A 111,918-nucleotide genomic window follows, 5' to 3' on the forward strand; every position below is an offset into this window, starting at 1 on the left:
TTTGAAACGAGGACGTCCCATCCAAACGAGCGAAAGATTTTTCAGCTTCAAAGCAAAGAAGAACGGTACGAAATCACCTTGCTCCTTGGGCCTGGAGTGCTTTCACTGGTGGCAGGGAGCAAAACGTTTGGGGATTTCGATGACGTGACATGCCTTATGCTTTATGATGTGATTGCTCATTTGGAAAAAAAGGTACGGCGAACCCTCTGCTTCCTGGCAGGGGTATTGATTTTGGCTGGTCTTCTTCAGATGATTTAACGCGGATGGTTCTGAAGTTTGGAAAAATTCCTACCAAAGAAATAACTGCTGCAGGAAGATTTTGTTTTATCATGATTGAAAAGTTTTGAGCCAAAACTCATTTATTTTTACGGTTAAATTTCAGTGATGGATGATATTTGAATATATATCATTTGTTGATAATCTACAGAAATTTTATACAGCGCATTTACTAACACTTTCAGAGAAGTATAATTCTATGAAGGATAACGATATTTCTTAGTTTTAGCAAGTGCTATTTTTGATTTTATATATTTTATTCAAAGGACAGACAGAAATACAAAATGACAAATTAAGGATAACAAAATCTTTACTTTGTCTGATATTTGCTCGACCATAACAACCGTCCTTGCTAAAGGAATGAAAGCCAAAACAAATAACTTGTCTTCAAATCTCTCAAATTATTCAAAATAGTTAATAGACGTTTTTGGAATGTACACAATGCCAAAATATTAAGTTTAAAAAAAATTATTGAATATAATATTGAAAAAGTTCTTTGAAGCTAGTACACCATAGAAACCATTTTAAAGTTATCTCCCTGTCTGCAGATCTTTGCATAATCCAAGTTCCACGGTATTGACTTGAAAAATCATTGCAACAAATTTTAATTGACAGCTTTTAAAACCATCGCCTTGCAAATCCTCGAACTTATAGATCTTGAAAATTTTTAATAGCACGTACCATACCGTTTCTTGGGGCCAAACTTTCCCCATTAAGAACTCTCGGGCGTTTGAAGTTTCCAACGCTCAGTCGCTTTTGCTGGAAAGTGGCAACTATTTTTAATGGATCTCCGGTGCCAATTAGTCCGGATTGGTTTTCTGTATCGAAACATCGACCGAAGGCTTTGAGGTACACTACTGCACACGACGGAGTATGGAAAACTTCATGCAACATGAAAGAAATCTCTACACACACCACCATCAAAAAGTCTTTGTAACAATTTTCTTAACTACTACTACTTGCTACTTAAAACCATTCTCAGCCTTCCATCGCTGGAGAACTAATGCAGGGTGAATGGAAGAAATGGTTATCGTTTCGGTCGATCCTGTCTGTGAAGCCATCATCAAGACGGCGTAGCATCAGTATCATCACCACAGTGACCATTTTCGTTGTAATTTTAATTGAGACAAATACTGGCCATATATCACGCGTTGGTGAGAATTATGTTCTCTGCATCTACACCCGCCAGCCGTCCTCAAATCGACGTAATAACTCCTAGAACTTCATCCCCCAACAGGACGTAACGCTGCCACTCCGAGGAAAAGTTCATCTAAAAACATTCACGCAATACCATCTCGTACGGTAGAAAGGAAATTTCCCACCCGAAAAAGATCCTTTAAAACTTGCACCTAGCGTACTAGCGATCTGAAGCTTATTTTGTCGGTAATATTTTCCGCATGTTTTCGAAAAAGCAACGAAAGAACCTGTTTCTCAATGTGGTCGATGCTAGTAGGGGAACCGTAGCGCACCAGTTTCTAGTCGTTGCGTAAGACTTCACGCAGCATTCGTCTGTTCTCAGTCCACGTGTCGTGGTGGCCGGTGGTCGGCTTTACATGGTGGGAGCCGTTCCCACCCATAAAGCATATTTATACTTCAGGTGAACTTATTTTCGTTTGCTGGCAGAAGATGTTAGATAGTATGGGGGATATGTTGTGATGGATTTTATTTTGTGCTGCATGTTTCAAAAATAGCTCTCGATAGAGGAGAATTATTTTATTTGCATTATGGGTTAATCATAAAAATCTATCTATAAAGAATGCTTATTGTTGGCATTTCCAACCAAATATTTAAATCAAATAGGTAATTAAATGCACTTCAGATTTTTTATCTTTTTTGCCAAATGTTGTCCAAAAAATTTAACAATAATGGCAACATGATTTTATGCTTTTCCAACTTATTTCTTACATTAAATATTCAAAGATATTTTACTTCCATTTTCGACTTTTTATGAATTTATAATTAACATAGTGGCTTACTAAGCTGGAATTAATCACTCACATGAATCTGCTAAATGGTCAGTCTACATTGATAGCATAGTAGGAATTTCCACTGGTGGTGAAATATCGGGAAAGTTGTGATATTTATTTTAGTGTTTGTAACTGATGTGAATCGCTTGACTTTCCTTTTGCTACTGTTTATTTCAATGTGGTTCTTACAATTACAAGTTCATTTAGTTCATTACACGTGCATGCCTTTGGTATAAATCAACCTAGTATAATTTAATGAAACCATTTTTTACTATAATATTTACATTTACTATAATACTTACTTATTATAATTACTTTATTAAAATTACTTCCTTACTTATTTACTATAATATAACATCCTAATATTGTGTATGGAAATACTTATGTTAGAATTTTTTTTATTTTTCTTCAATTTTTTTTTTGTTTAAAAAATAAAAAGGTTTATTTTCACAAGCACGAAGAACAGAGCTTGCATGTTTTATCGTATTATTTACTTTTAGTAGCTTCAGTTAGATGCATTTTACGCTTCAGCTGGCATTTTAACCAGCTACATTACATTTCGTAGAACCATCCATAAACGAGAACCGAACGCAATTTGATGCAACATAGTTTTGAACTAAGCGCTGCAAAGTTTTCACAACCGATCGAGCTCGATTTTAACTGGCACCCAAAGCCTTCCTTCCATCTGCACCGATCCACCTCCTTATGGGAGATCCCTTGCTCAAGTCGTACGTCTCAATTGCAGCGGGATCGGAGAACCTCAACCGACCGAGGAAAGTCTGCACATTAAAGGAGATATGAAAATTTACAATGTCATTATATGCGCTGATATAAAACTTTGATTGTAAATAATTAAATTTTATCCTGCTCTGAATTAGATCGCAACCGAACCGGTACCCTGGGAACGTTGGAGCTCGCTCTCTTTTCGCATCCGTACCGTATACTGTACTGAGTTGTACAGGAAACATAGGGTATGATAGTGGTGGAATCGGTGATGGTGGGGTCGAAAGGACATTTATCCTTCTGCAGAACGGTTTCTTGGTGGTTGGAGCCTACGTGAAGGTTGGCACGGTGTTGGACAGGTGCTTATTAGGAGTTTTGCCTGTCCGGGGTTTTGAATTGCTTTTAAGAAAATGTGGTAATTTTACGATGGGAAACGATGACACAACTTTTCGGAATGAGGTTTTTATTAGCAAATAATGCTGCTTAAAATTGCGAAAGGAGACCCGATTTTCATGATCACGTAACTCATGGGAAGCTGGGTAAAGTAGAATGTTCAGTTTATTTAATCATTATCTTTATAAATTAATGCATTCGCTTAACGTTGCTGCACTTTTACTGCAAGAAAATGAATAATTGTGGATAAAGAAATACAGACCTATTAGACAATGATGATATCAAAGTAAAAAAGCCGTATTTGGACCAGTAAAAACTTAATTGACTAAAAATTAATATCACACGCATTTCTAAAAGCAAATGATATCAAAACATATTTTTATAGTTTCAATAAAACCATCAAAAAACTTCTAATGCTTATGATGCTTCTCTGGCAGTTTTTTATACACTCCTACGAAGGATAAGCACGAATATTTTGGAGAGAAAAAATTGCATCTAAAGGATATAAAAAATATGTATTTCTCAGCCACCCTGCAAACATAAAACCTGAACAAAGAAAAATACATGCAGCAGAATAAATGTTCCTAGGAAGTGCTTATTTTTAAAAGAAGAAAAAAAGGCGGTTTATCAGACCAAGGACACCCACTACCAGATCCTCCGAAGATGTGCAAAGCTTAGCCGAGAAACCGAACTGCCAACCAATTGGGGAGCTGGAAGAGTGAGACAATCGGGATTGCGCTGTGTCTGAGCGGTTCCACCGGAAGAACGCTGCGTATTATCCACATTGCATTACATGGAGCATATCTCGGATGCTGGGATGCAAGATTTCTGTTCCACGAGCAGAAAAGCGCGGGAAGGTGGAGCCAGAAAATTACAGCACGAGAACCTTCAAAATTAGATCTCGAAAAAACAAACTCAAGCTGAAAAACAATACTTTGCATGGTGAAACCGTGCAACATTCAATTGCAAATCGAAATTGAACAAATGCAAGGAAAGTTAAAAAAGAAACTGTAAAAATGTTACACCGTGGTTAGCATTCGTCCAATGATTTTTGGTCCAATTTCTTAATTGTTGCTAAATGAAAATTACACCGCGTCAACGAACCCTGCAGTGGCTAACAACGTGTACACGAATGCACCACGAGTTCACTCACGCACACTTTCAAGCATTGCAAAACACGCCCACTTTTCCACTCAGCACATGCGTCAAAAGGTTGAAATTGTATGTGTGAGTTCCTCAAGAAATGCATGTGCTTAAAAAGTGCATTTAAAAAAAAAAGTGCGAACATTTACAATTGTTGGGAATTAAATAACGGAAGGAATGTAACCCGACGAGTGTGGCTGGTAAGATTAACATAAAATATTATGAAAAACATGGTCGATGAATGTAAGAGTTAAATAATACGATACGCAATATGAAATTGTCCTTGGTTAAACTAAATTTAGTTTTAATGTTGTTTGAAATGTAATTTAAATTATCAAGAATAAGTTAATTGTATACATTTTAGGAATTAGTACAAATTGTGATCAAAACGAATGTTTTCTTCATTTTCTTTGAAACCTAAGATTAGAGAATTTTGTCATTTTTAACAACATTTCCACCATCATGGCGCCTGCATTATTAACAATTTACAATAACAAATGGCACCGATTATCCCTTCGATTGGAGATCTGCATCCGAAGCGCGGCATTCAAATTTTTGTCGTGAATCCTCGGCAGAACGCAGCACTGGTTATCTTTTTCGCTCTGACATGCTGTCCCTTTCCTGGCTTGTCAAATGCAGACAGTCACGAAAATATGCGACTGAAATTGGCTTCGTGCGATAACATTCCACAAATACAGTGCTTAACGAATGGCAAGTGAGATTGTAATTATAGCAGCTGTTGTAAGAGATTGCATTAAACATAATGTATCGTTTAGTTTTATTCAATTTGAATGTCTTCTTCTAATTAATTAAAAAGTTATACTTCGATTTTATTCTTATAAATCATATAAGCTGACTCGTCAAGGCTGTTAGAGCTCAGTCAATCATGCAAGCAATTGTACTATAAAAATTTAGCGCTGGAAAATGATTAATAATACCTCAAAATATTTTCAACATCGTAAAAATATGTTTTGATTGTTGAGTTCAAACATAAATTAGTATTTACTTATTAAAATTATTGTCCATGCTGATGATTAATTTGTGAACATATTAAATCTATTTTACACATTGCCTATTTTACTGTTAACATAAAAATGTAACACTCTTGTTTTTAATTTTAAAATCATCAAAATCAACGCCGCAGCAACATCCGTTCGGCACTGTTGAGTGTTACGAAGCCAGTTCGTACCAACATCGTGTTCCATTCTCACCGGCACATGCCAGAGCGAGCGCGCACCAACACACTCATCCACTCATCTCACTCGAGCCCATTCGAAACGAACCCTGCATGCGTGAAATCTTCCGGATCCGGCAACGCGCCACGAGTAGAGCGTAATTTTTTTTAGTTCCTTGTTTTTCCCGGACCAGAGTGGATCGCTGCGCGACTCTGCTCCGTGTGTTCTTTTGTCGCACGACACGGTACGTCTGGCATACGCGCACGGTGCGTACGTATTGCGTGAACGTTCTGAAATACGTGAGGTGTGATCATTCTAAGTCCAGCGTAAAACCCTCGGTGAACATTAGTGCGTGAACGGTAGTGTCCAGTCGTGATGCACAACGAGGCAGTGTAAATTAAAATACTTATCATAGTTTATCATCAAATATGAATTTAAAAATCGAACAAAAGGACGAACGTTGTTGAGTATTGCTGTAGACAATTTAGCACTACGTGTTCGTCGTCCATGATCATAGTTTTGATCTGTACGTTGGGTTTCCCCGCCGATCAGCTACACAGTTATATTCCCAAATTCTGATCTAACATAACAGTAGGGGTACGACTTCATTCCATCCCCTTCGTGAGTGAGAGTGGAGCGAGCATTTCAATCCCAACCGACACACATCGACACACTGAAAAAGGACGAAAACGGAACGACTCGAAACGCGCGGAAGCTGATCCGAGATCGGGTGAGAGTGTTTTGTCGGAAGGCGCGCAAACCGGCAGCTTCCGGAAGTCGATTATGTGAACCACCCCAACCCTTCCCAATCGCACTACCAACCTTCCTCAACCCACCCAACTACCCTTCCTCCCACAAGTCAAGGAATCGTGAGGCTCACTCTTCATGGGTTCGGTACAGGCGAATCGGTTAGCATTTAATCCTTAGCCGTCGAGTCGAACACAACGCGCAATCGGACAACCGAGGTTGATCAGTGCGAAAGCTAGTTGTTGTACGGGATGATTTTTGTTTCCCAAATACTACCCAACCATACCCGTGGGTGATGAATTTTCGGAAAGTTTTCTTCATTTCACAAACCAACTTCCATCCTTGTGCGCGTGGTGTACCGCAGAGAATGGTACGGCGAGTAAGAAAAGTGCTGTGATCAACATCGTTTCCGCGTGCATGTCTCTGATGAGATTGGTGTACTCTTGTGCATGTCTGATGACATTTGTGTACTCGCGAGTAAAAGGAAAAACAGAAAAAACGGCCGGTTTCACGTGGAAAACACTGACTTGCACCGGCATAGATCGTGCACCAATTACAGAAGGTGGCCACAAACGCCGATCGTTTAGCAGTGTGTTGTGATTAGTGAGCAATAGCTCCGTGTGTGAGTGTAAGTGAAGCAAAAGCAAAAAGGGGGAAAAAACAGGCCTACAATTGTACACGATATCAGTGACCCTGCAAGAAACGGCGTGGTGCATGTTGTTTAGCATGGATTTTCAGAGTGCAATGGAAACCTTCGCTGAAGCTTGGGTCGCCGCCAGCACTGGAGAACAGGTGAGTGTGAGTGTGGTTAATTAATGGCAACAACACCGGAACCGGCTGGGAGGTCTTGAACGGTCGAAGGACGAAAGATCCTTCTGGTTGCGTACCTGTACTCGTTCGAAGCAAAAAAAACCCTTCCTGAGGGTGTGCAAGGTTATGCTGGAACAGCACCATCTCTCAACGGCAGGGATCATCCCCTGGGTAGAGATGGTCAGGTTTTGCGATGGTAATGAGCTTTGTATGCTTGTACATCGTGCTTGACTTTTGGCAGCTTCTGGGTCATTTGCAAATTGTAAGCACCCCGAGATGGTGGTGCTTATCTTATAATCTTGTTAACATTGGGATTAGCTTGTGATCTTCCCTTTGCAAAACAGGATCCTTTTGTAGCTTCGAGTGTCAAACGGGATAAGCTTCAATTTTATGCATAATTGCATCCTGAAACAATGGATGATTTGGTAGCGCTGAGTTGGATTATAAAGAAGAGGATAAAAATATTAAGAAAGAGATAGAGTTTTTGTGGGTTGATTAATTTTGTGTACCAAAGCGATCTTATTTGATTCTTCAATTCTTGAATCACTACATTCGTGCCATTTCATAAAGAAGTGCCCGAAAATTGTACTCAAAAATTAAAACCTCCTGATTGCCGTCGTAAGTATGATCTCTTACAAAACAATTTAAGCTGCCTGCATTTGATAAGCAACCGAGTCACTTCCATTTCGCAGATCAGATTAGCACATCCGGTTTTAAGCAGACCACAAAACAAAAACAAAAAACACGCACAAAAAAACCGACCGAGACCCTCTTTACACACACACGCTGCGGGAAGGTCGTGAACTAATGGACGTGCATGATATCAACACGGTCACTTTCTCCACTATCGGATCACTCCGTAGCGTTATGCTAAGGATACGTTCACGATGTGGGTGGACACTGGGTGCTGTTGCACACGCTGTTTGCAGAACATTACACTGATTATGCTACAAACCGACAGACGGCAGACGGTTTGCTATCAGGAGCACTCCGCAACGAAGGGCATTATTCATCGGGTGCGTCTCGACAGTCGGAAGCGCCTGTGTCTGACCTTCGTCGTGTTTGGGCGGTAGCGGAATGCGATAAACGCATACGAAACCGGGAAGAGCGGACCGAGCTGCAGTGGTTAGACGATGATTCAACGTATCGGGTGATAGAAGTTCCTAGAACAGGGGGAATTCATTCTGCCCCCAAGGGTGGGGATGCCTATAATCCGGCCAGTAGAGAAATCTGCCTCATTAGCTAACAATCGATTAATTGTCATAAATCGAATTAATGCTTCCGTCTTTCTATAATCCCAAATTCTTCCCCGACGTAACGAACAGTCGCTAGCCAAGCGAAGAGAAGATCACAACATGAGGTGAGGTCACCATGGAAGAGCGACAGCCCGTTATCCCAGCAAAAGAATAGGATGGGAATATTTAATCCGTTTTTATTCCCGCACTAGGATGAATTGTGCTGAGAGCTTCATTGCATCGTTGATCTTAAAGAAGCAGGAAAAAAAGAAAGATAGCCACGGGGTGGCTCAAAGTGAGAATGTGTCGAACTCGGAGCGTAAAGCGTACGCACACGGAACAGATCACGGATTATAATCCGCATACAAAACCCCCTTACGTGAAAACCCTACCTTGCGTCGAACGCGCAACGCAACGGATGTCCGGGTTTGGGACGTTGGGATAAGCGAGGGTTTTTTTTCTGATGTATGCGGAAGAAGCTACCGGGGGTCGATCGGGTTCGATCGTGCGTGTCGCGTTAATCGAGATTAATGAACCTACCGCCACGCCACCAAAAAGGACGACTTAAGACGTTGATTTATGATAGCAGGACATACACGATCCTTGATCAGTGATGTGAAACGCAAACAATTTTGCCGTCCTAATCGGACCGAAGGACGAGCGGTGCTCGAGCTGCCCCGGCCAGGCTTCAGCAAATCGAGCAACACTTCCAACAGAATGAGCATGGAAGGTCCTGTTTTCCTGGCTTAGTTTCGGTGTTTGTTATTCCGTCTCTAATTCGTCCCAATTCCTGCCCGTCTTATCGTTCGACCGTTCGAACGCAAGGGACATACCGATCCGGGTTCGGGGTTGATCACCGAAACACTGTGTTTACACACTGATATTTTTATCTTTCCATCGGCATTCTTGCATTTCTCTTTTATCCTGTGAATCCCCGAAACAAGGAACAAGGTGGCAAAGAGGACACCTCGGTAGGCACGTAACGAATTACGGTTTTATTGCACCAGGAGAAGCAATAGAATAAACAACAACAAAAATAACACTCTCAACTCAGCTTAGGAATTGTTTCTATCGGGTCTCGTTTTGCAAGGACTTTCGCTTCGCACCTTTTCGCACCTTTTTCTTTGGTGTTGTTTCGCCTACAGTTCGTGTATTGTTTTTTGGACCGTTGGTTCGCTCACCTTAGCACACCTTTAAAGAATGTCGAAGAAGGTATCCTTAGCATTCTTAATCCTGGAAGCTGTGTATGATGGTAGTGGATAATTTTTTATCCCATTTGTGTTGTGACCCGATACATGGCATCCTGCCATGGTGCAATCGCCAATATCATCCATCGAGGATGCATCCATGATCTTTGACTCTCATTTACCCGTTCATACACCATGCAAAAATGGAATGTAAACGTATCTCTCGTTTTGTGATTCTAATGCAGTCCCGTTGTAAAAATCCTTTTCTGCTTTGCTTTCTCAAGTAAAAGGAAAGGGTTTATTTTGTTTTCCTTTTTTTTGGTTCTACAGATTCTATTCATTTTCCCTGTGTGAAGGAAAAGCTCCCGCAGGGTTCAGTGCTCTTTCCATTGATCGAAACCGAAGATGCAAAGGAAGTTGAAAAATGATCCTCTAATTGACAGGGAATGCTGCGTTCAGGGGAAATTTCACATTTTATGATCATTATTGTAGCACGAGTTGAAGTGTTTATGGCAGTAAGGGGAAAATAGTTGTAACAGTGAACTGATTCCCGTAATGATGTTTCAGAGCAAGTGCAAGTGTGTTTGAAGTAAAATATTTGATTCCAAGAAAGATTTTTAAGCGGTTTTTGTGTTGAAGACTAACATTTAGTGGTGTTACAAGACAAATGAAAACTTTGAATAATTTTACCAAAAAAATTTCAAAATACTATTGCAAAATAATTCCAATAAGTAATGGATCGATCCGTACAGATAATTTAATTTTCATAAATAAATGTTTTATTTTATTTAAAACATTGATAACATAAGCGCATTATATACGCATAATCCTTCTTGCTTATCATCAGCAGATTAAACATTCGATATCGATAACATTCTTCGGCAATTCACGCAATGCATCGAATTAACGATAAATTCTTGGCTCTGTCAATGGAAAGGGAAAAACTAAATCCCGAACGTGACATCAATTACCACGTGTGCGTTAGGTTAGCGGGAATCAGTGTCATGTGTGTGGTTGGAAGATTTGTAGTAAATAAAAACTTACACTTACTAACATCGTTGACCCGTATTAGCATGTCACGCGTTTTTCGAGAGGGAGAAAGGGAAAAACAACCCAGCCAGTGTAAATGATTTTTGATGCGAAAGAAGGCCAAGTGGAGCAGACCAAAAAGGTCACCCCTCGAGGTTACGGTGCGTGCATGTAATCCGTTCCTCTTGCGCCATGTGCTGCGACAATGGTAAAGCGCAAGCTGATCCTTTTATTTTTTTTTGGTTGGTCCCCATTTCGGCCAAGAAAATCACCCCACCCAGCGGTCACAAATCTTAAGAGGATCGCTCACGGTGCACTAAATATCGCCGCTTGATCCGTACCTTTCTTCCCCGTCAAGAAAATACGAATTGATTTACGCGACCAGCACGCGTATCAATTTTCATTCCCACTTGCCAAGGGAAAACCATGAACCGCAAGAAAATGAAGGAACTAACACAAAAAAACCACCCCCGGAAAGCATGTTATCTTCCTGAGGTCACCTACTTGTTGGCAGAATGAACGAATTTCTGCCTTCCTGCCTTCATGTTGTCTCGTTTGTGTGTGCGGCTTGTGTTACACAAAAAAAACCTCCACACACTGACTGCTGACTCATTTCTCAATCATCTGACTCGCTCTAATCCGGCCCATCGGTTTGGCCGGGTGACCCCCGGTGGGATTAAGATCGTAAAATTGCGCGCCTATCGTCGGTGGCCACGATGGTTAATCACTTTTGATATTTTTATGTGGCATTTACCGATTCGTTGCACCCTGTTGCAGTTTGCAGCGAGCACCCGGACAAATCGGAACGCAATCAATTGTCGGATGCGGTCGTGTGTGCAGTTTTTGTTCTTTATTTTCTCGCCAGTGCTCTCCCAACGTAAGTAAAAACCTTTCCCGAAGCCAATCTCGATAAGCTGAGGGTTTAGCTGGCGACAAGAGAATTCTCCACAAACAGATTTGTTGGAGCTACAAGATGGAGGTATGTTTTTGCTGGAGTGGAGTGCCAAGAGAAATGCAGAATAGAGGAATGAATTTTTCACACGTAAATCTCAACCTACAAAAATGAGCTGAGAGACGATTTCAGTGGCTTTAAGCCATGGAAAGGAAAGAATGGTACGTGCAGGGAAAGAAGCATGCTGGCACTCGAGTAGAACGTGCGCGCTTTAATCTTCTTAATCCTTTCCCTCGCGCCGACGGATTAGTTCATTCGGGGAGGGGAAGGGAAGGATTGGCAACGGTACTGGCCGTGCTACCTTCAAGATTTCGCCGTTCAACTCGGTAGAACAAACCCCATTCCCTGATCCCGTGCTGCGTACGGTATGAGTAGCCGTTACCGTACGAGCTTACTTTGTCCAGCAACCGAGAGTCGCGGCTTTACTGTCAAGAGATTTGATCTGCACGTTACGATTCTTGGCGCGCATTAAGTGGCCGGCTGGTTTTTGTTTTTTTCGTTTTTTTAGATCGTACCAGGCATACGCGGATTTAAATCCCGTGGCATTAAAGGAACAAAACAAAAGGTGACTAGAGGTGCACAGTCAGCGAAATGAAAGGGATTGCGAGCGAGAGAAAGAGAGAGAGGTAACAAATAGTATATCAGTATAGGAATATGTTTCTTTCTTTTGCATAACAAACCAAATAAAAATATTGCATCAACAAGATTATTCTAAAAGAAGTGACGTGTGGACGCCCAGAAGTACCCGGTAGCGAAAAAAACGTCTTTCACTCGTTATGGATTGAAATGTATTTTTCAAGCGAAAAACAAAAAAATAAATATATAATTCCTCATCATTCAGAACGACCAAACCCACCCACTGGCCACGGTTTGGCCACGGTAGCCACAGACGTAAAGATAGTGAAAATCGGTTCTGGGATATGGGAGATTTTTTTAATAATCCTCACCAGACCGTCCGTTTCGTGGTTTTGCTGCAGCTTGGCGGAAGCGAAGAGCAACGAAACCCTCGAGGCAGAGATTATTGAATATCTTATTCATTGCCGTTGAAGGAACCGGAACATATGGATACGGTTTGTGACTGCTGCTTGCTCCCCCACAAACACACACAAACACACACCGACCTAAGCCACGTATGATAAATTATGCAAAGCAAAAGCAAATGGTTCTTGATTTTCTACCACTACAGTGCCCACAGCGTCCGATTTGTAATGAGTGCGCTTGGGCACCTCGAACACCTTGGCCATTGCGAACCATCTTCCCCGTTCTGGAAGGTGTAAATGGCTGACCAAAGGGGTTGGTAGGGGAGAAGGGGGGGTGTAAAAATTAAAGCCGGCTCTGATTGTGTGCGCGAATTGTGTGGAGCGAGTATGTATGTTAGTCGGTGTAATTACAACGCCCCCTTGCCGATGATGGCGCACGATGGGAGACGCGCTTTAATGATGAATGAAATGCATACAACGATTAGAGGTGCAGTGAAAGAAAGCAACAAAAAAGAAATAATAAAACAACGTATAAATCCCGTCCCATGCGAAGAATAACAAATTAATGCAGTGATTAGGTTTATGCAAAACCCGAATAGGGACCTGTTTCGCAATAAAAGAAATATATTGTTCGTGATTATCAGCTTCCTTGGAAAAGGTATTAACCTTTTTGGTGAGTTCTGGTAGATAATTAAAGTTTTTATTTTTTATTTCAAAACTTTTTATTAATAAATTTATTTTTCTTGAATTATTTTTTCAAAAAAAAACATAAACAAACTCACGACTTACTATTCAAGGACGAGTGAAACATTCCGGTAGCTACATTTCTTGAATGTCCGCTGAAGAAAAAAAACACACACACGAACACTTCTCTGTTTATTTCAATCGTTCAAAGCTATAGCTCACTCGCCTGAAAATAAATATAATCCCGGATTAAGGCAGCGTGTTCGGTTCGGTTTGTGGCGACCTAGCAGCGTTCCGTTTCGATTGCCGTGTAGTGCGATGCCGAGACTTTGAGGTTTGGAATGTTTCTTCGGCTCTCTTCGGCAGTTATGGTGCGTCTGAAGGTGCGTGTTGCGTTCATGTAGTGTATTGAAGTTGAAGTTACTAGAAGACTAATACGAAAGAGAAAAAAAATCGACCTGCAGAAGGTCCTTTGGTTCTTGAAATTTTTTTTTCATTAAAAACTGGAACAGTAAATTAAATAAGTACCTTGTAACTTGAAATTTAAAGCAAGCACACATACGCTCAAAATTGTGTCAGTTTGTGAGAGAAAGAACGGATTCCTTCACTCATACATTCCATCCCAATTTTAAGGGTGCTTTCTATGCGTTCGAGGTTATGGGATACTTTACAATTTACAGAACACATACTTTGCTGGAGGTGACTAAAGCAAACAGACTGTTAAAGTCACAATCCCTGGTGGGTGTAATTAGCTTGGTACATAACGTTTTACTTGATCCACCCGGTGATACCACCAATCAAAAGGTTTCGTTTCTTCATGTCGGATCGTTGAGCTCGTGAAGTGATTTGTAGTCACTATCGAGACGCCGTAGTGCGGATTTGTTCGAGAAATCTCTCCACAGCGAAAGGAAGTATGGTTTATTCGCAATTTACCAAGACACTTCACCGAAGGCACTCACCTCGCCTATACGGGCAGATGCAATCCACCACTACAGTACGATGGGAATAAATAATATACAAAATAAATTAATTATTTAAATCCGATTGGATTATTTTAATTTATTGTATGATTAATATATGTGGGATTAAAATTTTCACGGTTGCCGGGTTGTGCGTTCTTGCCGGCGTTTATTTTTTTTTTTGTTGTGTCACACCGTACGTGGGTCTTAACTCTCCGGCCTCTACCAAAGAAAACGGTCGTGCTGATTATTTGTTTGTGGCCGGTTTTTGCGTGTGTCTCGGCCCCGGTCTCGTTGCGACACTTTCTTGCGATTGCACGCGAGATTTCCTAACCGATTCCGCACGGGCAAACTGTTGGAGGAAACCCTCGCGAAGGGAACAGATTATCCGTCCGTCAACATTCGTCTTGACTCGCGTAGCGCACGCAGAGAGCGTGCGTGCGGTTGAAAGGGAAAGAAAGGGAAGCGCAAGCAGGCGGATAAGATTATTTCCCCAAAACCGAAAGAATTATTTATAGAGGAATGTAAAGCGGAAACTTTAGAACCCTTGGGAGGCTTAAAACTCGCTCAATCATACTAATCGCACATGAGGTCGGTTTGTGTTAGTGTCAACCATTTTTTCGTTTGTTTGCTTGCTGGTGATACACAATTTCTTCATAATTTCAGTACTGATCAATTATACTAAAGTTTGTGGTCCGAAACATTAGCACACTGTAGAACACTTGAAGACCTGCCTAAGGTCAACTGTCAGAATTTCCTGATGCACTATTCTGGTTAGTCACATTTTACCAGTTAGCTCATTGACGTTAATACCGATGAACGGGGCTGGAAGAATTATGATGCTCTTTTTTTTAAATCCAAGATTATTCAAAATATTCCGAAACCGTTCCTCATCGTGCTGTGGGATTAATTTTATTTCTGCCTTACCACCCAACGCTCTCAGCCTGTCCGTTGTTTTTATCTATCTTCTCGTTTCTCGCTTAAAAACACAACTTCAGAGAAAAAAGAAACAAAACTGGCCCCCCAAAAAACAAGCTCATTCGCACAAGTCGGCGGATTTGGGGTGATTAGTGAAAACGCTAAATCTTTTGACGGATTTTCATACATTAACTAGCATCTCGCGGTGCGTTCCGTTGCCTTACCTCTTTTCTCCGTTATCGAATGTTCTTTGTGCCTCGTCTCGTTTCTTCTCACGCGCAAAGAAGCTAAGCCGAAATGTGACCATAATCACATACGCACCGTTTCCGTTCGGTGTGGCAAAGAAACATTAAAACTTTAAACACACAAAACTCAAAAATCTCGAAACTCTCATTGAATCCATTTTCAAGTAGTAAAAAAAACAAGAACAAAAAACACTCGCACGATCTGTCCACGATCGTTGTGCGTGAAGATGTTACAGATTAAATGCGGTAGTCGGAGTTGTTGTTTTTCCTTTTCTTCGCTTTGCAAAATCGGAACCAATACCTTGGACAGCAGGATCAAAGAAGGTTGGCTAATATTTATTGCGATATTAAAGGCCTCGATCAAAAGCCGCTATGGCGGGAGACGACGCCCGGTGTAAAAAGGGGCAAAATAAATACAGCTTGGTGAGATTATAATTCGTGTCCCTGTTCGTGCTCTTTATGTTCACGGTGAGCTACTGCAGTGGTTTCTCTCCGGGTGCGATCATTCCGAAAGGGGGCATCAGTTCGGTAAGGAAATCGGTAATATATGCGATCGGATCAAGCCACCGATCTTCACTCCGTACCCCACCTACCCTTCCGACCCCTCTTTATCGTTGCTTCTTCCTACGAAAATTTACTCACAAAATCCACGGCCCACTATGAACACAACGGCTTCAGACCGAGGCGCATGAAATTAGGTGAGAATTTAAATCCATCCCCAAAAGCCGAGTGTCCTGCTGATTGTTGGCGTTCTTCAGCCAGCAATGTTCCAATCGGATCCGAGTGGCTTCGCACAAGCTATCTGGCCTTTGCCGATTGACCAAATCCTTCCGCAACCCTCCAACCGCCCAGGGTGGAGTATTAACTTTACGATCGTGTTTTGCTTAATGCTCCGGCTTGCCGTTTTTTGTTGTTGTGTTACTTTTTATTTGCACAAAAAATGGCCCGACTCAATCATCATCCTCATCATCGAGCAGGCTACCGAAACGGTTTCCAAGGCAAGCAGTTCAAACTTGATTGGGTGATTCCGGTAAACTTAATGGAACTCGTCTACCAGCCACGACGATCCACGGGTTTTTTTGTGGAGAGGAGAAGGTTGGAAAGTGCCTTTCGCCCGATAAGCTCCACACGGGCGAATACTTTCTTCCCGATTAACCAAACTCAAACACCACAGACTCCGCAGCTAAAATGCTAATCCCACCTTTTTGGGACCAATTTGTCCGAGCATTGGGTCCTTTAGATACAGCAGGGGAAAAAGCTGAAGAAGAAGGAGAAGAACGCTTCGAAACAAAACAAAAAAAAACCTTGAAGGATTAGCGAAAAACCTTCTCCATCGCGATCGAACATGGTATGCACCCTGTGGTAGGCCGATCATGTCCGTGAATGATTTAATCCATAAAGCTTCCATCTTTTTAAGCCGCATCTGTCGCTGTGTTGTGTTGGATCGTTTTTAACCTTTTCCCTGTGCGATTGCCTATCGGTTGCCGTGTTTGCTTGCCGCGGAGAAAAGAAACCGACCATGCGGCATATAAAATAAAATACATTTTAATAATAAAGCTTCCAATCCAAGTGTGTGTGTGTGTTTTATGGCTGATAACGCGGTATATCCAGAACGGAGAAGGAAAAAGCATGGAATACGCTATGGTCAGTTAATGATTAAGATTTGCGATTGAATTTATGTTAATTCTTCCTGAGCTTCGCCTGCCCAGAAGATGAGCCCAGAGTATGTTGTCAGAGCATGATGGAGTGAAGAAGAAACAATGCTTTGAACAAGCGACATGCTACACCGTTAAGCAGCGGTGAGTAGGATGAAAACCAACAAAAAAAAAAAAACAAAAAAGCTCGTAAATCGTATCACCGCTGTGCAAAGCTTAAAAGCGCAAGCTCGAACCTCGCATCGCACCCATACCGCGCACTAATCCATCGCGAAGGTCAGTACAAAAAGGACACCCTTGGATAGTAGAAACAACAACGCTGTGGACCACCGTGTATTGGCACATCCAGATTGATTCCAGGTATTGCGATCTGCACGCGTTATGATTTGTGGCGAAAGTTTGTTACTTTCAGCATCGAATCTGGTCGACTTCTGGTGTATACCCATTTGTCAGCACTTAGTGTCGCGCCACTAGGGAATGGGTTTAATTTGCTTCGCCAAAGCAAAAATATGCACTCGATCGTGTGTGTGTGTTTTTTCTTTCTCCCTTTCCCTTTTGTGTTATGCATTGAGTATGAATGCAGGCCCCATTTGGGTTCCCCCGGTTTGGCACCCGGGACACTATGTTAAGAGCTTTCTCGCCATCGCATTACAACGTTGCAACAATGGCCCAATGACAGGTCAGCGAGAAGCAGCCCGATAGTAGCCAATAGATTCCACACTTCGGTTCGGTGCGGAGGTTCGGTAAGGGCAAAACAAAAATCCTTCATCCTAACAAACGAACAGTAGGGCGCATGCAAAAAAAACGAGTGGAAAAAAGAAAACAAGCAGGAAGAGATACGAAACGTAACTATGCCCTCGCGACCACCAACCAGCTGAATGGCATGTCCGTATTTTCCGCGGATTAGCTTCCGTTCTTTCATACGCGGCCGGTTCAACTCTTGGTGGTTTCGTGTTGACTCGGACCTTTTTTTGTGTCTATTCCCACAATAGGCTCGTCGAAACCGGGCGCGAGTCGTTGTAGAACCCATTTATCCATTGAACTAACTGTGCTAAGCTTCTAAAAACGGAACGTGAAGGTGCGTAGTGAGGAACAGTGTTGAAGTAAAATCGAGTAAAAAAAAGATGCTTTTTGGGGACAAATAGTGCCAGAGCACAAGCGCGGGAGAATTATTGCACGAGAATGCGCTCGGTTATTAGTGGAGGAAATATATGTTTTTTTTTAAGAAGCTGGAAGGAAAAGTTTTGAAATTTTTGAAGAATAAATTCAGGGAAATTTTACATATGTAAGATAGTTTAGAAAATGGAAGAAAAACAGGGAAATTAAAATTATAAGCTTTACTCAGTTTTGAGGAACTTGAGAAATTCAATTCCAGTAATACCTCCACAATAGAATCTACTTTTGCTAATGAATATTTAAATATTCTATATACTCTAAACTATGATATATAACTCTCCATATCAAATCAAAACAATATGTCAAACACCCATAGAAACAGTGATCTGAAAAGTGCAATTGGACATTCCAACTCTAATTCCAACTGGAAGTCGATTTGAATGGGGTTCGATCCGCGTTCGAACTCTGATGGTGGGCCTCATGTGGTGCTTAGTTCCCAAACCCTTTTCGTGAGTTTCGGGTCACGATGAAGTGGCTACTGCATGTAAACCCATTTCCCTCACACTCGTATGCATCCATCCAAACGGCCATCCTCTGCCCTTAAGCCTCGCTGTACCCCGTTACACATAATCCTTTAATACATAGAAACGCGGATTTTATCAGTTTTGGGATTTTAATTTATGACCTACCGGTGTTCGTACAGATGCGTTACGCGCTTCGTACGTTTGGTGGCGTTATTGTGAGCCCTAGGTCACAGTCCAGAAGATATTCGGTAACCGTGTGCGGTGTAATGTTTGGGATTGTGATTAACAACAGTAACCGACTCCACTTTAGTGCTGTGTGTTCCGTTGCATATATGTGCCACCATTCGAACTATGGATGAGCACGGCCAGTATAAACTCAAACCTTCCCTGATCTTGACCGGAAGTCCTGCCAACCCCTGCCAAGGGTGGATGGGAAAACAGAGCGAAAACTCTACGCGTACGTGTACGAAACAACAATGACAGGAAGCTAAATTGACAGATGTCACTTCGCTGATGAGCCATGCATGGTCTGGTACGGGAGCGCACGGTTCCATCGATGGTCGAACTGATCCCCGGGTTAATGTAAAAGGGGTCGCGGGACGATACTTTCCAAGCGAAAACTAAAAAAAAAGGGTGGGTTCCATTAGTTCATCCTGTTTCTAGAAGAGTATGCGTATGCGGCGTAGGATCTTATTTCCTTACCATACCTGCTACGTTCTACGACACGACGTGTAAAAAAGGTAAAGCAAAACCCGAAAGACCACCGAGTGCATTGCAATTTCTGTAACAACCCTCGTTTCCGATTTGCCAAACGAAGAAAAGCGATTCCTTCATGCAAATAGTGATAGGGGAGAGCACGAGAATGCAGGACTTTCTACGCCGGCTCTGGTAAACATTCTTCTCAAACCCCGTCCTAATGTGAACTTTCAAAAGGTAACCCCTAGACGAGTCATTATCTCGGGCGCGTCAACACAAACACACCGGAGCACGGTGCGCAACAGTTTGTTGTACCAAAAACCACCCTCCACACAAAGCGGACTGAAAACTGAAAGAACGAGAAAAAAAAGAAGCGGTTGAAAATTGACTTCCTGCTGTTAAGTTTCTTCGGGATGAAACAATCGCTGGACGCAGGATTCGTACGGTTCCATCCGTTCCGTCACATTCGATTAAGCAGCGGATGGGTGATGCTCCCCCATTTGATAGATTTGTCCCTTACGGAATGAGAAGTTTTAATTCGTTACTTTTTTATTTATTTCTGTAAACTGCAGTAGTAAATGATCGAATGTTCATGGTTCAAGAATCGATCCACAAAAAGGTGCGTCCTCTTCGTCCTGGCTTTATGGCTATGGTCGATCGGACGATCCGCTAACGATTTATGGCGATATGCAAACGTGAGAAGATGCGCATGGAATGGTGCGCGCGTATTATGCAACTGTTGGATTTCCACGTGCTGTCGGTAGAGTCGAATCCAGCAACGGACAAACCCATCCCTCGGTGCGCGATGTTAACCTGGTGATGGGCACCGAACCATAACACGGAGCTGTGTTAGCGGGAGACGGATGATCAATTGGTAATTAAGGTCAGGAAGTATGGAAAAAAGCTAATTTTTCGGAAACAAATGACTACGGTGAGTTATTATGGGCAGTGTAGGATTGTCCATGGGAAAATGAATTTTATTTCCGTTTTCTTCCTTTTCATTTACGGTTCATGTGTTTTTGTGTCGTTCAATGAGATGCTTGTACATAAACATTTCTTTATAACCTTACCTTATTCTATGGTTTTAGAGAATCATCACAACTTGATAACAATACTTCGAGGATTCGAAAGTTTGAAAATAATTGACTAATAAGGAGTTTATTTAAAACTACTTCACTAGAACTAAAAAAGTATTGATTAGATATCTGAGTTCTTTCTTATTTAATGCCAAAAATAATTTCACACATGAGCAAAACATGATTACCCCTTCATTTATATCCTGAGCCATTAACCTCGCAATCCATTCCTATCCGATTACAATCATCTCAAACGTTCTCACACGCGCACTCAAAATATCCATAAGAATCCATCATCTTCCCCAACCCTGGCCAGCTACCGGCTGCGCTTTGATACCGTCTTGATGGTGCTTCCGTCTTTCGAATTAGCAACAAAACAGAAATCATCATCATCCCTCAACGATCAACAGTACGAAACGGCCATCGAATGTAAAGGGTCAGTGAACGGATAGGTTAGGGAAGGATCAGTTTGCTTATTTTTTTACAACTTCCGACTTAAATTAGTCACCGTCCAAACGGGCCCATCCCATTCGGCGAACAGAATAGTTAATTCCATTCCATTGCTGATTGTGTGCAAAAAGAAAAACGGGGTCAAAACAAAAAGGCAAATTGAGAAGACGCGACTTGTGTGTGAGATTCGTTTCGGACGTATGCAAACACAACAAAAACACACGTAGAGAACAACTTCGAGTTCGAGCAATGGGACAGAAAACTATTTATATAGTGCAATATATAATCATAATGATAATCACCATCATCAGTCGAGCGTCCTGCTGCTGCAACACGATGGAGCCTGTAATTAACATAATCTATTTCGATATCTATTTAACTACCATCTACCCCTTCTATAGGAAGCGGGTTGAAGTTGAGGTTAAGGACAAAGTGATGCGGCATATTGCATTTCGGGATGAATTCTTCAGAGGCGTTGTGGACGAAGTTTTCCAACCAGGCGGCCATTGCATTCGGGATGCACTTGAAAGGTGACTGCAATTTGTACCGAGTTCCTATTGCTTGTTGATGATGTGCTCCCTCGTGCGCTTTCCCTCGAACGTTTAAACGTTTCATTCTTTGTGGACATTCGAGTTACACAAACTAGGGGTTGTCCATTAGGATATGGTGGTGCGTGGCGGTTGCGTAAGCCATGCGTGAAAAGCGTCTTCCTGCGAAACTTCCTCACATGCGCTCATCTAGGTTGGACTCTTGGATTGTGACCGGTTTTTTTTTTAATGTTATTTTTCAGTCAGACCTGTGTGCTCAGTGACATGGAACCGGGAAGAATATTCTACAGGCTCTTGCCCCCCATGTGTGTTTGAATGTGTATTTGTGTGGGGGGGAGAAGGTAATAATCACCGTACGGCATATGTTGTACTTTCGATATTCAAGGGACCGCTTTCAATTAAGGGAAAGTGCAATTAAAACAATTTTACATGAGCATTACAAAGGACAGAGAATATCTTTCAAAGCTCAAGAAAGAATGAAGAACTGGGCAGGTTCTTGTTAATTGTCGTTTAAGACACAACACACCTTTCTAGTTTCGTGTGATAGAAAACCTTCCTCCAAGGTCCTTTCTATTTTTTTGGATAATCTTTGTCTTAACCAATCGTATCTACCACGCGATGGTCCGTGGTACCACTTCCGTGGGACGATTGGATGAGTAACGTTCTCCAGTAATTATAAGGTGACTGATGACCGTATTTTTTCCCTCCCCAACGGTGGGGTAGAAGAACTGCACGAAACGCATATGGATGGTGGTTTGTTTACATTTTTTAAGTGCTTTCCCACCCATCGGACACACACACAAACTCGCAGTACTGCGGGTTGTGTGACATTGATAAGCGTCCGGTGATGTGTTGTGGGTCGCATTTGTACATGACGCGATTTTTTTTTCGTAACACATTTATGGGAACATTGAAGAGTGTTCCTATTAACTTATATTCGTGATATGTGCGGAACTTTTGCTTTGATATTCTTATCAAATCGATCCATTTATGGGTTAGTTAAGATTAAGGGGGGAAACAAGGATTTTCGATGGGGGATAATCTTTACACCACCAGGTGATTTGAAGCCGTTTTTATTGCACACATTACTTCAAGATGATTTTGCGCAATTCTTTGAGTCAAATGAAGGTTAAAATGCAATTGTGATTCCGATGTTGATAAAAAAAACAACTTTATGAAACGGTGGGAATCTGTGCTAATTGAAAGCTAATTTTTAGACATAATTTATTCTAGCTGACAACTGCTTCAACTCGTCTCACCTAAACAGGTAATCGATTGGCTCGTACAGTACTGGGGGTTCGTTTTAAGCGCACCGCTGATTATGTCCCGATTAGCGCTTATCAGTATCAAGCAAGCTTATTCGATTCCGTTGTCGGTTTCTACAAACACCCAACCCAAAACAACTCACCCTGGAATAGGGAATTGCTGCTCCCTCTCGATAAGCAGAAGCAGAGCTCTCCTTCTTCTTGCTTTACTTTTGCGGAAGTGCATACCGTTGTGGATACGCAAATAGGGGTTGAGTAAAAAAAAACAAGATATAAATACACTTTCAGGTAACACATGAAAGTGAAACTGAAACGTTACAGTTTTTTTTTTTTTTTTTTTTTGGAAAACCGCCAACTAACCCCGAGAACACAGGCACAGGAAAAGGAACGCAATAGGTAACGAACAGCAGCGAGCGACTAAAAAAAAAACCCGTCAATCGAATCGATCGTCTGTCCGTTAGTTTTTACGCTTGAACAGAGCCGATAACGAAAATCCATTACCCAATCAACCCTGACAGCGTGGGTACTGTGTCGACCGAACTGTGGACAGTGTGGAGTGCCTCACCCCTATCCACTATAGCGTCATCACCTGGCTTCGGTTTCACACATATGCACGATTAATCGATCCTCTTCCGCGTGCCTGCCTGGAAAAACAATCAACCCGCTCCTCTACCGGGTTGCAAATAGCAGGAGAAAAAAGACAAACCTTCAATATTACTTCTTTTCTGCTGCTGACGAATTGCAAGACGAATTTAAAGCCACCCCAAAAATACGGGACGGAAAAGACTTGTCAACTGGAAAGTGTGTGCTTGATGGTAAGCATAATGCGCGCGCGTTCGCCCGATGCACTGACAGGTACGGTGCGGGAGTTTCGTTTTTCGTTTTTGCTGTTAAAATAATTAACAAACAATTAACGGTTCAACACCAACCAGTAAAAATTGGAACAGTGAACTAGTTACTGCCGCGTAAGTTGCATTAGAACGTTAGAAGGTTGTTTTTTTGATGTTGTTTGGAAGGGATCACTTCCAGCGCGAACTGCTGCACTGCTGTCAAACGGTTGCGTTAGAGGTTCCTGCAAAGGGGTGTGTAACTTCACAACGCCAAAAACTGAAGTTTCAATATAACAAAACAAAAATCATCCTTGCAAAAGTTCCCTGCTTTTTCCCCCCTCTTTATTAAACACACTGACTCACTTCCAATAGCCCAGTGACAAGCCATTAATAAAACCGACACCCATATCTGCCACGTCGAAACTCTTTAAAAACTCTTTAATTGCATAAATAATCGCTTCACCCCGAAACACCACCCTTGGGCACCCATGCACGGTGCGGTATCATCTTAAGCAGCTCATTCACTTTCCCTGCTATAGGGCTGTGCCGATTTTGACTGACGCTATCGCCTTTGAGACATCGCGCCTTCGAGATGAAGACTTTATACGTTTTTTGGGGAAGGTTAAACAACCCGCCGTGGCTAAAATTCCTATCCACGATCGGATCTTCTAATCGGGCACCCAAACTTTAGGCGGCTGACTAATTTATACTCAAATCACATCTAATAAATTTATTAACCTATAAATCAATCCACCACGAACTGAGGGATGCCGCTAGCCGGTCTGTCTCGCTTAATCATCATCGCCGGGTGCAGGGTTGGTTGGGTCGATCGGGTTGCGTTGGGGGTGCGTTTTATGAGTGATTATCTCGACTCGATTTGAAGCGCGATGGTTTGCGGACCGGTTTTCGGACCGTTCGTAGCTTTTTGCAGTGATCACCAAACATGAGCTAAATGAACTAAGCTCGGATAGTGGATGGATGTAATGCTTTAGAAGGAGTAAAAAATGGTGACAATTTTGTGTGTAGATAACAAAAAAAGTTATGATAGCTATTTTTAGTAAAAGTAAGTTCACCCCTCGTCCGAGACCACCGCTTTCTTTGAAGTGTACTAACGGGGATCGGTGGAGAAACCGGTGCAAGGGCTCCGGCAATGTTCAAGCGTACAGTAAATAGTGTGTCTTTGCCTTCTCACCCTTTCATGACGAAACGTTGAATATCCCCAGCGTCATATCAACTCCCCCCGGGGGGGGGGGGGGGGGGGGGGGGGGGGGGGGGGGGGGACTTGATGATCGTATGTGGATCACACTTGCTGCTGCCTTGACGATGCGGTGGTTTCGCTAATCTGGCTGACAATAATTATTGTGGCTTTATTGTACCGCACAGTACCTGACGGGAGGGTTGTACCAGATCCCATGTACGACATCTGCCAGTACGCTGCGCGTTATCTTTATCACGCGTTAGTTGTGTATTAAGGCAAATAAACACGTTTAAAACCCTCAATATCGCTTCGCCCGTTTGATGTTAATTCGCTCGCACAGACGGTTTATCTGCTGCGCGGTTTTACATCCTGTGGCCGGGTAGGTTTTAAGATTCCGTTCTGCCTTTTTTTTGTTCGCCGTAACCTCAAAACCCCTTTCCACCACGTGTCTGAATCACTACACTTGGGCGAGGAAGTTGTATTGCGCATTCATTGCGCAAAGGTTTTGCGTACGATCGGCCAGGTGTGTACCAATTGTTAATCGCACCCCAAAAAACGCGCTTTACCCATTTTGCCCATTTATCCTATCGTTCCGTTTTCTGTCTGGTCGGACCCGGTGGGAACCTCCCCGTTACTTACCGAAGGCTGCAAGTATCCCGTCGCGTTTTGCAAATGGCCGCCAAAAGCTGAAACTCGCGGTTGTGTGAATCGCGCTATGGATGAGTGAAAGCTGCTTCCTGTCACCCGCGGTGTTGTAACGAGCTCGACTGAAGTAGGGCTCGCTTCATGGCTGGCGAATCGTGGCGCAGCTCGTACCGTGCGATAGGCGCCAACGAAACAGTTCGCTGGCAGAACGGTTCTTCGCAGAACTGATATAGTCGCGCAATGCTTAAAGGGATGAGCTGTAGCATTTTTCTTCTCGCTTGAGTATTACCTTTTTTGAGCTGGTGTTACAATACAGCTGCGTTGTAATCCTTGGGTGTGGTTTCGTCGCACCGCAATAAGCTGTCAATGACGTCTTTCGAACTTGGGAAGGTATAAATCGTACCATCGGGCATTGGTTTTGAAAAAAGTATATTTTTGAAAAATGATTTCGATTGAGTAATTTAAGAATTTTTAAGGTGAGAAGGCATCGCTTAAAATGGTTTCAATATAAGTTTTTTAAGGCAAACTAACGGAAACATTGTTTTAAGATAATCAATTCAAACATTATGAAATCAAACAATAACAAAAGAAATTTTTGGCAAAATTCAACATTCAAAATAAAATGCAAAAAAGAATCAATTTTGAAAAAAGTAAATGAAATAAAAACCATAGTATTACTTCGACAACATAATATAAAATGTAAAAAATAGTGGAAATTTCAATTATAAAACTTAAGATTTTTATTTTCATACAAAACTAACAATAAACAATTATAAATCAAAATTTTTCTTTTAATTTTATTTTACTTATCACAAAATATGTCAACTTTTGTAAACATGTCAAAGTTGAAACTTCTTATTATTCAACTTCTTATTATTAGAGGATTTGTTATGAACAAAAAATAATATGATTTTAGTACAACTTTTAGCAAGAATTGATTTCGCTTAAACGTATCTGTGGCACCAAGAATATTTCATAATTAACGAATCTGAGTTCAATTTAAAATCAAATTCAATACCGTATTCTCATAGATAGCAGAAAATGTGTGTTTTTAAATTAGAACTTATTACAAAGATACACATTTAAAAATCTTAATATGCATACAAAAGTTATGATAGCTATTTTTAGTAAAAGTAAGTTCAATGTGTGTTTTTAAATTAGAACTTATTACAAAGATACACATTTAAAAATCTTAATATGCATACATATTACCTTAATTTGCCACAAACAAAGATTTCCTTAGATTGTAAAATTAAAATAAAAAAAAACTCCCATAAATCATATTCCTTTCCAAAAGTTAATCAAAGCCAACGTGTCGTGTCGGTTCAACCATTTCGCTTATAATTCAACCACGTTCTGATCTTTCGGATGATATAAAGATTTGCCATAATGCTTCGATAGCACGCCTGTTCCCAACGTAGCTGCCATCAGCGTTGTTTGCGACATTATCGTGCGAGGTGCGAAATCACCATTCGGTCCTAACGCTCCATCCACGATCTCCTTCCCCCCTAGATCCCCATCGTACGCATGCAGTGTGGAGTGGAAAAATTTATTACAGAACAATAAATAATCCAACCCTGAGGTGCTAGCGCCGGTAGGCATTAGTTTAAATTGCTTATGATGACTTTCGGGTGTATGTGCGCGCGTGTGTGTCTTTCTTTTTTCATTCCTCTCATCTCCGCAGTACGACATTCCTAATGGGGTGTGAAATGTGTCAAAGATGCAAAAGTTGTGAAAAGCCTCCTAAGCAACGTTTTAAGCAGCTCATTTTTCTCGTTTATTAATAAGAGATAGAAAGTGAGTAGGAGCGAACGCAAGGAAGATAGAGCGGGTGTGTGAAAATCGAATCAGATAACCAACTCGATATGATTATAACGATTATAAACTAATCAACTTGCACACACACGCGCACAAAGACATCTCCCCCCAATCCAGGTCCAATTCGCAAAATCTGTGCCGCGACTGATAGGGAATGCCACACAGCGTAACCACAAAAAAATAACCTCAAAATGGGGTCGCCCATAACACCACGGCCAGAGGTATGATATGGTTGCCCGATACGACGGGCTTTTATGATGCATCATTATGTCTTGGGGCGCGAGCATTCGAATCCGAACGTTAACAATTTATTTCTTGCCTTGCAAAACGTTACTGCCTGCAATCCAATACCTTTAGGACTTGGCAGTTCAAATGCTTCAGAACTGTTTTTAGCACAACTTCACCACCTCATCATGCAATCGGAACGGTTATCTACGGTTTCTACGAAAAGCGCAAGGTATCGTTTTTTTTCCTCCATCGCCTTCTCTACATCAGAAGTACGCAGCGTAACTTCACCGGTACTGCACACTCCCAGGAACTGTAGCATGATGATGCACCGTTATCAAAACAACGAGTCATCCATTCGTCCAAACTGTCAGCGTCTGATGTGCTGTTCGGTTGACGTTCAGGGACACTTTTTCGGTGGAAAAATCGCTTCAACAGACGTCCTTCATTTGTTGCACCCGGGGAGGGAGGTGTGCCCTGCGGTTTGCCGGGATACGGAAATTTGTGCAAATTGAATTCATAAATCGTCGAACTGGCAGACCTCGCGATCGAGATCGCCGAATCGATGGATGCGTGTGCCCAAAAGAAGTCATGAAGATCGTATCAGCAAGCGTCGTGAGGCATACTGGAGCATATGTGTATCGGGTTATAAACCACAAAAAACCAACCCCTTCATACCTTCCAACTCCAGTTTGGGGATGAAAATAAAACACGAAATACACGTCCGAAATTCCCTCAATACCACTGCCAATTGTCAATCCCGAGGGGAGGGTTCCAGCGTGGGGAAAAATGTCTCTTCAAAATTCAACAAAACCCCCAGAAATTCAACAAACCTCTCGCTCATATCCCTAATGTGACATTTTAACAAGATTTACACAACAAGCACGACCAGCGAATGACACAACAGTGTCATCGTGTTTTAAATCTTCTTCAAAACCCGACCCAATCATCCATCTCCACCCCACTTTCTTCTCCATCACCCTCACTACACCTCTTTATGCTATGGGTCAACGTAAAGCTCAAACATCGTAACCGAAGTGACAGAATCACATAAGAACAGAAACCAAAAAACCCTTTCGCGGAGAAAATGCGAATCTCTGATGCGATTTCGAACCGGTGGCCAGTAGAAGCCAAATGAACGTAAAAGATGATGTGACGCTTGTTTTTCGTGTGTGTGTTTATATGTGCGTGTGTGGACCGTTTTCATCATCATCATCATCCCGAAAAACGTCGGACGCGAAAAACGGCGGGGATAACATAATGATCTTCGCTCGATCGCCACTCGGTTCGGTTGATCATTTAAGCAACCAGCGACACACAACAACAAAAAAGACACCACAAACGCAACGATCTTGCTGTGGATGGGTTTTGCAATAATTTATCGTACGACATTGCGTCGCAGCAAGTGCATTTTGAGAATGGACGAGCAGGATGAAAGGGAAGGTAAGAATGTTTCACCGGGCGGCTGGTTGTGTGCGAAAAATGTGGCAGAATGACGAAAAACCGATTTCCAATCAAGCCCGCTGGGAGGAGATGCTTTGGTTCTTCGGTTTAAAGATGAAGAGTGGCACCTGAAGGACAACGACGAAAGGGCATGCCTCTTGAGAATGCAGTAGCTGAAAAATATTTTCGCCCAAGATCAATGATCGATTAAATATACACTTTGCCACCGTTTGTTATCCTCTTGGCACAATGTCCCTGAATGCCTGTGTGTGTGTGTGCGTTTGCTTGTACCCCTTTCTGGTGGTCATAACCTCAGCGAAACGTACGACGAAAAGCGCGAAAAGAGGATAAGATCATGTATCAAACGTCAAATTATATCAAATTATTTTCGGTCCTCCCAACACATTCCTCCTTCCGTCGTCGCCGTATACATTTGCGTTGCAGCGCGACAGATTCCTTTGCGTATGAAGAAGACCGAAAGGGAACCCATCTAAGACAGGTGGGGATGATGCACCCCAAAAGGAAGCCAACGCACTCTCCCCACACACGCGCAAAACCGGCATGTGTGTACGTACGCGAATGATCACATCGTAGTGGGCTGGTCCCGAGTGTTGATGGAATGGGACGAAGATCGATGTATGTTTTTGTCCGGCAAACATGCTTTTTTGTTTCATGTTGCGCACCTTTCCTTTTTTTGTTTGAGTTTGCCAACCATACGACAAGGGTGTGCTCTACTTTGTGTATACGTGTGTATGTGATTTGGTGAAGCTTTTTTTATGCTGCTTCACGCACAAACGCTCGAAAGTGTTTTTGCTAACGAATTATTATGTTGATGCGCGCACAACCGCATCTTGATGTAGTACTTATAATAATACGTATCATTGTAAAGTAAAATCGAATTAAACAATCGTTTCCTTGATGGCATGGGGAGTATACACAACGAAAGGGAAAGAGCATGCAATTTACGGGATAAAGACATTCTGGATGCGTGTGTCCACTCTCTCTTTCTATTGGATGGGTTTTTTTGTCTTTATTTTATTTTACGAACAAATGCTCAAGTATGTCGCATTATATGCTGATACTTATTAACTGCTTTAATAGTCTTCACCGGAGGTCAAAGCTGCATAAGATGATGATTAAGGGGGGAAATTGATGTGCAGTAGCATTGGTGCATTTAAATACATCGTTTCCTATTAACAAAGACCCTCAATTTAGCTTAAATTGATTAAATAAATAAGCTGTAAAATTAAAACATGCTTGTTTCTTGCTTCATTTATAAAATAAAACTTTAAACTAAGGTTGCATTACATACGATGCAATGTTATAAATTTCTATGCAATTTGACTTAAATGATAATGATTTTGTAAAAAGAATAAGATTTAGCTTAGTTTGTTTTATCGGTTAAAATTGAAATGTTTCGTTGGCATGGCATATTTCACAAAGAGCCAAGAATTTATGCAATATTTTATTTAAACTAATCTATTAAAATCTTCATGAACAAACAACTAGCAGGCAATAACAATAACATAACAATTTTCCTAAAACTTAACAAACAAAACCAATGCTATAATAAACTTTGATCAAAATTTCTAAATTTTACGAACAATTTCTCTTTGGTGTTAACATTTATTATACCTACAAGTTAGACATTATGAGCAATGTTTTGTATTTTTTTAACCAACTATTTCTTATCAAACTAAATTTCGACTTAGTATTTGTAAGTGTTTCGTAAAGTAGTAACGATAATGTAGGTAGATATTTGCAAGTAATAATTACCCCTTACAGAGCATTATATTAGAACACCACCTGCCACTGTCTGTTCCGTGATGGGCGTCCCACTGTCATGTTGTACAAATGTTACGACATCGTCGTCATCGAAACGCTCATCGCAGCGAGCCAGTGCATCGCAAGCGGACGTAAACCGTCCTGAACATGGTCTGAGAATGCGCATGTCGACAGCCGGGGACACTAACCGTAAGCTACCGAGCACCAGTTCCGACATCCGAAGCGATACATAAAATTTGCCAAAAAATTATTCGAACGACATTTATTTTCATTTAGCCGGAATTATGCTTACGGGAAACAATTCCACTAATGTTTTTCTTTTTTTGTTCGTCCAAACCCTGCCGGCTGAGATGCGATTGAAGGCGTACCGTGATGAATCGTTGAAGCTTTCCGGCTTTGATTCCGTTCACCCGTTTTGCCACCGATCGATCGTCGTCCGATCACGATAATCTTGGCCTTTCGTTGCGCCAGATTTTTCCAAAAACCTTCCCGGCGAAATTCCTTTTAAACGGCGCTGCGGGAAATGTTAAACTTCGACTACCCGTTTCGTACGTACGAGGGACGTGCTGGGTCGTGGCTGTACGCTGCTGTACTGCTGGTGCGTTCCATTAGCATCGAAGCACGCTCTCTTATCTCCCCCGAGGCTGGTGACGATGGCTGGTGATCGTAAAACTTGGGCTCCGTTTTGATGGACGCGTACGACGAAAATGGCGAAAATACAGAAGCGATCATCGCGAAACTGCATCCCATCGTGGCCCTCGGTATTTGTCCAATGGTTCATGTATGTTTTTTTTTTATCTTCCACCTTTACTCCTTACCTACCATACATGCACCACGCAAGACTTCCATGGCTCGGTGTGTATGTGTGTGTGCGCGGTGATCGAACATTTGCGATTCCGCAAAACCGCGGCGCATTAGCCAAAGCGACAGAGGTGAATGATAATGATGATAAAAGATGCGATACGATGCCTGTCTTGGGCTGTGATTGCAGGCACAGTTGGGCTAGTGATCGTCGTCGTCATCGTTGTTGTTCGTTCATTCTGTCGCTTCATTCGTGCGGTTGCGGTTGCGGCCCGTGTAGTGCTTGGCTTTACATACACAAAGCGTCAGACATATGGGAGCACGGGCAGGACAATGTCTAGGGGGACATCGATATCGGTAGTTTTGGAAAGCTGATGGAATGTCGCAAGAATGACGGCTGGCCACGGGTCCGAGCAGGTTGTCGATGGTTGTCGATATGCGTTCGAATCATGCATGGGTTGTACGATCCTGGCTACTGTTTTTATTCTCTGGAATGAGCTCAAAAATGTAGAAACTGTACCAGAGTAAGGCAAATAGTTGAATGTTTGGAGAATCTTTAGTGAAAGCATTTACGGGTTTCCTACTGATTTTGGGGAAAATATTTTGTATTGTTTCTCACTTCAATAAGGTACATATATTCCACAATCCGCTTAAAACTGTGCTCATGTGAAAATGATTTTAAAAAAATTTAAGTAATTTTCCCAAACCTTGTCGATCTTTCAACATTTTTATGATGTTTTTATTCGCGATTGACTGAAATAGAAATATGAATAAAAATTTAAAAAAATGGAAAAACTTATACTAATAAAGAAAACTAATTCACAATTGCTACAAAGCGTCTTTTAAAAGCATACAAAAGGTGATCAAAAAATCAGATAACCATTGATCCAACAAATATTCTCTCATAGCAATCAGGCCGAAAACATGTCGTTCATTTTACATCACTCGCATTTAAAACAATTCACATTGTCCCGATACTATGATGGACATTTTTATCGAACCTTCAAATACTTCAACCATACCGCACTGATAAAAAGAACTCTTCCGTGTCCATCCTTCCAGCCGCGATCGGTGACAAGACTTTCTGCCACTTGTAAACACGTTCCTGTAAAAGCACGATCAGCACGATCGGTGCTGCACAACACCGAACAAGGCAAAATTACTTCGCACCTTCGGAACTATGCGCCTTGCGTTGTGAACTGCGGAACTTCAAGCACAAACAGCGTCGCCCACGGGGTAGATAATTGCACCGACGGCGACCATTTAATTGGCCAACACCGGCCCCGCGGTTGCATTGTTGCGCGGGACCGCAAATTCCACAAATCTGTGAAATTTAATCACAGCACATTTTTCGGCGCGTCGGAGGAGTATCTTGATACGGTCGAAGTGATCACGTGAAAATTCACGCGCTGCTATGCGAAGCAATTGTACGCCAATCGATTGATGATGCAGTTTGCAATGCAACGCATCGCTCACATACGCAATAGCGCGCGAAATGCGCATAGCTGTGACCAAATATTGAGAGTCAAAGCTCGGCGGGCAATCATCCCTTAAGCAGTTTTGCCGAGGGGCTTTGGGAGAGTGTGGATTATTATGCTTGGGATAAGAAAAAACATTCCAATCGGTAGTGTACAAATGAGATTAATCATACCTTACAACTGCCAGGATCAATGTGTAATCATTGCTTTTGTTTGCGTCGTTAATATGACAATCAATTGTTCTTGATTTAATCTCTTTTACATTTTTTATAAACATTCCTTCTTATCTTATTTCTTTCACAGGTATGATTCTAGGCTTGGGGAAATCAGGCTCGAGAAATCTTACGTTAAATTTAAGGTAAACTAATTTAAAACTCAATTCTAATATAATACCATGCAATACGAATTTGTGTATTGTGTCTCCACTCTATGTTTTGAAAAATTCTATAATTTCTACCATTGTTCAATGTCAGCTGTTTATGACACTGACATGATTGTAATTTTTAGAGCATAAAATCCTGTGTAAACAGATTCTCATGAAATTAAATTTTATCCATGGAAAAAACAAGTAAACCAATAATAGTAAGTTTAAAATATTTGAAAACACTTATCAATTACTTGAATAGCTACAATTCACCCAAAAATATTTGAAAGTATATTTCCAAGGATGTGAAATGAATTATTTTAACTTCTTCTTCTTCTTGGCTTAACGACCTTACAGGTCTCGCCGGCCATTTCTGGCTTACTAGACTTATTTTACCACGTAGCCGGATAGTCAGTCCTTGCTACGGGGGACGGTCCGGATGGGATTTGAACCCGGTCCGGCCGTGTGGACTGGCGCCGTTTATCACATGCACCACCGAGCCGCCCCCGATTTTGAGTGTCATCCTTGCGCAGGGGCCATGCTAATCTTCTCTGTATCGTTCCAATTTTAGTATATGTCTTGCCGAAGCAAAGACTTCAAAATCTTCTATTTTAAAATTATCTATTTTAACTTCAAAATCTTCATTTTTATCGAACAAAATATTTGGTTTTGAATTAGATAAAATTAGATTCTATTGAGTTTAGTTTTTATGGTCGTCCTTTCTGATAACTTTAAATCGTTTAACCTTTAACATTTTTGTAACTTGTACAACTCTGCATAAAAAAAGCACAAAAAGCACAAAAAATACGGCCTGGCCGTATTGGTATATTATTAACATTGAAATGCAGCAAAATAAGTTTTGCATTTGTATTTGTAATATTTGGTAGTGGACACTAGTTTGGTAGTAGACAACCAACTGTCATGAAAATATTCAGCTCAGAAAACGTCTAAAATAACAAGTGAAATCCTTTTCAATCAATAAAACCGGTACCAAATTCTATCCGGATCGCTCTCCCGTGTATAGGAATGTATATCTAGACCTAATAAGGTTGAAGTGCCTCAAAAGAAGAGAGTTTCAATATTGGTATTAAAGAAACTAATAGACTTTCTAGATATGCAAAGTCCTTGTGATCTTAAAATTGGTCTCTCAATCATTAATTGGAGTTGAAGCTACAAAAAATTCAGCTGTTTTAATTTTAATAAAGTTTAATAAGTAAGCTTCAAGAAGCATTTTTGAGCTTTTAAAATATGATTCGAACTTAGCAAGTAGTTAGCTCAATTATTTATTTTTCCTTCACTTTCAAGAAAATAACTTACGTTTAAACAATCCTTTTTCACCATTTGACAAAAATGTTTTACCATGCCTAAAAGATGCATTGCAGATACAGTTACTTTCGGTGCATTGTAGCAACGCTCTGTTAAATCATCCAGCAAAAAAACCGCATACAATTTATCCACAACAACCATTTATCAACGCAGGTTCATCTGCTGAAAGAAAAAGAACATGGAACTTGAAAATAATCAGCACAAAAGCTGCTAAAAAAACCAGCTTTACAACCAGAATCCACTCCAGCAGGACTCGGAACAGACGGGAAAATGCTGGTTGGGTGAGGGAAGAAAGGAAGCAAAAATGAAACTTGCCCGTTGCACTTGCAGCACACACTTACGCACTCGCACAGTAGCTACCGAAATTGACAGTTGACGAGATTGATTTATAAAGAGTCGTCTGTCTCATTTTGGCCCCATCGGCTTGCCCATTGGTTTTGGGACGAAGAACTCGGGTGCAAATTTCTTCTGCCTGTAAAAGAAAACCACGGCTTGATAAATGAACCTCACTTCGCTTGCCAACCCATCGTCCTCAAATCCACCTCCGAGTTCTTATTTCTGTCTCCTTGGAGCATTTGGGCTTTTTAGCGAGGAAGAACAAGTTGTATTGAAATGAGGCAGAACATGAACAGGAGGAGTACTAATAATAATTTTACCCTGTTCGGGTTCTACTCCGGTTTTTGGCATACAACCGGCATCAAATCAATGCATTGCCGTGTGTACCCGAGGAGATGGAGGATGGGTTTCGCATTGCCAGAAAAGCTGCATTGCAAAACTAGCATTCCCAGAATGGATGGATGGATGCTGTTCGAGAAACCCGAAACGGGCAATCAGGTGGACCATTGGTCACTCTCGGTTTGACCTGGCCGCAGCAGCGTAGATGACCGTATTTCAATTAAAAACACACACATCCCGTTTGCTTTGATGGATACAAAACACCCAACGTAGGACAGATGAGTGCGTCGCAAAATCGCGAAAAAGGAACAGAACGAATCATGACCGACGAGAGAAAAAAAGCAGGGTAAAAGGATAAAAATGTTTGCTCAAAACGAAAACTCAAACGGTGCAGCGGTACGGATAGAGAGAGGTTGGAAAAATTAAACGTTCATTAAGCTTCCTCTCGCGGTTGAACTTGAACCAAAGGGTAGCGGCAAGCGACAGCAAGCCAAAATGGTTAGAGCACATGCACATCCTTTTTCCCGCGTTGATCGGCTGGTCGGTTCGGGTGACGATCGAATCTAATTCTGATGCCCCCGGGGAGCTCAGCTTCAGTACGACCGATCATCAGCCCGGTTGATTCCAAAACCCGACCGAACACGTAATGATGCCCGGAAGCGCTTCAGGAAGCTCGATCAGTGTGCTCGATTCCGCGTCAGCAGGTTCGTCAGCGATCGATGAGAGGAGCACCCCTATAATCATCGTGCTGCAGGGCCGTAAGGACAGCAGCAGGACAAAATTAACCTGCCCGCTTTCTGCACTCGCGCGGGTCTAACTTCCCCGTTCAGACAAGAGACGTTGGTGAGTTTGCAATTGTAGCACTCGCAGGGATAATAGAAATTTGAATTGAGAATGAATTAAAATTCTCCTCTTGTGAAGTTTTTTTTTTTATTCTTTCTTTTCTTAACTTCACTCTCGAAAACTCTCGGCCAACGGCCCCTTCAAATCATGGTTTGGAAAAGACGGATGGAAGGAAGGGGGGCCAATGTTTTCCCCGGTTTTCTTTGGCGATCGCCCGCCCCTAAGGCGATCCTGGTCGCGACGAATCCATCACGCAATCGACCGTCGGAGAGTTTTGGGGCGCAAACCACGCGGTTGGGTTTGCGGGTGCGTACGGCAGTGGTGTACACATTTTTAATGGATTTTTTCGGGTGCAACGATACAGTGCATTTGTGATGCGACCATTTGAATGAAGCTGTAGCTTGATGTAAAATGAAATTCAAAGACGAATTGACGATAACGATGATATGAAAACGGGATATGACGGGTTTTTGGTTCTGGTTGAGCTGTCTGAACGGGGAGTTTGAGTTCTTGGGCCTTTTTTGCTTTTGGTTTTGTGCTTTTTTTTTCTTTCATGTCCCATCCCGATAATCGTCCCGAGGGCTTAAATCGCGCGCATCACAAGAATGCGCGCGATCCGCGGTCCATCTCCTTCTCTTGTTTTGTCGATCGATCGGTAAGTGCGGCGGGTTACGGAATCGGATGGTAATCATAGCCCTTTAATGGCAAAGTCGCCCCAAAATCGGGCGCAAAAACCCGAAAAAAAATCCGGCTGTAACGATGAAACGCTGACGAACAAAATTTAATAATATGATTAATTTCTTTCTGCTCCCTGCATTGCTTTTCTTGGCCGTCTCTTCGTTCGTCCCCTGCACGTACACTTGTATTGCTGAGCAGTTGGGTCGTTTCGATTTGTGAACGTTTTGTTCGTCTGGGTTTTATTAATACCATCCATCCGTTTAATGCATCCGTTCAAACAAATGCAGCTGATGATGATCCCGTCACGATTGAAGTGGATTAAGAATCTTGCATTATCGACTTGCACAAACCGCTGATTTTGTGTAACGAGCTTACGCCTTACAGAAATGATCGAACGTAAAGTTAGTGTAAAGAACACACACACCACCATACACCTGCCAGCAGAAGGTAAATTCGATTAACCGTTTGGCTTGCACTTCATATTTCAGTTTGAAGATTGAAGCTTATGATTGTTTTTCGTCTTCAACAATGTGCGAGATATTCATATACTCACTTCCACACCTTTTCTGAATCGGTTAATTTTTTGCCTGTATGAAGGTGTTTATGTGCATCTTCACATACAGCGGTCGATGAATCGGTTTATTGATCATCATCAATCTTAACACTCTACAGAAGAAAAAAAAAACCTAAATGTTTTTTTCCAGTTTTTAAATGCAACATTGTTTTGATTCCTTTGCAAACTCGGTGTTTTGTGAAGAGAATTCAGTTTGGAGAAATGTTTTAACTGGTTTTTAGCGTTTCAAAAGAATTTTCGAGTTTGTTTAAACTTTAGTTTAACAGTAGAGATTTCATGTGTCATTTAATACCGCATTTACTCGGTTTAAGAATATAATTTTTGTTGAGAGAACCGGCGCCGTTTATAACATAAACCACCTAGCCGAGTCTCGACGATCAAGGTGAATTTTTCTAGGATTTGTTCACTTTGAAAGCTAATGGACTGGAAGGCAGTTTACTTATCTGAACTACTTTGAATGTTTATCGAATTTGAATTTTTTGTTCGACTTTAATAAACCATAAACATAGCAAACTGGCAATTCCACTATCTTACAACAGAAGGTTGAATTTTCTGAAATAATGAGGAATGAAGAAAAATTATACAGAAGAGAAATGAAATCATATTATAACAAGTAAAAGAACAGATGTAATTTGGAGCATCAGTTAGTTAACTGTGATGACCGTGAAATAAAGGTTCACAGGTAGATTCTAAAAGCAGTTCACTCTTAAAAATTGAATCTCAAACCCATTATTCTCACATAGTCTACAGCAACATACAACCTACACAACCTCATGTAAATAGCTTGAAAATCATACTTGCAATTATTACACGAACAACGAACACGTTCACTGGCTTTATCGACCTTTCCGGATCGGCCCGGCTGTTAATTAATACCGGTAGCTGCAGAACAAACAGAACCATTGCACGTCCGATCGAAGAAGATGGTGGATGTCCGCGGGCTGTCAGTCAGTAGCAAAGCTGTCACTCAAACCGGGTGCCGGTTACCGCGAATACTTAAACCGATCCACTCACACGTTCTACTCTCTTAGCTCTCTTTCTCTCTCCCTCTCTCTCTCTTTCGCTTTCATTTTCTCTGTATTCTTCTTCGCTTCTGCGCTAAAAGATGAAATCTATTTGCAATCTCTAGCCATTCGGCTCAGCATAAGCAGCGCAAGCGCTTAAGCAGGGCCACCATCGACGGTCAAATGCAACCCGTACTGGTCGCATTTAATTTAACGAAATCCAGTTAATAGTCGTTCGTATTTGTAATTATTTTCTGCCCTGCTCGGTTTTGTGTTTGCGTTTTGAGTTCTTCTTAATCTTGTCTGCCCCTGTTTTCTTCCCACACTACCCCCTTATCCCATTCTTTCCCGCGGCTTGCGGTCATACCGTCGGTGACTGTTCCGTTTTCCGCGATACGCACTATCACCGATGCAAGGGCAAGGGCAACGAGTGCCGGTCACCGAAACCTACCACATCAAGCCCCGGCGAAGTAGCGAAGAGATAAACAAAATCGCGCAAGTAACCAAACACTTGGTTGGATGTGTGAGCGGAAAGCGGGTAGCATTCTGCTGCAAGTCGTTGATCGAAGTCTTTTGTATGAAATTCAAGTGACGAACCCCACGAAAAACTTCATCCATTCGAAAGCACCACGACCAAGACTGATGGACTGTGCGATGCGTTCGTGGTGCGACTGAATACGGGGTGGGAAGAGGGAAGGGATGAGGCAGGGCAAAGGGTAGAATGGAATGAGCGAACATGTGTAAATTGGGAACACTTACCCGCAGCACAGCTCCCGTAACAGAAACCGAAGGGAATGCAGGAAAAAATGCTACAAAATGTATAAAGCAGCAGCAGCAGCAAAAAAAAAACACAGACTAAAGAACGAACGCACCAGATAAGAAAGGGCTTGACGATGGCATTTGATGATGGGAAGGAAACACGGGGAGCAAGATTGATAGTACTAAAGCGACCGTTTCACCCCGTTGTGCGTTTCCCTTCGTTGTGCAAATGCACAAAAGGGACATGATGGATAAGGAAACAGGGATAAAGCCTGTACGCATGTGACAGAACAGGGATAGAGTGAGCAAAAGAGAAGTGAAAAGAGGGAGAGAGAGAGAACGCTACGGAGAAAACATGTGGGCAAGAAATCATCCAACGATCGTCACTCGATCGATTGCCGCCTTACTGTTGCCGTCTGTTGCCTACCGTTGACGGAGTTTTGATGGATGAAAAGGACAAAATGTTTTGTGTTTTTTTTCCCCAACCCGTTGCATGCCGGAGAAGGAAACGGGCAAGGTGGAGCGGGGTGAGGGGTGATCGGGCGAGGGGTTGAGCAGAAAAACTTGTTGTGTGTATTTAGAATGCATTAAAAATTGCATACGCTCTCGATTTGTCTCGTAAAGCCGAGAGCGCGCTCAGGATCATGTACATTTCGTCATCGTCATTTGCTGAAGCTTCGAATACAAACACACACACCCATACTAGCGCGCAAGAGGATCCGCGAAGAAAACTCTGCCCCATCGCGTTCTTTTGACAGTGATGAAGATGACGAAGCTGATGACGAGCGACGATGGACGGCGGTACCTGTTCCGATGCCACAAACATTTCCTTCACGTACTTCCCTACACGTTTGGTCACCGAATCGAACCGGTAGAAAAAAATATCAAACAAATAAAAATATTTCTCCAGCTTGTTCGGTGCAAGTGTAACAAGGAACGAGAACAAAGCGCACCACCACACTGCCCACCGAATCCCACCCGGTGGCAATGCTGGCCAATGTTACCCCACTGGGGCCAGTCTGGGCCCATCGCCCCCGAACGCACATAAAATGTGGAGAAATATATTTCAGTAGCAATCACCTTTTACGAAAACGGTCCGAGTGATTATGTTCGGTTTGAAGTATTTTATTTTATGGTGATCTTTCGGTTTGCGCCTTTCTGTCTCATTGGATTTTGGGCAGCAATTGGTGGGTAGGATTTCTAGACGGAGAACAGGGGCAACGATGCGGTTTGGAAAACATACCAGAAGAAAATGCAACATGTTTGAGGTTTTTGGGGTTGTCAGTTGGAAGCATAATATTTCTTGCAAATTGTCGATCTATAGGGTAAAAACCAGCTCATCGGACGAATATGTTGGTCGTTGGTCTTGTCATCATTTCAAAACGATGTTTTACTTTGTATCGTATTTTGGCGAATGAATTAAATCTAAATTCTAAAAAAACATTTCATTTTTTTAGTTTTGGAGATGGTAATCTTTTAAGTAATTCAAAATACTAATGCATTAACTACTTAATCTTACTTTAAGTTCAGGAAACTTATTTCAAGTAACTTACTTAATTTTGAAAATGAAGTCATTTAACATTAAAATTCAGTGAATAAATCTTTCTCTAATTTCTGTTGCGTTGAAAGCCAAACGAACCGTGATCATTGGCTTCGAATTAAATATCTAATTCTGTCTTTCGGTCCTGTGCCGGAGCAGATATTGAATTCCATCAGTAGTTTACTGCCTTCTCCCATTCGTATTTCCGATGACGCTTAAACATAGCGACGTATTACGTAGATTTCACATCAGCAAAGCGTTATCGAATGCCGTCCGATGGTGAATGCAAAAATTCCCTTGAACCCCTATCTTAAGAAATTCGAGCCTGCAGATGAGACGAAGCTTCCGCTGTAAGATAAGCAAGCGGCGAAAAGACGCCAAGTCAGTATACAGCACACGTTACCAGGAAATAGTCGTAGTGTTAAAATGATTTTATATTTGTGTGCAAAATTGGGTTGAAAACCGACAAGTTGCAGTTTCGGTGCAGGCAGTTTCAAATGTAGGCCGAAATTGATAACAATTTCGTGTCTGTGTGTGTATGTGTGCCTATCGCAAGGTGAAGCAACTCCATGCAATGGGAGTTTTGCGTGGTCAGCAGTTCGCTCCCACGCCTGCTTCCATCGGGTAGCTGGCGAAAATCCTCCACCAGATAGTGCTAAAACCCTTTCGTGAAGGGTGACGGTTTTGTTTATCGCACTCCAGTTGACAAGTAGTTCCGGTGTTCCGGGTATTGTTCGGTTGCTGTTGTTTTTCATTTCTTTCTGTTTTTTTTTGTTCGTTTCAAAGTTCGATCGACGATGCTCGGCGATGCATGCACATTAATGCAGCATAACCAGCATAACACCGCCAGCAACAACAGAGACGCTAGTAGAGAACAAACAAAAAAGAAAAGAAGCGGCAACGGATCGGTTCTTGCGAAGGGCAACAGAGTGTGATATGGATGGGAAAGGAAGTGGACATGCAAAGTGCATGATAAATAAACGAGGAAAGCATTATACAAAAAATACACCGCAACACAGCAAAACCCTACCGACCACTATCGCAGCTTAGTAGATCATCAAGAACAGCAAACGGAAGAAATGCGATCAAAACGATCAAACGCTGGTTGGGCTGGGGTGCTGCTGGTCCCCGAAAAAGGGCAAAAACATGGTTGGGAGGAGGTGGAGGAAAGAGGGTGCGGGAGGTCAGACAATCGTGTAACAGCTAATGTGACAGCATTGTTAAACAAAAGCCTCAAGAATGAAAGCAATCAGCGAGTAACAAATGAACTCTTTAGGGAGTGAAAAAATAAAGAACGTAAACACAAAAACAAAACGCACTCCGAAGGAAAACTGAACAAATGGTGAAATGGGGAAAGAAAAAAAACGGAAGGTAACATCAACTAAAGAAAAAAGGTCGAACACTCGGAAGAAAATTAAACGATTATGTGTGTGTATGTGTGTGTGTGTGGGGTTAGCATTTTTGTTGTTGTCGTTGTCCATTAACTATCGTTGTTTTTATGTTGCAAACGAGGGATGGTACCGAAGTGAAAAAGGTAAACAGCAAAAAAATGACATTTGTTACGATCGAATGCAATAAAAAGCACACTAGGGGTGGCTGCAAACAAAGACCCACTTGAGTGTGATGAGTGTTTATCACATTGCAGAAAAAAACCCAGTCATTTAGAACATTTTACGTGTAACAATCATGCAGGAGAGAGTGTTGATATTAAACACTTAAGATCGTAATTTTTGCCATAAATATAACAAATAATATCTTCTATTTTAAACTCAACTTTGTAGCTCAAATGAAATTTTATGTTAAAATGCTAAAATTGTTTCGCTTTTAGGTTGATCTTCATTCATTTAACAAATCATGGCACACAATCCTACGTGGTACATTCTTCCATTACAAACAATATCGCACACACCATCCCGATTCGTTCCACAAATCGGTTAATTAGTGACGATCGAGCAGTGTAACGCTTCAGATTACCAGCTCACTTACAAGCGTCTTTCTGCCGCCAAACACGTAGGGTTAGCTGCAAGTTCACAAATAAATCACTCGTCCACTTAAGCGTCACGTCTATTTGCGCAATACCCTTTTGCAAACCGGGCCGGTTTGATACGTTCCATTATTCGAAGGCGAAACGGTTTAGACGATATGCCAAGCCATCCAGCCCGTACCATCGTACTAATTCTTGCGTCAGTCGCCCCGAAGGGTCCGATTTCCTAGTCCCGGCCGCTAAAGGTTCTACCATTGCCCTGTGTGCGGACTTGGGATTCGAGATTGGTTTTGATTAAAATTGATATCAATCGATTGATAAATTTCAATTGAAGGCAATGGCGATCGCGCCGGATCGGATCTCCGGTGTCGGATGTCGCCAGCGCTCCCATAACGCTGCTCAACACGCGAACGTCAATCGCGCTGTGACGGGAACGGGGACGAACAGGCCATTGGGAAGGATGTTGCAATGTGCAACTTACAAGTGCAAGATGCGCAGCGTGAACGCAACGTAAATAGATTGAACATTGAACGTGTTTTTAGCAATAACTAAACTTATATGCGGCGTTTCCGTGTGGGGCTCGTGTTTTGATGATACACGCGCCTGTCCCACGATGGATGGATGCAGACAATGCCGGGGCGGAAAAATTGGTGGATGGTTTCCTGTATGTGGGAAATCAACTCATACTCATAGTGCAACGGGCTCAATAAATCACGCCAGATCGAAGCCCTCGAAGCTTGTCACGGTGATGTTGCACAAAACCAAAAACAAAAAAAAATCAGTATTCCCGCAAACTACTTCCCAACTGACAGCAAAAAGGCGACACAGCAGACTGTGAAGCTGACGTCTTATCAAAACCACTGATCTGGATGAGTACGCTTCAATGCCGCGTATGTAGCAGAGGAAGCTTACCAACTTCACTTATCACTACTTGGCCTGGTACAGGTACATGAGAAGCGTTTGTGATGGTTTGAAAAACTGCTGCAAAACAACAGCAACAAAAAACCTGACTACAACCTCCAACAACCAAAGAAAAGGGACGTCATGATGCTCAACTTTGCCATCCCTCGCATTTCTGGAAGTTCCAGTAGGAGCGAAGGGTGAAACTTTTATTATTATTCATTACAATAAATCATTTGTCATTAAGATGTTGCTCCTGGTTTTAATTTTTTCCCTTATCATTCTTACCCTGCTGTAACTTCGATTCCCCTGGATGCTTCCCCAAAGTTCGGGAGGCTGGAGTGTTCTGGTGCGTCGTCTTGTGCGACGTCAAACTTACCACAAATATTTTGCCACAAAAGCACCGAACGGGGTGAAGCATTTTTTGGTGTACGCTGGAACAAGGGAACTACCGCCGAATGTCTATCCTACAGGACAAAAGGATGAGATAGCTCCACGTCAAAAGTCAACCACTGTACGCAACGCTTCATTAGGGCGATATAAGGGAAGAGCTGAAGGCAAGCAAAGCAACAGCTTCCACTTTGTCCACACCCATACACAAAAGCCAAACGGTTAGTTGGCAGGGCCAGCGAGACGAAGATGCGGATAAAAAAGTATGATTATTCATAATTTCATCTGCCCATGCTCGTTCTGCTTCATCGTTTCCATCGCGATCGGGAAGTTGGACTGTTGTTAACACAGAAATTTTCATAATATTTTAACCAAGATTAGCTCCAAGGTGTTCCGCGTCTCGGTGTTTACGAACGCAGGCAGCCACACAACAAACCCAAGAACCCCGACGCAGCATGGTTCATTAATTAAGCGCATAATAATAATGGCGACTCTTCTGTTCGGGGTGCTTCTGTTCGGTAGCTCGGTATGCCAATTTTTTTCGTTATTGCCTTTCAGTGTGAGTTTATTTGATTCCATCGCTTTTTTCCACACGTTGCAGTTCTTTTTTTTTTTGGAGGGAATTGTTGCACAAATAAAAATGCACATTACGTGGTGAAGAGAATAATAAAAAAAGGAAACGTTCCACACCGATCATTTGGAGGATTATATTGTGTAAATTAGTTTGAAGACGATTTGCGGTTTGATCGCTTGCATTTGACCGAAGTAACAAAAACAGGATGACCGTTCGATGCATAAAATTAATGATCAATTGGTTGTGGTAGATTAACAAAACACAAAAAGGCATGCCTGTTTTTGAATGGATTAACAATGCTTCGAAGATATCGCAATGCAATAAATCTTTATTGGAGAAAAAGGCTATTAATGCTATTAATATTAAAGGCATGAAAGAATTGCGGATTTATAGAATCGTAAAATAAAACACATAAATAGCTTTAAATGAACCATATTTGTATTTTGAATATATTTTTATTTAAAATATTTTAAAAAATCAATTGATTAAAGTTAAAATTCAAATAATATAGCAATACGGCCAGGCCGTTCTTTATGAATAAAAAAAAATAATTCAAATCATATTTTTTGCGGCATTTAAAAAAGAACAAGTTATTTTGTATTAGTTCTTTTTGTAATATATCACATTAATAAAATAAAAAAAAAATATAACAAAAGACAACATACATTATAATTATACACCTAAAACCCTGCATATTACTCATCATCAAATTTACACACTGTTAACACCCTTTTTTGATGCGATTTAACAAAATGCAGCTCAGCAACGCAAACATATCGCCACCCTTGGGCTTACGAAACGGATAATGATCCACGGTGGAAATAAGAATTGCATTGAAAAAAAAACCCTTCGCTGCACACTCAATCGGTCGATGTTGGCACCCAATAAATGACGCGCTGCGAGGTTTCCTCTGCTTATGATTACGCGATGTTGCGCGGCTACAGCAGCCCCAGAAAAGGTACCAAATTGAAATGGAAACAAGAGAAATGAACAGCGAGATTAAGAGAGAAAAGGAGAGCACGGAACAGAATACCCAAGTGACCCTGGAAACCCGTGCCACTTGACTGTATTTATACAGTTTGCGGTCGTGTGTAGTGTGCAAAAAATATCGTTGAGGTTGATTTTTTTTCTACTACGAGCGTAAAGTTCATACGAAAAAACGGGAGCATATGATGATTCTTTCAACAAAAAAATGCATTCGCTACCGTTGTAGACAGTATGTTCAGAAGAAACTGGAGAAAAAAATGAAATTATACAAGCGAGCAAACGAGGAATCAAAAAAATCACCTTCACACTCAAACTGCACCTTAAGTGGAAACGAAAAAAACGTCCAAATCAAAACCATATTACTGATAGTTGAGGGAAGCAACTAAAAAAACCATACTGAAGCAACCAACCACTCCAATCTTTCTCCAGATGAACACGCTTTAACATTGCTCCATTCGTTCGGGCTGGTTGTACTGGAGGCGCCACAGACCGACGGAAAGAACAAAACTCATCCGGACACGAACAAAAGAAGCAAAGCAGCTACAGCAGAAAGAAAGATGAAAAAAAAACAAACCAACAACGATCACTCCATCCCCACAACCGTGGGCACCGGAGGGACACAGCCGGTTGACGACGAATTTATGATGCCACTTTTATGCTTCAGCGCCAAACCATCGTGGGGGCCGTCATCGCCCATGCTAACCCGAACGTCTCCACGGGCAAAGTGAAGAAAGATGGTCCGGGAGTGTTACGAATTGCCAGTCGCTTATATTTAAATTAAATAAAATGTTAACCGACTGTTGCTACCGCGGCACGCACCCGATGTCATCGTGCGCGAGTTGGATCATTTTTCTTTCAATTTTTTTTTGTTCTTTTGGAAGAGTCGAATTGGTTTTCCTTTCTACCCATCCAGTGCTGGTTTTACTGGCTTCTTAGCGTGTGAGCTGTTTGTCGTTTTTTTTTCGCTCCCTGTTTTCATTTGTGTCTACTTCCCTGCTGCATTCTCGTTTTGCTGCAGATGAAGAGATGCAATTATGCTACCCGATTGCGAGCGGGTGGAACAAGTTCCGGCTAACCCGGGTGATGATGTTTATCATTTTCACACCCAATCATTCTGGTGGGTTATAGGCGCAAATTCTCTACCTTGGATTCCGGAAGGTTGCGACTGCTGTGGGTGATGGTTTGTTTTTGGGGTTTTTTTTTTGTATGAAGAATATAAAACGGAAGCGATCAACAGTTAAAGCGAGCATCTTGAACGTATTAAAAGACTTTTAACCTCATGGGTATTAATGAAAAGTATGTGAAGCGGAATTTAGAGCACTTTTCTTTCGAAGGAATGTCATGTGTTTGGTATTTGATGTTACAACTCGATTTACGTGAGGTTCCAAAATTTACTATTATTACTTTAAGTCTTAATTGTAGAGCATTCATTTTATTTCAATAAAATGGCTAATAAATTATATTAGGTAGATAATCGTATATATTTACAAAACAGTAAATGTTATTTGCAGAAACGAATGACAAAACTTGATATTTGTTCAATTATTACGTAAAATTATCATGTTGCATGATGCTACTTCATTTAATCTCCAGATTTGTTGAAAAACAAGTTTTTTTAAAATGGTAGTTGTCATCGCATGGTAGTAGAGGGGCGACCCGGTGCTGTATGTGATAAACGACGCGTGTTTGTCATTCAGTAAAGAAAGAAAATATATAAGTTATATTTTCTTTTTGATTTATTATTGATAAATGTTTATTGATAAATGATGAATTGATATTAAGCCATACATGATGCATTAAAATCCTTTAAAGTTTAAATAAATCGTCCCAAAAATTCTACAAATTACCTTAACATCTTCATCCATTCCTGACTTTCTGTTGTTCCGGATGCGGCAATGGTTCATTAATGCGATTAAATATTCCACATAAAAAAGCAACATACACTTACAGCCGGCTCATTAAAATTATTCCCGCCGGTAGCCGGTCCATACAAACACACCTTTTCGCTCATTGTCCAATGTCCACAAACAGGACGTCCGCGCACATTAAATCTTCACCCCCCCCTTTTTTTTTGCTCATCATAATTTCGGGCTTGGGTGTTGAAAGTTTAATGTGTTCATCTGGCGATGAAGAACTGCAGTCTCCGAACGCAGCCACTAATAGTTGGCGCACTTTAACATGTATGCAGTTGCACTTGCACCGGTTTACGATCATGATGCCGCGTTGTCTTAGCTGCAAATCTTCTGCCCCATCATCACCTACCTTCGCGGTCAACCATCGAAAGCTCGTCTAATTAATCCTACATTAACCAACGTCATAAAACCAAAGGTAAACCATCGTTTGCTCTGAGGTGTGTACGTACTACGTAGCCGCGTTGCTCGGCGTGCAACTTTTGGCACTACGCGTTCTCCGTTTTGAGCGGTCGGGATGGCCATAAAAATTTGGCATCAAACACACGAACACACAATAGCGCTAACGTGGTGACAAAAAGTGTCTAGAACATCTTGCGAAAGACCACTACATAACGATGCAACAGGTTGCTGCGGAATGTCTCTTTTGGCTCTTTGTGCCCGTGAGCTTACCCATCGTTTCGGTGGTTGTGGTGTTTTTCGCTCTCTTTCTCTCTCTTTATTCTTGTTCCCGTAACATTGTTCTGCTTTGGTAGTGAGTGCACCAAAAAAAAGAAACCTTTTGCTTGCGCAATAAAACCCACCAATTTGGAGCCCTTTCACAATCCGCCTGTTCGATGCATTGCTGCCCGCGAAGTGAGAGTGAGACATTGTCAACCCGTTTCAGTCGAGTGTCCTTTTATTGTGTCGCTGGTGTTTCAAGAATGATGTTGGCGTGTGTGTTTTTTTTTTCGCATACCACCCTTATCCTTTTTCGATTGTGTCCCTTTATGCGTGCGTATGAAGCGATATCCTTCTTCTGCGGTATCCTGAGATGCGTTTTTATTGCTGCACAATTTTTGGTCGTTATTAAACCGTTCCCTGCCGGTTAGGCAGCGAAAGGAAGTGCCACATAATTGTCCCTCATGTACGTTCAGATGATGTTTTATGAGGCACCATGTTCTTTTATTATGTTGCAATCTCCCTAGCGTTGCTTAGAACGGATGGATGCACCCCGTGCGAAGATGACTGGGAAAACAGAACAGGAAAGGATGCATCGGCCAGGATGACTCGAGCTGTATAGGTGCGTTTTAGGGCACAATTGTGTCACCCTTATACCTTGCACCGATCGTGCCTTCCGCTGCAGTTTTCATGTTGCGGTCGCTGCACACCATTCCACACCGATGAGGGTTTAGCCCTTTTGTAACTTCCTTTCCGGTTGTTTCGTTTGGCCGCACTGTGCCTCTCGCACTCTATTTTCGGCACATGCATGCGGACGAAACATGGAGCAGAGAACATATGTTTAACCTGCATCGCCGGCCTGTGTCCTGCCGTACCGCAGCGTATCAACCCTTGACGGGGTAGAATTATTTAAATAATTGTCCTTCAATTAATTGCTACTTTGCTGTTAGCGCCCTCTGGGGATAAGTTGAGGTAACAAAACCGGACCGAACAAAAGATCCAAACGTACGAAGATGCAAAGAAGATCGAGAAAAGAAAAACAACATCCACCCAAAAAACAGTAGCAGAAGTGGATAAATGTATCAACGCAGGAGAGAAGCAAACAGCAAACATTGCGAACAAACACAGGGTTGAGATATTCTTGGGGCTAACCGACAAGCATGGTGATAATAGCTACAATTAGCTAGACAAAGGTCTAGCTGCCGTTCCAAAAACTGTGAACCTCGTGCACAGATGGCTGTGTCCAAGTGCCGTCATCATATGCTTCATTTACCCCTCTAGCGTCTTGGAACGCAGCATTTTCATTCGCTTGATGGCTCTTAATCTTAATCTTAACCCATCTCTCCGACCGTCTCGGCACGAATTCTTAACCGCCGTCGCCAAGCCTCGCTCCGATCGGACGAATTCGAATGTCGTCAGCCAGCTGGTGAAGCTAATGGTCGGTTGACATTGATGCGATCGTACCGTTTCGAGAAGTTGATCCCAATTGAAGGCAAATAAAGTTGACCAGCCCTAGTTCGGTGAGCGATTGTCCAGAGATGATGATGTAATGACTTAGAAATGTACAAGATTTGAGGGAAAGATAGTTTGGATAATTTTTATGTAAAAAAGGCATCAAACCCTCAATGCGATCTTACTAAAAAATAAAACAGTACGTTTAGTTGATTTAATAGGTTTTATTAACCTACTTGGAGAAAGGTAAATTAGAATAATGTATTTTTTAATCATATTTTATCAACCGGAGACTTAAGTCAAGCCAACACCTCCTTGAGATGACATTCCGTCCGATGGCTATCTTCCACTCGATCTACTGATCTTTTACAGAAGCCACACTTCAACACCATCCGCACGTGCGTTGCGGCTTCTCCACGGCGTTCAATTATGGTCAAAGCCGTTTTGCTCCGCGGCCACTACTTAACATCGATTGACCCGATGAGCTCGGTCCGATAGTACGATTGGAGTGTACGCAGCTATAACAAGAATGTGAACAGAATATAGAAAACAGAAAACCCCGTCCACTTACGGTGGGGATTATTCATGATCGTAAATTTATGCACGACAACCTTAGTAGATTAGTGCAAAACTGCACGTGGGATGTTCTTACTTGGATAAAGTTCTCCAACTTCCATTGAACGTTACCAAACAAAACACACCGAAACAGAAATCTCCAGACGTTGCGTTCAAAACATAAACACATTAATTGAAGTCACACTATCAAAATGTACGTCATACACCAACATTCGGAAGATTATTCCTTAAATAGTGTCTCACTATTGCAAAGTGATTCTAATCGATCGGTCAATTTATCGGCCCGCGAGCACATCTTTTAAAAGACGGACACTCCCGATTAAACTTAATTCGTATGATCGTCGATCATGGCAGGATGGCGTTTCGCGCTCTCTAAAACTAGTCCAACAATCAATCCGACCCAGAAACTGTTCATGCTTGGTCACCGATACACTAACGGGTGTTGATCAGTTCATCGTCATTCGCTCAATCTCCAGCGCTTTGGAATTTCGATCGATTTCATGCACATAAGGTCAAGCGAACGGTGCAAGAAGGGTGAAAGACGATGGAATGGTGGTGTTTGTTAACTTAATTGAAACTGATTTTGTACAGACGCCACAGAACACAAGGGTTAGTGAGATTGTGTGTTAAGTATCTGGATCGACTTTTGCGGGAGAAGGAGAGAAAAAATTCCCTGCTAGAATAAGTTTTATAAGAATAATTACTTGACACAACTTTAAATTAGAAAAGAAATTGTTTTCGCTGTTTTTTCAATGGTGAACTAAATTTTAACTTCTCTTTTGTAACGATAAACACTGTTAGTTAACATTTCACTTGAAGCTAACCCAAATTAGCGTGTCTCAAATTTGTATTTAAAAAATATAAGATAACAAAACAAAATATAAGATAAACATACAAAGAAAAACACTATGAATTGTGATTACCCTAAGAAGCAAAACAATGGTTTATTTATTCAATATTTTATAACAAAAATATCTCAAATATGGAGGGCGGCACAGTGGTGTATGTGATAAATAGCGCGTGCTCCGCCCGACAGAACCGGGTTTCAAATCCCAACCGGACCATCTGCCCGTAGCAAGGACTAACTATCCAATTATGTGGTAAAATATGCCTAGTAAGGCAAAAATGGCCGGTATTGACCTCTAAGCCAAGAGGAAGAGGAATGTAAGGAAAACTTCGAACCAAACTTTGACTTTTTTCGATATCATTGTATAAAACCAAATATGCGATACCCTCTAATATTTGGTAATCTTTAAGAAAATAATGAAACTCTCCCCATCCGGAATACAAACAAATAACCACATCCGGACCGTCGTCCCGTAGCAAGGACTGACTATCCGGCTACGTGGTAAAATAAGTCTAGTAAGCCAGAAATGGCTGGCGTGACCTGTAACGTCGTTAAGCCAAGAAGAAGAAGAATGAAACTCTCTTAAATTAAATCAGTACTCCACTGTAATATAAATGATGGACTCAGCCTGATAAAAATTGTAAGCTAATCGGTTACTGGCTTTCAAGAAATTCAATATGCTGTAAGAGTCAACTTTTTGGGTTTTAAATTCGTTGTTTAACGATATTTTAAATTTTTTTCAGATTCAATTCCTCTATATTCTTTAATACAACTTCTACAACCAATCACAAGACTCAAAATTAATCCAAACTTGCATATTCTCTTCCCGTCCAGACGCAAGCTCTTGCCCTAACGCGTTCCAAATCTCCCAAAAAGGACACATCGATGCCAGTATCACCGTCGCACACTACCGAACGTGACACAGAAATGTCTAGCCCAAAGGCCATATCCGGCACAGCAGCCTCTTCCTCCTCGGTCAGTAGCAATAGCAGCACCGCCGACCCGCCAGCCGACCGATCCCAATCAACCGATGTAAACGGTTCGACGAACCATCACCTACCGGCACCCAGTAATGGTGCGGCGGGATCATCCACCAACACACCATCATCCGGTCAATCACGCGTCGAACTCGCAACAAACCTCCATCCAGCCATCAGTGTGTCACAGTCCCTGCTGGCAGCTGCGGCCACCGTTAATCGCTCCGTAACGCCACGCATCAGTGTTTCGAGCTCACTGACGGCGCCGGAAAACAACGGACCCGGACCGAACGGCCCCGGTGGACTGTCCGGCCGTGATAGCAATCCCGTCAACGGTCCACACATCGATCGGACCATACTACAGTCACCGGTTGCCGCCGTTGCAGCAGCCGCCGCCGCCATGCAGGATCGGAAGCAGGATTTTGACTTCAGCAAAGTTAACGGTTAGTAGTAGTACACAAACATTCAACAGCGTACTGGGGCAGCAGCGTTTGATGTTTTCAAGTGGGTTTCGCTGCAGGCAAACTCCATTTAAAATATTAAACAATTTATCAGCACCATCGCGCTCACTCGGGGCAATTTTAATTTCGTGACCAGCTCGAGTGGCAATTGGCAAAGTAATGTCCGCAAATCGGCGGTTAAGCGGGAGTCCGTTTTCCAGTGTTGTCTTTTTTTGTTGCTGTTGAAGAGCAGTTTTATTCGAACGCACTCTTTTATCAACCGCAGAAACGTGGCAATGTTTTGATTTGAAAATTAATTTACTCTCTCGTTGGTGGGGAAGTAAAATTTTAGTGATTTGATACTAGTTTGACTTTTTTTTTTAATTTCTAATTTCTAATCATCTACAGCACTTTATTAAAATGAACTTAAATAAACTAATCAAGAGCTTCCATCGTGCTTTGATTAATATTTCAAAACGCTGGTAAAATTATGAATATTCCATTGATCGAAGCGTTCTAGTTTGTGTCGCATAATTTCTCTCATTTGGAGCCAGTTACACGAACACGGCTACCTCGCATCGCGAATACTACTGCTTTAAATTAATCTTCTTACAATTTTATTCATCCCTGTTTCCCTTTTCCTACACATCACACCACGTTTCCGCCACCAGGTGCGCCACCGGGTCCCCAAACTTTGCTGGATTACATCGATGCGTGATCTTTTAAATTATGACCCATCCTCAAATCCCAAACACCGTGCAACGCGCTGCAAAGTTTCGACAAAAGCGACACCGGTTCCACACCTCGCCTGAGCCTACCGCACTACAATCGTTGTCCTGAGCTTCTGTTATGGGTACAAATTTTTGCTCACCCAACAACACGTTCGTACGCTCGGGACAACAACAATGTACGCTCGTCCGAGACTCGGTGGGTAGGACTGAGAAGAGGATGGAGTGTGGATGGGATGGAGTTGCCTATGCTGGCTTCCATGTAGCGCATAATCCGTTAAATACATATAAAACACCAATGCGCTAAGCGCGAGACCTCCGAGGCCAGATTAAAGTCTCGCTGCGAGGGTTTGTTGGGGAGTATGGAAAAATCACGCATCGCCCGGCCTATTACTCGCGTGGGGCTTTCCGGACCGTCGCTTTTCACTTACCCACATGCCACTGGTAAGCTGGCAAGGGAATGGGTTAGAGTACTCGTGTGTCTCTGTGCGTGTGTTTGTCGAGTATCACACTTGCTCGTGTTTCGAGGTCGTGAAAAGTGGAGAGGTCAGTCTCGCAAAACTGTTGAACTAACTAATTCCTGTATGGGATAGTTTAATGGATTGAGTTTGGGTGGAGTGCGAGATGGGGTAGAATTCATGCTACTGCCACCCTGTTTTATCCCGAAACAGGGTGTTTCATTTGGGGAGACTTGAAATGTATCATGTTTGCAAGGATATCAAGCAATAGCACTGCTGTCGTGTGATGGAACTTTTCCATGAATGTTTTATTTAGATATTTAAAAAAAATTCTTTGCTATAAAAGACGTTAAAGCGTATATGTTAAAAAAAATAATTAAAATGAAATAATAAAACAAGTTTCATTAAAGAGAATAATTTTGTCCAGCATTGTGATTGCTCGCTCTCTTTGCTTCTAATTCTGAATTTGGTTGTGTTTGTTCGCTCCTCTGACCTTCCCATACCTTCCCATAATCCTATAGTTGGCAGTGCAGGTTTGATTAATTGAAATGCTTTTCGAAATTGAATCCACGGTTTATTTATTTCCGAAGGATTTATTCATTGTTATCCGCTGTGCCGCTATTGCGTTTGGAAGGGTTCTAGTTATATTACACCGACGTGTGGACAGACATAGGCAAAACAGTGGGTAATTGCAGCAACGAAACTAAAACGGGAACGAAATTCCCGCGGAATGGCGATTGGTTTAATGTTGACTATAGGGTATCCCATAAAAAGAGCTGTAAATAGATAAATTAATTAAAATAAAATTTTAAACACAAGCTTATACGCATCGTTTGTTCAAAGTAACTTGAATAACTTGTTTAAAAACATATTTTTCTAATAAAATAAACTAACGCCTAACAAGATGATATGTGCACAGCAAACTAGAATAAATTAAGAAAACTTAAAATTTAAAACCAAACCAATTAAAGCATATCAAACACTTAATGGATTAACAAAATTTAAAGTATGCAAGATTAAACTGCAACGATTGCTAAAAATCGTTTTAAATTCTCAATTAATTGCAGCCATTTTCATTCCATCTTGCCTCTTTTTTGTCCCTTTCACCACGTCAAATGAAAAACATGATTTTATGCTGATCACCTTCCAAAGCTGCCGGCGTTACTGGCGACCATGGTGATCATCATCATCATTATCCTTCCATCCACAATGACGACGTCCGATATCGTGGTAAACCTATCAAAAACGCGTGATGTGATATGCCACCCGAGCACTTGCGTGCGTGCCTGGTTGCCGCTTGTTGAAAAGAGGGAATTATCCTTCGATAAACACAAGCACACAGGGACGAAAGCATGCTTCCAGCTTCGATTTGCCGAATTTGCGTATAGGGCAATGTACGGTGGTTTGGGAACGGGTTCAAACTGCATGCTACGTGCCCTTCGGTGCTTGAAGATGCGTTATCCATCGATGCGTGCGGATGAAGATCCTCTAAATCCAAGCAGCAGTGAGTTGCTCGTGATGAGGAAACGTACCATCATTCGTCGTTGCTGCTAGCTTGGGGGTGATGTTATGAAAAAACAAAACACAAACACACAAAAAATCATCACAAGATCAACGAACTCTCTTACCATACAGAAGGTTCTAACTGCTTGCTATCCATTAGTGCGGTAAATCTGCATATTCTCCACCCTGTTTTTTTGATGAAGAATGTGTGCGCCTGTATAAATCAGTCTTTTCCCCGATATCAATTTACTCTTCCGGTTCTTGGTCGCTGTACAAGCAAGGTGGTGCAGATCAAAGCACATGAAATGGACAAATAAACACGTGCTGATGCTCGAGCCAGTCACGTACGGTGCCGGTTGAACGGTTGATACCGTAGCTGGCTCAAATAGAAGACAATTTGTTTTTTGTATCGGTGTACGATTTATAGCGAAGCTTACATCATTCCACAATTTTTATCCCATCTCAATCTTCAACTCATCACTCAATTAGTTTCCGTCAGTATAGTCAAATAAGTGCAATTTTTATGTTTAATGCTCTCATTTTATGCGATGGGTCTTACAGTACGCTAATTGAATGTAATCCGTTGGATAACAATTGAATACAATTGCATGAACGACATGCTCTCGACTCCTTCACCTTGTACATGTTTCCTGCAGTTCCGGTCTAATCCATTAACAATAATTTTAACGATTCAGCAAACCCATCCTTTGCTGAGCCTTCAAAGCATCGAAAGGGAAACACAGATACAGGCTTAACGATTAGGTAATAGGACAGGTTACCATGGTACAATGATTGGGAGTATTTGGAACACGTTAGAGTGAGTATGTTCCAAGGAACTCAACGCCACATGTATCCTTGGTAACATTATATACCTCACGATTGGAACACTCTACGATTCGAACACGAAATTTATTAAAAAATTAATCGAAGTCAATATTTGAGTAATTTATTGAGCGGAAGTAATTGTAACACATGTTTCGCAAATGATCCCATCTAGTATAAATTTCAACCAATAGATTAATTAAATCGCAATAATTTGCCATTTTGAATGGCATCTTACTAATGAAGAAGAAAAAACGCGTAAAAATCCTTCTATCCCATCGTTCTACCATTTCCAGCAAGTGATTTAATCCTTGCATCGAGACCAGGTTATACATAAAATGGTACGTTGCAACCATTGTCGGAAGTTTGTATCTTCACGCGTAGTGAAGTGAGTTCGGATTTGAGCAGGATTTAGAAAAATGGTTCCACGCAAAGCTAAGCGTGTTCACTCGTTACCGGGTCCGCACGTAAATGTGAACGCGTAGTAGCTGATAGTCCCATTTCGTACAAGAATTCCGCGAATAGAAAGGTTCGCGCTAGCTATCCCTGGTCAGTTGATAGTTTTAATCGATTGACCACCGGGAGAAACGAATAGCGATTTTGTATCGCCGAATAGTCCGTTTGATCGTACGCATTTGGATCGCAAACACCCATCCGTGGACCACCGATGGTGATACCTTCGAGGTTGGTGGTTGTTTGTGTGTCTATATCCAGCCGTGAATGGACACTACGGATGAACGAGATTTAGATCCGGTATCATTATTCGGATAACTTTCTCTTTTCGGTTATTTGCATTTTAGCGCCTCGGGGAAATTCGCGGAAAAACGATAACACAGCAGTTCTGGAGCATGATTTTGGAACTGGTAGCCTATGGACCTATGGTATCCAGCACAAGAGATTCCAAGAGGATTTTAGATGGAACTAAATGGAAAAGGATTTGTTCGAGACTGATGGGAACTATATGCATTTGTTTGGAGATTCTTATCAACATGCGCGATTTCGGATCTCTTCGTAGTTGTTGTAGGACAGCTACAAGATGCGTTGTAATATTGATGATATAGAAAACTGCTAGAAATCAGGTACAGTATTCCAATAAAAATCCAATGTTACTTTTATTTTTGAACTCCCCACCGAATATCAGAATCGGTGCTCAAGTTCGCTCGCCTCCTTTCTATCAAACCAGAAGCAACGTATAAGAGCTAGAATTTATCCCATCGCGCAATCCTTTTCGTGTCTAGCAACAGAGAATGGTTTTTGTATACTGTACACCGTGGTACACCGTGGAAAATCCTCTTCTCAAATCCAACAACTGCAAAACTGCAACAGCGCCAGGTACGGTTCATCGTTGGTCAGACGTCGATGCTCACGCACATCGTTGTCATTGGCAGGGCTCAAAAATAGCTACCGGACCGAGGACATGCAACAAAAAAAAAGCCAAACTGCTGGTGCTTAATCCTCTTGGATTTCAAAAAACAGGTCGTCGAATTGGGATTATGCCTACACCTCACGGATGGTCTCCCGGTTTGGAGCGTTCCACAGAAGGTAACGACGATGACGCTACCAATTCGGGCGGTTATATTTTTTTGTTTTAGTTTTTCATTTCAGTAGCAACGCGATTAGAGTCGCGACCGTTAAACTGGTTGTGAAAGTTCTGGCTCGACCGTTTTTACGCGGCCCTCCCCGGGTACCATTGGTACCATGGATGGTTGACACACGGTTGTTCCTTTCGCTTTCGGGAGCATGGAATAGAAACTTGAACGCACCATCATCGTCAGCTGATTCGCATGAAGCAGCCGACCGTGTGAGACCTGAGCGCCCCGTAAGGATTTATGGGAATCGATGAAGAATGAGTCGAACGCATCCTGACCGGTGTGATCAGGTGGAACATTTGCGTTTTGCGATCAACAACAACACCGGCATACGATCGGGCGCGGGATGTTTAACATCCATTTCGACATTTCAATACGACTAAATGGGAAAGAGGAAAGCAAAAAAACACACACACAAACTTTGAAACAAACAAGGACAAGAAACAAATGCTCAGAGCCAGGATCGGAATCGCGAATCCACGTCATCCGAATAGGCGCTGGTGACCTCATCGGTGGCAACAGTACACCTTTTCCGTTGGCCCGCGTATGGATGAAAAGGGGATTTAGACTTTATTTATGTATAACCGTCGCTCTAACCTATAAAACCAACCGGCCAAGCTTCCGTCCACCGAATGTGTCTCTCTATCCCCATCGTGCGGGTTCACTGCAAGCTCGCGAAACACATTCGGGGTGAACTGGTGAGATTTTTGTCCACCACCACACACCCGGACTGGTTCTTGGACCCGGGTGAAAGCAGAGTGTCCTCGATGCTTACTCATACGGGAAAAAAAATTCCCAACACCAATCCACCTTTGACAGTGTGTTGCATTTGTGTGGAGAAACAGAAAGGATACAATTTGTACACCGATGGGTACGGTGTGCTGCCGGTCTTTTGGCCGGTCCCGTATTGGAACAACCGGACAAACACCTAATCCTCGATAGCCCCATAGCAGGTGCATCTGTTGATGGGCCGCACCGTCTGAGAAGCGTCCTGGAGGTGTTCGAATAGACGAACGGCAAAAAGTTTTGCCGCTGATCTTCACCGGAGATCCATCCATACGCGAACTAGAAACAGAACGTGGCGTATGTAGCTCCCGAATTTTTTTTTGTCCATGGATTTGCAGCCCATCCCCAGCCAGGCCTTGCTCAATAATGGAGATATTTCGTGGTACTTCAGGAAAAACCGGCGAACCTCTAATCCTCTAGATTGTGCCAAATCTGGCAAGTGTTTTAGTGGAGCCGAACCAGAAAAAAGGCAAAACGAAATGTCCTCTACCTATAACACCCATACTGAACTAGCCGGCACATCGCCGTGATGAATAATTTCTTTTCGCGCGGTTTTTTTAACATCACGTATTATGAGGACATAACCAACGAAACTGCATCTCCTACCGGAATCAAATGGTATCGATTTTACCTCTTCAAAATCCCGACCTTCATCATCAACAATCCGGCTAGCAGACTGTATAACAACTAGGCAGGTGTGGCAACGCTGGGGACTAAATCCAAATGCTCTCCCCGTTCATTTCCGCGTCTCCAACCGTTATACCCTGCCCAGTTCCTTCTTGGTTCAAGTTCCAACATTCGGCTTTCGGGTAGCCTTTAGAGCGAAAGATCCTCTCGTTCAAGGATTTCCTTAATCCGAACATACATAAACTCGACAAGACGCCGGCAACAACGACGACGACGATGACGACGTTCTTAGATTTACTGGTTAAGGTCCTCCCCACTTCCGGCGAAGGAAGGCAAAGGAAGAACGTTCTCCCTCTTTCTCCTCTTCCTTTCCCACCCACAGTCTGGCGGTGTGTGAAGCATCACGGATCTTTCTTTCCAACGTCTCGCAAGGATATTGTTCTGTTGTCGAGCTTTCCACCACCGTACCGACGGATCAGGCGTCTCTATGTTAGTTCAATGGCTTTCGGTTTCGGAGGCGACGGATCGCGCGGTTCACTCGGTCCGCATCGGTTTGCTACCGGGATGAGACTAAATCCTTCCTCAAACACAACCGTCAGGCATGCATGCAAACACACACAAACACACACACCTACCAACCGCTTGGATGAAACGGATCCGAAACACCGACACCAGAGGGAGTAGCAGTGAGAGGTGAGTTTAATGGCGGAATGGAAGGATACGGCAGGGAAGGGAAAAATCTTTCCGTCTTAGCTCATCTCTCGAGCTACCGGCTACCACCCATACAATGGAACCGACCTCACACACCCGCATGTCCTCCACCCGCTTTATCCCGTTTTTGCCATCCGTTCGCAAGCACAAAACATCTCGATAAGGCTCTATATACCCTCGACTCGAAATAGAAACGCACACACATGATCGACTTAATCCATCCTTCATCCTTTTGCCGAGTTTTCTTCCCAACTCCCAGGTTTCCTTTCCCGCTGTGTGTAGGAAACACTCTTCGAGGTTTCTAACAAACGGTAGTCGGTGTCGACGACATTCGTGTCTCCGTTTTATCCGATTCCTCCAACCTAGCGCCGTTTGCTGGTAGATTAGAGCACGCACACTGGGAAAAATTGTAGACTGCTTAAGCGTTTTTTCCATATCCAACTTTTTAAAGAATTAATTTGTGCAAATACAGACATTTCTTTTCATTTATTTTATTAATATAAATCGTAGCATAAATTATATATCTTTGAATGATCATATTTGTTTATTTTGTTTATTTTACAGTTTTTTTTACAGCTTTGTTTTTTTGTGTATTTTAATACATAAAATACATGACAAAAAAATGTGTATAAGAGTTAGTTTTTTTTTACAAATTTATACTTTTTTTTAGTTTTTGTGTAATAACAAACAACTTTTAATCTTTTAGTTTTAATTCTTGTTAATTTTGGAATAATTTTTATTTATTTCTAAAAAGATTTTTCTTATAAGAAAATTTTATCATATGAATTCAATCTTCATTTACTTTGCCTCATACTAGACAATGACAATGAAAATAACAATACATACACTTAAGCTTAAACTTTAAAAATTTTAAGATTATCTTTATTTTAAGGTAAAAAAATGCATCATCCATATCTGACTCACATCAATGATTATTTTTCGATTTAACTAATGCACCATTTAAATGGCAGTGTAATTTTTAATCACCAACATAAAAATGCTTTAACCCAACCATTCAGCGCTATTCTGGCGTCGTATCGATTAAAAATAAAACTCTCACACTCTACCGGCTGGCTGCTGGTGGCAGGTGGTGCCCAAACGGTGGTGTGAACGGTGGTAGGACACAGTAAAAGAAATCCACAAATCCATTCGCTTTTCCATCGTCTCAGCTAAATCCTTACCAGCACCAAAAAAAGCAAAGAAAGCGAACCTGCATTTTCGCCGAAATTCGAACCACCCATCCCATATCCCGGATGCGGATGATCGTATAGCCCGGGAGGGCTTTAAGGGGGTGATGCGGCCTCGAATTCGAAATCCCGTTTTTTTTCATCTCACTGCTAGCTGTCGGGCGCAAGATAAGATTTATTGTGAGTAAATCCTTAGCCGGGAGACCGGGAATAAATCCCTCCGCGTTCGCATTTTCATTTCACCACGCCACGTCCGGTTGGGTGCGATGGATTTCCCGGGGTTTTCTTTTTTCCGTGTGCCAACACTGGCGCTGCTACCAAAGCGCACCGTTTATATCCTTCGGATTCCGGCCGAGCAGCCGTGAGTTTCGAAGTGGGGCAGTGTGTACGTGTGTGTGTGGAGACGTATCGGATCAGGAAAACTTTTCCTTCTCCGACACGACACAGAGAATGTTCCAACAAAGATCTCACACATCATACCAGAAGGAAAGACTGCCCCGGAGTTGGTCCGGATCTATGGATCGAGTAGACTCGTGCTGCACACATCGAACGGTAGAATGTATAGGATAAAGCAAGAAAAGGATATTTCTGCTTGATATGAAATATACACGTAGCTGTGTCTGTGTGCGACATGAAGGGTAGGAAAAGGAAGGGAACAGAGAGAAGGGAAGAGTAAGGGGACGAGACAGGGGACACATTCTCTCTTGCGAGTAAAGAATAATGCTTTATCCTTTTATCTGGATTTACTCCTAATCCCATCAAGTCGGAATGGAAGCATACCAAACCGAACGTGGCATGGAATTTTCTCTAGCTGTATGTGTACCTTAGGCAACACATACACACATACCTTCCTTCTTCCTTCAACACACATTTAGTGGCTTCCACTTCCATTACCAATCCGCGCGATATAGTGAATCGTCAAATACAGGGAGAAAAAAAACACACATAATACATCCCCTAACGCTGAAAGGATAAAGAATTAGGGATAAAGGATTTATATTATTTCCATCTTTCCTTCCAAAAACGGTCCTTTCCAGTGCTTTTTGTGTATGGGAAGAGTGAGCGTGTTTGTGTGCAGATTTGGAAAGCGGATCGAATGCTACAAGACACACGGTCCCATCACCCCTTGAGCAGGGATGGTTGATCCGCGGCTTTATTATCCGTTTTCTACCGTGCGCTTGTTTGTGTTTGCGTCTGTATTCACGTGCACGTGTGGCTGTGTGTGTGTACGCGCGTATGTTAGCACTCCTAAATGTGCAATATCGGTGGGTCGCGCGTCCGGATAGAGATAATGATAGGGCCGGATATTCGGCCAACAGGCCATTGTCGTCATTCCCCCTTTTTATCATCTTTTCAACCCGCACATCCGAACGTTCATGCTTGAGAATGGCTCTCGAAACTCTCGAACCCTGCCGCACCTCGTGCGTTCACCCATCGTGCGACAATCCTTTTTATCCTTTTGCCCGCCAGATTCACGAGCATGAGCAAGGAGTTGCGTCTTAAGCCGATAGCAAACAGTGGGCCCAGAAATCCTTCGTCCCGAGATCTCCCGATGTTGGTGGTGTGTGGCCTTTTGTGTCCTGGGCTTGTGTTTCTTCTGCCGCTACCTTCTTCAAGGGATTAGAGCGGTAGGCAAGCATGTACGCTCGCTCGGGCTTAGGAATAATGGAATCGTATCGAATCGAAACCTTGAACCCCGATCACAAAACGATACTATGCGTAAGCGAGATTGATTAATTAAGGCGAGCGGACCGTGTGGAGATTAATCATGTTTAGAGCATATTTGGTTTTATAAAGAAATGCCTTTAAGCAACAATAACAGACCATAAATTATTGAAGGTTTTGTGTAAACATTTTTTTAAATTATTATTTTTGTTGAGTTTAGTTAAAAAACTAATTGCAGTAATTATACATTAACAATATAATAATTGTTTTGTGTAATGATTTTTTTTTTTCAAAATATTGATAGTAAGAAAAATGAAGTACAAAGCATCTAAACATAAAATTATTTTTGCCGTTTAAACAATTCAAAATAAAAAAAACGGTTAAAGGTAAAAATAAAATTTTCAAATTTTTTTAATTCAAAAATAGTAAACGTACAATTGAAGACAATAACCTCTAAACTTTAAACCTCAAATGACAAGTTGCACAGTATATCTTATCGCTCGGGCCACATTTAATCCCTAATCCATATCCCTCGCATAAGCGTATGGCCCAGGAGCCGTATCGTTTCCTTTTCCCGTTTTCCCGAACACTAACGCATCTTGACGCGTATGCCCTTCCCATACACGCAAAACCCATTTCCACGTGCCCATGTCTGCTAATGTGAATCACGCAAACAATCGCGATACGTTGTGCCGTTTGTGGGTGAAACCTCGAAAAATCCACAAACCACACACATACAGCGAGGCACCATGTGCAAGAAGCAACGGTGGAAGGAAATCCCAGACTAAAGGCGGAATCGAAATCTGAACTGTTGATGCGTGATTTTAGCGCCCTCCCACCGGTGAATGCGAGGTTCGTGTGATCCTTGGCTCAATTCCGTGGTGAATAAAGTTGTACAGTGATGGTGTGTTTTTCCTCCATTGCCGTTCTATTTCGTGGAAATTAAATGATTTTAATAACAATACATAAATATTCCAAATTTGAAATTTTAATAAATTTCATATTACAATAGTCAGACTATTGTGAATAGTCAGTAACAAGTGCAACTCTATGCGTGTTCCGCACTGTATTCGCGTTGATCCACAAGCATAGTACACTCCATACATTTTTATCCCGAATTTTCGTCTCTCCACGCTCAGGACGCACTCACTTCAGAAAAGGATAAACCGGCGCCTCACTTACCCATGCATGTATGTGTGTCACAGCCGTGTTTGTACGTATGCCCCGAAATCGCTGAATTTCCGATCCAAGCATCGGCGAGATTTATGGGGTGTGCGTTTCTGACGGATGGTTGACGTTGAACGAAGTGATAGATAAACACAAGCCACCGTTGTCGCCCATTCCCTCACACGCTTTTACCGTCCGGTACCGCACACTACGCCGGAGTCGGATGAGTTTAAGCTGGGCGGAGGATTAGAGTGGTCTCGCGCGTTCCGAGATGAAGAAGCAGCAGAAGCGAAAGGGATCATCCGAAACGTACGGTCCAATGCGTCCCAGTCTGCTGCATGCGATTGCACTGATGGGTTTCGAATCTCGTATTCCACCAATATACAGGGGGAAAATGTTAACTGCCGCTCCGGCATCGAATCCTTGTACGGTGTGTGTTTCTAACAAGGGTTTTCCTTTCCGTTTTTCGTGCGTCCCGCCGCACCACTTAATTAATAGTAAACGATAACAATTTATTTTTCCAACCCTCCGATCAGCCTAACGAGTGCGCCCCCTAAGCAGGGGATAAGCGTGCCGCGGAAGCGATAGAAGGGTGGAAGTTTTCCTTCTCGGTTTTTCCTTCATCATTCTACGCGAACGAAGCCTTTTCATTACAAACAAATTAAGTTGTGCGTATTACGTTTGTTCGGGTCTCGCGTTGCCGGTGAGTCGTGTTGCCAATTCCCACTACACCGTACGCCCTTAACCAGCGAGAGATTATTATTATTACCATTCCTCCGGCTCGATGGAAATGGATCGAAAACGCGTATACACACTAATCTGGTGGTGGAAGTTTGGATCAAGTTTGTTGTCTTACTTCCTTGAGATATAAGCGCCGGAGAAAAGATGTCTTAACTATAAGAAAAGAAGAATGTCCGAACTAGAAAAAGGGGTTCCATGCACACTTCGGGCCGTCGTCCACCATCTAGCCTAAAAAAGGGGGAAATATAGTAGTGGTACTTATAATTTATGATTTATCGTCACCCAATTAGGAAACGTTCGTGCCACCGTTTGCTGAAAGGGTATAACGTCTTGAGTAAGGAATATTGTACAGGAGGGAGAGAAGGGAAAATTGCACGAAAAAGAATACCCAATCCGATGCGTGGCACGGGGTGTAGGCACATGGGGCAAGTGCAGTGAACAATTCATCCCATTCCGGAAGAAAACGGAGTGCGAATGGATTGTGCGACGTGATTTATTCCGGTTTATGTTTATCTGTTACGACACACTAAAGAACCACCCATCCATCCCACCCCCTCATCGTTCTCGTCACCTCCTGTGTCTGTTCTTTAAACTGTCAACTCTCATGGGTTTGGCTTTCTTTTTACGTTCCACCAGAAGCAAAAACCGCTTGGCGTTCGCTTAAGATCCTCCGACGTTCGGATTTCAAGTGCCCAAGGTCGAGAAATGTGGTTGAAATCTTTATGTAGGGTGAGATATCAGAGCACAAAATCCTACGGCGCGTTGCACCCGTAAAGAGGGAAGGGGTTTTTTTTGGGGGGACGAGTGGGATGGAAGTTAAATCCCTTTTACACCCCTCATTTCCACCCACCACCACCCCACTCATCTCTTGATCCCTTTTTTACCTCGTAAGCGCCATCCACATGGCGCAGGCAGCACAAAAACGGTCCCCATTTCACCTCTTCTTAAGATATCCGGCTACGACCGAAAGGAAACCAGTTACCTTTTTTTTTTGGGAGTGTTGGATGCGACCGGTAAGAAAAGAACGAATCCTTAAGAAGCTTTATCTCTATCCTAACACTGATACTGCACCCACTTCTCAGTTCACTCTTTTTGGTTCTCCCCGTCACCATTTCGCCAGCTGTTTTGGAAGAATTCCGAGGACATCTCGCTTTATCCGCTACGCGCGATGGTGGTCTACTCACACACACACACATACCAAACGAATCCCTTTCATATATCGGTGAATTCCTCACACATACATCGTAACGTTCGGTTTCTTTCGCTTGGTGTGGTTTTTGGGATGAATCCTCGTAGTAGTACATACTGCCCGATTCGCCGTGACAGTGGTTACTGGCTAGAGGAAGTTTGAGGGGAAATCCTGATCCTTTGCCATTCATACGACGGGCCAGTAAGTGGAGTAAAGATTTTCCGGCACCACCCACCACACAGCAACCTTCCCTACACTTACTGTTTATATGTGTTTGATAAAGCTTTCACCTCCGAATGAATGGGAGAACCACCAGCCCGAGAAGACGTGTGTACATGATAGAGAGTGTTGGCGTGTGCTGGAAAGTTGGAGGAAAAATCTTCCAGCAGGTAGCGATTGTTGTATGGTGAAGCTGACGCTTCCGGTTGGTTCCGGAAGTCGAAGACAGCAAGACCATGCGGTGCGCTTTGTGTGGGGAAAATATTTCGAAAACGATCTTGAAGACAACCGTCGCTTCCGAGTGTTGTACGAAGGGAGAAACGAGTGGTAAGCAGGACGATAGGATTAAGTCGAAAATTCTATAGAATTTATAGATTTTGGATTTAAGAAAAGTCGAAGAAATGGATTTCCATCTCAACCACCACCAGTAAGGTTTAAAGCAGCTTTGGAAAGCGGGATGAGGGTTGCGTTTTCTTTGCCATCCTATGGATTTGGGGCGTACACAGACATACGATAAAAGCTTCCGGTGGGTGACGGTTTGAGAAAACTATAAAACGTCACCCGGATACTGAGAAGACGTCACATTCAAGTCGCTTTGAGGAAGGATTATGCAAGGAAACTGATCCCAGGAAAGGAAACACGTGTGGGAGTTCGTGTGTGTGGAGTTATTTTTTGTTATCATGTGGGTATGATGGGCTCTATGAGACTTTCGTAGTGGTCGGTTTATAAGGAAGGATTAAAATTTGCTTCTACTTATACTAAGGTTTAGGGATCAGGTATAAGTAAGTTCACTTTGTCTTTCGACATCGATTAGAATATGAGGATTAGGGGTTTTAGTTATTGCGTCCTTGTGCACCATGAATGGCAACATTTTAAATGATAATTGCTTTCAATACGAATCATTTACCGTAATCAACATTATTCAAATTTCGTCTAAAAGGATCAACTTAAGTTGTTTATTATTTTTTCAGTTAAATACTAGTAGTATAATGAGAAACTACTTCAAAATATCATATTTCGTACAATAATAAAACTGGCGCCAATGTTGTACCTTCCTGTCCTAATGAATTGCATAGGCCTTCCCTTGAAAACTGACCCATTACCTCGCAGCGTCACCTTGCATGTTGCCCTGCCCGACTACCAAAATCAAAACACTCTCATCCGCATAACAACTTCCTGTTTCGTGATGGGAAGGGAAGGGTATCCCCCTCTGTATGTGTGTGTGTGTGTGCTTGCTGAAGCACCTTCCGCATTTCCGGTGCACCCGTTAGCGGTGGCGTATGGCGCGAAAAAAAGGCCCCAAAAGTAATCCAGCAAACTCACGAGCTAATGCTCTAATTCCCAGTATGTGTTAATCCCTTCGCCAGCGCCAGTCCATGCACCGTGAGTGAAAGTGAACGATTGGAAGCGAACGGTGGAACGGTTTGCGTTGGCACCTAACATCACAGTCGGAGCATGTAACCGAATGAACGGAAGAAGAACTAATCTGTATGTGGATGTGCGAGCCGGATGTTGCGCTTTTTGCCTTCCCGCCGTACCCCCCAAAAGAAAGCCACAGAAAAAGGGCACCGGCGGTGGATGATATTTAGTGGATGAGAATGGCTGCCCGTACTCACACATACCAATATGGAATCGCCCCACACTGGGGAGCGCTTTCCTATTGCGTGTATATTCGTCGTTTGTTTTGTATACTCGCGAACGTGAACGCGTGGTACACGAGCGCAAAACCTTATGTATGTACATAAGGCGAAACTCTAACTCTTGCTCATCTTAGTAGTACCACTCTCTGCTGAATACGAGAGCGTAATCGCACGCGTGACGATAGACCGCTGAGATCGCTTCTCTCGTGCGAGATGGGATTAATCGGGTGAGTTCCACATGTACCGAAACCCCCCATCCGCCCTTACGATGTTGAGGGTTAATCGTGTGTTGTTTAGATGCCCCAACCCGGATTCCTTCTCCCGGGAGGGGTTTTTGTGGTCTACTTGCCGTGCTGTTGTTTCGTGTACCACCCCTTTGCAGCAGATGCTAATTACTGAACACTGACTGAAATACCCGTCGTCCCAGAAGGCGCACCATTCTCGGCACATTAATCCGTCGTCCATAAACAAACTTCACGGTAAGGGATTAGCATCCGATGCAATCTTGAAGCGTCGAGACGGATCGAGTTATTACTGCAACTGCAAATCCAACAATCACGCTACACCTCTCGAAGGTCATGCCATGCGCTGTTGGAGGTGGTATGGGTTAAAGGAGCGAGGCATGGCAGCCAGTCCGGAGATTAGAGTGACTTTACGTTTTGCCATTTTCTCTCAACCAAGCGAAGCTGAAGCTCGAATAAATCCAACAACTCGAGGCTCCGTCATTGACCGATCATTTCGCGCACACCAACACACTTTTGCCTGTCTTGGCTGCACCGGAATGTACCCCGTACCGTTAAACCCTCCCAGTGGAGAGTGGACGTGACAAAGTTGACTTGAATGCTTTACTCTACCACTGCAAATTGCACCTCAACAGCGTTAACCTTCAAGGTATATCCGGTATATAGCGCGTCTTGAAGGTATGAGGAAATATGAATATGGTTTTTCACCACGACAACGATGACATCGGTAGGCAAAAGTCGGACCACGGCTCGGGTACGAACGGACCTAAAAAGGGAATACGTTTCTGCCATAACAAGATAAAGTAGGATTAGAGATTAAGGAAAATATGATATTTGTGCCATGGTGGGTAGCAAATGGAAGGAACCGTTGGAGCATGGGCGGCTCTAGTGTAGATGGAGCCGTTGGTTTGTATCGTACTGGGGGCTACCCTTGGGTGCTTTGGTAGCCGTAAGAAGCGAACAAAGTTTTTACACATTGGCAGCGCGTCTTTGGGGTGGATGAGTTTCACGACTACCAGTAGTGGCGTGAAGCACGGATTCCGTACGCCTGACTTCGTCGGTCTTCTTTATCACACGGGCATCGATGCATGGGAAGCCGGAAGCTATCGATGCTATCGTTTTTGCTGGCCGGCAAAAGGTGCTGGAGTTACAAATCCAACCAGTTGCTTCCTGATTGGTGCGATTTTTATAGCCATGGTGCGGTTGCAGGATGATAATTGTTCGAAATTGTTTCGGCAGAACGTGATTGTAATAGTGAGCAGAATGCTAACATCTTGAATGAGCAATTAGTAATTTTGTTAACGATCGCTATAATTGCTGTTGCTATAAAAAAAAATCAAACTTGGGTAGTAGTTTCTAAAGTTTAAAGCGTTATTTCAGTACATTATTTATTTTAGTATTTTTATATTTGATAAGTATACGGTTTAGTAAACGGTCAGTGTTAGAAAATATAGTCCTAAACAATACGAAGATTGAAAAGAAAATATTTGTTTAGAAATCTAAAATAAATTTGATTATTTTTATACTTTCTGTGAAAGTCATATAAAAATAAGTACAAGTTTTTAGTAAATCTTTTGTTACACGGATACACTCTAAATGATCCTCAAAATCATGAGCTCAAAATTGTATGAATCAAATTATTTGCCATAATTTGTTTACTTTTTAACATCGTTTTTGGCTTCGGAGACAATCCAGCAATCGATTTAGTTTTCGATGTCCTCCTATTGCTGAAACTGCTAATCGAATCATTTACCGTCAAACGCAATAGGTGATTTTATGATTTTGTAGTATCTGCAGAACAGAGTAGTAGGGGCAAAATACACCATCTTATCGTTTACAAAAAAGATTCACTGGTTTGGTAACAAAAGATCGACTGTTGATATGTTGCAATATTTGTGGTCGGCAATATCACTTTGCCGGGTCGTTTTTCTACTCAATTTTATTTATTAATTTCGATATCGTTTTCCTCTATTTTACAAGCTCATAGTAGTATGTAAGTATATATGGATCAAATCCCACCAGTCCCACCAGGTCTTCCTTCTTTTTGAAAATGACTCTTGCCAAAATCTTTCTACATATTTATCAATTTTCGATAAGCATTAGCTGCTGTTTCTCTTGGTTTCCCAGAAATGATGATAACTATGTTAGAATTAAACTATGTTGATACACAAACAAAAATGATGCGATAAATCCATGACTAATGTGTGTAATACTTACTCGCTGATTCAATTGCGATCTAATTGCGAATCCAATTATTAACTACATAAAGCTGAAGTAAATCATATCAACAATTGGATTTAAATGTATTAATAATATAATAAACAGTTATATTCACTGCCTAAAGTCAAACCATTCAAACGGAAACTTTTGCCTACAAACAAATCAACATTTAGCCTCCATCTTGTTGATAATGTGAACTTTCACCAGTCAATATTGTTCCAATTCGTAGCATCCTGGTTTCGATCAGCACAATAGCAATAAATATTTACACATCAAAAACTTCCACTCTTGCCAGTGGAACCATTTCTCAATCGCCGCGATAAACAAGCAATAATTTCGTGCTAAACAAAAACTTACCAACAGTACAGCTGATCGGTCACACTCGCTCACCGGCTAATCAGTTGTTCGGGGGCCATTCCGTACGCACTTCTTGCCCGAGGCGGAACGGAACGATGGACGAGTTAATTAATTTCACAAACTTTGCAAACAAAACCAAACACACTTTTGCCACAGTTTATCTCGAGACGCTTTCGAGATGCGATCGGTGTGTTGACGCTACCGGAAAGAAATGTTCAACAACTGGGAAGAAAAGCACCCGGTTGCATCCGTCAGCTTGTATCTTGGAACATTGGAATACAACGGGTTTTGGAAGCTTCAAGCGGACATACACACTATGTTCTGGAACCGTATCGGAAGGTATCGGGATTCTTCGACAGTTTCTTCCCCTGGGTGAATGTCAGCCATTGGGGATGGCGCTGAGACGATCCGACCGGTGGACATCTTTCGAAGATGTCGCCCGGTTTGGTTGTCTACCGTACGCTGTGCCTAAAAGGATTAAGGCATCGAGGACGGATTTGGCTGCAAAATCCTTCGATACACGTTCCGAATCGGTGTCTACCGCTTGCAGGACACACATAGGGTTGATGGGTCGAGTTCCAAGGAAATACAACGGAGGAGACTATGTGTCTTGACTAGCGTATCACCTGCTTAGAGAAGACCTTTCTGCTTCATTGGGATCGCTTTATTCCGTAGACGAACGTGTTTATACGATGACTACACAGTGAAGACGACTGCAGTGCTACTGCTGTCTTAAGATCTGATGCTGAGCGTCGATGAACGGGAACCGTGTGTGTGTGTCTGAGGAGTATGATGAGTATTTGCAGCTTCCATTCCGGGCAAGGTCTTCTGTTTCGAAGGCTTAAGCGTGCATTGGAAAGAAGAACAAGTTGGGCCCGGGTTGGGAGAATCGATGGGGTAGAAATTATAAAGATCTTTTCCTTCCTATAAAGTATTAAACGAATATATATCATACTTAGCATCTTCTACTGCCGCCGGTTGTATTGCTCTCCGCAATATTTCCTCGTCTGTTTGTTCCGTTTCCTTACCGTTGCATTGCAAAATGTGGCGCACCTGTCAAATCGAAAGCCACACCATCCAGCCACATTGGCCCTGCCCAGTTTGCCATGCCGTGGAACCGAACGATGGCGTCGTGTTCGCCAAACACACAAGTTCAAGCTGACCCGAGCTTGTTCTGTCCACGACGGTGACACAAAACCTCTGACAGATAATTTCCTTACGTTTCGCTAGGTGGATTGCGTCTCTTGATTGAATCTTGAATAAATCTTATCTCGTCTCGTCTTGAAACGTTTCGCACGACGTTCACTACGATTCACCAAACTTGGGACGGGGGAGTCGGATGACTTATACTATCTGGCCGGTGTAGCGAACCAGTCTGTGATCGGTGCGATGGCATCGTTGTTTCGACAATAAGAAGATCATTTTTATTCCCTTTTCGATGCACGCCAGCTGCACGATACGGTCGTGGGCATTAGGAGCCAAACAGAGCCTCATCCAATCATCAGGCATGAGGGTGGTTCTTAAGTTTTCCCTTTACCGAAGACAGTGGTGGATCTTCTCGGTGAGGAAACGTGAGACTTAAGGCATTTTCTGTTGTGAAGACAGCAACGAACTGTGATACTTGTTTGATGCAATTGTTCTTCAATGCTTTTCGAATCGAACTCGTTCCCGATTCGAGGTTGATTTTCAATTGGAAAGCTTCCCATCCGGCTGCCGGATACTGTTATCAACCTTCTCTAACTGAATCATTAAATGCTATGATGTTTCGTGGTGTTCGTATGAAAAATTCATACGAAAAACCTTGCATGGCTTACAACCGTTTGTTCAAAATCCTCAGTCAAACTGGTCTGGCCTGCCATATGATAACAAATTCCATCGTCGAACTCTCAACCCGACACACTGGGAATCTTATTTGTTTAAACAGATTTGCAACTACTGCTGCCACTGGAATGTAAGTATTACCCCCTCTTTTTACAGTGTCTTAGGCTCAGTTGCAAAACTCCTAATCACATTACATCGGGTTTTCTCTCTTCTTTTTCCAAAGCGAACCGGGTGGATCATTCCACCGTTTCAACACTTCCATGTTGAAAAAGGGTTTTTTGCAGCAAAAGAAAAAAAACAACAATCTGTCCTGAATCTGATTTACACCCCGTGACCTATAGCTAGCATAACTTAAGCCATTTGCCAACGGGAGCTCAACGTGGCACTGGCTGGTGTAACCATAAACCCCTTCTAGACTGAGACATCTTACCGAATCAATACCACGAGCTTGGCCGGGTCCAGGTACGCCATGAAAGAAGCTAGACTCGGTTTACATTCGGGCGCGGCAGGGTTTCATGGCATGGGGCTGACGGGTGGGGTAGTGCACACAAAACCTCGGCAGGTATTAAAATTTATAATCTCCTCCTTCGCGTGGCCTTTATTCTCTTTTTTTTCGTGTCATGTTCTCTTAGCATATTGATTTTTTAAGCAGACGACAAACGGCATTACTTTGGGTGCAAGCTGTATGTACTAATGCGTTGCGCTTTTAGCTAACCGTTGGTGAAGGGGTGGGATGGGATGAGTTGTGGAGGTCGTGTTGTTTGCTTATTGATGGTTTGAAGAAATACTGGCTGGCAACTAAGTTGTCCATGAAGGGTATGGTGGATTGTATTGTTCAATGTCTTCCAGTGGATGGGTGGATGATGGTGGAATTTTATTTTTTTTACCTTAAGTATAAAGCTGTGACAATATTTTGTAAAACTTTAAATACATTTTCCGCCTCGCACTTATTTATTTTATATCAGCTCTTACAAAAAAAAGCTTTTTAATTTATAAATACACTATTGAAGCGCTACAAAATGCTAGGCGTCTCCATCAGTGCGCCGATAATTCTGATAATTTTTTTATTCCTTTAAATGTGTCTCACGCAACAGTACAGTAAAAGCAACTAAAATAAATTAAATATTTAATTATATGATCCCTTGTCCCCTCCTCCCGTGAAACGCGTTCAGCAACAGCCAATGGAGCCATAGATTTGATTTTTTTAATCTCCATTCATCCCCATCAAACGCCACCTGCGTAATTATCGAATCGAATCATCATCATCATCATCATTCTACTATGTACCATCAATTGGCCACAAATCCCTTGCGTAATCGGCGGGAAGTATCGAGTGAAAAAGCTTATAAGATTAATCCCTCGACCGATGGGCAATGATTGGTTTCGCGAATTATGTTGGTTGGGATTTTTTTTTTGTTTTCTTTAATGCTTGATTTTCTTTTTTTTCGATGGTGGGAAAATTCGGTACGAGTAGTACGAGAGGGGCGGCGGGATGAGGGGAAAAGTAAATCCCGATGCATCGGATGAGTATTTTGCAAATGGTGAGCCGACTCAACAACAACCCACCCGTTTAGTTCGTCGTCCCTTTCGATTCAATTACTGACACCCTGCAACTCATTATCACCTGGCTCGTGGTAACAATCGGTAGGCGCTGGTAGGTTTCAGTACGGAATGATGCAGTCTGCTTGCTTTCGTGCGCTTTTCACTCATCTGTTCGCATTGGTTTGATTCATCGGTGGCAACTAATTGATCTGGTTATGGTAATTATAGCCCAACCACTGAGCATTTTGCAGCATGCGGGATGAAGTGAGCAGGATTGGGCAGGATGAAGAAGGATTATGGAAAGGATTTTTAACGGTGAAAATAGCCTGTTCAACAAATAGGAACGTTGTCCGATTCGGCCGAATGGTAGCTGCATTATTTCATACGTGTAATTCACACGTAAATGTAAATTGAAATTAACTTTAATTAAAATATTAATCTTTAAATGGTTCTCTAATGTTTTTTAACTAAATTTCTTCAGCGATTGTTAAGGATTGACATTGCTCATCATATTTTTTTTAAATAATAGCAAGCATCAAGCCTGATCCTTACATTGAATGTACTTTTACCAATTTAATGGCACAATTCAATCAATCCGACATTGAATAATCCTGTCCATAATCTGTACCCAAGCTTTACCAAGCAATGAGATTGATAAAACACAGAAAAGGAAAAGCAACACATAAAGTTAACAATATTTTCATTCATTTAAGAGTGTGAGACAGATAGAGACAGATAGAGATATAAACAGAAAATTATTAAAAAAAATTTTGGAAAACTCATCCCTATGAAATGATGCAAACGCCAACGAATACAACGGTTACGCAGCAAGTTATCCGCTTATTATGGAATTAAATTTATATTATTGAACGCGGCAATAAGCAGCAAATGGTAATGCCACTAATATGCATTCCATGATGGTGGTGGTACAGGTGGTGACCAGAAGAAATGTTGCCGATCAGTTCCCTGGCAAGCCCAAGGGCTGATTGACTGTTTCGATTATAAAATCGCATTCTATCTTAGGGAAAGCAGAAACACAGAGTGGGACAACGAGGGATTGAGAATGATGCGGAAAGAGAGACAGATAGCGATAGAGAAGGGAAAATCCAACATAATCACCACCCACTTACGCGAATATCATTGCGCACCCGGGTTGTGAACGCATTACGCGACTGAACCGATGATGAACTCGCAAACAGCATGATTTTCTCCAGTCTTCCGCTTTCGCGGGGGAAAAACGCATTTGGGGATAAGTTTTCTATTGCTGCTGCTGCTGCTGCTGCTGTTATTGCACCGATCGATCAGCTTTCTTTTGGTGCACAAACAGAGCAAGGAAGCGGATGAAAGAAGGCAATAAAATTTGTGCACAACAACGAAAAAAAAAATGGAAGCTAAGCAAATCGGCAAAGGAATAACCTTGAATCCATTGCCGAAGCATGAGTTTTCCACGCTTACCAAACGTTGCTTACACCGAGCACGAATCAGGCACGAACTTGCCTGTGCCCTTTTACAGTAATAGGAAACAATAATCGTTATGATAAAATAAATGGTATCGTCAATAATCCGCCCGATTGGCATTATGAGGGAGGAAGCAAAATGGAAAAGTAAGAAAACGAACGGAATAAACTTGTAGCACCGCCTGATAGCTCATTGCTCATTGAATTATATTTTCCTTCCCACGGTTTACTATCGAGGTAGGAACGGTACTTATTTGGTTGAAGAAAATCTTCTCGCTTCAAATTTGAGGGTTTGGTGATGTTTCGTTTGATTGTCACATGTTTAGCAAGTTTGTTGATTCGTGTTTTTTTTTGCAATTTTTTCCCTTCGTTGTTGATCCCTTGATTCGTATGCGTATGAAAGCACCGGCTAATGATAAGCAACAATAATTTCTATTGCTGAAGGTTGTAAAAGTTTAAAGATAAAATTTTAAATTAGTTCCTTATATTGATTTTGCATATCAGGAAATTAAATTCTTTGTGCAAATCTTAAATGAGTGCTTTTACTTAAAGTGAACCATAACCAAATAATTTTTTCAGCAGTTTAAAAAAATTATTATAAAGCCACAATTCGATTTCGCTCTATTATCTACTCTCCATCACAACTCTTTATCTCCTTAAAGCTTGTATACATTACTTTTATCAGCAATAACCTTTTTCAATTCTTTGATGGACGTCAATTCCATCCAATTTTTTCCATCCAATCCAATTTTTTGGTTGTCTCAAAATATGATAATCAGTAGATAAAGTACGGGTTTTGCAGCTTTTTGCACACTTTGTACGGAAATCCCTTACACAAGACACAAATGACGACGCACAGTAAGGACGAAATTCCTTTAACCACCCAAAAACTTAATCATCTAGCTGCGGCTCTTGCAGCGTAACGGTGGAAGGCCGATTTTGTTTTTCTTAATTCTTATCTTGAATTAATTTTAATGAAGGATTTAATCCTTATCCCTTCCTCGGCCGAACCAAACCCCTCCCTCCCGGTCCAATGTGACATCGGTAACCTTAAATTGAAGTTAGATGGATAAAAAAAGAGAGAGAATGCCCCGTTTGGATGAATGACGGGACATACTTAAGACGCCAGGACGGAAGTGTATCAACGGTGGCCATGCGCTTCAATACGGAGGAAAAGGAAGAATTAGCCGAGACGAAATCAATCGAGTCGGATTATGTTTTGTTCCACTTAAAGTCTGCTTTCCAAGTCACGCGGAAGGGGAACACGGAACTCGGACCATGGTGGAGACAAGCAGGCTTATTAACGATTCCTGAAGAAGCATGATAAAGCGAAGATATACATTTAATTCCGGCTACCGGACGGCGGGATAAGGGTGTCCTTTTTCCCTCCCCCGAGCACAGGAAAAGGGATGGTAGCTAATCACAGGCTGGTGGATTGGAGGATGGCTTTTCTTGATAAGGTCGGGAGGAGGATTTTTTTAGGTTGAAAGCAATTATAATGAATCATTCATTTTATAGTTGCACAGGATTTGCCGAAACCAAACGTCATCGTGTCTCAGTGTGGAGACGGTTTTAGTTCGAAATTGGCTGGCACCGGGTAGCTTCACCCAGGGTATATGAACTGTAATCATCGCTGTAGACCTATCACGGACCTATCACATCGAACCAAAGCATCACGGGATTCACCGGAGCAAAGCATTTGCACACACTCGGTACTTGGCATAATTCCATCTCCGAAAACCAACAAGTCCATTCGAGCAGGAGCGCGAGCCCGCTATCATTATCCCTTGCTCTTATAATTTTCCATAAATCGCTCCTGAAGTCTCTAATCTCCCCACTTCGGTATGGTACGGTACTAAGAGCTCATCGGAGGAATAATATGAACGTAGGATGGGTTTGGAAGAACTCTAAATACCTCTCCTCCCCTAATGTGCCGTGGTCTTGTTCCATACTGATTAAATCTCCTTCTTCAATACTTCCAATAAGAACCTTGGCTACTTCGTACCAGGGCGGTGGCTTCTATGAATATGTACCCAGCCCCGGCATCTCAAACGTTCGAAAGGATTTGGGAACGCTCTAGAAACGGTTGGATTGCTTGTTGTCTTCGTAGTCGACATTAACTCATCTCGCATGACCGTGGGCTCGAGACGCCCAGTCTCGCCCGCTCGGTAAATCAACCGTCTTCGGTAGGCTCCAAAGTACACGCACATACACACGGGCACTGTGTCGTGCTGCCACTAAAGGGGCTCTAGCTCGCAAAACCATTCTCGAGCCATTGCTAGGAGGCTTTCGGCAATCGGTCCCAACAGCAGGAAGAGAACCCACCTTCAATGCTGCGGGTGAAAAAGGGTAATGGGAGAAAGAGTTAAAAGGTATTATTAATCAAATAAATATATTCTTAAACATCTTCTTAAACATCGGATCTAAACTCGCTTCCCAAACCCCCGACTCCGGCCGTTCTCTCTAAAGGACACTCTACAATGAAGTCGAGAAAACCCATCCGAAAGGCTCCTCCCGACGTGAGCACAGGTGCAAGACCTTGCGAAAGGTTTCGGAGAACGAATTTCGAAGGAACTGTTTCATCGTCGCAAGCACGACAAACATATCGTAAAATCCTACCCTGCCACCATTATCCCGTGGCCATGTATTTCTTATCAAACCTGGTAAGAGCTCCAACGCACTTCACTCATACAGACACACACACACACACACACACACAGCGCCAGGACTGTACGCTCGCAAAATCGAAACAAGCGTTCGGAAACGCACACCGGTACCGACAAATTGCTTAATCCTTTCCGTTTGCAGATTTGCCGAAGGGCTCGCCGCAGCTGTGCCACTGTATGGCGCGCTGCCAGGAACTGCACGGTACCCGGTCGACTTAACCAAACGCCTTAATAAGATCCTTGTTGCCTTGGAACCGGGGGACTGGAAGTGAAGGATGCCGCCGATGCTTGATCCATCCAATCGGTGAAGTCGTCGTCGTCGTCGGCATCCTATCGTTATCGAGCGTCGTCTTTACTAGTTTTACTATTGTTATCATGATTCATCACACAAGAAGTATATACGTATGTGTGTGTGTATGGCTCCTAATACCTTCCGCTTGTGCACCCCCAACCGGTGTCCATAAAGCTTTCGGTGTCCTACGCGGCCTTGTTGGAAATCTCGACTTTCCAGCAATATCCCAAGTGTGGTGTTGGAGGAAGGAATTAAATGGAAGAAATAATTCCCCCTTTAACCAAAGGCAAAGAACTAACCTTCGAACCATACCATTCAACCATAGTTCCCCACTTCGCCACATAGTGAGCACCGGCTTATCCCATTCTAATTAGTTGAGATTTTCTTCGGAGCGTACTCACTTCTGTGCCGCACAGTGCGCCACCATCTTAAGACGCAACCGTATTTCCACCACTTCTAGGAAAGACTCGGCGCGTACGGTACGGAAACGGGCGAGATTTGTACGAAGCCGTGTTTTACCACGTGGTACGAGAGGCTCTCACATGTTGCGTTGGCCGTAACCCAATGTCGATGAGACGGGAAGCGCTAGCACATTGTTGAAAGAGGCGCCAACCGAACCGGGATGATGATAGTGATTTGTGAGCACCTTATTAGTTGGCAATATCCAAATGTAAATAGCTGATGGATACGGCACCAAGACGGGACGGGGAAGTGAAGATGAAAGGGAGATGGATTTCAGTGACGGGCAACCCATCTCGGGGATACTCTCTCGCTGTTCCGTTTCGCTGTCATGGGCTATATTTGACAAAGTTTAATCCACCACCAGGTCCATCCATCCATCCACTCATCCATTCGTCTTGTACCAACAGCGACCGACCAGGCTGGATGGAAATCCGGTTTAGTTTCCCTCTATCTGTATGTGTTTGTGTGTCTTAGAGGTTGGGAACTCAGGAAAGTAAGCTGAGCGGTTGCTGGTTGGGTTACTTTTCTATAAAGGGATTTACCCGAAGGATTAAACCATCGATGGTGCCGGCACCGGTCCATAAAGCTCGTTGGAAGGATATGTAGCAATGGTTGCTCGCTCTGCCTTACTATTTCTCTTTCCCGTTTGCTGTACCCACATACAGCCAGACTTTTCCTTGAGCTTTACTCGCATCAGTTCTAGTTTTACTGGGAACTCGGTGCGGATCAAGATCGGAAGGGTTTGGGGGAAAAAAGTTTTATCTCCACACCAGCGCTTGTCTCAGCTGTTTTGGAATTATTTTAATTGACTTTCATGAACTGATACCGGATATTTGGTAGTAACTGAAGATTCGACACAGTGTGTGTGTGTGTGGGGGGAGAAATGTTATTTTATCCTTATTTGAAATGAAATCTGGACGTATCATTTCCAAGTTTCGTTTCAGTTGTAGAAATTCGACTAAAAAATTAATTTTTACGGAAATAATTTCGATCAATAGGAAAATTTATTTATGATATTTGATTTCAAAAGTTACAGAATAAATATTGATAGGAAAAATAGACCTAAACGTTTATTTTTTGGCAGTGAAATGAAATATTTCAAAGTAACACATTTGTATTGAAATATTTCGGATGTTTCTATTTTTGAATGTTTTATCCACCTTTTAGACAATGTCCCAGTTCTAATTTAACATTAATATTGACAAATAAACGAAATCTAGGTGGATTGAAAACGAAGCATCATTCTCCATTCTCGTTGTCCATCGGTTTGTCCCCGATATCGATAATCCGCATCCGTTCGCACGCGGTTCCCATTCCGTGCCGGATCCAATCTGGATCTCCCAACGCCGTTCTACGTTAGTGTGGCCAGCGAGCTAAGCCGCTGATTTTTTTTCGTGTGTCACCATCCTATTCCACTACTAACACTATCTACTACCGGTCACAGAAAGTGAACTTGACGCGTCGCTACGGCGGACGGGTCATTTTGTCCCAATTGTTCCGTTTGCTGGGTGTTCGCTTGCCAGGTCAGGCAATTGAGTGATGAGATTAACTTCCTCCCGTGTATCATCTCGCCGCGTGGGGATCCCCTGTTTGGTGGCTTGGGGGCAACCGAACCGATCGCAATCCACCCGGATTCGATCAGAAATGTTCGTAGGTCAACAATGAGCTCGGTGGCAGCGGTGTTTACGGGAGCATGTCGACGTCAAACTTTTCTCCAAATCTCCTTCACTTCCAACCCGGTTAGAAAGGATGCTTCCAAAGTGGCTTTCGTTATCCCTGCCACTGTTTCCGTACACGACGCCACAGTGTATCGATAGCCTGTGAGTCTGTGCCGCAGACCATAGGATTTGTATCAATCTATCCTTCCCATCTTCTCCAAAACTCCGACAGCTCGGGAAAGGATGCCGGTGTCGGAGGTGACAAATCTCGAAACCGAAACCTCCGAAATACTTCATCCTGTCCGAACTCTCCCCCCGACAGTCCATTGTGCTTTGTATGGGTGTGGAATGTGTCTGTATGTCTCCGTTTGTCAGGATGTGGAACTGTGGCAAATTCACCGCCCAGAGTTGACAGATTTCCGCCACCGTGAATATACACCGAAATGGATTAGTCCGTTTCAGTTGGTTTATTTTGCGAAATCTAATCGGTACGCTCTTTGGGGCGTACCAAAATCGCCATTGTTTGCCTTTGACCCGGGTACACCACCACACGTCCGTGTTTCCCCCCTCCTTTCCCGGATCGGTGCTTGGCTTCTACGGCACAAACGGGGATTTGTGTACACCACGTAACCCTCTCCATGCCAACCGTCTTCAATCGATACGCGTTCGCTTCTGATGGAAAAAGGATTTTGTTCGCACAAATCCGCATCCCTGTAAGGCTTCGAGGTTTTCCCTGCTGTTACACCGTCCCCAGAAAGGAAAACAAAGCTGGCCCTTTCTCCCCCCGCCCCCCCATTCACGAACACATACCCAAGAAATTCAAGGTATTCGCTCAAGAAAAGTGCGCTAAGACATTCGATTCGAAGGTGAACACCAGCGGCGTAGGTAGAGCAGCGGTCGGTGTTTGTTTTGTCCGACGAACCGGAGACGATTATGTAGCATTAGTTGGTCCAACCCGAAACGGTTCACACCAAAAGGATGACCGGAAACCGGACACACAAACCGGACGTACGTACACAGCTCGGTTACGACACTAGCGCTAGTTACAGGAACTCGCACCAGAATCCGCCAGCTGGAAAGTGACAAATTCCACTCCTTGCTACGAGTTCCCGGTTTCGGTAAGGATTAAGAAGGGCAAAACGGCATCTTTAGCATCTTCGCTTCTAGAGCGAACGCTGGGGATTGTTTTAAGTTGCTCCTTGTGCTCTAGCTACCGTAAGACACCTGTGCCGCTTAAGCATACATTCCGATAAATCCGAGAGAAATATAAACCGAACCGTTCAGCACTCTTACTGCCACAACAGATAAGTCAACCCTTTTTGCATAAGACGTTCCAGCAACAGTAACGCAAGAAGGAGGATATGAAATCTTTTTGGGATTCTGATGGAAAGTATTTGGTTGCGATCGATTCCGAATGGAACCCGTACACAGCTAAATCTCACTGTAATAGTTTAAAAAAATAGCATTTTGTTAGCAAAAATATTCACATTTTTCTCTCACCATACAAGTGAGGGGGCACACCATTTTGGGTGTGTGTCTGTGCTTAGGAACACATCAAACTCCCGGAAGACACACCGAAATCCTAACAGACCTCAAATCCCTTCCGAGACACACGCTGGACATCTAACACGGGCTAAAACTTTTAACCCCATTGACGATATCTCGGTTCCAAAGACATACGTTTCCGACTTCATCCTGGTTGGTTGGTCAGCTGAGCCATAAAAGCGCACACATACACACACAAACCACACACGTGTGTAGCACCGGGTTTTCGGGATTGTCGTACGGGAACCTTGGTAGGTAAGCGTTCCGGCCGTATCCGAAAAACGTACGGCACACATAGGTTAAGCTAACACATGTCGACAATCAGCAAGAATCAGAATCAGTTTGTTGTGGCCTGGGATTTAAGCTTTCGCTGCTAGTGCCTCCCTTTGGCAGGCTATTGCCTTTCGACTTCTGAACAAACGGGATTTTCCCAAGGACTCTAAAGTTCCTTTTTCGTTTCTCCTTGTTCGGTACCTTCAGTATTAGTTCCACAATCCACAACGAGTTAAAACGCATCGACCACCACAAAAGGTCACTGTCACCGTTCCACCCAATGCACCGGGTGAGTGGTGAGTTATCAGGGTCAGCACTTGGGTACAGCTAATAGTTTTAAATTTTTGTGCTCCCACACTGCGGCTAGTAGTGGATGCAGGGATGAAATGCTGTCCTATGCAGGCAATGGAGAGGAACAGGACAGATTCAAAAGACACATCGAGATGTGTACCTCGGCCGTCCCCCATGGCTAAAGAGGTATTATCGAGTTAACATAGGGGATTACACTTCATATTTCATATCATTTGGAAAAGCGAGCGGGAGAGAGAGAGAAGGAACAGATTGTTGAAAGCAAAACTGACCACCCTAAGGAAATTCCTGACCATGACGTAGCAGGCGAATGGGAACACATAGGTACAGAAGCTCTTGGGAAACTCTAACCCATCTCACCAGTCCAGTAGGTGATGGGTGCCCCCCGGGGTGGGGGATGGTTTCAGAAACCGAGATAGCGTCCAACGCCATCCACTGCAAGCGTGCGGGAAAAGAAGTCAGCCGGTGGTCAGTATCAGTGCTTACACATTCGTAAATACTTTAATCTCTCTCAAAAAGGGGTTAATTAAAATATTCTCCTTACCACTGGGACACCAACACCCTTATTACGGGGCGCACGACCAAGGGGGAAGCGTATTACGATGATGAATTTTTACCACCCATACTACAAAGTGATTGCGGATGGGAAAAAGGAACACATTTAATAATGCAATGCTATCGTTTGTGCTTTCGTTGAGTCGGTGTTCCGAATGGTCGTCGTCTTGTCGGATATATTTGTTCCGCACTGAGGTGCGCTCGTGAAATGAGTCGTTGTTTCGGTAACTTTAAGATTCACCAACACCGTAATGTATGGTAGAACAATAGCTCCGTACATGGTAACACTGTCTTGCACCGTTGCTAAAAGTTCACGAACTTTCAATCCCTTCCCTTTGATGGGATTCGGTTCACCGGTTGGTTTGTGTTCAGTTTCTTAAAGCTTCCCCTTAATCCTGACATACCGCTCGCACTGACAAGCGAAACACTACAAGCTTACGACACTGACGGCTTTTCTTCATCAGATTTTTTTTTATTTTTTTTTTTTACTTTTTTTTATAACAAAAAGTTCCTCCTACAGTACATAATGCTGTTACAATTATTTTCCGAAAAGCGTGTTATGCAAATTAAAACGCTTCTATGGTTCTTTCATTTTTCGGTGTAAGGAAAGTGCATACAAAACTCAAGCGAAGCGATGGGCAGGTTTTTCGGGTGCAATCCTGATGCTTCTTAACTAGGGACTTAGCAGTAGCGCTTGTGCACACACACATACACACAATCACACAATACCATGGGGTACATCAATGGTGTGCATCTTCATCTTTCCAGTGGTAAGAAGCAAAACGATGGAGACGCACGTTCCTTCTCGATTGGAAAATGAATTTCCCATCCAGACACAGCACTGTAAAGGAAGAGATTTTTGGGGCAAAGTAGCGAAAAACTTCCTTTTTAATCATAATAACACTTGCCTGTTCCGTTTGGCCCCGGCGATTACCATCATCACCGTCATCAGCGCGTCATCGTTTGGTCGGGTGTCTTGAAGTATCCGTCTTATAGCACCATGTCAGATCGTATTGCATCGTCAGTAGCGTCGGGTAAGGAAAGTGCCTGACGCCCGAGTGCATCCCCTGTGCATGTACCAGTGTACGGTTACGTGGTGTGCTAAAAACTATCAAATCCCCTTTACTAAAGCAGTGTGTTTACTTCACTTCACCCCTAGCCCGGACCGGTCGGTTCCGGACGGTTGTCTTGGCCACCATGTAGATGAGTTAACACCTTCGCCCATCTTAGCAGCTCCTTCAAGCATCCTTGAATGAGTCCTGTTGTTTTTAAGGAAGATTAAAAAATACTTCCCTGCCACGATCGGGTACGACGTCGGAGTGAACAGAATTATGTCTGACAAAATCGTTTAGTGCGGATTGGTTGGTTCGTGAATTTTGGATGCTTTGTTTCGCTGTGGGAAATAAAGCATGTATACGATCGAGTGTTAAGAAGGCGATGGACTAAAACAATCGTATTAGTTAACTTTTACTATTACTAAGAATATACTACAATTGATCCTCACTAATTTTGTCGATTTTAGGTAAGTTATTCATTCGTTGGCAACTCAATATTTGAATCGAATATCAACTAAGGAGCTTGTCATTTCTCATGAACGTCATTCGTTTGTTACTATTGTTTTTTAATTTTCGTTAGTAGATACTAAAATTGACAATTTGATATCTGTCAAACAACCCAATTATCAACGGCATACTACCTAATCAAATGCCAACCAGTGAGATGCGATTATATTATAAAAATACTTTTCCACTATGATAATCATTTTCTTCGTTCCTGCTAGTTTCTTCTTTAGTGGCACTACCATCACAAGAAGTATTTATGGTGTCATTTCTGGTTTTCTTGGATTTTATATATCCGTTAGCTAAATAATCAAGTCATGCATTTGGGGATACAGGCCAGATTTAATTCAATGTGTTATTGTAACAGATATAAAATATCTATTGATGTGTTGAATAAATCAAAAGTTTAAAACAAAAACAGTTTTTTCTCTCATCGATCATTAAAGTGCACATATTCCTTATAAGAAATATGTTTGCAATGCATCTTCGAAAAGCGTTTTCAAACAACTAGAGGACAAAATTCGTGAAAAAAACATACTTCGTGCAAAGCTGCTTCCCTTTCCCTGCTTGTTTCCCTAGTGAACCCAAACAAACCACTCTTCACATGACAATCTTAGCGGTTCAATGGCGACCGGATAGACGGATATCCTTTTAACAAAAGCCAAAGTAGGTGGTTTAGTTGTCATCCAGCTCGACGATACGAAAGCGCTTGGATGGAAGTGGATAGAGCAGTGCAGCAAAAAAAAAGTTTATCATCCTCTCCCCCATCTTCCGCCTTCCTCCTATCATGGATCCTGCATGATGATTCCATAGTAGGAGTTTCCCTAGCCAAAAGGGATCCAAAGGAGACGACGCTAATCCGAATACCCGAAGACTCGAACCCTCTTAAGTTGGATGAGTGGAAATCTTTCATCCTTTATTTATAATACATTCCAAAGAGAGTGTGTCTAGGATCGAGGATTTTCCTTAGTTGATGGGAAGGGGAGAAACGATACGACGCTTGGGGAAAAAAGGGGTAGCATTGAGTCTGCTTTCGCACAAACAACGGGTGTTGTCTTCGGTCACCTTTCCTTCCCGTTATCCGTTTTCTTTTACTCACTTTATCTATTTTCTGTTGTTCATCATCAAACTCACACACACACGATCATGTGCTGTGATTTGCAAAGGACATTGACGTTGAGTTGGAGATGAATCTCTTATGTGCCAATCCCTGAACGCGCCATCCCCAACGGTGTGTGGCCGTAACGATGGTGCCAGGCAGATATACTAACTCGCACTAATACGCAGCCACTTTAGAAAGAGCATATCCACCCATTCCACCACACGTACGGTGTGTGGATGAATATCAGATTTTTAAGAGCTTTCCCTACCTTGCGTTCCACGAAACACCGGGGTCACCGTGTGTTTTCCCGCATCAAGAGGTAGGCTTAGTCCGTTTTTCATCTTATCCCTGCCCGGAACAGGGTAGGACATTCAATTCGGAAAGGTGCATAAAAAATGGAAGTTCAAGAATGAACTAATCCCTCTTGAAGGATTATGTCCTGTGCATGAATTACACCTGTATTTTAGTTGTTTTTTATGGGGAAAAGGAAACTTTAGGGTTTTAAGATTTTGAGGTCGAATTAAGGGGTTTGTCCGTTCTTGGTTAAACATGGTTCGCGAAGGATGAGTATAATTCTGGTTCATTTTAAATAAATTTTAAACTGTTTAGAACGATTTCTATTAAAAATGAAGGTCCATTTTTAATTTGTTCGTCGCCATCAAAACGCCGTCAAAAACCTAGAGAATATAAATAAATTTTGTACTTCCTTCCAGCTGCGTAAGGAAAAAACAAATATTTAAAAGCACACCAATTTTCTGCACCATCAGCATTGATTTCGATTGACTTGGCTACAAATTGTCGACGCATCTTTTAAACTCTCGCAATACTTCCGTTTTTCATTACATTCGCGCGCTCCTGCAACATTGCTTCACTGCATCGAGCAATCACTTCACCGGTAAACATGTCGGCTCAAAGCATCCTTCCCATCAGATAGTGCGATCATCACCAAGAAAACAGGAAAAGATTTTTCCACCGTGAAAAGTCCTCAAAAAAGACGACCCTGCCGTACCTGTCGTCGCTGGTCGTCAGCCCGGCAAAGCGGATTGACTGTCGTTTTGCAATGTTTGACGCGTACGCTAAAAGGCGTACCGTAGGAGATTTTCCAGCCTGCCAATTTTTCCACCATCAGTACGCTTTTCCAACCCCGGTTGGTCTTATCACTCCTGAAGGATAAGAACGATTTGTACCGGCATCATCACCACCACCATCGTTCCCTTTGAAGATGACAAGAAAGTCTCAATCAAACTACAACCCCTGAAACGGAGGGAATCAAATTTAATGAAGAGATAATTTTGCACCCCACTCACTTACCGCTTGCACCGAAATCCCATCGGGTTCTAGAAATTTTGTATTGGCAAATTTCTTTAAGTGATTTTCTTTCCAAGCCGTTCCAAAAACTATAAGCTTCGCCGGCAGAGCATTTGCCCTGATGAAACGGTTTTAAAATGTTGACTTTATGATTTTCGAAATGGAATTAGCTCAAGACGGCAGCACGGAAGCTGCCAGCAAATTTTCTCGATGAGGGATTAAAATTTTGCTCTGCGCAAAAATCCATCCCGCGGTGTCGAATTGACGTTTCGCCGTTTTTGGGCTGAAGATTGAAACGATTCCCATGCGCCAGACCCGGAAGGATGGGTCCATGGTTTCGTCTCGGTGAAAAGATTATTGAAAGATTTTATCGACGAAAAGGAAATGCCACGGTTTGAGTGACACCCGAAGGGCGTGTTGCGGTTCACCGGAAATGGAAGTGAAGCTTTCGGCTAATGGTTGTTTTCTTTTTTTTTTGGCGTTGCTGCTCTCATTTCAGCTAAATCCTTGCCGCTTCATTGCGTGGTTGAGTCCGTCAGTTCGCTGCAGGCGACGCTCAACTTTGACACCCGCAGCCCCTGGAAGCGACGGCCAAACATCGAAACGGACAGCTACGTCATCATCCCGGCTGCGACACCATTTTGTGATATCGTTACGACCGCGCTCCAGCGGCTCGGCTACTCTACAGAGATCTCCAATGCAGCTAGAGGTAGGTGCAGCGGCTCGTTTATGTGATAAAGAAGGCAAATCGTTATCCTTATTAGGATGCTATCGAAAATCTTTAGTGTGTCCGTTAGTAAGACTAGTTTCAGGGGAGTTTCGTTTTTAGTGAAGGTTTAGCAAGGTTTCAGAATTAATCTAATCAGTATCTTAATTTAGAAACAGCTTAGAAAACATTCCAAATTTTGTTTCAATTCCTGACTCATTACATTGCCTGATAGACCAGCTGAAAATCATTTTAGGGTTTTTTTAAATTTAGAATATAGGATGGTGTTTGTGATTTAAAACAATAATTTTCCCACTTCTCACTTCACAGGCTCCATATCGATCAAGAACTGGAAATCCCTATCGCTCGATGCCATCTCGGACAATCCGCTCGTCTCGGTCAGCGACATTCTCGGCGAGCTGACCTCGGTCGTAACGCTCAAGATTACGATCCTACGCAACAAACCGTCCCAGCTGGCCGAAATTAAGGATAAACTGTTGAAGCTGCTCATTCTCCAGTCACACGCACTGCTACGATCGACTGGTTGCCCTCTCGATGAGGTAAGCTTTCCCAAAAAAAATGTTCTCCATTTTTGCATATCGAAGGCATCATTCCTCGCTTTTAAAAATGCTTCCACGCAAGGCGGGTTTCGCTAGAACAACCGGGAAGTAGGGAGTAATGCTAAATTCCTTGCACAAATATTTATTCTACAACAGCTGAATGCCATCTCAAGAAGGAAATGGTTCACTTTCAGTTCAATTGCTGGAAAACGCTGGAAGGGACAAGAAATAACATCCCTTCGTTCGATTGCTAACATTCCGCATTTACCTCATCATGCCCGAACGTTAGTGGTTTTACTTAGCTAATTCTAATTAAATTATTCGTTTCCAACCTGCTCGCTCCACTAGCCGGAGAATCCAATGTTTCTGGGATTGAAAGAATGACTGATGCGGAAATCTTACCGACCGCTAAACACTATCCAAAGTCACAAAAATGCTTTTAACTACCGCTCATTGTGGTAGTCTTATTTACATTCCATCTGCATGGTTTAAGGTTTAATGAATTTTGATTAAAAGTAGCTCTTATTTAAATCGGTTTTGCATTTTTCACTCATCTAAGCGAAACGTTGTAGTGTAGAGCAACGTTAATCTGATGCTGTTTTGATAAATCACCCAGCATTGTTAAAGGCATTAATCGAAAAGGGCTTGGAACGTTCTACATTATTTTACGTGAAAAAGTAAAGCATTTTCAGTGCATCATGTACAACTAATAGACACAAAAGAATAAGATTTTTATGGTTCAGATTCGAATTGTAACGATATAGTCGTTGTACCTTTGAACTTTTCTATTTTCGAATGAAGTGTCCCATTCGCGAAACTACATTTTAAAGAACCTTAAAGTTTAGTAAGATATGCTCATCATATGAGTTCCCATTTGTGACTGGTAATAAAAAACGACGTTAAAGGTTCAATAAATATTTTAAAAATAAATTTGGCGATCCCAAGAATTCTAAAAGACTTTAAAGTTTTAAGAAAATGCTTGAATCATACAATTATTCTAAAGTTATGCTAAATGGACAAATTAAATTCAACTGAAAAAAATTTAACGTATATTCGTTGAGCAAATAGCACAAGAATAGTGAAGACGTACAAACAACTGCTTGTTTGCTTAAGTTACGCTATATATGAACCAATTTGATATTTTTATATCTTTAATAACGATTTTCCTCATTTTGAGTGTTTGATGAACATCTTTCTGTTTTTTTTTCATTGAATACATCATTTGCTTCAAATTAAATTACATGAGGTTCATTCGAGTAATGAGGTTCATTACTATCTCCACAAAGAAAACAATATTACCGATCAACGTGAAGAAAAATAGCCACCATACAATAAATTAAAAGTAAATAAATATCTTATCATTGAGATAAATTTTCTCCCGAGAATAGTTGATTAAGCAGCCCTATCTCGAACGTAAATTGTTATTAGATTTCTGGTTATCAACCCTTAAAAAGGCAGATTCAGATAAAACATTCAGTTCATATCATTTTGCTTCCCACAAAAAACCTATCATATTGCCAAACTTATCTTACCCAGCATACAACACCTCAGAGGGTTTGGTTTTCCACTTCTTTCCCCTTGTGCTGTGGTACGACAATATCTCCACATCAATCCCGATTGAAGTACCTGCCATAAAAGCTGTGCGTTGTGCTTCAGATTCAAACGTTCACATTTCTGATCGGCTACCGGTCATCATATGTGCACACAAACATACACTCGTTGCCGTGATTTGCTGCTCTGATTGATACACACGGCTTTTATGTTTTATTGGGGTAATTGAAATCAATCATAAGCCACGAACCACGGCGACTTCCCGCAGCCTGGCCAAAGGGTGATTGATTTTATGATGCTACCGTACGCGCTAACATCTCAATGTGAAGAGTTCATCCGATCCGCAGCTCTCATTGGTGGATGTTTCAACATTTGTAAGCGTTGCCTACGATTTTAATCATAAGTTTTCCGGGCTTTCCCCAACTACAACCGGATGTTGTGAAACCCATCCCAATTCATTATGGCCGTTCGCGCAAAGCGAACGATACCATTTTCGCACTATGAAAGTCTGATGAGCATGGAACCGATTTATCCACTTCCTGCTTAACCAGTCAAATGCTGACTGCCACCGTCTACCCGGCTGAAGCGAATGATAAGTCTGGATCCGATTTGATACTGACGACCGATTTTAACACACGAGGACTTTACCATCGGTTCAAGATATGTTGCAAAGAATTAAGATTGAATTTCGAAAGATTATAAGTTTGCCCGGTAATCTCTTACGGAGGGAAATTAAAATTAATATCGTTTTCTTAATGATAATGATTACACACAAGCATACGCACACAGAACGCCATGCTTACATTTGCATACCGATACCAGGCTTACCGGGGCAAGGCAGTGCTCCTTTCGAAAGGTTGAAACTGGCAACGAGCTCGTGTTCGTGAAGCACACTTACAAGCATGAGAACATTCCCCGCTATCACCGTCGTGTGAGCTTGAAAATAGCGGATTTGCAGAAAATGGCGCAAATACGCATCATGAGCGAAAGGGCACTGTGGAGAAGACTAGTGCGGCAGGGGAGCAACTGGGTGAAGAAGGATCTCGTCTCGACGGTTTTCTATCAGACAAACAAATAAGAAGTATTAAGTATAAGAATTTATCCCAATCCCCCACATCACTGGATGGGGCACCGTCCAGAGTGCCTTCAAGCTAAGATGTACAGTGATGTGCTTATTTGTAGAATTAGTGCTATTTACATAGTGGTTAGCAATCACAATTAGGGGAGAAGTGCAGTTAAATGTTGGTAAATTTAATAACAAAATCCATTTTATATAGACTTTCTTGTGCACAACAAAAAATCGAATAAAATATTCTAAAACTCTAAGATATTTGCGCTCTTCACGAACCTTTATGTCCACCATTACTGTTTTGAAACATTCCCAAGCGGAGGCTTTTAACAGCGGATCAGTTCCACATTCCCTCACCCATCCCTATTGGTACCGACCTGCCAACGATATCCCAAGAGATAAACACATCTTCAGCAGTATGGACAAAAGCAACCGTTCTTGATATCGCTCACTGTGTGCACGGTGAATCCTGTGTATGTGAATCCTTGCGTGTTGTACGGAATTTCTTAAGCACAAACCGGAATTGGCAAGCGATCCTTAATTCCAGCATGCAGCCCATACACTCCAGACCGCGCCCGTTTCATTCCGATCCTACTCAAATACGCTCGTTCTGCTTCTTGTTTCGTCGCCGAAGTGCCTAGATCTCCTGGATGGCTTATAATACATCAGACACTTGAAATCTTCCTGCCACCGTTAAGCCTTTTTCCACCTACACACATACACACACATACACACCCTACCAACCGACCCACCCTCATCACCAGTGGAAGGAGAATCCCGAATCCGAAGGATCACCAAGAGCGCCAGTGTACAGCGAACGTCTTAAAGATATTGCAAATGATGGCGTTGAGCATTGCCTGTGGAAGCATGTCCGCGGGACGTTTTGGGGGAAAGCTTTTCGGAAAAACAAATCTATTTATTATGAGAATGGTTCGGAGCGGTGAACGGTTCGCGTAGCCGTATGCGAGCAAACGATATGCGGGCAGGTGAAGGTTTAGGATTAAACTCTTCCAATAGGCACTTGCTTGTCTCGAAGATCGCACAAACCGGGGACCAATCGTGTACATCAACGACCCTGGAGTTTCGTACAACGAAAATTCAACCTTTAAAGAAGTATAACAGCTCTGATTATCCTAATGAGATTAGTATGCCGATTTGAGAGGATACTTCAAATGATTCGGATGGAATGGAGCAATTTCCAACAACTTAAATATGTGAGTTGCAAGGTTCACTAAACTTTTATAGTCAACCTTTTTCTTTTGTAAACTACACACATTGTACATTAGCAAGACATTTTCCAAAGAATCAGGGTTTTATAAGGGTTTTATTTGTTTGAAATATTACACCACCGCTTCACTGCTTGTGATGTGATTCACTTTGAGGTTACGACTTTAAAGTAATCTTCTCTCCCACAATGGCGTTTGTTTGAGTGTCAATTCTATGGAAGGTATACAAAGCTAACTGCAACGATAAAAATGGCACTTGCCGAAGGTTAAGTTGAGCATTCGCATTCAGGTTACCTTTCTGTGTCCCGCTTCCTAGCATCTCCAAAGTGACCTCCGTTTGTGTGCTTACAGACGGAACATACCGTTTGAAGTGATCAAGCGACAAGCGATGGCAGGAAAAGACACCGAGCGTGGTGTCGGTGTGATAAGATAAATTAAAATCGCCCTCATCCTCTATTATGATTTTACAAACAAAAAAAAATAAACCAAGCCTATTTACGCCGAGTCGAGTAGTCATTTGTACTGATTAGGTACTCGAGATAGGTGTTGATACAATAATACGGATATTGGGAAGAGAGTTTCTCTGTGGTTGTGTCTGTATGCGTGCGATAGCCACCTTTTACAGCTCAAGATCACCGTAAATATTATCCGGCGTTGCGGGTGAGCTTTTAATCCGGCTCCAACATTCATTAGAGCTGAATCTCTGTTAGTAACCGTAAAGATATGGCAAAACGAAAAATTTAATAAAAGCCATATTTACCCGACTCCTATTTCCCAAAGCGTGCAAAACACCGTGGCATCGTGCAAACGTGGTCACTAGGCCAATACACTAGGTCGTGTGGTAATCCTACCAAGTAGGTGCGGATTACCACACGTCGCCTAATCTCGCCCTTCTGGTGCGACGCGCTAAATCGTACCACGGGGAAACTAATCTGCTCACCACTCTCTATCGTTTGCTTTCAGATAACGCTATCGCAAATATGCCGCAGTCCACTGCAGAACACGTTCCCCTTTACGCCCGAGATCACCGAGGAGACGCGGCGTAACTTTGACCAGTGGTGGAGCAACCAGCTGGCCCCGCAGCCCAACCCGATCGCTCACAAGATACTGCCGTTTGCGAACCCGCAGCAAAACGATCATCTCGACTTCTCTAGTCATGGCTTTCCGAGTTTACACGCGGCCAAACGGGATGCGGCACTGTTGGTCGGGGATGGAGGTGCCGTAGCGGCTGCGGCCGCAGCAGCCCATCACGCCAGCCAGCATCACAATCTGGTGGTACATCCTGCCCTACAGACCGTCCACTCGCAGTACCCCAACCAGAAGACACGCATGCGTACCAGCTTCGATCCGGAGATGGAACTACCGAAGTTGCAGCGCTGGTTCCAGGAAAATCCCCATCCCTCCCGGCAACAGATCCAATCGTACGTGGTGCAGCTGAACTCGCTCGAGTCACGCCGTGGCCGGAAACCGCTCGATGTCAACAATGTGGTGTACTGGTTTAAGAATGCGCGAGCAGCACAGAAGCGGGCCGAAATGCGGCAAGGCATGACAAATGGGTTCGGTACACCTAGCATGATGCTATCGCAGGCGGACTATATGAAAAGTTCGCCGAGTGCCCCGTCGGAAGACATCGACAATTTGTCGCAGGACGAAATGGACGATGAGCTGGATAGACCAATGTCACCGCAGCTACCACTGTCGCTTACGATCCACGAACGCAATCATCCACTGACGCCCTCGGATCAGACACCGATCAAGCAAGAAAACAATTCCGGCTCGGCAAGTCCTCCACCGTCACCATCTCCGAATCATGAGCACAGCTCTGGTAACTCCAACACCGGGAACTCGGGCAATAACCATGGTTCTGGGGCAAGTAGTAACAACAACGGTGCCGGTCTCAACACCAGCGGCATCAGTATCAACAACAACAATACTAGCAACACTAACAACAACAACGGCAACAACGAGTCCGCCAACGATTCCACCCTGATGAACGATGAGCCGAAATCGAACTACTCCAACGAGCGTAGCAGTTCCCCGCAGCGATCGTCACGTTCGCCTGCCTCCGAAGATCTCGACATGGATGAACCGGACGTCAGCAACATGGATGACTACCGGTCACCGTCACCGGATTCGAAACGGCAGCTTCCCTTTCCAATGAACAATCCGATGCTGTCCCACTCGATCATGTACATGTCGCACTACATACCCGCGATGCAGGGTGCGGCCGGGATGCATCTGAAGAGTGACTTCAGCCCTGGTGGCCACGGACCGCTTGGACAGGGTGGTCTAAACCTGTCGTTCAACAGTGACGAGCGGCGAAAGCGTAATCGCACCTTTATTGATCCGGTCACCGAAGTACCGAAGCTGGAGCAATGGTTTTCGATGAACACGCACCCATCGCATAATCTCATCCTGAAGTACACCGAGGATCTCAACCGTATGCCTTACCGGTAGGTATTATCCTGAATGCAGTGGAGAAAAAAAATCTCATTTCAAAATACTTCAACTAACGATCATCTCTGTTGCTTCTCTTTTTCTCTTTCTCTCTCTTCTTTCCTCTATCTCTCTCTCTCTCTCTCTTTCTCTCTCCCTTTGTCTCTCACTCATTACAGCCAAAAGTTCCCCCGGTTGGAGAGCAAAAACGTGCAGTTCTGGTTCAAGAATCGGCGGGCTAAGTGTAAACGTCTCAAGATGTCCCTGTACGATCCGGCCCAGTTGGCTAACTTAGGAGAACAGGCACATCTGGCGGCACTGCACGATGCACCGCATCTATCCGGCTTACACGAAGCATCACAGTTGCATCCGTTTCATCATACCGATCGGGATTAAGCTGGGTCGAGACTTGTTCTTCACCAACCGCGGTACTAGCGATCGTTTAAGAACCAAAGACCACAACAAAAGGAGAACAAAACAAATGGATGAACGTTTCATCGTTTTTCTCGGATGAGTAGTTTAACCATTCCAGCAGCGTAGTAGCGATTGTAAAGAACCAGTTCGTTTCCTAACGTGTTTAGAAGTAAGAAAAAAGGTGTCCTCCGTCAGTTCCTCCGAGATGTACGGAATGTAAAAAGGTATTAGTCACTTATTGTTTGCGCTAGGTACAGATCAAATCAAGCAGATGGTGTAATTTTACTAGCCAACGAATTGAAAAACGATTTAGCGGAACACATTCCAACTCCTAACTACTGTTTCTACTTATCTCTCTATCTCTGTTCACAGTGCAATTCCCTTTACTACACACCCTTAGCCACACTTCACAGTCATTTGCAACGATTGCGAAACGTTTCTAATAAACCTAAAAAAATTAAAGCTCATAAATGGAAAAGATTATTTAAACAAAGTTCGAGCGATTGTTTATCGTGGCAGTGCAGAATACGCATCGCGTTTCCCGCTTTTATAACCCATTGTGCGGAACCAACCGTAAAACCTTGTTCCAGAATGTTAGCAAACGCTCAGTCTACCCGATTAAAAATACACCAAATAATCACGGAATAATTAAAACAATAATGCATTGAGGTGCGCTATGCACATCAATCGCCCACGTGTCCCCAGCTGGTAAGCTCTTGTGCACCATTCAGTAAGGATGCATTGCGCCCAGGGAACTCCCATACCTCACATTCCGCACTCGGTGGCGAGAAAAGATCGCTCCCATGGCGAGTGTGCTTACTTGATCATTTTTACTTCCACATCTCCGTTTCCCGCCACACTCGCAACACAATAATGCAACTTGGTTTACAATCGTTGGTAGGGGAAGGAAAAATTATCATCCTGCAATTCCGGTCTCTCCCTTTCCTGTACCTTTCTGTGCAGTGCTTAAAAGTGCTTTCATCAGCGTATCAACGATCAACGGTTAAAGCTTGCGCTCTTTTCGGGGAATTTTATCAATGTAAGGCTCTCGGCGATTTGGGACCTTCAGCAACCTCTATTTGGAACGTGCGTGTGTGTGTGTGTACTTGTATGTGTGCATCGAATCGCTTCTTTGTTGTAATTGTTTTACGGCACACACTGCACATGCAGCGCATTTATGATCGCCATGTTGTACGCCATGAACAATTTGTGCGCTATTATCGCTTTCTCCCCCATTACTGAGTGTGTGTGTGGGATGTGGACGGTTTGTTGCGAATTACGCACCTAATTATATAATTAAAACCGAATGGAATTGGTAAAAAGCGGGATGCAACATTTTTCGTCCAGTTAAAAAGGGTGGCCCACTCAAACCCCCTCTTTCATACACTCTTTCATACATACTAATGCAATGAAAATTGGTCGAAAATCGCCTGAAACGCCATCGGCCGGAAAACCTGATTGACAATTTCATGAAAGAGCGCACCTGCCATACAAAATGTTCCCACCCATCAGGATGGAGTAGGAAGACCCTGTGGTGGGCGAGGAGGGAGGAAAGGGGTTGAGTTGGGTGAGAGGTGGCGCTATGTTCGAGATGGGTAGGATGCGTTTCGATTGATTTAATGATGGAAAGCAACACCATCGGCACACGCGGCAATCAGCACCGAAAAACCAACCCCCACCAACGATGGAGGCGCATGGTAAATGTGTGTATGAAGAGATTTTCCGGTTCAACAACAAAGCAACTCCGCGGGTCGATGCGCAACCATCCTTCCATTCCCAATCCTCCACAAAGAAAGGCTTACACATTCAACTCGTTGATTCTTCGTTGTGGCCCCACAACATCGGGATGTGTATGTGTGGTGGGAGGTTTTTTTTTTTGTTTTGTTTTGTTGTTTTCGGTTACGCATTTTACCGCTCTTTTCTTCCTGTTACATTCCCGTGAAAAAGCGAACACTCTACCACGGGCTAAAAGCTCAACAGGCAACAGGAACACAGGACCGCACGCAAACGGGCATAATATTTATGATTATTTATTAATTAATAGGCGGAAAATAAACTCCCGTACGCAGCACCCGTTTCCCGGTTTTTCCCAACCCATCCCACTTCCCGCCCCTCGGGGGATATTGCGGTAGCGGTTCCATCAATCAAGGCGAGCGGATAATTTTGCGGTGCATTTCATTTCCGATGATGCGGTACCGTCGCGAACCAAGTAGCGGTTTTCCACCTCCCAGTGGAAAATGGGTGCAAACAGTTTTCCAACCACCTTCCGATCGCTACCGATTTTTGCCATCGCTTATTTTGCAGTGGGAAGAATCGATCAATCAAAATAGCGGTGAGTGTGCGGTGAGGAAAACTGGGAAAACTCCATGCTTATTACATTATCAGGTTATAATAATTTTAGTGATCACTTTTCCAATTCCATCCCCGCGCGGGCGCTTTGGTTGCTGGTTTTTGCTCTGACCACTTTTCACGAGCTACTTATGAGCTCTTTAAAAATGTGTGCTTTACTAAAATTAATTCCGTTTTCCTCCTGAACACTGATCTGTAATGTGACAAAATTGCATACAAAAGAATATTTAAAAACTCGTTCTTTCATGGTGAAATTTCTCCCACCGAGCTAGCTTCTGGGTGCTGTGGAGTATGACAGTGGCACGCGTCTGCGGTGAAGCATCATCGGTTTTTGATAAATCCTCCCATCAAATAGGCTTACGGTGTTACCTTTGGCAAGTAGCGGTACCGCTAATTGGAAAATACCTAATGGGTAAAGCTTACCGTGAGCTAGAGAGCAATCGTTTTCCGACGCCCGAAATCAGCTTTTGATGGAACCGATTACGAGACAAGCGGGTGAACAAGCGCTAGTGAACCAGTTGCATTTCATGCATTTACTACTGCGATGGTATCGCTCGATTTATGTGGGGTTGTGGTGTGTGAACATTTGTATAGAAACACAGCCATAGATGATTTGCCATGAATGCCATCAATGGAGAGAGTGGTGAAGCGATATAGGTTTTTGAACTAAAATTCCTACTTCTATCTTCTTGCTTCTATTGGGTCGTTCACATGCAAACTATTTATTTGTAGCTCATTTTTAGTAAGTGCTCTTGATTTAGTGTGTAACAAAAATAGTAGGAACTGAAGCTTGTTTTTTAAATCTAATTTCCTCTATAAAAACAAACAAACACACATCGAAAACAAATACACAAATGCACGGTATGAAATACCATCTAGCCCGTTAATTAATTCTTAACTTGTTTTGTTTCTATTTGTTTTCCTCACAGTTCGCTTTTCTTAGCACGATCGTGTTGATAAGCGAATGTTTTTGATGTAATTTTATTTCTTACCCATTCTTTATTCGTAACTTAGAAAAAAAAACAAACAAACAAATAAAATTAAAATTTAAAAAATGTATGACGAAAATCAAATCATAGCCGACTCGCTCGTAAATGCGAGTTAGGGAGCAAGCTATAAACGTTAGTTATAAGCAACTAAGAAACACATGCTAGTGATGATAGTGATGATCGAACACTGTACTGTATATAGCACACTTAATCGTAATCGTAGTACTAAATAAAGGAAAAATGATATGAACGTAAAAGGCGAAATAAGCTCAATAGAGAATACGAAGCAACGTAGTTGTAAGATTTAGCTCAAGTTTGAAGTATCACAAATTTAATACACTCATACACACACAAATACACCGTCAGCACACGTATAAAAAAGCAACAAATGAACGAACCACCAATGTTCGGATATGTTTTTTTTTATCGACATTCCTTTCACTACTCTGCTGCACAGACACACCTTTTACACGCATTTCACACAAATTTACACATCCCCAAATTATGTAGCATATAGAAATCATGAAGAACGCAAAGCCACAAATCGTATGGATGGTAGATATAACCATCCACTTACATGCAGTATCTCATACCAATATGAAGCATTCTTTCCGTATGGTGAATTCAAATGCAAGAGAAAAATACACACAACGGATCCGTACTCGTAAGTAAAGGGAAAAAAAACATATTGACCGATATCGTAGCATTATATTGCTCAGTTGAAGCAAACCCTCTCCCCAGCTAGCAGTTGTATGTAGAGAGACGTTTTAAGCAAATCATATAAAACAAAACTCCCAATAAATAGTTCCACGTAACGTTTAGGCAATAGGATTGTGAGGACGCCATAGGAAAGGTAGACATTACGCACGTGATCGTATGCAACAATCACACTTAACTATTGACGAAGCAAACTGTAAAGAAGTTGAAAAAAAAACAAACAAGCAAATGAAATACGTAAATACTTCTTCAAGCTGTATGAAAGCGAAGCAAAGCAAGAAATATAAAACACAAAACTCGTACATAAATTATCAAACAAATCAAGCACCAATTCTATCGTACGCGAATGATGACAAGTTTTATATTGATTTTTTTTTGTTTTGTTGCGTTTTGTTTTCTTAAGCCGCTAACAACATCCATCATTACGGTATCAGGCCCCGTCAGACGCGTACATGGTTCGATCTAGTCAATACCCCAACCGCCACTCGGCAGTGAGATTATAAAATTTCTGCACTGATTGCAAGCGCTTGAATGTAAGGATAATTTTCATTGTTGTGTCGGTTTTCGGAGAGGGTGAAGCGAAAAAAAAAGGTCACCGGATTTTAACCCTCAATGTCCCGTTTAGGGGTGAGTAGCTAAGAATAGGTTCTCTAATCTCTTTGGTGCTCTTTATCCTAGCGAATCATTTCTTTGCGTGATGGGTGCGTTCCCTAGATTGACGCTCGATTGCGCGTGTATGTTGCCATGGTGATGGTGTTTGGATGCGTAACAAATTATTATAAAAAAACATCTCATTCTCATTCATAAACAAATCAGCCAGAAATTTTGCAACCCAACAGTTTTGCAGGGTTTTTGGGTGCAATTGGTAAAGTTGCAACCATTACTGAATTTGTTTCAAGTTGAAGTAGAATATGTTGAAATAGATTTAGTATTTTTCTACTTTTTATGAGCTTTAGCAAGGTTAAATAGATTCTGCCCAAGGCCAATCCACTCACATGCAAAGCTTTGCGAAAAGAATCAATTTGATTACGAACAATATCAAGAAAAAGGAAACATTCTACATCTATCTGAACACTTTCCAGATCAACTTGAAAACGATCAGGAAATAACTTCAGTTTTACCGCTGGAACTTCAAAACCCTGTTGAACGATTCAACATCCTCGTTTTGTTTTGTTGTGTTAAAAATTTTAATATTCATTTCCCTTTCAAAAACATGTGGCATTATAACGAGCGGTTTTGCACCGAACTTTCCCGGGAAAGGTGGTGTGAGTTGTAAAATTGATAATAAAAAAAACATTCACACCGCAGTTAATTACAATTACACGTAATTCTTCCTTTTGACGCGATTCAAACACTACCTGCGGGAAACATGCGGAGGATAGGAAATGATGAGATTTTATGTCGAAAAGGATTCATTCTGCACAAGCGTTTGTCGTGCAAATCCTTACTCCCATCCACTTCGCGGTTCTCCTTGCACGTCCTCGTGCTCTTATAATAACGGTGGGAGAGGTGTAAAAATAACGGAACAATAAATCTTAAAACTTTCCATACGCAACCCCAAAATTTCTTCTTCCCTCCCCGGGGGTGCTCTTGCCCGAGAAGGCCCATGATAATCGTGGCCGCCACTGATGGAGAAAGCAGGATTTTTGGTCCGCACGCAAAAGTGTGAAAGAAAATAGAATTAAATTATTATTATCTCCAAACGATTATGTGCATGATTTATTGTCTCATAAGATCTTCTGGCCGTCTTAAACGGGGAGAACACGGCCAACATGCAATTCGCCCACTGTTCTCTTCACAGGCCATTCCCAACCGAAACCGAGCATCCAGGATAAGAGAAAACGAATGCTTCCTTCACATCCCGGTCGAGGTGGAAAGAAAAATTTACCTTTTACCTACTTTCTTCTAAGAATTTGTCCTTCACACCAACTACGCTTTCTAAACTGTCCACCGGCAGGGTGTTTGCAGATTGATGCCAGCTCTGGGCCAACATTGCAGGAAGAGTTTTCCCGTTTGCCAGCTTATCTTGCCGGCGCGGAAAGACATCGGGCAGGCTTGCGGTGGGCTTACTCATCGCACACGGCACCGAAAAATGAATGGCGTACTTTTTCGAATGATTTCACTTCACACTCGCACCTAACGCTACGGCTGCTCGTGTGCTCGTGTCTCGTTTTGCAAGTCGTTTAATCTCGCCGGTAGCTTTTGCAGAGTAATTTATGAGTCTTACGGTGGTCTCTCGGCGTTTGGAGCTTTGAACGCTTGCGCTTGTCAACACGGTGGAGTGGTGGAAATGTATGAGATTGGTGCAGCGCTTTTCTTTTTTGTTTCCTGTTTATTCCAATGCGTGCAAATGTTCCGGCGGCGAACTCATTCCTGCATCCCATTAAGCAATCTCTGTCTGATTTACTGATGATTAATCTGCTACGCCTAACGAGCAGAATGAAGATAGGAAGGGTGCAGGATAAGTATGTACGAGCTTCATTTAATAGACGCAAACACATATCTAATGAATTATTGTTTCAATTATTTCACACCATATACAAATCGCTGCGTGAAGCTTTCTTTTCAATAGATTAGGTATCAATATCTATTGTAATTTGAAATTGTATGCTTTCTCGATGTTATCCCTTAAATATCTCGTGAAGGGAATGCAAACTTTGAAGTTTGATGAAAAAATTTAAACATAATTATAAGCCAAGATGGCTCTCTAACGAGAGAATAGACATTTTCAAACCGATGTCAATCAGCGTTCACTGCACAATTCATTCTTTTTACAGCTATTTTATCATTTGTGTATTTACCAACAGATTGATAGTGATTGATTTATAGATTATCATGTAAACGTGTCTGGTCATCCTTAAAATTTAAATAAATGACAAAAATAGCCAAATTTTAATCTCATTGTCTGGTTATGATTAAATCCTGTCAAATAGTATTGTATAATGTACTTTTTTCGTTTGAAAACCCATTTTTGCATTACTTTCAAAGTAAAAAGTTGCAAATTAAAAAGCGTGTTAAGGACTTTGGTGTAGAATTAGATGAAAAATTTATCTCAAGGACGCTGGAACTATAATTAATACCTCGAATAAAATGATTGAAGATGAAGAGGTTTTGTAACACTACAACCTGCTGAATTCAGAGACCCTTCATGTTTATTTTGTTTTTGTCTGTTTCTGGTTGATGCGTTTTTGATTGTATTTTTAATTTTCTACGAGTTTGAACGTTGTTAAGTTGTAAAATTATTTAGCTGTTTAGCTATTTTTTAAGCCGAGTCTTAAGATGTCGGTTACATTGAACACTTTTCATTTAATATTCCAACAACACGGTTAAAGGTTTAAGGATCCAATTTTCATGCGTTTTGCATAACTTCAGGCGTAGTGTTTAAGTTATTCAACTTAGTTAATCCAACTTACGTTATTATATTAAACTATGTTTATTAGGCTATGTTGGTTGTATCATCATACTAACTTATAATAGCTACTAGCTACAACATTAACCTACATTTTTGCATATTATCATTACACATCCATTTTATCGTTTCTTTTTTATCCTTCATCAATTTTTATGACATTTTCAAGGCTACTGCGAAACTGCATCAGTTATAGCACTCTTGTTCAGAATCTTCATAGAAAAATGAAGCAAAAACAAAGGCGACATAAAACGTACAGCAAATGCGAAACTATTACTAACCAGTCAAAAAGCTACCAACCCGAATCTTATCAAGGGTAACTAATCAAAACATCAAGTGAACGGTCCTTTTTGCAGCCACCAAAAACAAGTGCCTCTGCTTCCATACCGGCCGATGCCTATTTAACAAACCGGAAAGCGCCTTACATAAACACCCTCAACCCAGCACCAGCCCAAGTCGGAGCTTAAACGATTCACCAACGTCGAGCCTGCAAATCATACAATCCCGCTCATACGAGGCATTTACTTGCCCCTTCAAACGAACTATTTATGGGTGTTTTCATACACCTCGCCCTCCCACCTTGACCAAAAATCACATTAGGATTGGAGGTGGGAGTAGGGGGAAGAGGACGTAGAAGACTATATGATAGAGCCTTACTGGTCCGAACCATCGGAACGATAGTGAAATGCTGGCACACTGCAAAAGATCCGCCCTTTCCACACGAAACAGGCTAAAGCTTCCGTTGGCTACATCTTCGCATATTAATGTTAAGAAAAGATTATTTTCTCTTGCACACCATGTGCCGCGCAGCTACATGCATACAACCATATACTGATGCAGGGGTCTGGAACCCATACACCCGCCCCATCTTTACCCCAACCTCGCTTACCACTAATTACCAAATATCTCCTGCCAGTACACCGAATCTAGAATAAACACTGTACGAGCCCCGTCCGTGGTAAAAGAAAAACACCAACCGCAAGCCAAATTTAATGAAGGTTTAATATTTATTAATTTATTGCATGCGGGCATAAAAGATAATTTATTTATTATCTTTCGCCTGGCTGGTGGGATGCTTCCAGCAGGGAACGAGGGCACGCCGTGTTGCGGAATGTGCGCTAGAAACAACGAAGGATACTTCATCCTGGATGAGTTGCTTGGCTCCACCTTCTTGGTCGATTTGCGCGCTGGGCGATTCTTTTACATCGCCGAGTAGTTTCTTTAACCGTTTCTTTTCATTACCACTGGCAGTGTGGTACATCCTGGGTGGTAGTGGCCTCCCATTTTAATGCCTAACGCCATTGATCGTTTTCAGCCAACCGGGCATACCGGAACGGAATGGCAGTAAATCTCGCGCCACCAGCATTCTCACCGGAAGCATTCACGTGATTATGAACGGGAGCCCGTGTGCTTATGGCTAATATTTTAGTTTCAAATACCCTATGTTGGAACGGTGGATGGGAAGGAAAGGTGAACGAGTTTCAAGAAGTTTCACCTGAGCCTTATTGCACTATTGCGTTGAAGCCGTTTCGGAAGGTTTTTGTTTCAAGCCGTGCCAGGATCATGCTGGTAGAATGGGGAAGGGAGTTATTAATGTGTTCGACATTAAGTCGGAAGGTGATGACAGGGTACTCCAACTATTTTAACGGTTTATTAAGAAATATTCCTTTCGTACGTTCAGGTCGACGTACCAAGCTTATTGCTGCAGCCAAATGTAGTGCATCTTTTAGTTAGTCTAGCAGACTACAATAAACAGCAAATAGTTAAAACAGCATATTGTGATTAAGAACTAAACAAATCTAAACTTTTCTTTAGTCTTTTTTTCTTTTAAATTTTGCTTTCAGTTAGCTACAGAAAATAATGATAAATTCTAAAATCAATTGACAAAAACAAAATAAGAAATAAAAAAAACCATTTTCTACCCAGTTTTTTCACAGCGAAAGCTGTGCAAAACGTATTTTTGTTAACTGGAGCTATACGCCTAAATATATGCAATTTACATCCATATAAAGCCTTATCAATTTATTTTGTTTTAAATGTACATATTTACTTATTATATTAAATATACCTATTGGCGATTTTATTTTAAATTTGATAGAAATCAAAAACTAAACAAAAAACCTTACAAAAAATGATTTTTAAAGGATGAATAGTGGATAAATAGTAGTGCTTATTGACACAGAGAAAAAAATATGTTTGATTGTATAAAAAAATCCGAATGTAGCAATAACAAAACAGCCTGGTCTGGACCTTTCTAAACATAATTTAAAAGTAGAATTGAAATTAGTTAGGAATGAGTTAAAATTAATTTATCTACAAACACCACTAAGATAACTATCCTTTTATATTTAGCAACAGAGTACTACTTCGTGGTATTAAACCATCAGTTGGCGTAGTCTGCCAATGCTTTTCCGGCAATCGGACAAAGATTTTGTACCGGTTCTATTTTGTGATGTACGAATTCCGCACCAACAGGCCCTATATACTATGAAGATTTGAAGAAAAACATTTATAATCAGTTTTTAAGCCAAAGTTTAGTGTGTTCCAGGTGTAATTTTGGAAGCAAGGATTTCATTAACATTAAAAAAGTATTATATTTTAATGCATTTCATGCTAAAATACTAAAGTATTCAAATGTTAAAAACGAAACTAACACAATTCCAATAAAATTAAAAAAATATTGAATAAATTGGAATTTACAACACTGTTTATTACATTTGCTTGTCCTTTTGAAAAATATTTAATTGTATATTATTTATAATCATCCATCATCCAATAACTATATCAATTTACGCTATTTATGGTAGATACAAATGTTACTAAAGTTCCCAACTCCACATGATATTTGACAGCGCGGACCGCCAGTAATCATTTTAAGCCCACAAACGATTCCGGCTGACTAGTGAAACTATCCGAAAAACTACATTTCCGAATCGGCCCAGATAGCGTCGTTCAACCTGTCAGACAAAACCTCCGGCCCCAGTGCCCTGAGGTGACATCTTCCGTTTCCTTTTCTCCACCCCTATTTTTGCACCAGGATTTGGAGCAGCTAACTGTCTTTGGAAAGAAAATTATTGTTTGCCCAAGCAGTGTTGGATAGTTGGTTTCATCGCTTCATCCACCTTACCTCATCCTTGCGTCCATCTGCCCATTCTCCGGCGTGTGTTCAGTTTGAAGTTTTCCTTGATGTGCGACGGTGATGGTGAAAGTCACAACCGAACAATCCGATGGATTTCGTTTCCGATGTTTGTGACGGAAACGGAAATGTAATCTTGTCCATCCCAAACCACCCAGGTGATGGATGAAACACCTTTTCACTTAAATTTAATAAATCTTTATCATGATAGTACACGCAACCCTGTACAACTAATGTACAAAAAGCGGTAGCGAGAGAAATTAAACGATGAAATAGTGTTTCATTTTGAGGACTGTGAAGGAGTTTTCAAATAAATCCACATCCAGCCACAACGTATGCAGTAACAGTCGTCGGAAGTTCATTTGGTTAGTAAAAGTATGAAAAATTGTTCTCATAAAACCTTACCAGCCCATCTTTATTTCAGTACAACTCGTCTTTTCACTTCTGCGTGCTCTATCCCCAGCCTCAAACGCAAATACTCCCCTGAGATGGGAAAAGAGTTCCCACCAAATACAACAATGTACCCTGACAAGAAGGTGGAAATTTGAATAAAATAGAAATATATGCCCTACATAATTTTTCTAAATCAGATTTTTATTACATTCCGCACACATGTAGGCGCGTACGTTGGGAAGTGAATGTTTCTTTCTTGGTTTTTTATTCTAACCATCTTAAACCAAACAGTACTACTCGCGCTCTACTGGCAAGTTCCTAATAATTCACACAGGGACGTATAATTCACTGCGGAGTTGCGGTTTTTTCTGCTCTTACTCGTTCTGTTTCCCTTTTCTTTTTCTTCCACAACTCCACGTTCATTTAGTTTAATGTGAAATATTGTTCCGATTTGCTCGGCCAGCATTGGTCCCACCGGGCCCATGAAGGGATACGAACTCTATGGTGTCTATGTGGCTGTGCAAAGGCTTACAGCTGCTGAAACCCATAAGGTTCCTTTGCCACACGCTAGTGTGTCGGTTTGCTCGTACGTAAAGACAACCATGACATCCTTATTTTCTCATCATTTCTTCCACGGGTTCGTCTAACGGTTGTGGCCTCGCGGTGGTTGCTATTCAAATTATATCCCCGTGGCTTCTTGGCTCGGATGTCTTGTGACGCACGGAGCAAAATCTTAAATCAAATCTGTTCTACAACCGTTTATAAGAACTCTCTGTCTCCCTCTCTGTTTCACTGTCGAACACGAATGAGAACCGCAGCATTCGAGCATTATGAGGGATGCGAATCATTCATGATCTAAAAGTTTAGATAAGTATTTATCTATTTATTGTCTTATTTATGCTGCAGCACCGTACAGCCATCGTTGCCATGGGCCGCCCCCCGTTTTGTCGACCATCGCGATTTATTTGACGTCCGGCCAAACCATTTTCTTACCACACGTGGTTTAGTGGCGTTAACGTGTCGTGTTTTGCATGTTGGCATATAGCGAGGTAAATAGATTTTTGTGGCATCTACGTTACCATCTTCCACCAACGTTCCACCCGGCAACGTAATTATGGTCTGCCATAGTGGAGGAACTGATTTATTGGACGCTAAATAAATTTCACCGAGCAGGATTTAAGTGTGACGGCCGTTTTTATTTTATTTTCCTTTCTTTTTGGGTGATATTTCTTCTTGAGACGCGTATAGTCTTTTGAATGTGGTCTTTTTTATTGCCATTAGATAAGCTGGAGCGTAATATGAGCGTAAGGAAAGTAACGCAGTCGATAAAAACATTGTTGTTAGTTTATGATTGTTACTGATCAACGTGTATGAAGGTTCAGCTGCGGGAGGAAGCATGTTATTGCATACCTTTAGGCGTTTAAACGTTTTAGGGGCTTGATCAATATAATTCAAGTCTTTTTGAATTGAAAATATTATTGTTTATTAAAAATATTCCCTTACGTTATGATACCACTCAAAATGCTTAGAACAAAATGTTTTTTAATAAGTCTTTCAAAGATATTAAGACATGAATTGGTAAATTCGTAACAGTAACAAGAAAAACTAACCATTTGTTGGTTAGAAAGAAAGATTAGATCAAAAAGGTAAAATTCAAATCATGTATAATGAGAAAAGTAAAGCAACATATTTAAAAAGTAGCAAGAAGCTCCCATTTTATTTTTCATACATATTTGTATCCCATTATCACTTTTGAACCATCACGTATCACTTTGAAGAGCTTACAATTTCTGCACAAAACCTTCCAAAAGTTTATCAAATATTCATACTAATCCATATCATCTTTGATTCGTATCTAAAACATTGCCAACATTTGCATGCATTAGCGTAATATTGGGGGGTGAAACTGATCGATACTGGGATTAGTCATAGCAATTTCATTTTATTGTGACATCCATGTATGTACGGTCTGTATTGAACATTGACCAGTACACGCAAAATCTATTATCTTCACATTAAACCATCCACTCACTTCACTCGGATTTGTATCTAACATCTGTCCATCTTGACAGACACTGCCACACATAAGGAAAGAAATCTAAAAATCACCGATGTATCGTATCAATCGAATCATATGTTCGAATGTTTTATTGGATGATATTATTACCCCTTTTTAGAATCCGCTAAATGTGTGCGTGTATATGTTTATTCGATGTTACATTTCGATATAAGAAAAAAAAGAACGATTCCATACAGCGTGTCAACCCCTAACCCTAAACCGCGCCATGTTTGCGATGTAATGTGATGGTTTTTGGTACCGAGTTTTACCTTCGTCTCAACACGACCTCCGTTCGAAGCATTCCATTCCAAAAGGAAGGCTTCCGAATCTGGCCGAAAATCTGTGGAATGGAAAATCCGATTTACGAAAAGCGAGTGCTTTCCGCGGGTAAGATTTGCTTTTGTTTGGTACGAGTTTTACACTCGTTATGCGATTTGTCTGTTGGCGAAATAGCGGCATACCGTTTCGGGGTTTATTTTTCGAAAGGCCAGCAAAATGTGTAAGCTTATGCTTATCTTGTTAGAGCAAATAAAGGACCAGCGAGGCCTACCCGATTGGAGGGCATCGTAAACGACCATGACTTTAGCATTGCTTTTCTTACATGCTAATAATACCATTTCGTTGGAAGATGTTTGACGAAAATGGTAAGAATTGTCCATGCAAAACTTCATTTGCTATTTGATACGATTTTCAAAAACCGACTGTGTAGGTAAACTGGACACTGATCCTTTGCCATCGTTCTTCTCACATCCTCCACGCTTAGTACCATAAGAAAGAATCCTAAACAAATAAACAACCTACCATTTGGACGGTAGCTTGTTCATCCACTTACATGCGGCAATGAATAACCTTCCCGAAGATAAATATCCCATCTTAAAGAAATGCTTCCTAGCGTAACCATTATGCCTTTATTTTCACCTCCATAATTCGTCACCAACATCCACGGTCAATTCACTTTTCGCAATTAAACAAATGCATCGCCCAAATCAAAGTAGAAGCATCATAGCCATCCACCGTCCAGTATCGTTTTGGGGAGAAAAGGTAATGTCACATATCCGCAAAAAAACCAACATTTTCAGCTTTGTATAGTAAGCACGTGCCGAACCAAGATGACCGATTAATTACGATGATCAAAGTCTGAATGCTATCGAAAATGATTCCATTAGCCACATTGGGTCGACATTCTTACACACTCTCGTTCATATCCGTTGGCTACTGGCCAACACTGGGTGTAAATAATATTTTCTTATCGTCCTGTAAGCAGCGGCATGTTTGCCTACAGTGTCGTAATGTTTACTTAGGAATGATTTGTTTTCCACAGGAGCAATCCATCAGCAAGTCAGGTGCGACCTAAGGAAGATTTCCAAGATTTCAGCAAGAAACCTCATTAGGCTTGGTTGTTTATTTGTATTTTTTAATTTAAAAAAACTGCCAGAACTATTTAGTTTAAGTGTTTAAAATAATGTTCTTGAACACAAAATATGCATACAACATCAAACAAACTGAATACAGCTTCGCGTAATGCATCATACTTTCCTACGAAACAATTATTCTATTTTTTTCCTAAAACTTTCGCTACGATTGCGTCTGATAAAAACTACTTTCCGGCACAATTTCCCAACACTTTCCACACATAAATCATCCCATAATGCTTTCCGCTGGAGGAGAGAGAACTTTTTCTAATTAATTAACCTGCACTGCACTGCGAAAGAAGCGATACAAAATTTGCAAGCGAAACAAAAAAAAATCTGTATCTTATCGTTATAACAAAGAATATCTCACACAAAAAAACATTCCGCACCAAATGCAATGGTAAAAGAAAGACTTCTTCTTACACAACCTTTAGTTCCTGTACACCCGCGGACCTCCACGTGTGCAATTGCACTAATGAAAATGCATTTCTCTTTTACCGCACGTTTCTCATCCCTTTGCGTCCTGCAAAGCTGCACAACACACTTTATCGGACTTTGTTTGACGTTTATTTCAGCTACAGTTTGCTTATTTATGTGAACGTTAGTGAACTTCCCGTGAATTCGTTTCGGTATGCCGAGAGAAAGAAATGCAAAGAGAGAAACAAAAAAACACAACCCTTGTGGAGGAACTATTAATGGGTTTCTTATGCAGAACGAAGGGCGTGTTTCCGTAGAACAGACGAGTCACTATCATCGTTTTCAATAAAAAAAAAACTTCCCAGCTATGTAGTGGAATCTGTGTGCCGCCAAATTGATGAGCTTCGCGTACTTACTTATGTCGCATAAGTCATACCCATTGCCGTTTCATAATGGAATATTTAACATCTATTAAAACTTATGTTTCAATCATGTTAAATAAAACAGGTGAAGGTGAAAAAAGAGCAAATAAAAATTGAGGTAAATTAATAGAGTTAAAAAATAGAACAAACTGATTATTCATATTATAAGCCATTAAAAGAAAATCAAATATAATGAAAAAGTATAAAAATCATGGAACATTATTTTTTTGTTGCTAAAATACTAAAATGTTACTAAAGATTAGATAATAGAGAACATAATAAAAAAATGAGCATTAAAAATTAAATAAGCGTAATATGCAATAAAAAGCAACAAGTGTAAAAAATCTTCAAAATGGAAAAAAGGATAAACCAATCAGAAAATATGAAACATAAACATGAAAAAATATCTTCATGGATCTACTAACATGCAATACACTTAATTAAAACAATAAAATATTTCTATTAAATCTTAAAAGACTTTTTTGAAGCTTTTTCCCTACCTAACGATTTTTTTTTGTATAAAACACTTAGAAGCATTGAAACGCCCATTAGGCATTTAATAGAAATGACTTATATTATGTTTATTCAAATGAGACACACTCTAATGTACTTCGGCTCACTAGCACCTTCCCCACCAGGTCTGCCGTCCTATCCTATTCAACCGGGTGGCTTATCAATCGCACATACCACGTTTCCCGCCTTTCCATACCACGGCAACCATTAACCAAGGGAAAACTAAATAGAATTTCTACCAAATGTTACTCCCATCCTGCACTGATTCTATCAACGATTCCTTACGGTTTCTTGTCTGTCTTCGATTTTCATTTTTTTACGATTGTCATTTAACCGCAACCTTTTCCGGGTGCGATACTTGTGTTACCCTCGTGGGCAACGTTCATTGATTGTGATTATTTCAAATCGACTTTTGTGCTTGATTTAGATGATACACCATGGTACAACGCGGAAATGGTACCACCACCACCGCTAGTACGGTTAGTTCAGCATTCAAATTCAGCGACTGTTCAGAACCGGAAGACATATGTAGAGATTGCCACAAGAACCCAACGCTAACACAGCTGAACCACCATTTATTGTCGGTAAAAGAAAGAAAACTTTGGCAAAAGGGAATACACAACACCCTCTGCATACTTTCACCGCAGCGGTAATCATGTGGGTTGTATATGTGTGTGTGTGTGTGTGTGTGTGTGTGTGTGTGTGTGTGTGTGTGTGAGGAAAATGATTTCTAATTTGCATATTTCGGCCGTTTTGTCGCGCGCAACCAAAAAATTGATATTGTTCAATCAGTGTGTCTCAGGATTTCGGCGTTACATTTACTAGATGCGTGTTAGATAAACAAAAAAAAGAAAAACCAGGGTCTTAACGACATTGGTTGGGAGGCTTGGGAAATGTCATTTTCTTTTCAATGACCAGACTGATAGATCCAGGATGTGTGTGTGTATTCTTCTAAAGCGGCAGGCGACATTAATGTCCTACTCCGCTGATGAACCTAGCTGCAATAGGATGGTTTTCTTTCTTATCGTGTGTAAACTGATGATTGATGGAGTCAGTTGCGTGTTGAGATCTGTTAAGATTACGTTACATTTTATTGTTTTGTGTAATAATTGAAATGATGTTATTTTTTTCCTAACTTTTAGTTGTTCTACTCATCGTTTTATTTAAATAGATTTTAACAAATTAAATCGCTGTGTAGATTAAACCCAAACTAAAAATTATTTTTAATTCTTTGTATGTTTGTTTGGTTCTTAATTTGTTTCGCGATCGTATAGAGTCATCTATATGATCATCCTTGTAAGTTT

The 111,918-nt window shown here is 42.0% G+C and overlaps 1 protein-coding gene and 1 non-coding gene across 2 annotated transcripts; one reads left to right on the forward strand and one right to left on the reverse strand.

The window, feature by feature from the left end:
• The first annotated feature begins 5,681 nt into the window (after nucleotides 1-5,681).
• On the forward strand, nucleotides 5,682-95,606 carry LOC125767614 (uncharacterized). Its single transcript, XM_049434389.1, has 6 exons — nucleotides 5,682-7,216; nucleotides 51,854-52,439; nucleotides 87,336-87,545; nucleotides 87,873-88,102; nucleotides 92,912-94,401; nucleotides 94,564-95,606. Exons 1-6 carry the CDS (start codon nucleotides 7,139-7,141, stop codon nucleotides 94,778-94,780), a joined length of 2,811 nt encoding a protein of 936 aa, XP_049290346.1. The 5' UTR covers nucleotides 5,682-7,138; the 3' UTR covers nucleotides 94,781-95,606.
• LOC125772508 (U6 spliceosomal RNA) lies at nucleotides 33,829-33,935 on the reverse strand. Its single transcript, XR_007419537.1, has one exon. It is a non-coding gene; the product is annotated as a U6 spliceosomal RNA (small nuclear RNA).
• Nucleotides 95,607-111,918: the final 16,312 nt, after the last annotated feature.

This window comes from Anopheles funestus, chromosome 3RL, assembly GCF_943734845.2.
Source record: "Anopheles funestus chromosome 3RL, idAnoFuneDA-416_04, whole genome shotgun sequence".
NCBI lineage: Eukaryota > Metazoa > Arthropoda > Insecta > Diptera > Culicidae > Anopheles > Anopheles funestus.

What these genes read in the sequence shown, in the direction of transcription:
- LOC125767614 (XM_049434389.1), top strand. Translation starts at nt 7,139, where the DNA reads ATGTTGTTTAGCATGGATTTTCAGAGTGCAATGGAAACCTTCGCTGAA. An exon ending in TGACTTCAGCAAAGTTAACG is followed by an intron (nt 52,440 to 87,335) that starts GTTAGTAGTAGT and finishes CTCTCATTTCAG; the next exon opens with CTAAATCCTTGCCGCTTCAT. An exon ending in GATCTCCAATGCAGCTAGAG is followed by an intron (nt 87,546 to 87,872) that starts GTAGGTGCAGCG and finishes CTCACTTCACAG; the next exon opens with GCTCCATATCGATCAAGAAC.